Source organism: Podarcis vaucheri, assembly GCF_965113315.1.
Source record: "Podarcis vaucheri genome assembly, chromosome: 7".
NCBI classification, from domain to species: Eukaryota; Metazoa; Chordata; class Lepidosauria; order Squamata; family Lacertidae; genus Podarcis; species Podarcis vaucheri.
This window is the reverse complement of record NC_138765.1, coordinates 40,862,910-40,978,967: the sequence shown is the minus strand read 5'-3', so window position 1 is coordinate 40,978,967 and position 116,058 is coordinate 40,862,910. Positions and strand designations below refer to the sequence as shown.

General features: G+C 47.2%; 5 protein-coding genes across 9 annotated transcripts; 2 read left to right on the top strand and 3 right to left on the bottom strand.

Moving 5' to 3' along the window:
* Positions 1-11,619: 11,619 nt before the first annotated feature.
* Positions 11,620-29,023, bottom strand: MMP15 (matrix metallopeptidase 15). Its single transcript, XM_082233260.1, has 10 exons — positions 28,733-29,023; positions 23,884-24,032; positions 23,335-23,457; positions 21,934-22,241; positions 21,514-21,675; positions 20,724-20,929; positions 20,042-20,180; positions 19,163-19,313; positions 17,887-18,002; positions 11,620-15,306 (listed from the first exon to the last, which is right to left on the bottom strand). Exons 1-10 carry the CDS (start codon positions 28,835-28,837, stop codon positions 14,786-14,788), a joined length of 1,980 nt encoding a protein of 659 aa, XP_082089386.1. The 5' UTR covers positions 28,838-29,023; the 3' UTR covers positions 11,620-14,785.
* Positions 29,024-32,413: 3,390 nt separating this feature from the next.
* USB1 (U6 snRNA biogenesis phosphodiesterase 1) lies at positions 32,414-38,890 on the bottom strand. 2 transcript variants are annotated; one of them, XM_082233509.1, is made up of 7 exons: positions 38,484-38,887; positions 37,189-37,349; positions 35,366-35,549; positions 35,161-35,214; positions 34,785-34,890; positions 34,232-34,312; positions 32,414-33,557 (listed from the first exon to the last, which is right to left on the bottom strand). In XM_082233509.1, the coding sequence occupies exons 1-7, from the start codon at positions 38,882-38,884 to the stop codon at positions 33,453-33,455; spliced, it is 1,092 nt and encodes a 363-aa protein (XP_082089635.1). In that variant the 5' UTR covers positions 38,885-38,887; the 3' UTR covers positions 32,414-33,452. The 2 variants fall into 2 exon arrangements, with proteins under 2 accessions (XP_082089635.1, XP_082089636.1); XM_082233510.1 differs by lacking the exon at positions 34,232-34,312 and having other exon boundaries at positions 38,484-38,890.
* ZNF319 (zinc finger protein 319) lies at positions 38,821-49,908 on the top strand. Of its 4 annotated transcripts, XM_082233486.1 has the most exons (3): positions 41,919-42,542; positions 42,728-42,816; positions 46,327-49,908. In XM_082233486.1, the coding sequence occupies exon 3, from the start codon at positions 46,574-46,576 to the stop codon at positions 48,335-48,337; it is 1,764 nt and encodes a 587-aa protein (XP_082089612.1). In that variant the 5' UTR covers positions 41,919-42,542; positions 42,728-42,816; positions 46,327-46,573; the 3' UTR covers positions 48,338-49,908. The 4 variants fall into 4 exon arrangements, with proteins under 4 accessions (XP_082089613.1, XP_082089611.1, XP_082089610.1 ...); XM_082233487.1 differs by lacking the exons at positions 41,919-42,542; positions 42,728-42,816 and adding an exon at positions 38,821-38,901; XM_082233485.1 differs by lacking the exons at positions 41,919-42,542; positions 42,728-42,816 and adding an exon at positions 40,692-40,797.
* On the top strand, positions 40,793-114,382 carry CNGB1 (cyclic nucleotide gated channel subunit beta 1). Its single transcript, XM_082233452.1, has 32 exons — positions 40,793-41,144; positions 70,254-70,387; positions 72,147-72,180; positions 73,158-73,200; positions 73,968-74,100; positions 74,191-74,242; positions 75,529-75,601; positions 76,059-76,140; positions 76,834-76,867; positions 76,970-77,096; positions 77,918-77,993; positions 78,477-78,513; positions 84,835-84,967; positions 88,443-88,527; positions 88,728-88,770; positions 91,941-92,097; positions 92,753-92,869; positions 94,511-94,668; positions 95,531-95,650; positions 97,050-97,258; positions 98,580-98,630; positions 99,963-100,049; positions 101,735-101,799; positions 103,035-103,157; positions 103,386-103,527; positions 104,703-104,862; positions 109,325-109,422; positions 109,511-109,594; positions 110,145-110,263; positions 111,476-111,622; positions 111,794-111,971; positions 113,287-114,382. Exons 2-32 carry the CDS (start codon positions 70,262-70,264, stop codon positions 113,599-113,601), a joined length of 3,408 nt encoding a protein of 1,135 aa, XP_082089578.1. The 5' UTR covers positions 40,793-41,144; positions 70,254-70,261; the 3' UTR covers positions 113,602-114,382.
* SPMIP8 (sperm microtubule inner protein 8) lies at positions 54,482-65,738 on the bottom strand. Its single transcript, XM_082229576.1, has 8 exons — positions 65,589-65,738; positions 59,729-59,953; positions 59,089-59,150; positions 57,596-57,770; positions 56,735-56,796; positions 55,784-55,848; positions 55,659-55,691; positions 54,482-54,603 (listed from the first exon to the last, which is right to left on the bottom strand). The coding sequence occupies exons 2-8, from the start codon at positions 59,949-59,951 to the stop codon at positions 54,573-54,575; spliced, it is 651 nt and encodes a 216-aa protein (XP_082085702.1). The 5' UTR covers positions 59,952-59,953; positions 65,589-65,738; the 3' UTR covers positions 54,482-54,572.
* Positions 114,383-116,058: the final 1,676 nt, after the last annotated feature.

The following is a 116,058-nucleotide window of genomic DNA, read 5'->3' as shown; positions in this document are numbered from 1 at the left end:
CGAAAGCGGAAAGCCTGAACATAGGGAGATTTGACAAGTGACTAGGTTGGCTGCCTTTGCTTGCTGGTGGCACCAGTCCAAGGAAGGGGTGGGAAATCCAGGCAAAGTGGCCTCGGGGGGGGGGGCGCTTTCCAGAACCCTCAGCCTTACAGATATTGTTACTAAACTTATTCCCCTTACTTCACCAGGTCCCAGGGTGGGTTACAGCAATTGACAATTCAGTATTAAAGAAATTAATGCAAATTACAGTCACAATAATAGGGTGGGTCCTCCAAACACACATCTCTGGTGTCAAAAGAGGTGTGTCTTCATAATTCCCTGAGACTATAGTGAAGGTGCCAGGCACATCTCTGTGGGGAGGGAATTCCATTATTTGTTGAACTCCCATCAGCCTCAGTAAAGGTAAAGGTAAAGGTACCCCTGCCCGAACGGGCCAGTCTTGACAGACTCTGGGGTTTGTGCGCCCATCTCACTCAAGAGGCCGGGGGCCAGCGCTGTCCGGAGACACTTCCGGGTCACGTGGCCAGCGTGACAAAGCTGCATCTGGCGAGCCAGCGCAGCACACGGAACGCCGTTTACCAGCGGTACCTATTTATCTACTTGCACCCGGGGGTGCTTTCGAACTGCTAGGTTGGCAGGCGCTGGGACCGAGCAGCGGGAGCGCACCCCACCGCGGGGATTCGAACCGCCGACCTTTCGATCGGCAAGCCCTAGGCGCTGAGGCTTTTACCCACAGTGCCACCCGCGTCCCTCAGCCTCAGTAGGCATGGCTAATAATGAGGGAGGATGGGTTTTCGCAGCTGTGGAACATCTGGAGGATGACAGGCTATCTACCCCTTATCTAAGTAGGGTGGGGAGAGGTTCACGTTGCACCTAAGAAGAACCTCTGCTAGACTTCTGCCCTTTTTGAGTTTCAAACTTAAGCAGCGGAAGTGTTCCCATGACTCCCCATCTGTCAAAATGCAAGTGTGAGCAGAGTTGCCACCCAGCTTGCCATGTGATGTCCTTTATCTTCCACTTCCTCCACTTAGCCTAAAATGAGTGACCTAAAATAACCAGAACTCTGAGCTGAAGGATTGTTGACAGTCTGTACTCAGTGAGCACAGGTAGTCTTGCTGGCTGGTCTTTCAGACCAAAAGCCAAGAGTGGGCAGGAGGCTAATACATTTGTTAGGATCAACCAAAACATCACAAATTGCTTTAGAGATGGCCAGAATGTTTCCATTCACACACGCGCGAAGAAGTTCTGCAGCGGTTACTGTAAATCCTGTAACACTAAATTGTGTACCTGTCTGATGATGTGGCTGGACCAGAATAGATTAGTTTGAAGAACAGCAACAGAAGCCCCCTCCCTTGGTTTTGTCCTAAGGAGAGCACCATGACCGCAGCAGTGCCTGCCGACAGGCCTCCAGCATGCTGGAACGTGTCCAGAGGAGGGCAACCAAAATGGTCAAAGGCCTGGAAACGATGCCTTATGAGGAACGGCTAAGGGAGCTGGGCATGTTTAGCCTGGAGAAGAGGAGGTTAAGGGGTGATATGATAGCCATGTTGAAATATATAAAAGGATGTCATATAGAGGAGGGAGAAAGGTTGTTTTCTGCTGCTCCAGAAAAGCGGACACGGAGCAATGGATCCAAACTACAAGAAAGAAGATTCCACCTAAACATTAGGAAGAACTTCCTGACAGTAAGAGCTGTTCGACAGTGGAATTTGCTGCCAAGGAGTGTGGTGGAGTCTCCTACTTTGGAGGTCTTTAAGCAGAGGCTTGACAACCATATGTCAGGAGTGCTCTGATGGTGTTTCCTGCTTGGCAGAGGGTTGGACTCGATGGCCCTTGTGGTCTATTCCAACTCTATGATTCTATGCATATGGTGGTGTTCCTTTTACTTCCAGCAGGTGTTGCTGTTGTGTTTCTAAACTCACTGTAAGGTACACTGGTTAATGGAGGAGCAGCCCTGAAAGGTCAGAATCATGGGCGGTTCTAGGGCCTTGCATTGTAAGGCTTGCCTTCTCTCAGACCTTGGGGGTGTTGAAGGGACATGGATGAAGAGGTTTCTGCATTGACTGCTTGACTAGTGGTGACCTATGGAGCTCTTGTGGCTCACATGGATTTCCTCTTTAAGGAACCCTTGCAAAAACTCTGTCAATCCAGTAAAAAAAGGAGCAGCTCACAGCTCCTGCAGTTAGTAAATAATAGCCCTTTTATGTCTCCAAGTGATTTATAGCACTAGGGTGGGGAGACCTGTAAGTACACAAATCTTGGTTAGCTGAGAGTTTTAATGGTGTGGAAGTTGGGGGGGGGCATTGTGAGGGTCTTGCTGTGGAGTTCCCTAGGTGGACAGATTTGACAAGTGACTGTCTTTGCTTTTATTCTGTGTCAAGTCCTAGACTGGTCTCTAGAGACTCCGGAGGGTAAGTCCTTCCAGAGCAGTGGAGGTTTTAATAGCTGAAAAGCTTCCACATGCTGATAATTTGAGGTGCCATCCCTCCTCCAAAAGAACCAGGGCCTCCTGTTGCAATGCCAGACCCATCTTCAATTGTCGCCAATCCCTGGAACAGAATGTGGCAGTTTTCCTCTGCATTGCAGCATTGAGAACTTGGTTGTTCTATCTCCTGCCAATGTTCTGGATAATCCACTCAAGATAACTCCTCGCTGGAGATGCTGCCTCATCACCATATTTGGAGAGGGAGCAATTTTCTCCCAGCCTGCAGACACAAAGCACCTGCTCCTTTCTACCACGGTTCTTGCTCGGTTCTCTTTTTGGGGCCTGCTGGTTGTTGGGGTGTACCTGCAGACTGCATGGGTCAGTCTGGGCAAATGGAAGAATCTCACTGTCCCAACATTAAATCTTTCTGCAAGGAGTGAGCACTGTTTTTAAGAGGCCCTGTTAGCCAGAACAAGTGGAGCAGATATGGCTGTGGATGCGCACAAGGCACCAATTGTCCTATCTGGTGTTGCAACTCTCTCACAGGGCAGCTCCATCTCAGCAGCTTCTCACTTCCTGGCCCCTCCCCATCCCCTTCATTCACTGGACAGCAGCCAGCCACAGATGGCCAGCCAAGCTGGGATGCCCCTCCTCTCCTTTTGTCAGATTGCCCATGTCTTAAGAGGCAGACAGTGCCCGCTGGGTAGGGGCTCTTTCATGTGCAGGAGAGGGAATAAAGGGGGTCTTTATTGCTCAGCGGCAATGCATGAGCACAAGGGTCTGGTGTGCTATTTTCTGCTGTAGGCACCAGGCTTGCTTGGATGGCAGAGGTCCTCTCTGAGGAGTGGGAATTGACAAAGGCTGCAAGTGAAAAGGGAGCTGTGGGCAAGGAGCAGGATTCAGCCCCAGCCAGCAGGTGTTGGGTTTTGAATTTCCCCAAAGCCAGAGATCCCTCTTCAAATAAAACTACTATCTTGGAAGGATTTTGCTCCTAACAAGGCAGCACAACCCTATGAAGGTGTCTTGGCTGTCTTGAGCTACACACCAGGCACTGGTTATCTGCCTGCAAAGCTATAGGCTTAGGGGCCCAGGACTCTGCCTGTGCTGCAGACCTTCCTGACTCTGTTCGGTGAAGCCTTTGGTATTCAGGCACCTTAAGCCCTAAGTTGGCTGAGTCCTTTGCATGCAGACTAATGGCGACCCCCTTGACATTGCTCCACAAACAAAATCTTACTGTCTCGCCTGCCATTTGCTGACTTGCACTAGTAATGAGTCAGAGGGAACAGACAGGCTGTTCCTTTGGGCAAAATCTTCCTAGGAGATGGGAGGCAGGTGGTTGCTGAAGCCATGCAGAATTGGCAAATCCAGCTGAGGCAGTTTCTGCCTCCCTCATCCAAGTGGGATTCAAAGGCAAAGGGCGTAGAAGTTGCCTCTGCAAAGGGCGTAGAAGTGGCACCAAGCAGTTGGCATCATTGGGATGGGGAATCACCAATCTGTTTAAGGCTGCTTGTCCCAATTGTGCATACCTTGATTTCATCCATGTGACATTTCTTTAACTGTTTCTCTCTTGAATGATAGTAATATTTTAAAATCTCAGCAGGCCAGTAACAATAAACAACCCTGGTGCCTTTATACTATTTGCTATTAAAATGGACTGGCGAAGTCAATGGCCCATTGCCATTACTTCATTTAGTGTCCTAGAACTTAGTCTCCAAATAATAACTTTTAAAAATGCTATGTTGCCTGCAGTGATTGTGCCTCAGGAGGATTGTTAGTGGCAAAATATCTCTGCGTATTATGCTACACAGCCTGCTGCCCTCAAGGTGTTTTGGACTACAATTCCCATCAGCCCCAGCATAATATGACCATGCTGCTAGACCATCTTGTTGATGGTGGTGGGGGAAACAGGCTGTTCAGCTGCAGGTCAAACACCTCTGCTCTGTCCCTTTGTCTGCTAGCTGATTTGAAAGTGATACCTCCATAGGAATGAAGGGAGTTGTAGTCCAAAACCTTTGGAGGATGCATGGCTAGAGAAGGTCTAGTTGCTATAAGTATGCTAGTCAGTAGTTTACAATCATGCCACAAAGGACCAACGATCGTGCACAAACACATTCCATGAGGAACAGGAATCAATTTTGGGACAGAATCACAACTGCCCAGCTCAAATACACATCATAACCAGTGCCGAGTGCTTCCCTGCAGAAGAAGCAAAACCTCAAGCATCCACACTGCATTTGGCAAATTGGGTAGCAATTAAGCGCCTAATTTTGTGCTATAAATTGATTGACTGGAAATCAATGCACCTTTTTGCTGTGGCTGCAATCTTCTAAGCAAGCCAGTGGTCCTTGGAGAAGTGCTCTTGGAATGATCCTGTTGAGGCTTTCATGTAAATTATATTCTGTTGGAATCAGGAGAACCATTTTTCCGGAATGCATCAAAGCTGGCTGATGTGGACATTTTTGCTTCTATAGAGAAAAGTATTTGGGTTGCAGTGTGGAGAGGATCATTTGACAGGCAGGCAAAGCAACAGAACATTTTCTACAAGGCCAGTTCCACTCAGCTCATCTGATGGGAAGTGTTGGGGCAGGACATGCAATTCGCGGATATAGTCAAAGCCCCTGGGCATGCTCTTAATGAGCTTTGTTCCAAAGAGCTACTGTTCCCACAGCAGCAACAGGAGGAAGGGAAGGAGGTGCTGTTATCAAATAGCCCATGATCTCACATCCTCTTTTTCAGATGGTCAGAGTTCACAGCACAAGAGAAGCAGCGTTTCAGGAGGCAGAATCAATAATGAACGTATCTTATCAGCCTCCTAATGGGGTCAGGCTCATGGCTCAGTGCCTTCCTGGATGGAAAGAAAAATCTAATTTGCTTGGCAGTTTCAGGAAGGCAGAAGCAGCAGCTGTGATGCAGAGCAACAAGCAGGCTTTAATTCTGATGTCTCCAAAGCAAAGCTTGATGGGCAGAGAAGCCATAACTGAAGGTGGAGGGGGCAGGGTAGGGTGCCAAAGCTCAGCCGCTGCTCAGCCCAGCTGTGCAATCTGGACTGTCCCAAGTTTCTGTGCACTGTGCTGAGAGGTCCTCTTTCTGAGCACAGCCAGCAGGAATTGGGCTTCAGGAGAATGTGGTCAGCAAATCTTGCAGTTCTCAAGTCACTTCTGTAAAGTGCTACATGTGTTGACAGGGTGTAGCAGCAGTAGTAGCAGACCCCCCAAGTGTCCCTATTTTCCAGGGACGTCCCTAATTTAGAGAAACCGTCTCAGTTTCTTATTTGATCCCAGAATGCCCCACTTTTCCTTAGGATGTCCCTATTTCCACTGGAGAAATGTTGAAGGGTATGAAGTTATCCGACCCTTGAGCCCCTTGAAGGCAGTCCTCTGTAGTGAAGTTTTTTTAAAAAACGTTATATTAAGTTTTTATATATGTTGGAAGCTGCCCAGAGTGGCTGGGGCAGCCCAGTAAGATGTGTGGGGTATAAATAGTAAAATTATCATTATGGCATGGGACGTCCCTATTTTCATCGGAGAAATGTTGGATGATGATGATAATAATAATAATAATAATAATAATAATAATAATAATAATATAAATAATAAAAATAATAAAAAATAATAAAATAAAATAAATAACATGTGCCTATAATAAAAGTGAGCTTTGTCTGTGCTTTAGATGATCTTACTCTGTTTTATTATTATTTTTTTGCTTAATGTTTATGTTCACACTGGGATGCGGGTGGTGCTGTGGTCTAAACCATTCAGCCTAGGGTTTGCCGATCAGAAGGTCAGTGGTTCAAATCCCCACGACAGGGTGAGCTCCTGTTGCTTGGTCTCTGCTCCTGCCAACCTAGCAGTTCGAAAGCACGTCAAAGTGCAAGTAGATAAATAGGTACCGCTCCGACGGGAAGGTAAACAGCATTTTGGGGCGCTGCTCTGGTTTGTTAGAAGCAGCTTAGTCATGCTGGCCACATGACCCAGAAGCTGTCTGCAGACATACGCCAGCTCCCTTGGCCTGTAAAGCAAGATGAGCACCGCAACCCCAGAGTCGTTCGCAACTGGACTTAACGGTCAGGGGTCCCTTTACCTTTGCTTATGTTTACAGCTATAGCTGTTCTGAAAGGAGCAGCATCCCATTAAGTTCCTCATTCCAAGTATGTTTTCCGCAACCTTCTTCACATTTTTTTCCAAGTTTCTCATCAGGGTTCTGTTAAGCACTCAACCCTTTCCTGATGGCTGAAAAGTTCCAGAGGCAACACTTCAGGGCTTCCTTTCCTTTACATGCAAAGCCCTGGTTGTATCTTGGATATTTGCTTTATTTATAGCTATGCAAACAGAGCTTACTGGAAGCAGATCAACACCAGGTTAGCCAATCCACTTGCCCTGCGTCAGAGATCTGCACCGAAAGCTTGACCTTCAGGCTCTGGCCAACTCCCAGCTCCAAACGCTTTCTTGGTCTCACTCTCCTAACTGGCTCCAAAGCAGAGTTTCTCTGCCCTGTTCCTCTTGGAGAGGCAGGCACGTTACGGGCCGCAGGCCAGTGCTGGAGAGAATTCCCAACTATCCTGGGCTTGGTTATACCTCTGACCAAGATGGACAAACTCAGAAGACCGCTTTGATGGTATTTACAACATTGCCTATGCTTATTTATTTATTTGCCTCTTCATTTTCCAGTTCATTTCATCCCCCCTTACAATTGGCTAAAACATTCCCTTCCTCTCCAACTACAAAGTATATCAGAACCTATTGAACAAAGACAGACCAATGTTAAATCCTCATTGCAATCGGGCTGTAAATGATATAGTAGTAGTAGTAATAAAATAACAACAACAAAACAGCAACAACTACTACTACTACTACTACTACTACAATAATAATAATACAGCTTATTTCGGCCAAATGTTCTAAAAGGCTTTGGGTATTGGCTTTTCGTTAGCCAATATATTTTAAAATGCTATATACAGCCACCAGAGCACAAAAAGTGTTCCTTTTCTTTAACCCTTGGTTATGTGAAACTTTTGCAACAGCTTTTCGGCCAGTGCTTTTCCCCAAATTTTGTTGTGCCATTTTGGAATATTTAAAATATTCCCTAAACCAGCAAATCCCTGCAGCTATCAGAAGAATTTTAATAAAGAAGTTATTTTAATAAAGGTTACAACTCCTGTAACGATGTTGAGCAATACTAGCTCTGGAGTTTCAACAACTCCCCCCCGGTAAAGTTTGATAGTTCTTTGAAAATCAAACCATAGCATTGAGAAAGAAACCCTCAGCCTCTCCAACATGGTATTGTCCTTAGATACATTAATGCATGGGATTCTCAGAGCAAGATACCGTATTTGCAAGCTTTTCATTATCATTTCTCTGTACTTTGAGGTTGATTTATGGGGGAAGCTGTGCCCTTCTGCAGTGTCTGTTAATTTGAGGGTTCATACCTGCCTCTCTCCACCTTTAGCCACTACTTTTCTGTCAGCACATTTGGGGAATTTTCAGCTCAGAGCAACTGAAAGCCATTAACCAAGAGTCATCAGCATTCATCTTGAAGTCTGCTGCTGATGCTAAGTCAGGAGTGACAATGAAGGACATCTGATTTCACATTGATGTTGTGGGTGGAATGCAAAGAATTGTACCATCTGTGTACATTTGCTCTGCAACAAGCTTACTCTGAAACCTCCTTTAGTAGGTGAGAAATTTCAGACCGCCAACGTTTTCAGCTTATAAAGTTTCGTATGGGTTTTAATTTTTGTATTATATTGCAAATCACACTGAGTTTATTTTCTGAAAAAAGTGACTAATAAATGCAGTAAATAATGATAATGATGATGATGATGATGTCCTTTCATTAAAATCGCTATTGATTGTTTTCATGGGCTTCTCACATCTTGAGCCCCATCTGCTAATTAAAAGTTATATAAGCACCCTGTTTTGAAACTATGTAAGTTGAAGCGTTTGTTTAGGACTGAGATGTGGCCCTCCAGATTTTGTTGGACTAGGACTATGTGTTATGAATTGACACATTAAAAGAAGGATTTGCAGGCCAATTTTAGAGCCAACAAACCACCGAGAAAGAAAACAAAACATTGGATTTGCTCTAGTTACAGTGTATTTTCCAATGTTTGGAAGAAAGCTTTAGTTGATGACATCATGATGGGCTTTGCACCCCACAAGAGCTGCCCAAGGGGCTTTTCAAGACCACCTGCTGTTGGCTAGTGTGTCAAGCAGGGTGCTGGACGCGATGGGCCTTTGATCTGATCCATCTGCAGGGCTCTTCTTACAGTCTTAAATAGAAAGTAGGGACCAAAAGTGGGGGAGCACATTACAAACATGATTGAGCACAGAATCATGTGGGTTTGTTCTTGCTAGGCTTCCAACATGCTTCCATCGTCATGGGAAAGTAAGAGTAACTCGTGGTTTTTCACTGGAGATTTCCACTTGCATCTTAAATTAATTGTTCTGCCAATTCAGAAAGAGCCATTTGGCTTTTGGGCAATGCATTTGTTAATGATTTCACTGCCTTTTTCATTAGCTACTTTTGCATTAGCAGCTGGAGGCATTTGTCCTTACAGCTTCCAGAATTATTTTCTTAACAGTAAGAAAGAGGATGTGGCTTATAGGAGAGCTCTTTGTTAGAATCACGATCCCTGAAATTGCAGGCAATAAGCTTAAGACAGCAGCGCTAGGTAGAAGCACCTTGTTTAGCAGAACACGTTTCACCCATAAGCCGTCTTCCTCACAGGCAAAAGCTTTCCTTGTGACTTACGCTGGTATACCCAGTTAAAATAGCTTATTCAAGTTTCCAGAGATTCTGTCTTCATCTGGTAAATTGCACTTGCAAATACAAGATTGCGGCCTGACTCTTTGGCTTCCTTTCTCCCACACACTCAGTATGACATTGAGGGTCATGATATTGTCTCATGTCTCTTGAAATCAGAGGCAGGGCTTTTAAGGAGAATTTTGAGCAGCACAGCAGTAAAGTGATTGCAGTGTTTGTGCCTCACACATGCCACAACAACACACCTGTGCATTTTGCATGTGTGTGCACAACATACTCTTTATTTCTCAGAGCCACTGTTTATGACATACAGAAGACGTCACTGAGCAGCAGAACTGGGATTTGACAGCACTAATGAAGAAGCGTCTTGTGTTCAAGCTGTGCACAGCGGGTGTCATGAACTCTAAGGAAACTTCATTTGGAGTCAAGGCTATAAGAAGAATGAAGAGCAAGAGAATGGACAACCCAGATGAACACATTCACACACACACACACACACACACACACACACACACACACACACTACTCTGCACCCCTGTTTATATATTTTCTGGCATCACCACCCTCACTGTATCATGGACAACTTCACACAACTTATCAGGAAAGCAGTCCCCATGCAGAATTATTTCATGAATATTGGAAACATTGGTGAACACACTGTGGAAAGTCCATTGCTGGATCAAACACTTTGGAGGCCCCTAGGCAGTCGAAATCTCCCTTGCAAATTATCTCCTAAGAAAGCTACATTATAATTTTCTTCTCAAGATCAAATCAATATTATTTTGAACTGGTGTTGCAGGGCCCCTCGGCCGGTGTCCACTCTGCTTATTTGGTAATCCGGCACTGGAAAAGTAGCAGTGTAGTCTGTGGGGAATGTCTTTGGCATGGGGAGGAAAAGGAGGACTGCTTGATCAGGGTTTAGGGTCCCAGGGAATACTGGATGACACACTTCTCACATTATCCTCCATCACTTCCTTTTTTCATCAGCTAACATTATTCGTGTTTTGTAGAACTCAGATTTTGAACTGCACAAATGTTTCCCTTTCTAATTGTGCATTCACCCTGCCCCTGGATCTGCCAGCTTCCGAGCCATTCCTCTAAACCCATCCTAAACTCTGTTTGAAGGGCAGAGCCTAAGGTTTACAACATAACCTGTCCTCCTGCACTACCCTGCTTCCCACCAGTTCTGTGTTAAAGCAAAACTGAACTGCCAGCCCAGTTAGCTTTTGCACATAGAATTGTTTCGGGGGTGGGTGGGTAGGTAGGCTCTTGCCCTTACATGCTCAGTAGCCATTTGCTCCCCTCCAAACTAACACTGCTCAGTGGTTGCTGAACTCCTTGCAACTTCCCAACTGATACTGTCAACCGTTTGGCTTCACACCCACCCATCCAATTCGGCTCTGCTCCAGATATAGCTTGGGGTGGTGATGATGATGCCATAGCAGAGGCACCAGGAGCGTCCCAGCCTTCCTAGCTGCTTCCTGCAGCCACGTCTCAAGTGGGCACAGCTGCACCGCTGCTAGGCCAGGAAGCCAGGGCAGGAGCCAAGCGTCTGCGACTGAAGCTCATTTCTCCTGACCTCTGGGTTAATGAATGCACGCAGAGGCAACAGAGGGAACCCTGTTCTCGAGGTGGACAAAGAGAAGCAGCCACTGGCAGCTGCTGGGGTAGTGTTTATTATGCAGCAACGGAACACAAGTGGTAGAGGCGGCACGTATAAAACTTGTCGGCAGAAGATAGGAGCCAACTAGGGTGTGGTGTGTGTGCACAGCACAGGGGAGCAAGGTGCAACCTGGCACCTGTTGCCTTAGTGGCTTTTGTGTGTGTGTGGAGCAAAAGCCACCAGCGAGAGCCACCAGGGACTGCTACCTAAGAAGGCCAAAACAAAGGCCTTCTCTCCAGCACGAAGATGCAGACCAAAGTGCCCCTGGTCTATGTCTGTGGAAGAACCTGCCGCCTTTTCAACAAGGAAGTGCATGTAGGGCAAGCATACTTTGTTATTTTTATTATTAGATTTATTGCTACCCCTTCACCAGCAGGTCCCAGGGCAGGTGATTTAAAATTGAAACCAGCTAAAACAGATTACTGTCCCAGGAATAGTGTGGTTCCCCCCAAAAGACCTATCTCAGGCATCAAAGCCCAGACGTCCACCCCATTCTTAGCCATCAGCATCACTGGTGGCTTTGCAGGAGACACACAAGGTGGGTGAGGAAGCGAGTATTCCCTTTGGCATTATAATCTCCACAAAATGATTAACGCACAACAGATACCTAACTAAAATGGCAAGTCTGGAAACAAAATAGGAAAACCCAGAGCTACAGGCAGACATTATCCTATCGAAAACACCATTTTTAAAAACAAATAGACGCCACAGCAAATTGCTGAAAGCGCACTTGGAGACAAAATGAGTTCCACGCTTCAAAACCTAAAGGTCAGCACAAATGTTGTGGTTTATTGGCAAGCTGTGAATGTTTTATTTTTTTGGTAGTTCTGAGCATTGAAAATTAATTGGCTTTTCAGTCTTTGCACTTAGGAGATGCACCAATATATTCGGCCCATCGAAGGCACACTCCGAGAACAGCAGGCTGGCTCTCATCCCCACAGCAAAGCTGGGGTTTCATTTTCTCTTGCTGTTTTAAAGTTTCGGGGTTCACCCTTGTCTGAAGCTGTACTTGTGACCTGGTGCCCCCCTTTTCTTCTTCTTTTTTTGCACATGACTCTGCTTTGCTCCCATCAATGTAAAAGCAGGAGACAGCTTGTTGTGGTTTTAGAATGGAGGGGGAAGAGAAAGTCGGTTTGGATGAAGGGCAGGGCTGGGGGAGACTGCTTGGGTTCAGGCCACAACCCCAACCCCACTACCACAGAGATGTCAACACTCACAGCAGCAAGTTTTACACCAGTGTATGCACAAAGTTAGGCTCATTTTGCCAAGTCAGCCAACCTAGATATTGGATTACTTTTGCAACAACAATAAAGGAAGAGGGAAGAGTAGGGGCCAGGACCCCAAGTGAGGATCAGGAGGAAGGAAGCAGATGCTGCCAGGCCTGGCCTGAACACGAGAACCTGGGTGCTCTTAAGAAAGGCAAAACGGTGTGTCTTTGAAACAACAACTATTTGAGGTGTTCTGGAGCTCACATTTCTGGAAATAACATATTCAGGACAAATTGAGCTAGGCTTGAGAAAGGGGCTGAAGAGGGTCTCTCCAAGCAGGAGTGGATTTGCTTTCTTCCATGCAGACAGCCAGGTTTATATGTGGACTCCCCCCACCCGCAAAAAAAATCCCGAAAATTATGTGCAATTGCTTATATTGCATCATTAATTCTGCTTCCAAAGCTCCAGGTTTTCAAAAATATATGTAATTATTATTAAAGAGAGAAATAGTGTAGAGATAAGAGGCTAAAAAGCCTATAGGAGGGCAGTGGGAAGGAACAGGGCCTGTGGGGCAACTCCTTGGCATGGGGGGGGGGGAGAGAATCCCTTTTCAGAATCAAGGAGATGGTGTTCCTGTCATTGTAGAGAAGACCGAGGAGGGCAATCATGTTTTAAATACAAATGAGGAAGGGGGGGGGGAAATGAGAGAGGATTCTCAGTCTGCTCAGCTTCAGAGATTCAGAGAACAGGAAGACAAGCCACAATATGGTGCTAATTTCAAGCATAAAAATATTAATATCTGTAAAGCTGAGAGGAAAACACCTAGAGAAGCCTCAGAAGGGGAGAAGAGCCATTAAATTAGATCTCCAGTGATTAGGGAAGGGGTAGGGGGTTCTTTGCTCTTTGGTCCTCATTACCATTGACAGAAGCAGAATAAATGATCGTACATGCAGGCCCGCTTAATTTGTATAACATGTACAGGTTACAGAATCCTTCCTATTTACAGTCCAAAGAAATACACCCCAAAATGCTATGTGAAGGCACTTGGAAGTCACAGAAATCTATGTAAATCAATGCAACTTTGCTTCTTTTGCCTGTTGCGACGCAAGATGGTTGGTAGTTGGAGGCAGAAACTCTGAGGCAAGGGAGTGGCCAAAGAGGAAGGGGGGCAGGCTCCCCCTCAAACATTGGGGCTGCTTGAAACTGCATCTTGAGAGACCAAGGGAACTACGGCTGTGTTGCAAGGAGTGGTTGCAGAGTCTCTTTGGAGAGAACAAAACCTGTTAGGACAGCAGCCCTAGTGCCCAACTGATCTCAACATAAATCTCTCACGGCCTTGAGCCGAGTTCTGCAACCCTGCATAGGTTTAGTAAGGCTATCCTCCTTGCACCTCCCACTTTCAGGAAAAATGCACACTTGCGCAATTTCCGTGGCCAACTTTTCAGGTGAACTGCCTGTGCGAATGTCTCATGCACTCAGTTCACGCAAGGTGAGTGTACATCTCCACCTTCCTTGGGAGAGAGGATATATTCCATGGACAAACTAGTCCTCAGCCTTCCAAAGCCCAGGAATTATCTTCACACCAGCTCAGGTCCCTCCTCTGAGGAGCTGAATCATCGCTTACTCCAAAGTGATATAGGGGGGCCTCAAAAATCAAGCCACGTGGTCACTCCTCATTTGCAGTTACAGCACAACACCCCCAACGGCCTCCAAGGCAGCCCAGGAACCCAAACCCCAGGGCTATGTCTGCATCAAGGCTATTCCGCCCAGCAGAGTCTGCTTCCAAGATATGCAGCAAAGACCAGGGCAATGGGAACAAAGAGAAGTAGGAAATGCGGGGGGAGAGGTAGGTAAGGAGCAGTAGTCACATAGTGGGAAGGAGACAGTCACACAGACATGCACACACACACAGGGCACCCAAACAGTCCCTTCTCCAAATATTCCTGCGCAATCTCCTCTCAGCAGTAGTAGCTCTGGCAATTACAGTAGAAAAGTTTCCCACGTTTTGCTCTGCAAATGAAGAGGCAGGGTGGGAGGGGAAGCACCTTTGGAAATAAAAGTCAAGGTTTTCAGGATGCCGGTTACTGAGCCCAAGGGAGAACACATCTGCAGATATCCATGGGCACACCAAGCTGTCCAGGGCAGCCCATTGGCTGGGAATGGGGGAAGACTCAGCAACTTGCCCTGGCAGGCAATGAAATGTCTCTCCCACCCCTAAGGGGGCTGGGGGCATCAGGTCACAGTTTCTGGAGTACATGCACAGCAGGGGTGGCACAGACACAAATTGGGGAAGCAGGAGCCCCTCCTTCAGACCTCGCCAACAGGCCTGGACTGCCATGCGTGTATTAGGTAGACGAGGGGGACGAGACCCACAGGTTAAGAGAAGGCCACATGCCACACCCTTTCCAAAGGGCTGTCCGTCTCTCAGGCAGGCCAATCAAACAAACAGGGGAGGTCAGTCACACACCCTCCACCTGCCCATGCCTGGGGGGAGGCGGGGTCTCCAAGGCTGAGGCACAAAGGTAGGGATGGGGGACCTTCCTGTGAAAAGACTCTGCTGGGAGCCATGGTCCAGACGAGCCCAGAGACTTCAAGAGCTTTTCCTCCAGAGTTGCCCGGGGGAAGACAAGGCAGTTTCCCCACCTGTCCTGTGCTCCAAAGCTCTTGATGGAGCTTGGAGGTGGTGTGGAAGCAGCAGCAGCAGCAGTAGCAAGGTCAGCTGTGGCTTCAGACCCAGTCCTGTAGGGAGCGCTTGCAATAGAGCAGCATGCGTGGGGTGCCCTTCCGCTGCAGCTGCACGATGACGTAGACGAGGCCCAGGATGCAGAGCAGGAGCAGGAGCAGCAGCGTCACCATGATGATGCTCATGGTCAGGGGGTAATCGTTAATGTGCACCACGATGTCCACATCGCTGCCATGGCCAGGACCCTGCTCCCGGCCGCCTCCTACGCCATCACTATAATCGTCCTCCGCTTCGGCTTCCTTGTCCTTCTCTGCAGGGTGAGTGTCCACGACATTGTCTTCCTCATCCACCACCACCTCCTCTTCCTTGTCCTGCCCTGGGCCATCGGGGCGGGAGGGGGGCTTGCCCACATCGGGCCACCTGCGGCCGGGATCGGGGTTTGTGGCCACCTCATCATGGCATCCCATGAAGTCCCGCAGGATCGACTTGGGGTACCCGGGTTCTGTTTTCAGCCGCTCATTGTCAAACTTCCAGTACATTCTGCCTTTGTAGAAGTAAGTGTAGGCTGGAAAACAGGAGGAAGTAGGTACTGTTAGTTGGGGTCCCTTTCCACAGCTCACAGCTTTTTTACGTTCTCTTTTTGCCCAGGCTTTCTGTGACTCTTAAGATCCGCTTTATGTGTTTGCTTTTTCCGAATTCCTGCTTAATCCACTTTTATATTGACTTTATACGTATTTATATTACTCTCTAACCGGTTTTGTTTTTGTGATATATTGTTTATTTTTAGACTGTAAAACCACCTAGAGATTTTTGAAATATTAAGTTGTATATAAAATGCTTTTAAATGAATGAAAAAATAAATAAATAATGATATTCTGGTGTATTCTTAGCTGCTTGTATCATTAAGCATTGGCTTCTACTGTTATGAATTATTTGAGGCCCTTTGTGAACTAAATCACCATACCATTCCCCTGACTCTGGGTTATCAATAAATATATTTAACCCTATTGGTCCTAATACAGATTCTTGCAGGACTCTACTGTTCAGTTAGCTCCATGGTAAAAAAAAACATTCATTCATTCATTCCTCAGCAGAGCGTTGCTGCTGTGATCATGCTTTACAGTCCATGTGGGGGACATAAATCAAGCAGATGAGCCAGTAGCTCCCAAGAACTCCTTGGATCATTTTTAAGGAGCTGGCTTTACATTGACTCAGTTCACACCTCACAGTAAACCACAGTTAAATCATGGAGTGCAGGGGGTAGCTAATTCCCACTTAGGGGGCCTGATCTGTGCCCTCTCCCCAAGCAAATTTTTCTAGCTTCCCAAAACTCCCAGTTTGGGCAATGGGAGCAAAAAGAAATAAAAAGTAATTTGGCTCCCCAGGGACACACCTGAGAGGACCTGTTCTTTTCCTCCTCTCAGGTTATGCAAAGAGGAAAGAAGCCACCCTCCTGGCTTTGAACAAGGATCATGAGTTTTGCTTCATGCCCAACAAACCACAATCTGAAGCCAAGTTTTCTTCTTGGTTAACTGGCCGTGGTTTCTGGGGAGCAGAACAAACCACAATCCCTAATTGAAACATGATGTGAAGCCGGCGATGGTGTCTCGTTCCCCGCTCTGCGTGAGAGTAAGGAGGAGTGAAAGGCTCCTTCAGAGGCACGACTTACTGGGTGACCTGCAAATAAGGCTATCAACTATCCTCCCGTGGAGTAAGGAAGCAGACTTCAACAAGCTGCATATTGTTGCTACAAGACTGGCATTTCCACATTTGAATGCCAACTTGCTAGTTTTTAGTTTAGCGGGTAGCTCTAAAAAGTTATTTTATTTTAACAACTGTAAGAAAACCTGAAAGTGGTTTACATAAAAAGTTATTTTGCAGATCTCTTTCTTCTCCCCCCTTCCTCACAAAGGGTTTAGATGTGGGTCTCTTTCCAGCATCATCTTCAGCGCAGATGGAAGAACAAGCTTTGCTCTTTCCTGTAACATCTAATGCAAGGATAGCAAATCTGTAAAGGGCAGCACAATTCCCATCATCCCTAAACATGCTCACTGGAGCTGATGGGAATTGTAGTCCCCGATGTCCTGTGACCTAATGCCCGCCTTTCTCCTCTCTGGTTTCCTACTTCCAACAGCGCTAACGAAATACAGTGGTGCCTCGCAAGACGAAATTAATCCGTTCTGCGAGTTTCTTCATCTTGCAGATTTTTTCGTCTTGCGAAGCACGGATTCACCCTGGTACTGTATTATAATGGGATAGCAGGCAAAGCACAAAGCGGGTCGCTCCCCAGCAGGAGGAGTTTCCCCAGCCTGGAGGATCTGTTGCCGGGAAGAGGCAAAGACACCCCCTCCCACCTCCCCACGAAAACAGTCCCCCTTCCTCTGTCGCCAAGCCTTGCCGCGTCTTCGCTCCGCCAAACCGCGTCCCACATCAAAGCCCCAGCCTGCTCCCCTCCCTCTCTCTCCACGAGGTGCCAAAGGAAGTTCGAGCCCAGGAACCGAGGGCGGATGCACAAAGTGCCCGGCGCGGGCTCTCCCTTGCTCCCCCCGTTACCTTGTGCCACGCCGCCGGGCTCCCCACAGTCTCGGCAGCTGCTCCCGGCTTCTTCCCACCCCCGCAAAGGCGCCTTTGCGGCGGCCCAAGCGCAGTGGATGCCTCCTCCTCCTCTGTCCTGCCTCCTCCTGCCTTCGCGCAGTTAGGGCAAAATGGAGCAGTCACGTGGGGAGGGGGAGAGAGAGAGAGGCAGAGGCGGCAGCGGTGCAGAGACCCAGCCAGATCCGCTGGATCCCAGCCCACCTGCCTCCTCTGTGCCCTCTCCAGAAGAGGATCCCCCTGGAAAAGGTAGGTCGCTCCCTCGCTCGCTCCCTGCCAGCCCAGTTCCCGCTTCAAAAGGAAACAAACTCGCAAGACGTTTCGTCTTGCGAAGCAAGCCCATAGGGAAATTTGTCTTACGAAGCACCTCAAAAACCGCAAAACCCTTTCGTCTTGCGAGTTTTTCGTCTTGCGAGGCATTCGTCTTGTGAGGCACCACTGTATTCATTATTAGCACTCATAACTTTAGCAATCTGCTCCTCAAGCTGCTACTTTGCTCACTATACTGAGACTCCACATTTGTCTTGCCAGGTCAGGGTCCTTTTCTACTTACTGGCATCAGAACTTAAGAAGGCTCCCTTGGGGGCATGAGGGATTCCAGCCCATACGCTGATCTTCCTTGGGTATCCTGGATCCACAGAATGGCTCTCCTCATCAAAGCGCCAGTACCTAGCGTTACAGAATCATAGAGTTGGACCCCTGAGGATCATCTAGTCCAACCCCCCCTGCAATGCAGAAATGTGAATCACTGGCCCTTCTTTCACCATTCACCCTCCATACTTCTTTATTAAGTGCTAGTCTTAAAGGGCAGGGGGGAAATGTCGTCCCTGAATTGGGGACCTCTTTACAGACCCTGAGGGATGCGGGTGGCGCTGTGGCTTAAACCACAGAGCCTAGGGCTTGCTGATGAGAAGGTCGGCAGTTCGAATCCCCGTGACGGGGTGAGCTCCCGTTGCTTGGTCCCTGCTCCTGCCAACCTAGCAGTTCGAAAGTACATCAAAGTGCAAGTAGATAAATAGGTACCGCTCTGGCGGGAAGGTAAACGGCCTTTCCGTGCACTGTTCTGGTTCGCCAGAAGTGGCTTAGTCATGCTGGCCACATGACCCGGAAGCTGTATGCTGGCTCCCTCGGCCAATAAAGCAAGATGAGCGCCGCAACCCCAGAGTCAGCCACGACTGGACCTAAATGGTCATGGGTCCCTTTACCTTTACCGTACAGACCCTGCCCACACCTTTGGTAAATGCCTCAGCCCCTAGGAAGGTTAAAGGTAAAGGTAAAGGTACCCCTGCCCGAACGGGCCAGTCTTGGCAGACTCTGGGGTTTGTGCGCCCATCTCACATCTATTGGCCGGGGGCCAGCGCTGTCCGGAGACACTTCCGGGTCACGTGGCCAGCGTGACAAAGCTGCATCTGGCGAGCCAGCGCAGCACACGGAACGCCGTTTACCTTCCCGCTGGTAAGCGGTACCTATTTATCTACTTGGCCCCGGGGGTGCTTTCGAACTGCTAGGTTGGCAGGCGCTGGGACCGAGCAGTGGGAGCGCACCCCGCCGCGGGGATTCGAACTGCCGACCTTTCGATCGGCAAGCCCTAGGCGCTGAGGCTTTAACCCACAGCGCCACCCGCGTCCCCCTAGGAAGGTTAGGAGGCAAAAATCTCAGGATTCTCCAGCCATCTGAAGATCCTGCCACCAAGCGCTATTAGAAAAACTTACCAAGAATGCCTCCCTTGTTCTCTTATAATGACAACGGTGCTGGGCTGAGAGGTGCCAGAACTGAGTTCTGGCTGGAAAAAAAGCCCTGCTGCCACCTTTCACACGCCAGCTACCCACCTGTCCCCTCTGAAGAAGAAGGTGTGCCCTGTAGGCTCCCACCAGATGGCTGCGTCTATCTTGTCATAAGGAATGCCCTGTCCGTAGCTGGTCAGGGGTTGCGGGTAACCCGCTTCCAAATTTGCCTCACGGAAAAGCCAGTACTGATCCCCTGGAGGAAGGGCAGAAAAGAAAATTAGGCAGAGGCTGGGCCATGAAGCACACAAGAAGCCTGTCTTTCTTGTGGGGGAACACCCCACCCCACCTCCATGCCCAATTCTATGGCATCTATCAAGTCCTGCCTATTCCACCTCAATAATCTGTATGGGGCAAGATGGGGGTGGGTGGGTCAGGTTGCTGGTTTCAGCCCTGAGTGCAGGCGTCTGTCTGTTTATGCTACTTTTTAATCCTAGTTTTTCACACTCGAGGTGCATATTGTTCAGACCAACCTGGTTTCTGTGATTGTCAGTTGTTTCAAACATGTTTTTTAATAATGTGTTTTAATGCTGGCAACCTGCCCTGGGACCTTAGGCTGAAGGGTGGGTGATTAGTTATATGAATGATGATAATGGCAATACAGAGGGAGCCAGAACACAACACTCAGCTTCCCCACCACCCTAAAGAGCACAGGAGGGAGTTTTAAGAACAGCTCTTTGGGCTGAACTCCAGGCCCTGAGGTAAAACACAACACATGGACTTTCTGAGGGGTGCCCATGAAACGCCCACCATCCTTCTGCTGGCCCCACAGCAAGGAGAAGAGAAAGGAGTCTGTCAGGAAAACCCACAGGGGTACTTTGGAGTGGGAAGGAGAGGGAGGGAAATACACACAGAATATTTCTCCTGTCTCGACAGAAGACTCAGGAGACCCTCTACGGGGCCTTTGCTTTAAACTTTTCTCACCTCTAAAGAAGGCAAACCGCCCGTCTTGCCTCTCATATGCAGCATCGATGTTCCCAGGGAGGCCCCTCCAGAAGTGCCCAATGGGCATGGGGTAGTTGTCCAGCACCCGGTTATGACGAACCCGCCAAAACCAGCGACCCTGGATAAAAAAAACACAGGGAGCTGCTTAATACCAAGTCAGGCCCAGTGGCCCATATAGCTCAGTACTGTCTACACTGGCTGGCAGTGTCCATCCCCAAGGTTTCAGGCACATGGAAATGAGGAGCAGTGAACCTGGAACCTCTGGCATGCGAATCAAGTACTTTCTACAGCCTCCCCCCTGCCCTGGGGAAAGGAAGCTCAGGCCTGCTGATTCTGGTCCTAGGGCATGACACCCACACCCTACTCCTATTCACAGGTTCGCCCACAGGTAGGTGCCACCCATCATCATGGCAAATGAGGCTCATATCCCACTGCCTGCTGCCCACTTCAAGAGCTCCAGGCCTAGGAGCTCCAGGCCTAGGACAAGAGGAGGGACAGGGGTATAGGACACTTGAACAAGTCACAAAATCTGGAATTCGGGGCACAGTTATTCCTGAGCTCCCCTCAACACCCCATTGCACAAGCCAGACTCTCATCTTGAAGCATCGCTCTGGTAACTGCGGAGAAACCATGGAGGCAGGACAGAGGAAGCTACAGGTACCTTGAACACAAACATCTCCCCACGGAGCATCGTCACTGTGTCAAAGTCCCCGTCACAGATGTTTGGGCCGTACTGGTCTGGGTTGCCTGGGCTGGGGGGCTGCTCTGGTTTGCCAGGAGGGGGTGGTCTAGGAGGCTTGGGACCTGGCTTTCTGGGTACCACAGTAGGGAGGGGTTTGGTGGGCTGAGGCTGTCCCCCTGGAGGACCTGAGTTGGTGGGGCAGGAGGAAGAAAAGAGGGAGAGGGTTTTGTTTATTGCAACTTATATCCAGCCCTTCATCTGTTATAGGAGCTGAGCGTGACTTACAAAAAGCATTAAAATATATAAAAACACAATCAGAACTGTTAAAGTATAACAAAATACACAATTCACAGGTAATCTATAACTTGACATGAAGTGAACCCCCAACAGAAGTCACATCAGACAATCAACTAGCTCAGTGTCAGGTCAATTCTCCCTCCAGAAGCCCTGGGGGAATAAACATATTTTAAACTGATGTCAAAAGCTAGCCAATCACTTCTCAGCAGGAAGGGAATTCCAGAGCCAAGGCACCACCACATAAAAGGCCCAGTCTCAGATTGCTGCCTGGCCCCGCAGTGCTTAATATATCAGCTGATGAATGAAGAAGCTGCCGAACAAACGGGAAGATAACACAGCATCTGTCTAAGGCTCAAGCCAATCCTGCATTCTTGTTTACATGCATATGACAGCTGATGGTCAGTCCCGAAACATACAAACGCATACAAACGCATACACACACACACACACCCCGTGTTTGCCTGGCACTCACCATAGAGCTGCTGGATGCCACGAAGGTCGTCATCTGGCAGCTGGAAGTTTTCTGTGTCCATCCACTGATAGAAAGGAGCCATGATGGCGCTGGGGTTGTTGGAATGCTCCAGGCCCAAGGAATGCCCCAGCTCATGGACGGCCACCAGGAAGAGGTTGTTCCCTGTTGACAACAGGGAAGGATCGTTCCCCAGCTCCACTCACTTCTGCACTGGACAAGAAGCACTTCCCCTCGATTCCACTGCTTATTAGGCTGACGTGGAAGAGGAATCCCAGCCAACCCCACCCATGGCCAACCATTAGGCAGGGCCCAACTGAGGTTCCTGGTTTTCCAGGCCAATGTCAATGTCAGATCCCTTTGCCCTTGGCAAGAAGAGAACACCTTCCTTACATCCTTCTCAGGCCCAAGATTCTTCCTTACCAGACACGTCGGCATTCTCAAGAGTCCAGGGCTCATCCAAGTCAAAGTGTGCATCTCCTCCCATACCGGGACCCGGGAAGTATGCATGCGCCAGAAAGCCCCCGGTGCCATCAAAGGGGGAGCTGTCCCCGTGGAATCCGGAGGCAAAGAGCACCATGATGTCTGCTTCCTTCCTCCTCTTGTGCCGGATTTCATCGTAGGGGATCTCCTGGAAGATGAGGGGCGTCACTCGTTCCCACACCTGGAAGGCTCGGTGGACGGCATCGTAAGAGTAGTAGAGCCCCAACTTCTCTGTGTAGTTCTGGATGCTGGGAACACAGAAGGAGAGGCATTACTGGAAGCGGGTGGGGGAACCATGCAAGGCAAGCCTTCCCCGCAGCTGCAACACCACGTGCCTTTTAGTCCCAAGGAGCCCTTCAGCAGCAAAGATGCACACCAGCAAAAAGTTACTGAAAGGCAGGTGTGGCGGAAAGGCAAAGACTGGCAGATGAATTCCACAGAGGCTTACGGCAAGAATGAATGGAGAGTGGACTGCCCTGCTCACAGAAGCAACTGGCCCCTGTTTCATATTGTGATTGCTGAGGCTTTGGTGCTCCAGAAAATGCAAGCAGGCAGAGGAGGAGAGGGTGTGTTGAGTGCACATCTGGGCAGGTCACCCTTTTGCTAAGAAGAGGCAACTTTGCATTTGATCTCGAGGTCTCACCTGGGTTTTTTTCCCTCCACTGTACCTCAACCCACATGTGGGTTTCTATATCGCTGCTGCCACCACCACCTTCGTGCCCAGCGTATGGGGCACAGCTGACGAGGCAGGCCATTTCCTACAGAGGCTCAGGTCACAAAAAACTGGTCAGCCTTTAATGTCCTAGAGAATCTATAGGGAGAATGCTTTCCCCCCCCTTTCTGCAGGATCCTGACCCAGCTATTCTAGGCATCTCTGGAAAAGCAGCAAGGACCAAATGAGGGGACTCTCTGTCCACTCGCAGCATAATCCATATGAATGCCATGCAGTACCCAGTGCAAAATGCAAGGCAAAACTTCCTAGGCTAACTTCAGCTTCCTATTCTTTAGAGATATTGGTAGTCCTTATGGCGGCATAGAAAAGTCAGCAAGGGGTGGGGCCTCTGAATTATGCTTCCTCCCCACCTTCCACTTTCCCCCTCCTAATGCTGCCCATCTCTCCTTTGTTTCTCAAAGCATTTTGAATTCTGTAATTTCAAACTCTGCAATCTAAAGATGATTATCAAGCATATTGCTGCAAAATTGCATCATGCACATTTTAAAGCACAAAGACATTTGCAAAGTCTTCAGGCTTCTGTCAACTCTACAGCCAGTTCCTGCCCTACACCAAAGGTTCCCTCCCCAAACAGTCCTGCTTCATGCCTCAGCAGCTGTGGAACGTACCTGAAGCTCAGGTGAGCCTGGCTCCACCTCCGCCCAGTCAGTGCATAGCGCTTCCGCCGCATGTTGGCCTTGACTTGAGCCCCAATCTTGTCAGCAACGCCGCAGCGGGGCCGCTTCATCCACCTGCAAGCGACAGTCAAGCCTAAGCCCTCATACACATACACAGGACACCAAGAGCCAGCACCCATCCCCACTTGCTCAAAAGTGATTCTCTTGCAGATATGAATTTGGGAATTCCCACATTAAAAGCTGAAGGAAGTTGCCCCCATCTCTACTTGCCTTGCTCTTGCAAAGTGCTAAGGTGAGCAACTGGGTGCTTGGAAGGATGGGGAGAGAGAGAGGAAACTCCCATCTAACAGAAAGATCAGTGGCAAAAGGATGGAGGAAGAGAGGACTGAGCTGGCAACAGGAAGGAGTGTCCTTCACAACACCCATTATATCCTCCTCGAGTTTCCCTTGCCTTGTCTCAGTTCTCCAACAAGGAGAAATGCCTCTTCCCATCACAGGTGACCTGCAGGAGGAAGACCTTCTGAACAGGAAAAAACTTACGCTTTTGTCTCTTCATCCAGAATGCCTGTCACAGGGATGCCATAGAAGCTCTGCATCTCAGAGAGGGCTGAGGAGAGGGTCTGAGCTGAGCGGAGGGTGGACATCTGGCGGTTGGACTGCGGAAGGTAGCCATAGAACTGTAACCAGCCCTGCAAGTGAAGAGGAGCCCTGTCATCAGCATGCAAAAAGCCACACCACCTGTAATCACACAGCTGGAATATTTCCTTTCTGCTTTAAAACGCCTAAGCCTTCCTTATGTGGGGTATTGTCAAGCACTCCAAAAGTAAAGCAACTTTCAATGTATTTTGTGTCAGACAATCCCTTAAAATAAAATTTAAAAACCCTTCCTGTGTGCCCATGCAAGAGTTAAAACCCAGGACCTCCAGTTTAAGCCCTACTATCACACTGGCAAACTTTCTACAAATTAATATGTAGCCGTTATTAGGTGGTGGCCCCCATTTTCAGACTAGAAATTGAAGGGGGAAGGCCCAGCTTCATGAACACATTTCTCAAGCTGGCAACCAAGACTATTCATGAAACAGGAATGGCCTGTAGCCTGCAGGCCAATACTGGCCCATGAGGCCATTTTCCCCATTAGTGGTGTCAGCTGATGGGCAGGAGGACAGGATATAATCCTGCCTCATCTAAGAAAAGGATCCTGCAGCCTAGGTATCAGGATTTACCGTATTTTTCACTCTATAACACGAGCCCGACCATAACACGCACGTAGTTTTTAGAGGAGGAAAATCCGTAGGCATGCCACCCATAGGCATTCCCTCCATAACACGCACAGACATTTCCCCTTACTTTTTAGGAGGAAAAAAGTGAGTGTTATGGTGCATCTGATGAGCTAGGATTAAAGCCCTTTGTCCTTCTACTTGAAAAGGGTTGGTGGTGGCAGTGGCGTAGCGTGGGTTGTCAGCACCCGGGGCAAGGCAAGTAATTTGTGCCCCCTAACCCGTGGATTTTAGCACTGATTTTAGCACTGCGAGTGCAAGCGCGAGCTCCCCCCTCCAGATGTTGCACCCGGTGCGGCCGGCCCCCCCTGCACCCCCCACGCTACGCCACTGGGTGGTGGTACCTGTGGAGTTGCGTGGAACTCCCCCATACCCTGCTGACACCCACCCACTGCTCCAAATGACACCTTTGCAAAGGGAAAGCCCCTTTCAGATAGCCCCCGCCTCCCCCTCTAACTACCAGAGCTGCTTCACATAGCCCTTTTGCAAGAGGCAAGACTATTAAGCACCATAATGGCATTGTGTGATTGGCAGGGTGTGGCCCTGCCCACCTGTCCAATTTGGCCCAAGAGGCAGATCCCCACGCCTGGGCAGATCAGCTCAGTCTGAGGTGCTCTTATTCCATGTGGGACGTTCCAGCTAGCAACAAATCTTGTGAGTGGGTCGGCTTCTCAGCCAACTCCTGAATAGGACAATTGTCTAGTGAATGAGCAGCTGGTAGTCTTGTTGACCCGCACACTCTGAAGCACAGAATCATAAGCTGGAGGCAGACAACAGATTTTCATCAGGTTGGAAGTGGTGCAGCAGACGCCTTGTGACATGTGGAGGACCCCCATTCCTTGACTTGGTCCCCCGTCATCCCTGGTTAAACTGGGTTTTTAAAATATGCTTTACTATCAATAATGAAGAAAAAATATATTAGTAACAACCATACAAAGAAAACAACCAAACAATAACAGAATCCATTTAGTATTAGTCATACATGAGAAGCACAAGAAAAAAACGTGAATTAAGATTAATTCACTTTTTAAGATTAATCATTACTAATTTTGTAGACAAGGCTACGATCTGCCAATAACAAATGCATGAGAGAAATCTCCAGAATTACAACAAAGGTAAGTAAAAATAAATAAAATATTAAACAAGAGCCTGACTATCTTCACAAGCTCTACAAGTCTACAGTGTACAGCACAGAGTTCCCAAGATCCTGGTCACTGATCTCCATTGTCATACCTTTTAGCTATCACAGGCTCCATAAATTTACATGTTTCTGCTGGTATATTTGTTTCCTCTGCTCTATAATTTATATATTTAATAAAGTCAAACAAGACTGTGTAGAAGACCCTTTTCTTGACAGCCCTTTGTGCAGATGAACTTTACATACCAAATTTCCACCGTCGGTTTATCTGTGTACCTTCCAAAGTGTGTGATGGTCAGTTGCTGCCATTATCAAGTAGCACATTATTTTTATAATCCAAATTTTGGCCATCCCAGATGTTCAAAATCACCAGGGTGGGAATTGCTAGTGTTTCTCGGTGAGTAATATATTGGACTTCTTCAACACGTGACTCCTGAAAATTGTCACTTTAGGGCATTTCCACCATTTATTTAATTACATTTATATCCCACCTTCTTCTCCAAGGAGCTCAAGCTGGCGTACATGGTTCTTCCCCAATCTCATTTAATCATCACAACAACTCTGTGAGGTCGGTTAGGCTGAGAGGTAAGGTCACGAAGTAACTTCATGTCTGAGTGCGATTTGAACCCTGGACTCTCACATCTCACTCTAACCACTACACCACAGAGGGATATCAAGGTGGGAGTATGTGCCCTTTCCTTGTCCCAACAAATCAGCAAGTCTGTGAAGATGACCAGGAGATGCAAGGCAATTAAACTGATGTAAGATGCCAGCAAAATATGGTTTTAAGCCAGGCATAGGCAAACTCAGTCCTCCAGATGTTTTGGGACTACAACTCCCATCATCCCTGACCACTGGTCCTGTTAGCTAGGGATGACAGGAGTTGTAGTCCCAAAACATCTGGAGGGCAGAGCTTGCCTATGGCTGTTTTAAACATTGTTTCCTTGAGACTGAGCCCAAGAGCCTTGCTATTCCAAGTTTCCCTCAAGCTGCACATCAGTGCCGAGACCAAGATTCTTTCAAACTCTGTGACCTCCCCATGTCCAGTGATAATAAATTTTTGGAAACTTGCCCTTTTAAGACAATACTGCCACCCCCAACCTGGTGCCCTCCAGATGTTGCTGGACTGACTACAACTCCCATCAGCCCCACCCAACACCAGTGGCGTAGCGTGGGTTGTCAGCACCCGGGGCAAGGCAAGTAATTTGCGCCCCCTAACCCGTGGATTTGCGCCCCCTAACCCTAACCCTAACCCCCAGATGTTGCGCCCGGTGCGGCCGGCCCCCTCTGCACCCCCCACGCTACGCCACTGCCCAACACACCATGCTGATGGGAGCTGCAGGGCACCAGGTTGGCAAAGGCAGACTTCACATTTGCCGCCTTGCACCATTCCTTCAAAGTCAGCCTAAGTTCTCACTCACGTCTCCATATATTTTGCCTCGCAGAAAAGCAACTACTTCCTTAATACTGAGCCAGCGGCTCTCTAACACACCCAAAGCCTCTTGCAAAGTTCTCTCACCTCTGGTGGGTGGGGGAAGACCTTGGCTTGTATTGCTCTCACAGGCTGAGCATTTTTAAAAATCCAATTGAATTATTAGAATAGAAATCCGGTCTTGGCACTGATAACATGCAAGTTATAACTTAGCAAGAGAAGGCTCTGCTGAAAATGCTTCACCACCTCACTAACTGCAAACACAGACACCACAACTACTCATGGCTGGTGTGTGTGCTGTTGCTGCAGCCTGTGAACACATAGACCCCTGGGCTCCCTCATGCACATCTCCTCTGAGACAGGAGGTCCTCCCAGCCACTGATTCAAGGGCATCTGCTGCCAACTGTGCCTGTTTTCAGGGCTGCAGCCCAAAACTCTTCCCACCCCCTATTTATTTCCCCCCAGGAAGGTGTCTTGGGCTTCCCTGCACTTTCCTGACTGTGCTGGGTGGTGCCCACTGCAGGCATTCACCTGTCCTTGCAGTGCTAGCCTAGGTCCTGGGGCTGCCAACTTCTGCCACTCATGTTCAGGTGGGTGAGGACAAAACTAACCAGGATGAGAATTTTGCAATCTTTTGACAAGAACCCCTTTGGTATCCTTCCCCCCCCCCTTTTGTGAACAGTCATTCTGGAAAGCAGAGGTCGCGTTGAGGTTCCCAGCAGCCTTCACCAACCTGGTGCCCACCAGATATTTTGGATCACAATTTCCACCATCCCCGACCTTTGTCTGTGCTGGCTGGGGCTGCAGCCCAAACCACCGGGATGGTACCAACTTGGCAAAGGCTGTCCGGAAGACCGTGGCAGCCCAGCCAAAGCTGGCCCTGGGTCCTGAGTTGATCCAGAACCCAAGGCTCTCCTCTGCCAGGGCAGGAGGACTTTGCCAAGAAAGCTCCCTCTATCCTCCCTCTTCCAGTCTTGCATCAAAGCTCTCCAAAGCTTAAGAGCAAAATAAAAGGTGACCCCAGCACCCCTCAACCCCACATAATTTGGGCATAGCTGGGCACCTGTCAGGCCATCAAGCCCGAAGCCGAAACAGACCAAAAGAAGAACTGAGCGCTCCTCTTCCCACGAGTTGCTTTTTCCAAGGCCAGACTCGCTTTCCCCCTATTTGTACTCGGCCCCTCCAGCTGCGGGCCACGATGGAGTCGCCCTTCCCGGGGAGTGGGGCGGGAGCAGCCTGGGGCCCCCACGTGGGCCCTCGGCTGCTTGGGTTTTCCCCGGGCCGGCGCGCTGCGACGTTGCCCCGCCGACTACCTGCGCTCTCCGGGCTGGAGCCCGGGGCGCAGGTGGCCGTCTGGGGAGCGCAAGGCAGGGCTGCTGCCGGTGCCGCCACCTCCTGGACGCCTCCCGCGGGCCCAGTCCGCCCCTTCCCCACGGAGCGCCGCTCTTTTGTTCGGCCGGCCGGGCAGGCGGGCGGGAGACCTTGCCCGGGCGGCCTGCCTGGCCAAGGCGCAGCAAGAAGCGCAGAAAGCGGGGGACCTACCTCGGCGTCCACTTCGCCCGGGACCGGCCCCGCCGAGGCCCGCAGCAGCAGCAGAACCCCCAGCAGAAGCAGCAGCGAGGGCTGCGGACAGCCTCCGCCTCCCATCCTGGACGCCGCGCCTGCTCCTCTCTCGGTCCACAGCTCGAGCCGCCGCCGTCCTCGCCCCGGGCCTAGCCAGGCCCCCTTCGCTACTTGTCGCCCGCCCGCCTCTGCTGCTGCTGCTGCTGCCGCCGCCGCGCCTCGGCCATCGCCTTTGTGTGGCGGGCTGGCGCTCCAGCCTCGGTGCTGCGCCCGTCCCGTCTGCTCGCCGCTCCCTCGCCCGGCTAGCTCAGCGGAATGCTCCAAGCGCCGCCCGCCCCGTCGCGCCCTGCGCTGGGCTGGGCTTGTGGCTGCCGCCGCCTAACGGCCAGCCGACTCACTGACCGCCCCTCAAGCCCAGGAGCCAGTCCGGAAGGCCCCCGAGAAACGGGCAGCTAGCAGCCCCACGCCTCCAGGCTCAAACCGGAACGAGGCGGCGGCTTCGCCGTCTGGGCTCCGAGTCCACGCTTGTAGCTGTTTCAGGCATGGGGGGCGGGGTCCCTGTGCGTTTGCTTACATAGGATTCGGCGAGGCTCCAAAAGCCTCGGAAGCGGCGGGAGGACTGAGACGAGCAGAGGTTAGCTGACTTGGTGAGCGCATGGTGCTGATAACGCGAAGGTTGCAGGTTCGATCCCCGTATGGGACAGCAGCATATTCCTACCTTGCAGGGGGTTGGGCTAAATGACCTGCAACTCAACCATTCTAGGATTCTAAGATACTTCCCCGCACTTGATCAAAGTTGTCGCTATTTAGACGTCAAGACTTACACTCAACACCCTTCTTTGGAATCATTTATTTATATTGTTATAATGAAACTTTCCCTCAAAAGGCAAGGGCAGAAGTGACAGGTGCAATGCCTAATGGTGTTTACTCAGAGGGTAAAGCCTGCTGAGTCCAAAAGGGCTCACTTCCAAGGAAGCGTGCAAAGAATTATTGCCTTAGGAACTTTCATGTTCTACACTTAGAACAGCTTCTCTTCACCCGCCCCACCCCACTCTTGAAATTGCACAAGTTCACCTTGAATGTGGAGCCGCTTAAAGGCTAGAAAAGCATCCACCACCCATCCCAAAAAGCTGCCTGCCTGGTTTTGGCACTTCTCTACCTAGTCCCACCAGGACCAGGGTAATCCCTAAGTTTTGGATTTGTTGCCAGTTAGCACCTTCCCAGCTCCCTGGGCCAATAAAGCGAGATGAGCGCCACAACCCCAGAGTCAGCCACGACTGGACCTAATGGTCAGGGGTCCCTTTACCTTTTAATATTTGGCTGCTCAGCAACTGTGGCCTTAATTAGACACCAGTTCAGAAGTAAAATTTCACTGAAGACAGTGGGATTTCTTCCAAACAGAGAAGAGGATATGGGCTGTTATTAAGAACAGCTTGGAAATTCTGTTCAATGCAAAACCAAGCAACTTGCAGAAAAGGTTTGGCCTTTGCCAATCTGGTGACCTCCAGATGGACTACAATTCCCATCAGCAGTCCACAACCTTTGGAGGGTGCCAGGTTGGCAAAGGCTGTTCCTAAACAATGATTGGTGGAGAAGGGCCACAGTGGGCAATAGAACTGGCCTGGCAAGAGCCGCATAAAGCCAATGCAAATTGAATTCATATTTTAACTCCTGCCCTTTTGCTTACTTTGTGACGTTGATCAGGACTTTGCCTCTTCCCTGGTAAACAGAGTTCAGCAGCAACTGTCAGTGCATAGTTAAGAACCTTTCTCGGTTGGGTGATAAAATTAGGTGCTCTTGTTTTTATCAATTGGGAATCAGCTTTGGCTTGGGTTTATTGCATTTTCTGCCAAAAGATATGGCATCCCTAACACAATCTGACCAGAAGTGCATTAAGGTCAGCACCATCTTTTTCTCACAGAGGTGTTTCCGGGCAACCGATAAGCAGGACACAGAAGATGACAGCTGCTTCCCGCAACGTGTATTCAGAGGAATTCTTCCTGTGACGCCAGACCTTCAGCACATGCCCATAGCAAGGAGGAGGGCATAGCTAAGGGACAAAGTTGATGCTCTGCTTGTAGAAAAGTCCAGGTTCCACCCTCACATCTCTAGGTGGGCTAGGAATGAAGCCCCAGAGAGCCAGTGGCCTGTAGACAATACTGAGAGGTTATTAGCCTCAATTGATACTTGAGAGAATTGCCTTGTCCCTTATATGCCTGGTGGGTCACTGTGGTCTGGAGGAGAGCTTCTCCTTTCAAGCCCCCCAGACATCAGAAGTCCACTCCATAGTGGTTTGGAGCAGGGCTCTCAGCCTGGCTGCACCTGTTTTGTGCAACGGCATTCCTGTCGAGATACAACAGGTGCTCACTTCTGTGCTTCCGGAAACAACTGAAGGAATTTTCTGTTTTGACAAGCTTTTCCAGCTGGAGGAGAAGAGTCTTAGGTGCTCATTTTGTATTTTATTTTTGTACTGTTTTAAAAACCATTTAAGAGCATTTTTAATGTGTGCTTTTTGTTAATTGCTTTGACACAGATGCAGATGAAAAAGGTCGTTCATAAATGAATAATAATGAAGCAACTTTATCAATTGCTGTCCAAAGATTTGTTAAATACTCCTTTACAGCCCCATTATTACAACTTGTGGGAGCAAACTCTATAAACTATGTATTGTATGTGGTGCTACAGCCTTCCTTAGCCTGGCGCCCTCTGGATGTTTTGGACTACAAGTCCCATTAGCTATGCTGGCTGGGGCTTGTGGGAATTGTAGTCCAAAACATCTGAGGGCACTAGGTAAGGGAAGCCTGAGGCAAGACTTTAAATCTGTCCTGAATCAACTGCCAATCTATCTTATTAAGTGGACCCACCTTATAATACTATAAGGGAGAATATTTTCTGGATATGTTGCATAATTTTATAAACCTTCATTGTATTTCCCTTCCTTGCACAAGCCCCCCTCTCCCAGCTAAAAAAACCCCTCAAATCCTTTAGCTTTTCTTCCTTCTGCAAGTACTCTAACTAATTGGTTGCTTGGGTTATTTTTCTGTACCCCTTCCAGCTCTACGATGTATTTTAATTTTATTTTTTTAGTTATGACAACCAGAACTGTACATAGTATTGCAAGTGTAGCCCATGTAACAGATTCATGTACTATGCTGGCTATCTTTGAGGCAGCAATGTTTCTGAATACCAGTTGCTGGAAACCTCAGGAGGGGAGAAGGCTCTGGAGCTCAGGTCCTGCTTTCAGGCTCCCTGTCGGGCATCTGTTTGGCCACTTTGAGAACAGGACTAGATGGGCCATTGGCGTGATCCAGAAGGGCTCTTCTTATCTTCTTATTTTCAGTCCATATCCTAATATTCCCTAGCATGGAATTTGCCTGCCCTGAGCATTAGAGACAGCAGCTCCAACAACAGGAAACTACTGTATTTTTTGCACCATAACACTCACTTTTTTCCTCCTAGAAAGTAAGGGGAAATGTCTGTGTGTGTTATGGAGGGACTGCCTATGGGTGGCACGCCTACGGGTTTTCCTCCTCTAAAAACTATGTGCGTGTTATGGTCGGGTGCGTGTTATAGAGCGAAAAATACGGTATATTTATTAAAAACTGTTGATACGGGTTCTCACTGAAAATTCCAAGGCAAATTGTAACAGCAATATAAAACTTAATTCAAACCTTTGCAGATTTATTTACACTTATAAAAAAATATTTAATACTGTCTTTCAGCTCCAATTGGCACCCCACCCCCCAATACCGCAAATCAAGACTGTTTTTCCTACACTCTGTTCTTAAACCAGTTGTAAGTTGGTATACCTGTCCTGTTTTACCCCACAGAACTCTGGTGTGGTGGCCTTTTGGGCTAGCTGAGAATTCCCTGAGAGATGCCTTTATAGACCCTTTATGCAGCCCGTACCAACCTGGTGGCCTCCAGAAGTTTTGGACTACAATTCCCATCGGCCCCAACCAGCATGGGATGGGGAGGAAGACAGGGCAATTAAACCTCCATAAGATGCAGACTGTGAAGTAAGGAAAGCCAACTCAACACTGACCCCTGGCGGTTATCTGGCCAATTGACAAAAACACTACTATGGTAAAACCCATGGCCCCTTCTTGCACCTCCACGTACCCCAATATCTTGTGGCTTTTGAAACTGTCCACACAAGGTGGGGATCTGTACTTCTGTTTCTCATTTGATCCATTTTTAGCTAACAGCTCAGTCCGACAGCCAGGAGGCTTCATGCTCTCAACTAGCAAGGATGCTTTCGAGCCAAATGCTTCTTGTGACATCAGCTTTAGGGGCAGGCAGGGATCCTCTCAAACTTCTAATGGGTAATTTCTGTTGTCCTCCAGATCAGGAGAGATTCTACTCAGCTGTTGTCCACTTCAAAACTGAGCATCTTTTTCAACTGGCCCTCAGAACTGAATGGCACTTTTGCATGTCACAACTCCCTCAATAATCATCCTGGCACAGAGCTGTGGCTGTTAATGTAGCCTCTGCATTCTTTTGTAGCACTGGACCCTTCACCTTAGGCCAATCACTTGCAAGACCCTTAACAATGAGCAATGGGGGCAAGGGGCTACCACCATCTTTCTGCTGAGCCACGAATATCATTTGTTGCTTCTGACCATTCCTTGTGTCCTGGCAAAACAGTAGGTAAGGTCCATCCTCAGCTGGCGGCTGCTGCGGATTATTCTCCCAGCTCCTACCGTAAAGGGAAGGAGAAGATCTTCTTGCCAGACTTGCAACGGACTTCGGCCCCAGGGATTCGCACAAGGTATGAAGAGTCCTCAAACCTATTCACAATCTCCTGGGAAAGGCAAAGGAGGAGAGAGGGGTGGGAATTATGCAGAGCCCAGGAATCTGATTGGCCCCTGAACATTTAACAGGCAGCATGCTGGACATGTGCCAAATGTGGGTAGGGGAGGGCTTATACTTCTGAATACCAGTTTCTGGAAACTACAGGAGAGGAGAGCATTCTTGTGCTCGGATCCTGCTTCCAGGGTTTCCCACTGAGGCATCTGGCTGGCCACTGCAAGGACAGGATGCGGCACTAGTTGGGCCATTGGCCTGATCCAACAGAGCTCTTCTGATGTTCTTACGGCTTTGTGCTCCCATCTGGGCCCATCTACTTTTGTAATAATTGGCTTTGAGGTCCAGTTCAGGGTTTTGACTTTTGGAGCCCTTCACAGTGTGGGTCCTGTGTGCAGGAAGGAGCACATTCTCCTACACAGACCTTCCTGTGTGCCTGCTCTGTCTCCCATCAACATTTAAATCAGCCTTCCCCAGATGTTTTTTGGAGCAGCACTCACATCAGCCCCGGCCAGCAGGAATTGTAGTCCAAGACATAAGGTTGGGGAAGGCCGATTTAAAGAAGAGGGAGATGTAGAGATAGCTTTATAGTTGCAGTACCCTCTCTGTGGAACTCCAGGTTGTTTAATTCCTTAAACATCTATGCTCGTGAATGACATCCGAGGTGGTTACCTGCAACTCCTGAAGACAACTTTCAAGTTCTTCAGAAAGGTTTCCAACACACCACGCGAGGCTGAGATGGAATGAGGGATTCTGTACAGAAGCCAGGAAAAAGCAAGTGCTAATAATCTGGAGAAGCTGCACTAACCCAGCTAGGTGCCACCACCCCAGAATTCCTGGTGGGAGCTGAGCACCCATGGAAATGAGACTCCAGGGCAAAGAGGGAGGCTTTGGGTGGGCTGGTTGGTTTCTTCAGCAAGTTTATGTTACCACAGCTAGTTTATACACATATCACATGAGATCTGCAGTCTTATTTGGGAATACTGGTTGGGGCTGATAGCCAAAATATCTGGAGGGCTCTCGGTTGGTAATTGTATATATATAATGTAATAAACTCTATCTATTTCTATATCTATCTATGTATAATATAAAAATAAACTATATATTATATATATAATGTAATAAACAGTTTATGTAATAAACTGTTTACTTCCAGGGCCTTGGTCATTCAGCAGCAGCCTCTTTTTGCAGACTCCACTCCCTCCTAGAACAGTGGAAGTCTTACCTTGTAGAAAGAAGGGAGACTGAATTCCTCCATAACTCTGTCCACTTCAGAAACCAACTCCAAGAGCTGAGAATGCCCAGAAGTTACCTCCAAGCCAATGAAGGTCCTGCAGAGAGATTTGACAGAATCTTAGAGCAATTCAATGTTAATGTTCACCATGAGTGCCCCCTTTGCCCCAAAGGGCCAAGGGGGTACCAATAGGATGCTGCCCCACTTGAGGCAAATACTGGCCTCCCCCTCTCTACCAACCTTGTCCTTGTGCAATTATTCTGCTTGTGCCAATCAAGCCACAGGATGGTTGGCAATTCCATCCTGAGGACATGATGCAAAGCAGCCTATTGCTCTCTGAGGAGTAGCCTCATTGCCATTCACTCACCTGCTTTTGGGATCATTGGTGTAAATCTTCACTCGATCTGCTCTACAGGTGAACCTGAAATGGGGAAAGAATCCATCTGATTCCTTTGCAAGATGAAGATGAGAAGGAGGACAGGGGAGAAGAAGTAAGGCATACTGAGACCCAGGGGCTGGGGAGTGCATTTTCTGATTTGCCCCTCCCTGGAGCCTTTAAGTCACTTTCTTACCTGGGGAAGGAAGCCAGGTGTTCCTTGAGGGACTGGACAACAGGGCTTATCCAGTGGTGGCGCAGAATCACACCCTGAGAAAGGCTGATGTGGAACTCTGCCATAGCCGTCAACGATGGCACGGATGCACGTGCACGCAGGAGGAGGAGCTGGAGCAGGTCGAGGAAGTCCTCCTGAGCCTCATCTGTACAGAACGGTAGAACAACAGTGGAGGATTGGAGCAGGTGGGTGCGTGGGTGCATCTCTGCTAAGCTGTGGTGGCAACTTGGTGGTAAGTCATACTTTCCAGGCCTCAAATCTTGTCTGTAAAATGTGGATTACAATGGCCTCCTCTACCCTACAGCCACTACCAACCAGTACCTGTGGATGGGTAGAGAAAGATGCTCTTTGTATACCCCAAGTCTCCCCTAGTCACGATGGCTCTATATTACCTCTGCCATTGAAGGAAGCAGGAGAGTGTGATGGAGCTGGTGTTCTGGTTTGGGACAGAACAAGGCAAGAAGCAGAGACCCCATGGAGTGAGTAGGTGAGGTCTGCATCTGGGCCTCCCTCAACACTTGCTACTCATTTGCTACTGCCCACTGGCTGTGGAATGATTTGAGGTGTGCTTTGTTGGTGGGGAGGAAGGTGGCAATCTGGCAACTTCCAGGAACTTTGGGGTAGGGGGAAAGTGATGCTTTTTTGTGTGCAGAAAAGGGCAGAGCTGCATGCTCACAGGCATCTGTGAAAAAGCTCCATGGTGGTTTTGGAAAGACACCGCAGATATGCCTGTAGGCAAACCCAGGGTGTGGGTGTAATAGATATGGCTTAAGCCCCCTGCCAAGACTCAGGGTCACCCATGTAACTGGGGTAATGTTGGTCAGCTGTTATGAAAGGTGTGTGGGGTGGTGGTGGTGATGTCCCCGTGAGGCAGACATAGGAGTGGACAAGATGATATCTGAAGCAGTGAAGAGGAGCAGTGCTTTACACCGCAACACTTTGTTGCAGTTAAATGATCTGTGGTGCTTCTGATCTGGTCCCCCTTCATATTATGAATAGGAACAAAGGAAACCGTCTTATACCAAGTCATACCACTAGCCCATCTGGATCAGTATTGTCTACACTGACAGTGGCTCTCCAGGGTTTCAGACAGGGAGAGTCTCTCTCATCCCTACCAGGAGATGCTGGCGATTGAATCAGGCACCTTCTACATCAGTTGTGGCATTCTATTGAGGTGTTTGAAAAGAGCTATCCTCTTAGACATGTTTAGCCTGGAGAAAAGATTGAGAGGTGATATGATAGCCACCTTCAAGTATCTAAAGGGCTGTCCTATGGAAAATGGAGCAAGCTTGTTTTCTGCTGCTCCAGAGGGGAGGGCCTGAACCAATGGATTTAAATGACAAAAGAAAGGAGATTCCAACTAAACATCAGGAAGAACTTTCTGACTGTAAGAGATGTTCAACAGGAGAACAGACTCCCTAGGAAGGTGGTAGACTGTCCTTCACTTGAGGTTTTTAAACAGAGATTGGATGGCCATCTCCCAGGGGTTCGATTAGATGACCCTCTGAGTCCCCTCCAACCCCCCAATTCTATAATTCTGTGTCAGTAAGCACAATTTTATTAAGGATGTCTGGTCAGCCACATTAAGTTGTGACTGTGGCTCTGTGGGCACCTCCCTCCTTTTGCCCATTGGAATGCCAAACAGATCAAACAGCTGGAAGCGCTCTGCTCCTTGGAGAAAAGGTACCATTTCTGGCTGAATCCCAAAGATGTGTGTTTCCAGAGTTTGACTTCCTAGTGACACTGGGGTCGGAGAAGAGGACAAGGAGCAGAAGGGCACTCACAAGGCACGTAGACATGTGTTGCCCAGTTGCCTCGCTCATGGGGAAAGGTCCGCAGGCGGCCTCCATGCTTGCTGCTGTCGTCCACCACTGTCTCTGCCTCCTCCTGATCTCTGAACATACATAGCACGCTGTCCGGCACAGGAAGGCGAGGAGCTGTTGAGCTGCAAGGCAGAGGGAGAAAAGAGAATTCCCAGCCTTTTTAATACTCCTCTTCATTTGGAGCAAAACAGGCCAAATGACTCTTGGCCCCTGGACACTGCACACGTTTTTCAGTCCATGTCCTACCACAACTTCAGCACCCAGATGAGTGCAAAAATAAGTCGAGTGACTGGATACTGATGGCTCTGCAATGCATGGAGAAACAGAGCAACCCATCATGCCCAGAAACAGTGTGGTTTGAGGAAAACTGGGCAGAAAAATATTTCAGATGACCACCTCCCTACATCAAATTTGTATCTAGCATTGGGTTTTTCCTGCTCTAGGGAAAGTACTGTAACTAAATACTTACTCCTCTCTGCTTTTTGTGGAGAAGCAAAAACATTGTTGCCTTGTGAATTAACTGCAGCCCTGTATCTTCTTTATTTCGATTGCTATGCTGTTGATTTCAGTCTGAATTACATTTTAATAATTGTTTTAATTGTTGCAAACCTCTGGGAAACTCTGGTGGGTAGCAGGACGGGGCTGTGCCCCAACCCACTCAGCTTTGGGATAGACTAAGGAATGGCGGTAGCTCAGTTGCTGGGGCTTCTGCAAAAGACCCCTGGCTCAGCTGGTGCTTTCTCCTGCCAAAAGGGCCCCAAAGCAGCAAGGCTCAGACCTTGCCTTGAGACCCTAAGGGGCGGCACTGAGGAGTAGACACCAAACTGAGGTGTTTTAAAGGAAAGCAGTTGGCACCAATTGCACCAGGAAGTGCATGGAACCGTTGGGAGGTATCCACCAAAAGGTGTCGGGAGAAGGAAGAAGGGGCAACAGCGGCACAAAGCAGTCCATGGGGTGGCAGGGGGAGAGAAAAAGAAAGCAGGACCCAGCCCAACCGTTCCTGCTGCCGCTGAATTGTTCCCAATCTAGATCGTCCTTACAAGAACCTGGCATTTTATTTATTTATTTCTTAAAAGTTATACACTGCTAGATTGTAGGGGGGGGGGCAACAACCTAAAAGCAGTTTACAAAAAATATTTAAGAACTGGTGCCTGAGTTTGCCTTTTTCCTTTTCCCTCCCCACTCCGTCTTCCTTTCGTGCGTGTCTTTTCCGGCTGAAAGGGAAGGCGCTTTCTGTGTTGAACTTATACGCCCACCTGTCGCCGGGAGAACGGCGGCCTTGACGTCCCTCCGCCGAGCTTGCGCCGCCGGCCTCGCCGCCTTCCCCTTGCGCTCCCGAGGATGCGCTCTCATCTTCCGAGTCGGAGCTGCTGTAGCCCACCAGACCTGCGACCGCCGCCACTCTACTCATGGCCGGCACGTCAGGATCTCCACTTCCGCCACCTAGGGAGGAAGAGGGACTACTGCGCCTGCGCAAAAGCGCCTCTTTTAATGAACGAAGCTTGCTGAAGTCACGCTGGTGCCACCCGGGCAGTGGCAATAGGCGTTTAGACTCGCGTAGCGCTGGGAGTTGCTTACGGGTCGCTTCGGGAGAGCCTTTTCCCGCGGGTTCGCAAGTGGGCCGAGCGGTAAGACGAACGGTGGAAATCAGCATCATGTTTCAGCATCGAATTGGTGTTTTGATATTTGACTTCGTAAATCGTATCATTGTATCGCAACTGTGATAACTTTCTCTTTTTAAAAAACGTTTTTTCCTGCAACTTGTTTTGTTATTAAAATTCATTACAAATACTTTTGACGGGGGGGGGGCTAGCAGCAAAGAAGGCAGGTGATGTCTGCTTCCCTATGGGAACCGAGGGCAATATAGAAAATAAGTCAGTGGGGCTCATTATTTCTGAGCTGCATGATTTCCCCCAAATATTTTCTAATTTGGGTAAGGGAGGGAAAGCACCAGGTGAGCATCAAGACTAAGATGCATAGTCTTGTTTATAAAACCAGCTGAATTTTGCAATGAGTCAATAGTATTTTAGAGCATTTTCCTATCATGAAAGGAACATTGTGAGATTGCATGATTAAGATCTCTCTCCTTTCCTTTGAAAGGTGTGAACGTTGACTATCCATTTCCAATATCATGACTTAAAACTTTGAAGTTCACAACTCTTCAAAGCATGATCCAGCTCCAGTTTAACCAGATTTTAGAATCATAACTTTTCCTAAAGTGGTTGGGTTGCTTCATGAAGGCTCCATGAATAAGGAACCTGTCAAACGCATCTTGCAGTTAGTTGGTAGTGAAGCCGTGGAACCTTTTTCAATCACTTCAGGCACAACTTCACAATACACATCAGCTTTTGCTAACCTGATAATCCAACATCTGGAGGGCACCAGGTTGGGTGAAGGTTGATATATATACTAGCAGTGACCTCAGTAGTTTTATTGCGTTTATAACCCACCTTTTTCTCCAAGGACTCAATGTGGCATTCATGGGCCTTCCTGTCCTCACTGACTCCCCACAACAACCTTGTGAGGTAAATTAGGCTGAGAGGCAGCAAGTGGCCTAAGGTCATCACCCAATGAGCTTCATAGCCAAGTAAGGGGATTTGAACCCAGGTTTCCAAGGTCCTACTCTGACACTCTAACCACTACACCACATTGGTTCTCCAAGGGCTTGCGCTCAATGGCACCAGCAGCCACAAACAAGGTTTGAAGTGGGCAGGGGGAGGGACACCCCAGGTTGGCATAAGTACAAGAAAACTTTGGGAAACAAAACCTGTTTGGAGTGAGGAGACAGCAGCCTAATGACTCCTGAGAATGTCAGATGGGCATGGAACTGGCTGGATGACTGTTGAGGCCGAGGCAGGGGACAGAAAGCTTGGCGGAATCATCAAACTGTAAGTTGGGAGGGACCCCAAGGGTCATCTAGCCCAACCCCCTGCAATGCAGGAATTGCAACTAAAGAATCCCTGACAGATGGCCATTCAACTTCTACTTCAGAACCTCCCATGAAGGAGACTCCTTCACCTTCTGAGGGAATCTGTTCCACTGTCAAACAGCTCTTACTGGGAGGGGGCAGAGGGGGAGATGAATGGAATATCCTGGGAGAGGGCCGGAAGCCAGCCATGCTCAGCCGCAACAGCCCCACTGACACTTGCTCTCCTTGCACACCCGCTTCTCTCTCTCTCTCTCCCCCCCCCCCTCTGGACCACTTCCTGGCAAGGCCAGTCGTTCTGTTCCTCCGCCTCGGGTCTAACGGGCCCGCGGGCGCTGCGCAGGAGACCTTCGCCCTCCACGAGGTTTGCCCGCAATAGAGAGGCGAGGACCTAGCTCTCTTTCGGGCGTATCGTGTGAACTCTCCTGTCTTGGGGTTATTATTGTTGCTGACCCGGGGCGGGGGATTTGGAGGCCTGGTGGCTTTTGGCGTCGGGGATGCGCAGCTGCAACTGGCTGCTACGGCACAGGCTGGGTGCGAAAAAGGATCCCCGCTTCCCTGCCTGCCTTCCTAATCCTGCTATGGATGAAGCCCCCGAAGCATCTGAGCAGCAGTATCGGCTACAGTTTTGCCGCCGTGCCTCGGTAAGCGACGGAGCGGAGGCCTCTCCCCCCAGTTCCTCCCTCCTCACCCGGCCCGAGCTTGGCGCGCCGCAGTTCTCCGCGCGGTCCGGCAGAGGGCGGCCCCGATCCCACGGCTGGGTCCTTCCCCTGCTGGACACCGCCCCTTCCTCCTCCTCCTCCTCCTCTGCCTCCTCCTTCCCCTCCTCCGGCTGGCTCGACGCCGCCCCCCCCCCCCTAGCCGCCGCCGCCGCCGCTTCCCGGCCCATGCCCCGCTTCGCCTCTCCTCACCGCTGGGACTGCTGCTACGCGAGGCCGGGGATTCGACGGGACGAGCAGGCCGCGCGACACCTCCGGGCCTCGCTCTCCAGGTAGGGGAGAAGGGAGGAAGCTGGGCAGGGCGAAGCTAAAGCGCCTCTTTCCTCGTCCTGGAGCTCCTGCCCGCCGGCCACACGGAGCCGAGCGGGGCGGCGGTCGCTTTCCCCGCGGGCGGCGGAGGAAGGAGGAGGAAAAAGGCGCTCCTGGCCCCGAGCGGGGCCGCCTGCCCTGCTCCTTGGACGGAGTAGGCCGAGGCCCGGTCAGCGGCACGGGAGACGCCCCGATAACATGTGAATGCGGCGCTCCCGGGCCGGCGGAGGGAGGCAGCCCTTCGCCTGACCCGGTCGGCCTCGTCGCAACCTCTTGGCCGGCGGCCTGGGGCAACATACGGCCCTCCAGGTGTGTTGATCGCCCCCCCCGCAACTCCAGATGTTTTTGGCTAGCACAGCTGCCTGGGGCTGATGGGAGTTGGCGACCAGCAACATCCGGAGGGCGCCTTCCTGGCCAAAAAAAAGGCTGGCATCTTGGCTGGGTGGGGGGAACCTTTGCTTTGCAGAGCAATGGGGATGAACGATCTCTGTGGGATCTGCAATGTGGAGAAGCCCTTAACAACCCAGTCACCCACCTTTCATGACCACATTTCTGTGGTCATGTTAGGCAGGATGTGGCCCTGGGCAACCTGAACGGAGAGGACCAGTGAAGCAGCCTTTAGCCACGCAAGGGCTCTGGACTGTCCAGCCTACATCTGGCTTCTTGGGGTGGGTGCAGCCCCCCAAGTCTCTGGCAGAGAAGAACCTTTCTGTAGGCCACCTGGGATCCCCAGATGCTGTGCCACTGAGCTGCAAAACCTGGCAAGGTGAAATTCTCTGTAAGTTGGAAGAGGGCAGATGTATTCAGCTGAGCATCTCTCTAAAGATGGGCTCAAGCAGAGAATCTGGCCAAATTATCGTGCCCTTGAGTGAGGAGATGGAGCTGCTTTTAAAAACTTAAGAATAGCCCTCCTTTAAAGCCACCCTAGTTGGTAGTTGTCATTGCCTCCTGTGGGAGTGAGTTCCATAGTTTTAACTATGCACTGCATGAAACAGTACTTTTTTTTGTCTGCCTGAATGTCCCAGTCTTTTAAGGTAATGGAGCAGAGAGTTCACAGTTACGCTGCTGTCTTGTCTTATGCACCTTGAGAGAGTAGATGGATTGACAACAGGGTGCACAGATGTTTCCCTGGGCTCAGTAGAGCTGTGATCACTGAAGATGTTGGAGCTATAGTATCAAAACATTTGGAGGGCACCAGTTTACAGTAAAATTCTTAGGCTCTAAGGCTGGTCCCCAGATAGACCAATTTCCAAGAAAACTTGTGATAAGTGGCTCTGCTTCACCAAACTGGAAGGTTTCTTTCCTATAGTTTGGCTGTGGATTTGCTTGCTTGAATTCTTGAGCTTTTCCCCTCTTAGATTGTTTCTTTTCCGTGGGACATTTTGCTTCTGCTTCTCCACCACTTGATACCTTGCTGTTGCTTGCTTGCTTACAAGGACAACCATCTTAGCACACACACACCTGCCCTCTTTGTAATGTCTTGTCAGATCTTTTTTGTTCCTTGGCATGAGGACAGTTGAGAAGCTCTTCCCATCCCCTGGGGCAGTTTTGTCATCTGCATGCTTACACCAGCCTTCCCCAACCTGGTGCCCTCCAGAAGATTTGGACTACAACTGTCGTCAGTCCTGACTATAGGTTAGTGATGGTTGGGGCTGATGGGAGTTGTAGTCCAAAACACCTGGATGGTACCAGACTGGGGAAGTATGGTTAATTGGTATCCAGCAGACAGAGGGGTTCAAAAGATGGGCTCAAGATGCAGTAGGGATTTATTTCAGATTTGTATTTTGTGCTTTCCAGATAGCTATGCAAATATTAGATGCAACTTTGATTAGCGTTCAGCTTAGTGTTTGCAGAGCTGATGTCATATTGTCAACAAATGATGTTTGTCTACCTGGCTGCCTCTTTATATTATTTTTAAACTTTTTATTTTCTTTGTGCAAGGGTCTTCAAAGAACGAAAAACAATAATCTTGAGTACAGTACAAAATGGATTGTCCCCTTTGTGCTATGGCAGGAAACACAGATGTGAAGGCAGGCAGGTTGGGATGGCCTTGACCAATCCCATGGCAGTCATGGAGAAGGTGAACTTGGCCTTTGAGTTACCCATTTTGTGGCAGGGTGCTTGTACACGTGCTTGCTGCTGTCCAGAGAGATGCAGCTTGAACTGTACACAGTCCCTGGTGACATGCTGCCCTGTTTCTGGATGTTTATTTATAGCCAGCTCTGTTCCATGGACTCTTGATGGTGCAGGTTAGCAAATAACTTAGTAGTGTGGACAATCTTTGGCAAAGGAGAATTGTGATCAGTGGAAAGTGTATTTTGAAGCTCCAGCTCGGGCAAAGTCCAGTTTTCCAGAGTTTTCAATAATAATAATAATAATAATAATAATAATAATAATAATAATACCCACCCATCTGACTGGGTTTCCCCAGTCACTCTGTGGTAAACTGGTTTGGGCTGAAAAACAAAACAAATCTCACAAAACTTTAGATGTGCATTTTTCTGTGTGGATATAAATAGGTCAGCCTTTGACAACCAGGGATGCTCCAAATGTTCCAGGCTACAGTGGTTGCTGACTGAATAATAATAATAATAATAATAATTTATTTTATTTGTACCCCGCCCTCCCCGGCCAGAGCCGGACTCAGAGCGGCTAACGTCATATACGGTAAATAATACAATATGCATAAAAACAAGCAATCAATTTATTAAAATGCATCCCAAAATTAATTCAAATAAATTAAAGTTAAAGTTAAAACTGGACAAATGACAATCCTCAGGTTAAAATTGAAGTGAATGGGGGTGCCTCAGGTCAGCAAAGGGTGTTCCAAGTTGAACACCTGGGACAACGAGGAGCTATCAGAATGATAGAGATCTGGGCAGGAGGAAGAGGAGGAGAGAGTCGATCCTGGGAGAGCCCCTTGTTGTGCTCCCCAAATCAGCGAGGGGGAAACATGATGGAATGGGTATTCCTTGCTTTGCACATGATGGCAGGGTTAAACATTAGGAACAGAAAATGGATCTTGAAGAATTGATGTGTACTGTTAGTCCAGCAGGAACGAAACTGTAGCCAGAAGGGTGTCTTTCTCCGCATCCCAGCAAGCTGAACAGCTTTTTTCCAGAAGTGCCACTGAGACTAAAATGCCACACAGATCTCTGGGGAAAGGGTCCATTTCAAACTACCAAGTTATTAATAAATAAAAAGAAACTGAGACATCTTGGTTCTGCATCCATCGGTCATTTTCTTCTCTCCCCCTGCCCCCCCTGCAATATATATGCTACCCTAATATGTTTAATAAGCTCATATGGCTGCATCAGGTTCTAGAGGTCGAAGATCCTCAGGTGTGTTTAGCCTGAAAGTTAGGCCATTGCAATATATTGGCTTGCTAGCTTAGCTTGAGTCCAGAGTGTGTTCTCCTTGCTTCCAGGATTCCTCTGCAAGCTCTTTCCTACCCAAGCATATGAGAGGATAGAGAAAATACTCAGTTCTCTTGACATCACAGGCACTGTGCGCCCTATAACCTAAATTAAGTACCAGGGCTACCAGGGCTGATGTTTTTAAAGGAAAACAAGCATGGTAAAGCAATATAAATGCTCCTGGGCAGACTGTAGATTGAAAAGGGTATGAAAAAGGGAACCCTGGCCATACAGATTTACACAAAGGGATTATTTAGGTCTTTTAAAAAGCATAACTACATTAGATAAACCCTGAATCTGGATTAGGCCGGACACCTCCATCTAGTCTAATATCCTGTTCTCTCAGTTGCCAGCCAGGTGACTATGTTTTAACTGAAACTTTTTATAACATTTTAACTCTTTTAAGGTTTTTTTTTAAAGTAAGTTCATCAAAAGATTCTTGTAGGATGTACAAACAGATAAAATACAAAACAAACTAGAACAAAACGCAGAACTAAGGCATAACTTAGCCTGGGTTATCGCACCCCCCTCCACAAACTCTAGCATCACAAATAAAATGAGAAAGTTGGATAGCTTTCTACAGATTCACAATAAAAAATGTAAAGCACATTTCAAGAAGCACATAATGTTTTTGTCTCATTTAGCTCTGGTTTTCAAGCCAGTGACCAACAATGTTTGGGAATCCTGTCCAGCTACATAGATTTTTGAGATGCAGGTGAAAGAAATTGACCCTCCTGTTGAGTCACATAAGTTATGAGAGGGGACCCCGTGCCATCAAATGTACTGTTCAGTTTGACCCCTCTCAGACATCAGTTGTTGTTTTTCAGCTCACTTTTCCACTAAAGGCAACCATTGCACAAAAACCTTTAAGACAAAATTGTGTGTGGTGTCCCCATTGATGCACAATAGGATGTTTTGTTCATTTGTTTATATGTTGTGGATGTGTTTGCCACTCTGGGCTCCTTCAAGGATATAAATTCAATAAATACATATGGGAAGCCCACAAGTTGGACCTAAATGCAATAGCACTCTCCCTTATTGGGATTCCCAAAGCCATTGTGGCTAGTAGCCACTGAGAGCCTTCTTGTCCATGTATTGACTAATTTTTTGTTCCATAAATATCTTGTGCATGTCTGTCTATGCTGCTTGCATCTAGTGTGTGTCCCCTAGTGAAATAGGCCTCCTCTTAGAGTTAAAATGTTAGTGGGGACAGCTGCTTGCTTCCAAGCTTCTTTTTTTTAAAAAAAAATTATCCAAAGTTTTGTGCAGGATGTCTTGAAATGGGTGGGTCCTTCAGGAGAGATCTGCAGCCATTCCAGTTGCTCATTTGGGAGTTCTCGTTTCTTAATTAGTGAGTGTTTTGTTTCTAACTTCAGGACTGCCTTCCTGGCTAGCCACGGAAGTGTCATTTGATAATTCTCCAGTAGCAATTGCTTCAAGCTGCAGAGCTTTTTTTTAAGTATAGTTGTGTATTTGGAACTTGCATGGCAGAGTTGTGAGCTATGGTTGTGTAAGTTTTCAATATAAGCTTTCAATATGGAAAAAGGTTTGTCCCTAGTTGGAGAAACACTTCTGCAATCTCCAGCCTGCGGTCTCTGGCCTAAAATAATTTTTTTGTTTGCTTGTTCTCCCTGCAGTTGTGGGTGGTGGGGAGGTAATCGTTAGTAGTAAATATGCTTTTTAAGCGAGATAAGCAGCTTTTTGTCTGAATTGCTGTCTTTCCTTGCAGGTTCCCTTCCTTGATACCCATTCTGGTGCCAGGCAAAAGGCCTCCTGCATCCTTTAGGATGTCCCGTCTGCTGGTGTCTGCTTTGGTTTGAGACGTACCGTGGTGGGGAATTATTGCGCCCAGTGCGACGAGTTTGTCACCTCCAGGTTTGGGAGCAATTGCTGCGAACTCAGATCTCCTTAATTGATTTGCCTCAGTCGAGAAGCTGAAGCCCTTATTGTGGAAACCCCAATTTCTTTTCCCCAGCATGTCAGAAAGCTGGCCGCAGCAGCCCCCACAGCAGCAACCGCCGGCGCCGCACCATGCTGGGACCACTGCCCTCCCGGAGCATCCCATCGCCTCCAGCGCTGTGGTGGAGAATCCCTTGGGCTGTGCTGTCTACGGCATCCTCCTCCAGCCGGAGCCCAGCAGCCTGCAGCACCACACTTCCATCCCGGCTGGCGGCGGAGAGCCCTCCACAAAATGCGGGCTGTGTGGGCATGACTTGGGGCACCTCTCAAACCCCCAGGAGCACCAGTGCCTGCAGGGGGGCCACGACCGCTCCTTCCAGTGCACCCAGTGCCTGAAGATCTTCCACCAGGCCACCGATCTCCTGGAGCACCAGTGCCTGCAAGTGGAGCAGAAGCCCTTCGTCTGCGGCGTCTGCAAGATGGGCTTCTCCCTGCTTACCTCCCTGGCCCAGCACCACAACGTCCACAACGGCAGCGCCGCCGTCAAGTGCTCCATCTGTGAGAAGACCTACAAGGCCGCGGCGGCTGCCGTGGCAGCCCCTGAGGAGCCTGCGCCACCGCAGCAGCCGGCCGCGCTCAACCGGACTCCCGTGGAGAAGCCCTACAGCTGCTCCATCTGCCAGAAGCCCTTCAAGCACCTCTCGGAGCTGTCGCGGCACGAGCGCGTCCACACCGGGGAGAAGCCGTACAAGTGCAGCCTCTGTGACAAAAGCTTCAGCCAGTCCTCCCACCTGGTGCACCACAAGCGTACGCACAGCGCCGAGCGGCCCTACAAGTGCACCGTCTGCGAGAAGGCCTTCAAGCACCGCTCCCACCTGGTGCGCCACATGTACGCCCACTCCGGGGAGGCCCACCTCTTCCGCTGCAACGTCTGCGAGCTGCACTTCAAGGAGTCCTCCGAGCTGCTGCAGCACCCCTGCACGCCAAGCGGGGAGCGCCCCTTCCGCTGCGGCGCCTGCCACAAGGCCTTCCGGCGCCCCTCGGACCTCCGGCAGCACGAGCGCACCCACAGCACGGAGCGCCCCTTCCAGTGCGACCTCTGCCAGATGAGCTTCAAGCAGCAGTACGCCCTTATGCGCCACCGCCGCACCCATAAGGCGGTTGCGGGCACTGCTGCCACGCCAGCGCCTTCCGCCGAGCAGGAGCTGCCGGTGGGGCCGTTCAAGTGCTCCCTGTGCGAGAAGGGCTTTGTGCAGCCGGCCCACCTCCTCTACCACCAGCACGTCCACGGCATCGAGAACCTCTTCAAGTGCAACGCCTGCCAGAAGGGCTTCAGCCAGTCCTCGGAGCTGCTGCGCCACCGCTGCGTTCAGAGCGCCGAGCGACCCTTCAAGTGCGCGGCCTGCAGCAAGGCCTACAAGCGGGCCTCGGCCCTGCAGAAGCACCAGCTGGCCTCGCACTGCGCCGAGAAGCCCCTCCGCTGCACCCTCTGCGAGCGCCGCTTCTTTTCCTCCTCTGAGTTCGTGCAGCACCGCTGCGACCCAGCCCGCGAGCGGCCCCTCAAGTGCCCAGACTGCCAGAAGCGCTTCAAGTATGCCTCCGACCTGCAGCGCCACCGGCGGGTTCACACCGGGGAAAAGCCCTACAAGTGCCCCGCCTGCGAGAAGGCCTTCAAGCAGCGCGAGCACCTCAACAAGCACCACGGCGTCCATACCCGGGAGCAACATTACAAGTGCATGTGGTGCGGGGAGCGCTTTCTGGACCTGGGCCTCCTGCAGGAGCACAGCGCCCAGCATACCTCCACTGACAGCACGTACCCCGTGACACCCTGCCTGCCCTGAGCATCTCCCCCTACTGGCGGGAAAAGGTTCATGTCATCCTCCATGCCCTGTTAGCGCTGGGCTTAGGCTACGGCGAGCGACTAGGCCATGTGGGACCCTTTCCTTCTCCTTTGCAGACCAACCTGCGAACAGTGGAGGGGGTGGGGAGGGCTAGAGTAAGCAGCAGTGGCCTCTGTGTGAGCACTGAGCTCAGCAATTGGTCAATTCAGCCCATTTGCTCCTATGAATGGGCTGAGTGTACCTTCGGAACCAGCTGTGACTCAGGCCTGCTTTGCTGCTCCAGGCGCAATGTCTGTTTCTTGGGTCAGGATGAATGTTCCTTAAGCCTGCCAACCAAATCCAGATCCTCATCTTCTCCCCACCCCTGCCCCTCATGATTCATTAGTGTCTGCAGAGGGGAGTGTGATATTCAAAGAAATTTGCTGCTTGAAATTTATAGGGCAGGACTCTGCAGCAAGGGAAGCTAGGCAGGTGAAATGGTGAGAGATGGACTTTGTGGGCACTGCTTCCCTTAAGGTGCCATCCCTAGGGAAGTTCTGCTTGTGTGTGTATGTTCAGTTCAAGCGTACATCCGAGAGAGAGAAACTTCGAAGGGAACCAGCTACTAGATGGTCCGATTAGTCTTTCACACTTATACATCCGAGAGAGAAGGCCCCAGAGCAGCCATGTCTTGTGCTCCTCTTCCTGGCTTCCGTTGTCCAAAACCGTCAGGGCTGGAGGCTTTTCATTTCCTCCAAACACCGGAGCTCTCAAGGTGCTGTCTAAGCCAGTGGTGTGAGTGGTCCCAGGGCAGCGTGAAAGGCGACAGAGAGGGAGGGTGTGGTGGAACACAGTTACATATTTAAACGTCTTCTAAAGCCAGGGCAAAGCTTGAGCCTTCACACTGTAGGGGGGAAGGTTCTCTGTGTCATTTCCAGGCTCTATCAAAATGGAAGGAAAGTTTTTTGTTTTGTTTTTTATGTGCAACTAAAAAAAGAATTTGGCGGAAGGAGCATTCAAAATGCGCTGCTAGATCTGTCCTGGAATTGTGATCTAGAGGAGCGCCATTTGCTTTAGTGGTATGATTGGCAATAAGATAAGCTACAGCTGGTATCACAGAGACTTTGGAAATGCTTTCCTTTGGGACCGTTCTGTGGGACACTGTGTGTGTGTGGTTTATTGCCCTTTCCACACTCAGCCCCCAAACTGTATTAAATTGGGAGGCTGCTGCAGCAGGTAGAGCAAGAACTGTTGATGGAGCAGCCCTCAAAAAAAGCTTTTGTTTGTTTTTTATCTGTTTCACATGGGACACACAGAGTGGCACTGGGAAGGCCATTTTCTAGCCCTGGATCCATCCTGCCAGTTGCCCAGGACATGAAAAGAGGACAGAAGTGGATCATTGGGATGGGTCTGGCCAAAGTTGCCTCTCAAGACCCAGAGCCGTGTGCCTGTCCACACGCAGGGCCTGCTGACTTGTCTTTCACGACACCTCAACTGTATAGAACTAACTTTTATGGAGTTTGTCTTCATTATTTTTCATATTGCTTTTTTAAAAAAGCAGTTTAATATTCATTAAAAATCTGTGTAGCTCAGTTGGCTGTCCCTTGGAATCCTTAAAAGACGTCCGCTCTGGTAAAGTCGTTGCATTCTGACGTTACTGAATAGAGAGTTCACGATATGCTGCGTAACTAAAGGAGCGACACCGGTCATGAAAATTCCTCTTCTGTTCCTTTTCTGGGGAGGAAACTGGTGATCAAGAGACCAGGAATGGTCTTGCAGAACATCTGGTTGTGCTCTGCAGCAGGCTGGGCAGATTGAATTGAAAAGGCCTGGGTGGGTCACCTCGTCCGTCGCCTGCTAAGCAGGATGTTTTGAAAGGAAAGGTCCCTTTCCCTCTGATGTCGGCTCAGGAACTGCTCAGGAAAGCAGGGAGGGTCCTTTTGTGGGCAATTTCTTCTTTTGTCCAAATGAGTTTCCAGGCCTGGTGTCTCCAGTGCTCAGCGGAGGAACCAAGGCAGCATTGACAAGGCTGCAGGCTCTCCCTTCCCAAGGCTCAGCTGCTCAGGAAGCTCTTGCCTGCCAGTGATCTCAGTTCCATACTGGAGGCCTTGTCAGGGGCTATTCCCCTTTATCCCCACGTCCTGCTCAGAGAGGCCAAACACCATGCACAGGGAGAAGGGGTAATAGCTGCATGTTTGGGGGAGAAGGCCCTGACCTCCCCCTTTTGAAGGAGGTCTTGTCATCAGTCACAAGAAATTTGACTAGGAAAAATAAATCTCCTTGTGGTTGGGGCTCTCTGGGGCTTAAAGATGAAAGGAAACAAACAGCGATTCTCAGAAAAGGATTTGGCCTGTTTAGTTAGCCCAACCTGGTGGAGCTCCACGTTTGGACTACAACTCCTATCAGTCTCCGTGCCAGTTGGGGCTGATGGGACTTGTAGTCCAAACCATCTGGAAAAAACACCACGTTGGGGAAGTCTGAGCTAGCCAGTGGGCCTGTTCTTTGCCTTTAGGACATAGGAAAACAAAACAAGGCTAAATGTGAATGCAGCCTGTTGCCTTTCTCTGTATGTTGCTTTATTTGATGGACAGATTTATCCCACCCTTCCAAATAGCTCAGGGAGGTGCACGTGGTGGTTCTCCCTTCAGCCCCCATACCGGCCCATCTTTTTCCAATCCTCACAACAACTATGTGAGGTTGAAAAAGTGCAGCTGGCCCAAATAAAGTTTCTGACTAAATTGAGATTTCAGCCAAGGTCTACCTAGACTTAAGTCCATTGCTAGCCACCACACCCAACTACCATTACTGTAGGGCTAGGCATTTGACCTGTAAGATGGTGGCTGGATATTTTAAAAGTATTCATTAGAATCATGGAAACAACACAGGAAGACATCATCATCAATATTTGATTTTATTTCATATAAGTCTGTCACTTTTCCAGCAACAAAGTTAAGCTCAAAGTAGCTCCCAACAATAAGCAAAACATTGCAAATAACATCCCAACAATAGTAAAGTATAATAACATAAAAATGCAGTAACATTGGGAAAGCAAGAATTAAGAAACTGCAGTCCAATACCAGCACATAATATGTAGATTTGATACCTTGTGTCAGTGGTTTTCAACCAGTGTGCTGAATGATGGTCAGGGGTGCCGCAGGCAACACTGGCCTCTGTTCCTCTTTCCTTCCCTCCCTCCCTCCTCTGATGCCCTCTCATGTCTCTGCCTCCCAAAGGCTTGCACAGCTGTTTGTTACAGTAGCTCTGGCTATAGCTGGCGAATGGTGCCTCTGGGACTGGCCAGGAGGTGCAGGAGCTGAGGCAGTCTCAGAATAAGCAAGCAAGCAAGCAGGCAGGCAAAGGAGCCTAGCCAGCCAGTCCTCCAGCCCTTGCTGTTGGGAATGGACAAACAAGTCCCAGGTGCCTGTGGGGCAGTGTGAGGAGGTGCCTCTCTTTAGGGCAGGGGCAGCAGCAGTGGCTGCCCAGAGGACTCACAAGGAGAGGGGAGAGGAGAAGAGGCTGAGGGGAAACTCCACAAGGGAGGGTGTTCAAAAATGGGTGTGAGGCTGCCAGCTCTGTAGGCAAGGAGTGACATAACTAGGCTCCTGAGCCCCACAGGGGTGCCGCAGAAAGAATGTACAGTAGTTAGTCAAGGGAATCATGGACTCAAAAAGGTTGAAAACCTCTGCCTTATGTTAATGACAACCTTCTCTGCCCCTTCCCCTAGGGAGGAAGAGTTTGGAAGAGCATCCATAGGGCTCCCATTTCCCACTTTATCCTCTCTACAGCTGCCTCAGCCAACTTGCAGTTGTGGTCCAAACATCTGGAGGCCACCAGCGCTGGACAAGTGGCCCATGCCGCTAATGACTGCTTGCATTCCACTTGGAAGAAACCTGCAGCTGTAGCAGGTAAACAGTGGGAAAGCTTTTATCCTTGGCTGACGCCAAGCTTGTAACCCTCACTGACTCACCCTTGCTAACAAATGGCACCACCATGACATTAAAAAGGGCCAGTTGCCATTGCACAGCAGCATTTGTGGAATATTTATTGTACAGTACATCATTATTGTGTTTAAACCCTGCCTTTTCCCCAGACCGGGACTCAAGGTAGCTTACACAAATTAAAACAACACAGATAAAATACAAAAAGCTAAAAACATATAAAAGATAATTAAGAAGTAATTAAACCATAAGAGAATTAAAGCAATACAAAAACAAACTTATTAAAATACAGTAAAAACCGCACAGCACTATTAAAAGCCCTTTCCTTAAAAAACCGTTCCCAAAGGCTTGTCAGGATAAAAAAGGGCTTCACTTGCCAGATGGACAACAAAGAGAGCCAGTCTAGCTTCTCTAGGAAGGGAGTCCCAAAGTCTGGGAGGAGCCACTGAGAAGGCCTTTCCTGTATCCCCACCAAGTGTGCCAGTGCAGGTGGTGGGGCTGAGAGAAGGGCCTCCCCTGAAGATCTCAGAGCCTGGGCAGGGTCTTATGGGATAATGTGGTCCTTAAGATAGCCTGGGCCTAAGCCATATTGCTCTGTTTATCCCAGTTTTTGGATGAAGACTGTTTTCCAAAGTGGTATCCATGTGCTGGGCTGATACAGTGGTGCCTCGCAAGAAGAAAAGAATCCGTTCTGTGATTCTCTTTGTCTAGCGGTTTTTTCGTCTTGCGAAGCAAGCCCATTGACGGATTAGCGGATTAGTGCTATTAGCGCTATTAGCGGCTTTTAGCGGCTTATCGGATCAGCTGATAAGCGGCTTAGCGGCTTAGAAAAGGGGGGGGGGAAGGAAAAAAACCCGCAGGAACTCGCAAGACATTCTCGTCTTGCGAAGCAAGCCCATAGGAGATTTGTTTTGCGAAGCACCTCCAAAACGGAAAACTCTTTCGTCTAGCGAGTTTTCCGTCTTGCGAGGCATTCGTCTTGCGGGGCACCACTGTACTTCCTTGGGCAGAGAGGTGCTGCAGCAACCAGTCCAACAGCCCTTTGCCCCCTGGCCAAGGGCAGCAGCCAGAGGATGTTTCACCTCCCTTCTGTGGCCCGAGGGCAATCTTGGTAAAAGACTAGGCAGGGAGCTGACCAGCATGCCAACTCTACTTGCTGTGGCTTATACTGGTATCACCAGTGAGGACATGAAGTGTTCTCTGGGAAGGGAGGGGGATCACTTTCTGAGGATGCCTCATTCTTCTAGCCTACCATGACAAAACAAAAACCAGAAGCTCCTGCAGGCCCCATCCAGCACCTGCCTGGGGTGTTCTGTGGGCTCTCAACGCGCAGGCCCCTTGTACTTCCTCCCACTGCAAAACGTTGAACATTCCAAGCCATCCTGGGAACTGGTTGAGGTATGTTTGTAAGTAAGCATGCCTCTTAGCCCTGTGGAGGCTGAAGGCATCAGCTGGGGACAGGGGGGTTGGCCCGAGGTCTCCTGCTCCTCTTGCATTGCCAGGATGAAGTAAGGGGAGCCAGGAGGAGGGATTAAGGAGCCCTCCTGCTTCCTTCTCCCTCTTGGGAGTGCAGCCAGGCTGCTGCCAAGTCAGCCTGCACCACCCTTTGCACTGGCTCCCTGTATTTGTCCTTTGGGCACAGGTGAAGGTTAGACTAACTGACTTTGTGTGATGGAGCCCTTCAGGATTGGGCTGTACAGAGGCCAGAAATCGCCTCCCCTCACTTCTAACATCACAACAGAACCACTCCATATAGCACTGAGACTGCAAACCGGGGGATAGGAGCTACAAAGAGACATTTCCATCTGCTCCCCCTTCCTGTCCTCAAAAAATGCATCCCCTACCAGGTAGTAGTGCTCTCTCTGAACCCGAAAGTTCTGTAATCAGGGACTTCAATGGATCACCCATTCTCTGGCCCCTGGCAGTGCTTTCCCTTTTAAGTCCCACTATTCATTTTGTTGCAGCAATATATTGAAAAGCTCTGGAGCAAAAGGTTTGATGGCTGCAAAGAACCAAAGATGGCACCTCCTGCATCTGGTAAGACATGCTCAGTGAAGGCTGGCCAGCAGTATCTTCGTTGTGAACCACTTTGCTGTAGCAGGCTGGGAAGAAGGCCAAGGCAGTTTTGGGGTGGGGGGAACTAGCTATCCTTGCTGCTCCCCTCCTGTTTCCTCATCCCCCACTTTGAAGTGTATTTTATTTGACCAGGAAACGCCTTCTCTGCACCTTCCTTGTTGAACCAATAGCATTTATTCCTTGTGGATGTTCAAAAGCTGAAGGAGAAGATTCATGTGGCTTCTTTTTCTGTGGCCTGTCTCCTAGCGCCAGGGTTGGAGATAGTGAGAGCGGCTGGAAAGCAACAGAAGAGACCATTTCATATATCCACAATCAGTTATTTTGAAATTAGAGTCGCCCAAGGTCAGATCTCTTGAGCTGGGAGCATTGGTGCTGCTTCCTGGGCCATTAGTTGACTTAGGGGTGGTGTACAAAGAGTCTTGTCCAGCCTTGCCCAACTTGGTGACCTCTAGGTGTTTGGGCTACAACTCCCAGTGATGGCCATAGTGATTGGGGATTGTGGGACCTAGATGGTACTTGGAGGGTATCAGGTTGGGGACAGTTGGTGGTGGTTGGTTTTGCGTTCTGAATTCCCATCTTTGAATTCCTGATTCCACTGTCCATCCAGTGTACTAAAATGACTCTTCCCTGCTGAATGAAAATCTAGTGCAAGTTGTACTCTCAGCAACCACTGTCCTTTTCTATACATTCATTTACTGTGTCATAAAAGCACCATTCTTTGAGGGGTGTTATTCATACACATTGAAAACCTTTTCCTGTTCCTTTTAAGAGCATAAGAAAAGCCTGCTGGATCAGGCCAATGGCCCATCTAGTTGAACATCCTGGTCTCACAATGGCCAACCAGATGGCTGTGGGAATCCTGCAAGCAGGACCTGAGAACAAGAGCACTCTTCCCCACTCCTTCCAGCAACTGGTATTCTAAAGCACTACTGTCTCTGACCATGGAGGTAGAGCAGCAGTATGGCTTGTAGCCATCAATAGCATTCTCTTCCTTGAAATTGGCTAACCTTCTTTAAAGTCATCTAAGTGGGTGGCCTTCACTGCCTTGTGAGTTCCATTGTGGTTCAAGTCACATCCAGTTTGGCCCCCAGATAACAAGGCTCTTCTTAATGAAAGCCATGTGTGAGCCTGAAGGCTTGCTCCAAAAAGAGCAAGATCAAAGTCTGCCCAGTTGACAATGAATTGGTTGTATCTGGCTCATGAGCATTGATGGCTGGCTAGCCTTCATTCAATAGCATGTGACTTTTCCCTCTCTCACACTGAATTGGGTAGGATTTAGGGGTTTTTTTTGCCCCTTTTCTTCCTTTGGGGCCAGCAGAACCAGTTACCTGTGTGCTGATCCAAAGCTCCTGTAGGTATTGCTGCAACAGAACAAAAAGACGAGTTATTCAAGGGCTATGGGGAAGGTGATTGTTAACCCTAAGGGGATTTAGGTGCATGTGATGATACTTACACAGTGTTGTAAGGCATGGGCTTTGGTCCATATCTACTCAAACTTGGGTTCTGGTTGAGGCAATACTAGCATGAAACAGGGGAGAAAGATGATGCTTTTAAGTTTTGAACTGAATCTTAAATCCAAGGTATGTGGGGGTAGAGTGCAGAACCTAACACAAAATATTGCAGTGTAGAGTGCATCTGTTCAGAGTACCAGCCACAACCTCTCTGTGGATGCTCATTTTATTCCCTTCCCTACTCAGTTATCCATTCCCCCCACAACAGACCCTGTGGACTGGACACCTTGGATGCGAATGTGCCCTTCTTAGAAAGGTTAGAACCAAGAATCTTTTCCAGCCTAAGGACCACATTCTCTAGGGAGCAACCCTCTGGGGGCCTGTATGCCAGTAGTGGCCAGAGGCAGCAAGGGGCCAGAGGCAACAGTTGTGACTCTTAATCAGGCATAGGCAAACTTGGCCCTCCTGTTGTTTTGGGACTACAACTACCATAATCACTAGCTAACAGGACCAGTGGTTCAGGGATGATGGGAGTTGTAGTCTCAAAACATCTGGGAGGCCAAGCTTGCCTATGCCTGCTCTTAACCTTTGCCCAGCAGGGCTTTCTGCCAGCCACACAAACTGAGGTTTCTTTCTACACACACACTGCACTTCTCCCCGCCCCCATCTCTCCATTCTGCTTCCAAGCTAACAAAATTCATTTTCAGAGATTCAAGGATGCGTTCCAGCCAGGAAATGACCTGAGAAAGGGGCAGTGAGAGACATAGCTTGCAGAGAATCCCAGGGGCCAGAGAAAGGCAAAGGGGGCCGCATTCAGTCCCTGGTCCTGAGGTCCTTACTCCGCCACCCCAGGTTCAGAAATTCTCTCCGGGGCATCCAGATAAAAGCTACTTCAGCCACTACCTCCCACTCCTCACCCCAAACATGCACACTAGCGAACAACAATCTCTTACCCGCCAGGTCTGTGTGACGTCAGGTTTTAAGTACCTCACGGCATAACAGCTGAACCCAAGAACTGTGAAAGAAGCAAAGAGGGCTTAATCTCCTGGTCTGCTTTGCCAGCTGTGGCTGATGCAGCTAAGTAGCCACAACTGCTTCCGGCGTGTTCCTATGCGCAGGCCCAGAGGGAAAGCTGGGAATGGCAGGGATTTGGCAAGGCTTGCTGTGCAAAAAGCAAGTGCCCCAACTCCTCCCTTCTGCACTGAGTGGATTCAGAATGAGAAAGTAAAGGAAGGTCAGGAGGGGGGCCAGAGTCAGTCCATGCAATGCTGGGGATTGCTTTGGGATTCCTGCATTTGACAAAGCTCCTCATTCAGGAAAGGTACTTCACACTTCACCACTCATAGGAAACCATTTGGGCTGTTAGTAGCATGTTTCTGTGGCCAAGCATTGCCCGGGGGTGATGGGAGTTGTGGTGCAAAACGTCCGGAGGGCACCAGGTTGGGGATGGCTAATCCTAATCATTTCCACTGAAAGACACCAGGGATTGGTGCAAAGGCCCTCATAGTTCTTCTGCCTTCTAGTTCACAGAACCTTCTTTCTAATCACTCCTGGCTTGGGAACATTTTTTCATGACCGTTCTATGACCTGGCAAAATCACCATGTGGACAAAGCAAGATCATGGCGAGACCACAGGCTGGGAAGCACCTGGAGCAGTTTTAGGGGTTGATCCGAGACCTTGCCATGTACTTGACACCTCCCAAAGGCCACTCCCTGGGGAAGCTCTCACTTTGAGGAGCTGATCAGGCCAGCAAATGGCTGTGGTGCAACTTCCTGAAAGACCGAAGGATGCTGAAGGCAGCTGTACCTCCTACCTTTTTTGCTAAAGTTGGGCACCTTGAACTCTCCTGCACTGGAGACAAAGCGAGACCAGTCGTCCATAGCCCTGGTGTAGCTGGGCCATTCCTCCTGGTTGGTGCTGGGCAAGAGAGGCGCCATCTTCCCTGCTCGGTACTTTTCAGTCAATGACTTGCCCAGCTCCGTCATACCCTGAGCAACGACAAAGTTACTACAAGGTGCCCCTGCAGTCGGACACAGCAGAGCACAGAAGAGTTTCCTGCTCTCGGTTTAGGGATCACATGTGGTAATGCCCTCCTCAATTTCTGAGGAGGAAATGTGTGCAGATCAGCTTCCTTCAGCCTGGTGGTCTCCAGCAGTTTTGGCCTACAAATCCCATAGGGGCTGGTGGGAGTTACAGACGGTCTAAAACAGCCAGAGGGCACCAGGTTGGGAAAGACTGGCACAGAGCACGCAATGGGCAGTGGCACCAGGTAGATGGGCATTTGTGCCACTTGCCCCATGCAACCACCTCAGGCTTTGGGAGAGATGGTTAAGTGCAGCTGCATGTTTCTAGGAAGCATGTATGAACACACACTTTTTTCTGCATTGAAATGCATGTTCAGAATGCACTGATGTCTCCAAGGAGTAAGTATGACTTTTAGAAGACATCTGAAGGCAGCCCTGTATCGGGAGGTTTTTAATGTTTGATGTTTTAGTATGTTTTGATATACGCTGTGAGCCGCCCAGAGTGGCAGGGAAGCCCTGCCAGATGGGTGGGGTATAAACAATAAAATAATAATAATAATAATAATAATAATAATAATAATAATAATAATAATTTAAGCCTCCTATCCTCCTTCCCTCAAACACACACCTGGATGCAGAGAAGTTGCTTCCTATATAGAAGCAGCAGCTCATCCAGGCTCTATGGAACTCACTTCCACAGGAGGCTGGAATGGTCACTGACTTAGATGACTTTAAAAGAGGATTAAGACTAATTCATGGAGGGAAAGGGCTATTAATGGCTACTAGAACAGCCATGATGTCTGCCTCCACAGCTGAAGGAAGCAATGCTTCTGAAGTTGCTGGAAATCACAGGAGAGGAGTGTTCCTATGCTCATGTTCCGCTCACTGGTTTCCCATAGGCATCTGGTTGGCCACCGTGATCCAGCTGAAGGATCTTCTTACGAACTTAAGTTAAGGACTGTGCTTTGCTCAAAAAAGCAAATGGGGTGGGGTTGGTGGCGTAATGCACAGGCCACTGAAGGGGCAGCCAGTTAAGGTGGTCGGATGTAAAACTGTAGAGGGCTCGTGCACCTTTCATAGTTGTGTGGAAGAGGGAATTACAGCAGGTGAAGTATGCCATGCAAGCAGCATCTGCTGGAATCCCTCATTGATCCAACCATGAGAACTTTAGGAGTCCTCTCCCTCACCTGGCCACCCAACACTCTGCAGAGATGGATGGACCACAGGATGACAGCGACAGCAACAACAGCAGCAGCAGCAGCATTTGATGGAAGTGACTCACCAGGGATGGGAGGCGCTGGGTGGGCACTCCAGCCAAGGTGAACGTTGCATTTTCAAAATCATCTTGGGGGGAGGGGAAACAAACACAAACAAGATGAGTCACAGATGTCAAGATTACCTGCCCCATCCCAGCTGGCCAAGGGCCCTGCCTCTCTAAAAATGTCAAGTGAATTGCAGAATGTGCCACTACCCCAGAATCCTGGTTTTGGTTTTATAATACAGTATGCAAGTTTCTGGTCCTCATCACCTTGATGCATAGGTGGACTGAAGGGGAAAGAGAACAGCCCCTGAGGTTTCTAAGTGGATCTGAACCTGAGGTGCCTGCCACTCACTGCCTCCTGTGCTTCTCGCCTGCCACCACCTCCATCTCCTCCCTCCAGTGCGGCCACATCCTCCTACCACCTGCTTCTCTCCAGCCTCTTCCCTCTCCTCCTCTGCCACCTTCAGCGTGCCAGGGCTTCCGCAGTCTGCTTCCAGATGGTGGCAGCAGCAGAAGTTTTTTGCCGCAAGTGGTGAAACATCCTGGGCCAGCCCTGTACTCACACAACACCACAAGCAGAACAAACTCGGGTCTGGAGTTCAATGCTCAGTCCCCAACCTGGCTTGCCTCTCAATACCAATGAGCCATCCGCCCCAGTTACCTTTGCAGCAAGTGGTGGTTGTCCTGCAATGCTCGTCTGTGAGCTTGAAGGCTGCGGTGTCCATATCCATCTGCCTTAGCGTCGGCAAGCGGGGGTGATAGATGTGATGCTTCACTCCAGACAGCATGACTTTTCTGGGCTCCAGCGGGATGAGGGCCGCCGGAGAGGCGTAGACAGGAGGAGCATCTTGAGGACAGAGGGTCAAATCCAGCATTTGGGCCATTGCTGCAAAATTAGCCAGAGGAAAGGGAAAGGGGAGTTACCACCTTGCCCATGCTGTCCTCCATCCCTCCAGCAGAAACTCTTGCTTGAACTGGAGTTATCTTTGAGCTCACTGTTTGAAGGAGTGGCCTCCTCTTACCAGTGGAAAATGTGGGGGGCAATATTTTTATTCACCAAAATGTCTTGGGCCAGCCCTGGGCATTCTTCTGAGCAAAGGGCATGCATAAGACTGGTTTGCAAAGGTCCTCAGGCTGGGATGTGAGCCATCAAGCTCCCAGAGGACACTGAACACTAGGAGGATCACAAAAGTCTTCTGACTTGTTCATAATCCCTTCCCCTTCCATGCAAAATAGATAGATAGATAGATAGATTCTTTATTGTCATTACACAAGTGCAACATTGCACAAAGTGCAACGAAATTGGATGCCATCCCTTAAAACAACAAAAGCAAGACAACAACAACAACCAAACAAACCACATTCCAGCCACACCCACACCACACCCATCAAACTCCCAGGTCACACTAACGAGTTACAGCATTCAAAAGGGCCACAGCTCTTGGATAGAAACTGTTTTTCAGTCTATTTGTCTTTGACTTGATGTTTCTATATCTTCTGCCAGAAGGCAGTAGTGCAAACAGACAGTGTCCCGGGTGAGATGAATCCTGCAGGATGTTATTTGCTTTCCTAAGACAATGGGAACCGTACAGTTCTTCCAAAGATGGGAGAGGATGACCAATAATCCTTTGGGCTGTGGTTATGACCTTCTGGAGCACCTTCCTCTCCCTAGCTGTACAACTGGAGAACCAAGCACAAATACAGTATGTAAGAATGCTCTCTATGGAGCCTCGGTAGAAGGACACCAGCAGTCTCTCACTCAGATTGTTCTTCTTTAAAAGTCTGAGGAAATAAATTCTCTGCTGGGCCTTCTTCACCAGAGCAGTGGTATGTGCGCTCCAAGTCATGCCCTGATCGATAGCTACTCCCAAAAACCTGAATTCCGCCACCCTCTCCACCCGTTCCCCGTTGATATACAAGGGCTGAATGTCCGCCTTTTTTTCCCTGTAATCCACCACCAATTCCTTGGTCTTAGCCGTATTAAGAGCCAGATTGTTCTCTCCACACCAAACACAGAGCCGCTCCACCTCGTCCCGATAGGCGGACTCATCCCCTCCTGAAATGAGCCCTACCACCGTAGTGTCATCAGCAAACTTGATGATTTTGTTGCTGGAATAGATGGCTGTACAGTCATACGTATAGATAGTGTAGAGCAGGGGACTCAACACACAACCCTGTGGTGAGCCGGTGTTAAGGCTAAGGGCTGTGGACATGTGTGACCCTACTCTAACCCTCTGGGAACGTTCTGACAAAAAATCCAAAACCCAGAGACAGGTGGAGTTGGAGAGTCCAATCGCCTCTAGCTTGGACACCAGTCTATGGGGGAGGATAGTGTTAAAAGCAGAGCTAAAATCCACAAACAGCAGCCTCACATAACTCCCCGGCTGCTCCAGATGGGACAGAGCAGCATGGAGAGTGGTATTGATGGCGTCTTCTGTGGATCTATTTGCTCTGTATGCAAACTGGTAGTTGTCAAAAGTTGATGGAAGACAGGAGATAATGTGACGGCGCACCAGTTTCTCAAAACACTTCATGATGATTGGAGTCAGTGCAACTGGTCTATAGTCATTCAAACTACTGATTGTGGATTTTTTAGGCAGAGGGACAATAGTTGACGACTTCAGGCAGGGTGGGACAATAGACTGGTGTAAGGACTTATTGAAGATCTTAGTAAAGACCCTCGCCAGCTGATCCGCACAGCCCTTCAACACCTTTCCAGTGATGCCATCAGGTCCAGCCGCCTTCCTCGGATTCGCCATCCTCAAAACCTGTCTCACCTCATGTTCCTCTACCGTGAATGAGGGGCTCCTATGGGCTGGTGGCTGTAATACCGGCGTCTCAGGTGGCTCCTTCTCGAAGCGAGCAAAGAAGAGGTTAAGCTCCTCTGCCAGCAAGGGGTCACCGTCGACAGCACCAAGGTTAGGTTTGTAGTTGGTAATATGCTGAATCCCCTGCCACATCTGTCTTGTGTTGTTGCTCCTTAAATTATCCTCAATCCTCAGCCTATAATCCAATTTTGCCCGTCGAATACCCCTCCTCAAGTTAGCTCTTGCTACACTGTAAAGCTGCACCTCGCACGACCTGAAAGCCCTGTTCCTTTCCCGCAACAGGCACTGGACCTCTCTATTCATCCAGGGTTTCTGATTGGGGTAAAACCGGATGGATTTATTTACTGTGACAGTGTCTGTGCAGTGATTGATATAGCACAGAACTGCCGCCGTGTGCTCCTCCAGGTCTGAACTATCGAAAATATCCCAATTGGTTCTCTCAAAACAGTCCTGCAGCTGGTGAATAGCACCTTCAGGCCAGATTTTAACAGATTTTAATATTGTGGGAGCCCGTTTCCTGAGTGGGATATATGCTGGTACCAGGAACAGAGACATATGGTCGGACTGGCCCAAGTGTGGCAGCTGTAAAGCCCTATAGCCGTGATTTACATTCGAATAAACTTTATCCAGTGTCTTGTCCCCTCTTGTGGGACATTTCACATGCTGATAGAGCGTTGGGAGCACTGTTTTAAGTTCAACATGGTTGAAGTCTCCCGCAATGATGTGCACAGCTTCAGGATACTTGTCTTGCTGGCTGCTGATAAGGTCCTGCAGGCATCCCAAAGCCAAGTTGGCATTGGCATCTGGTGGCACGTACACACCAGTTAACATAACAGCTGTGAACTCCCTAGGGAGATAGACTGGTCTACATTTAACAGCCACATATTCCAAATCCGGTGAACAGTGACTGCCCACAGTCTTCGAATTATTGGACCAGCATTTGTTCACATATACACACAGCCCCCCTCCTTTGGTTTTTCCGAAGTCCATGCCTCGGTCATGACGATGTACCGCACAGCCTTCCAACTGAATAGCTGTGTCTGGTATGGACGGTTGAAGCCATGTCTCAATGACAAATAAAACGCAGCAATCTTTTACAAGGCTGTTTTTTGCTGCCTGCAGCCTCAATTCGTCCATCTTGTTGGTAAGAGATCTCACATTAGCAAGAAATATGCTAGGGAGCGGTGGTTTAGATGGACTCCTCTGCAATCTTACCAGGACGCCAGCCCGACAACCCCGCTTTTGCCTCCTGTCTCTACGCCGCCTTCGCCTCCTCCCTGGAGGCATAGTAATCCATGGAGAGCCCGGTGGCCTGGCTACTCCCACAGGAACGTTATCTGGGCGAAAATAATCAGCTCTTACAGCTTGTTCACACTGTAACCCGACCTTCAGAAGTTCCTGCCTGCTGTAAATCTTTCTTGCCCGGCCAGACATACTCAGACCAAGTGAAAATAAAATAAAAAAAAACAAAAACGCTGAGGGAGAGCACTAAGCCACAGCGTCTATGCGCGCTGCCATCTTGTATATCTTGTATCTGGTTACTGGCTATTAGATTCCCATTAAACCACTCCTTTCCTTATTCGCTTATTCAAGGCTGAATTAATTTTCGGTCCTCTTCACAATCAGGAAGGTGCAAATCCCGTGTAGACAAATGGCATCCCAAAGCCAGCGCTCTACAGCAGCTGAACTGTCAGTTGGACTTTAACTGCCAGTTGGACTTTACCTGGCTACTCCCACAGGAACGTTATCTGGGCGAAAATAATCAGCTCTTACAGCTTGTTCACACTGTAACCTGACCTTCAGAAGTTCCTGCCTGCTGTAAATCTTTCTTGCCCGGCCAGACATACTCAGACCAAGCAAAAATAATAAAAACAAAACAAACAAAACAAAACGCTAAGGGAGAGCACTAAGCCGCAGCGTCTATGCGCGCCGCCATCTTGGAACAGACAAAATTATGAAGAAGAAGAATTTTCCAGGACTTAGAAATGGTTTGAATGCATAACTGCTGTGATCGGGCCACTGGAATTCACGCAGATCAGGGGTGACTGACCTTCCAGCCCAGGGATCTGATCAAGCACATTTTTCTGGTTCCCCTAAGACCCAGTAGCAAATCTTAAGGTCTCAGATCTTGCTTTCCATTCTATGCAATAGTTGCAGAGCCCCTTGCAGAGCCCCCGAGGCTCCGTGCCCAGTGTAACCAAACAGGTCATGTTCCCCTAAATCTGCCTCTGCAAGACCCCACCAATTTTGGCAGTCATTGTACAATGGATTTAAAAAATAATAATTAACAGCGTTGGTGTCGGCAGAGAGCTTGAAACCTGGTTAGCAGCTATGGACTATGTCTTCTATCAGCCAGTAGGGTTTAAAGGCACTTAGGCTTCTGGGAATTGTCATCTAGAACTGCTGGGCGGCACCATGTTGGAGAAAGCTAGTTTAAATTAAGTTACGTTTCCAAGCTGGGATATAACTGAGACCTGTGATGAGCCTAAATCAAAAGTGTCTGCTTTCCATCTCCTCTGAAATGCACAAAGAGAGGGGAGCATGTGAATGTGAGCGTATAGCTTCCCATGGTTCATGGAATGTTGACATCCAAACTGATCCTGTGCTTGCTGTGTCTCAGAGCAGCAGAAGGAACAGAGGTGCAAAGGGCTGTATAGAAATGCTGGAGGTTGCTGGGGGAGGAAGTTCCTCAGGAAACAAAAGAGCTGCCTTAGGAGTGAACTTCCTCTCTACGTTTGCAAGGACTGTAGCGGCTGCAGCTTCCCAGCTCACAGGGACACACGCAAGCAACATGTGTCTTTTATCAAATGTGTCAGAACAAGCAGGGCTCTGCAGGTCCCATTTCCTGCTTCCTGTGGAAGGAATTCAAGGCAGCCTTCAAAAGCAGCATAGAAAATGTCTTTCCTCCGACTCCATTCACTCAGGACCTGCCAGGCGGCTGTAACAGTTGCAGGATTTGCAGCGCTGCATCACTCTTCCATCCCCGCCTCACAACTGCTATTGTGCTGCCCTTTCTATTGAATTATCATCCTTCCCCACCCCCAATCTGGCAGGCCTACCAGTATTTAAGCAGGCTTATTGATTGCCGATAGACTTGCTTCAAAGAGAGTCTCCTGTGCAATGCTAAGCAAGTGCCTCCTCTATCTTTCACAGAGTTCCAGCGGCGAAAAAGCCCCCACGGGGCCTGCCTCAGGGCTGGAGGGCAGGCAGTGTGTCACACACAGCTCTGCCTTTCAGACCATGTCACTGCCACTCTGTCTGCCCCCTGAGGCACCTGCCTCGCTCTCCCTAAAGATGGGGGTGAGCTGGCAACCAGAGTGGTTTAGGGAGAAAGCCACTGAGCTCTAGAAGATGAAGATTCCTCCTGGTAGCAGTGCCAGTCTCCTTCAGGTGCTCTCTAAGGTGTCCTGCCCATGGCTCATGGAGGACAGTCTTTTGTCTGAAGGACTCTCTGACCCAAGTCTGGTTGAAGATCAAGAGCCCTTGGAAGGGAGCAGTGTGTGCGTTTTCCACCAGCAGCTAGGACCCCCACCGCAAACTGAGTGGACACAGAGGGCTCCTTGTCTTCCCCAACACCAAAAGATGCATTTTTATTCAACTTACAGCATTTATTTCTAAATTTGCTTCTATGCATGTCAATTAGCAAATGCAAATATAATGCAAACCTGTCCGCAAGAAAAGGGAAAGGAATACCTCATCCAAGGGGAGACCTGCTTTCTTCTCTCAACTTGTTTCCCGTCGCAGGGCTGAGGGCTCACTTGCCCCTTCAGACATTCTTTGTATTGACCCCCAATTCTCCATGGCAACGGGAAGCCAATACCCCAAGGAACAGTTGGGTGATGAGGGCAAGGTTGCTAGGTGACTAGAGCGATGTCACTGGAGTTACCTGGTAACGGGTGATCTCCCCCATTCACCAGGGCTAAAAGAAGGAAGTGTCGTGCCTGAGGTTGTAGTATCTGCTGTGGCCACTAGCCGGCCTGTGCAGGAAAAGGCCAAGGAGAAGTTTTTAGACAAAAACACCCACCTACCCTCTGTGCTGGTCCAGGAGGAAAGGAATCAAGAAAAGAATTGAAAATAAAACTGCCAATGTAATAATGCCATTAGAAAAACCTATGATGTGACCACTTTTGGAATACTGTGTACAGTTCTGGTCAGCTTACCACAAAAAGGATGTTGCAGAGTTGAAAAAGGTTCAGAAAAGGGCAACCAAAACGATCAGGTGGATGGGGCGACTCCCCTATGAGGAAAGGCTGCAGCATTGGGGACTTTTTAGTTTATAAAGTTATACATGGCATGAAGAAAGTGGGTAGAACTTGTGGGTGGCTGGTAAAGCTGGCTGTTGGAAGATTCAGGACATAGTGCATAGTTAAACTGTGGAACTCACTCCCACAGGAGGCAGTGATGGCCACTGAAGTAGATGGATTAAAAGGGGATTAGACAAATTCATGGAGGAGAGGGCTTTCGGCAATTGCCACCCATGACAGTGGTGCTCAGCCTCCATGGTTGGAAGCAGCAATGCTTCTGAATACCACTTGGTGGAAACTATGTGAGGGAAAATGCTTTTGTGCCCAAATCCTGCTTTGCAGGTTTCCCATCCATCTGGCCACTGTGAGAACAGGATGCTGGACTAGATTGGCCATTGGGCTCTTCTTACATCCTTAAGGGCTATAGCAGTTCAACGTTTCAATCCCCAGTTGATTTCGTGCACCCTTCTTGTGTTGTTATGTAGGAGGCTGGGCAGTCAGAAATTGCTGCCTGGTGTCCACTTCCTACCCACAAACAGCAATAGAGAAAGCAGAGCACACCCACACTCCTAGCCTGTCAACTGTAGCCATTATTTGGAGACCCTTCCTCCCCCTCCCCCCCCCCCGCTGCCACACCAGCCTCCACCAGCTCAGTGGTGGTTGGTATCCAACAGGACTGATGGGGCAGAAGGCAAGGAGACGAACAGCAGGGGGCACCAGAGCCAATGACAGGCAAAGCCAGAGTGAATGACAGGCAGCAAACTAATTCTGGCATTGCTCCCAATCCCCTCCCTGATTAGCTCTGATTAGGAAGGAAGAAGCTGACAGTCAGGGCTACCCCCTGGAGTGGTTGTAAGAAGGCAGGCAAGTGGGGACTGGCTGAGGGCTGACAGAAGACAGTTGTTATTATTGGTAGTAGTAGTAGTAGTAGTAGTCATAGTAGTAGTACCCCAGCCATCTGACTAGGTTGCCCCAGCCACTCCGGGAAGCTTTCAACAAATATAAAAGCATAATAAAACTAGCAGGTGCCTCCACCACACCAGACAGGAGGGCTCTGGCCTTCTGGTGCCTCCTTTTCACCCTCTCCCATCTCTGCCAATCCCAGAGTGATTGCCTGCCCGCCAGCACAGCATGATGGAAGTTGTAGTGCAACCACATTTGGAGGGCACTACATCGGCGAAGTCTAACTTAGGGGTTTAGTCAGGGGTCAGCAAACTGTTTCAGCAGGGGGCCGGTCCACTGTCCCTCAGACCTTGTGGGGAGCCGGTCTATATTTATTGGGGGGAGGAATGAACGAATTCCTATGCCCCACAAAAACCCCAGAGATGCATTTTAAATAAAAGGGCACATTCTACTCATGTAAAAACATGCTGATTCCTGGACCGTCTGCCGGCCGGATTGAGAAGATGATTGGGCCGGATCTGGCCCCCGGGCCTTAGTTTGCCTACCCATTAAGTGGATGAAAAATCAGCACAAATACCCTTTACAATAGCAGTGACAGCACATAAATAGATTTATGTTTAACTCTAAGCCATAACAAAACAAGGCATATTCAGAGCTAGGGTACAATTTTAGTCCTTAGTTTTCTGAGGGCCAACACAGATAAGGGAAAACACAATGTAATAACATTTTGTTTGTTCTAAAAAATTGTCCTCTTCTTTGGCGATCATTCATAGCTGGGTAAGATTGTCTTCCATGACCACGGTCTTAACAGTGAGTCCATAAGTGACTGTGGAGGCCAATTCTGGATCCACACGTCCTTCCATAGTGGGGATATAGGTTTCTGGGTAGGAGTTGATCATGGTGAAGGTTTGCCAAATGTGCCTTCCTCTTAGCATGTTCTCCCTTTCGTCCTGAGTGTGAGTGTCTTCAAAGCCCATGACACCTTTGGTAAAGGCTGTTCTCCCATTGGAGCGCTCGCAGGCCAGTGTTTCCCAGTTCTCGGTGTTGGTTACTCATATGGCTGATGTCAGCAACCCTGAATAACTCTGGAACAGCTGATGAAGGGGGAGGAGGGAGAAATTCTACTAATCCAGCACAACTTGTTGGTGAATGCTAGACAGCGATCAGCAAACTTTTTCAGCAGGGGGCCAGTCCACTGTCCCTCAGACCTTGTGGGGGGCTGGACTATATTTTGAAAAAAAATGAACGAATTCCTATGCCCCACAAATAACCCAGAGATGCATTTTAAATAAAAGGACAAATTCTACTCATGTAAAAACATGTGGGCCGGATCTAGAAGGTGATTGGGCCAGATCTGGCCCCCGGGCCTTGGTTTGCCTACCCATGTGCTAGAGCAATAGTTTCCTAGCAACCAAGGTGTTAGCTGGGGAAAGGACATTTGGATGATCCAGGAAGAGACTTGCTACTACGGAATAACGTCATCTACACCATTCTTCCACATATGAGCAAGCCTGGTAAGGAGCAGGCCTATTCAAAGAGATTAGGGGCAGTAGAAAATCCTGTTAGCAGCACAGAGTCAGTGGGAAAGGGATCATCCTTTAATTGACAGCATCTGCAATGACACAATTAACTTGACTGGCCTCTGGCTCCCGCAGATCGGTCCTGAAGATTGAGAACCCACTCCATCTGCTTTTGGCAGTGATGTGTGAATGTTCAGTATACTCTTTGTCCAATGCTAGTAAGCCGCGAACGAGTCATATATGGAGCTTTGCCTGCAAAAGTGTGAATGTGGCTACATAAACATTAGCATCTTGGACTGCAGCGAAGTCATTCCCAGTCCCCCACTGGGCTTCAAGTCACATTTGTACATTGCGGTGCACACCAAAGAGATGTCTTCGCCTGATGGTCATTACCTGAGTTGTTTCCCTGCAAATGCAGCACCCCCTGGGCTCTAGTTCACTGAAGTTGTCATCTGAGCATGTGCAACAGCAGCTGTCTGAAATGTATACACCTCATCTGAACTACAACTTCCATTCTCAAATGGGACGGAAGCAGGTGTGAGGGAAGACACTTCAAACTGAGATTTCTCAAGAAGCAACAGGATAGATATGGGTTGTGGCCAATATCATGTGTGCTCACTTCAAACACCAGTGGTGGGAGTGTGCTAGAGTTAGGAGTCAACAGTAATGTGTACACAGCCTCTTGCTAACTAAGCTCTTTCTGCTCCAGGGCAGATGTTCTCTCATTTGGGTGGTGCCTCAGGTTGGGCTGCTTTTCTCTCCTGGTTTTTAGAACAACTCAGCCTCCCTAATCCAATTTGTTTACTGTGTTATCAGCTAATCCCTTTCCCAGCTTCTCAGAGGGTTGCATTGTAGCAGGATAGCCCAGGACCTTGTTCTAACTAGCAGCAACAATAGATGACAAGGGAAGCCTGCAACTCTTTCTGCTCTACCTACCTGCCCTCGGAGGAAGAACCACCCCCGGCATAAGAGGCAACAGGACCATGATGGCATCCACAACTCTTTAGCCTTTCTGCAGGTAATTACAGTTTTCAGTGGGCTAGACTGAGCGGTTCAAAGTGGTTCTGTAAAGAACCGTGGTAGAGGACCTTCTCAGTATGTCATATTTTCCTGAGTTAGTCCCAGGTAGGAGGTGAGGTAACATGTTTGGAAACCCAGAAAGCCACAGCGCGCCAGTTCTAGACAATCGGCAAGATGTTCCTGCAGATAAGGCAGCTTCCTATTGAATTAGAGAGCTAGGAGAGAATTTGCAGTAAGGCTTTGTTGCCTATTGAGGGTGCTATATGCTCAAAATGCTTAATAACTGCCGGCTTGTGTTTGGCTCCCTGTTTTGGCACTGCTTGAATTGTTACTGTTGATGAAGTAAGGTGAGCTTGTTTGGGGAGAGGAGTCATAAAGCCATGTGCGTGTCTTTTTGTTGAAGCCCTGGGATCCATTCAATACATCAAAATAAGTGTTATTTCACACTTTCCAGTGCATTTTCACTTTCCCCTTCACTTTTCTCATCACAAAATGTCTGATATTCTGGGAGAAGTGGGTTTGTGGAGCAAGATCTCCCCATCAACTCTCATTGTGCAGCTTAAATGTGTGAATTAGAAGCCGCCCAGAAATGCCCACAGACTCCCCCAGTGGTACATTTTTGGGCTTTTTTTTCCTGGCAAGAAGCAGTAATGAAATTCTGCCTTCTGCAGGTGGCAGGATGCTGGGCTGGATTGAGAAAGTCGTACCGCAACCTCCTGTCAGCTCCCCCATCGCTGTAGTAGTGGGGAAAGACACACAGGCTGACCAAATAGCTGTAGAAGCTGGGCCTGTATCTGCAAGGCAGGTGAGTGGACATCTCAAAGGCATGGTGAGGGTGGGGTGGGGGCTTTGTACCAAGGCTGGCCCACTCATGAGGCAAGATGGGGAGACGGCCTCAGGTGGCAGGATTCACGGGGGCATCAGATCCTGATGTAGATCTTCCTTCCTCACTCATTTCCTCCCTGGTGGGGATGGGCGGGAGGCGCAATTTTGGCATGCGCCTCAGGTGCCAAAATGTCTTGGGCCAGTCTTGGACCATACTAATTTCATGGACTTTTGACATGTCACATTCCACCCTGGCAAACACAGGCTTGATCTTAAGGGTCAGCAGTGGGAATGGTGTGGTGAGAATGAGGTGAGGATTACTACAGGACAGCTGAAAATGGATCAGCAGCAGAGATGATCACACGTTGGGATGTTGTTTCAAGTGGGATCTGATGTGCTTTATGAAAACAAGAACAGCAACAACAATTTACAGAACAAAAGTGTTTGGCCACTGGCCATTGCTGAGAAAATAACTCAGAATTGAAAAGTGATAAAAGGAATAGAAAAAAACACACAGGACAAATCTTTTACCACGTGGCAATTTATTCAATACACAAATGATAATGGTCTTAAAGAAAAGCTCTCCAGAGCATTGTTGCAGATATGATTAGTGTGAACAGTACGGTCTGAACTACACTCTTTTTAAAAAAATCGTTTGCTATCTGTGACAGATGAGACGATTTATGTGCTGTCCCCTCACATAAGGTTTGGATAATCTGTGTGGGTTGATAAAGAAACAGTTACATTAATGTATAACCTGGTACCTGATGAGAGGTGTGGAAGAGAAGGATTAGAGATGTTATGCTATATGCTTGTAATACAAAATTATTACATTTATTGTAATAAATGAAAATTATTTAAAGGATAAAATTAAAACAAGCACACAACTGGAGTGTGCTATGCTCACCTTCTGCACCATTAATAAAATGAGCTTAACTCACCCTGCTGTGCTTTGGCTTTTCAACCAATCTAATTGTGTACACGAATGCAGCAGGTGGCAGAGTTGAGTCTTCCACAGCAGACTGAGGCTGTGTGTGTTTGGCAGAGATGCTTAGGAGGACAGTCGCTGTTTACAACTGAGAAAATGTTGGCAGGTCTGCAAAGGGTTGAAGAGCTGATGTTGCTTCCAGGCTACTTTTAGTTTTGTTAAGGCAGCTGCAGATTTTGCAGCAAATGCAATTGTCCAAGGCAGCCTTCCTTCCCCAACGTGGTACACTCCAGAGGTTTCAGACTCTACAACTCTCACCAACCCCAGACAGCACAGCTGTACGATGCTTGGGCTGGTGGAAGTATGGCTTTGCTGGCTGGGGCTGATGGGAGTTGTAGCTTGAAACATCTGGAGGGGAATGGCTGAGCTAATGGGATACACCTGGCTGCAGTGTAATATGCTGCCAGCCCTTAAGAGCCTGCTGGATCAGACCAATGGCCCACCAAGTCTAGTAAGCTGTGCTCACAGTGGCCAATCTTAGGACAGCCCTTCCCTCTCTCATCCCTGAGTCCATCATTTACACAGCAACACAGTGAAAGAAATTACAGAAAGGTGTGTGGAGGGCTTTGAGCCCTAGTCCAAAGGCTGATAAGATTAGATGGTCTGCTCATCAAGTAGGCAGAAGAGAACTAACTGGTTGGGCTTGAGCAAGATGCTTGTGGCTGATCTTCTCTACCACCCTCTGGGTGCTATTTCACTGCCTGAGAGTTGTTCTCTGATTGTGGTTTCTTCTCTCTTGTGAATCCTCAAGCTGACAGAAAGGAGTCCCAGGAGTGTTGCAGAAGGTAAGAATTGGGGGTGATGGGGAGGGGAAAGAAGAGTACATGTGTATAAGTGCTGGAGACAAGGCAGAGTTTGGATTACAAATTCTCAATGCTCCTTCAGACAGCCTCTTTATTCAGCATTCATTTTGATTTGCTAGTGCAAAGCTCATGCAGATGTCCTGCCCTTACTGGGTATTCATTCTGATTTGCTTCCAGGGCAGTTATATGACAAGGAGCATTCAGCCTGGTTCACTTGTGGGGTGTTTACGTATTTTCCCATTAATAATTTGCTGACCGCACACTTCAATAAATGTCCCTGGCACTTCCCAAACTGCAAGAAGTCCTGTTTTGTTAGTAGATTTGTCGTGGGAGGGTGATGGAGAGCTCTAATCCACTAGGATGGCACAAATCTATGTTTCTGGTATGCGTTTGAATCCCTCCTGCAAATTACTGACAGGTGACCAACAGGTGGGTTCAGGCAGCTACTGCTTTTGGATGACATCTCTGTAAATGAAGCTGCAACTGCATTGCCTGGTTCACTTAGAATCGACCTTGGTGACTTGACTCTGCCTCCAGAAGGCTTGCAAAGTGGGAGGGAGTTAGAATGAGTCTGGGGCCCCCACTCTATTTTTTGGATTGTTACCTTCTCCTTGACCATACACCCCTTCACAATTCTGCACTGTTGGCCATCGTAACTACCTGTTGTGTCGCCAACATTTTCAGGCGCATCTTTGAACATTAAAAGTATGGGCAGTGTGCAAGGATGGCAGTAGAGGAGAGAGGTGCTGTGGAACCTCTGTGCACATTTCCAAACTTCAAGATCTCTTTTGAAAAGCTGCAAAAATGCAACCCTGTCCCTTAAAGAGGTGTCATGGGGGCATCACCAAAAAGGCTTCTGTGGCTGTAAATGTGATCCAGAGAAATCTTATATGCTCCTGGAAATGCAAGTAGCACCCAAGGATAATTTTGGCTTAAAGCTTGGCTTTTCCTCCATTTAGGGTTCAAAGAACATGCTCGTGATTCTGTCTCAACAACAGACAGGTACCTGCCATTCTTTGTTTCTCTCCCCCTTATTTTACACATGTACCATTTCCACCTGGGTTTCTTATGCTGAATTGCAGCTAAAAGTAATAGTAGGGGAAGGAGTCATCTGTCTGAAGCTTTCTAGCATACACTGAAAGGCTCCTTTTTGAGGTGGTTTACTCAGAGGATGGTGGCAAACAGTACAAAGTGAGGCCTTCAGGGGTCTCCAGAACTGCCCCCTTGTAGAGATGCGTTGATTTTAGACCCTCAAGTCACCACTTTGGGTAAGATGAGGAGGACTGTTAAGGCAGAAGACAAACCAGAGGCAAGTTTCATATCTGCATTACAGGCCAAAATGCCCCTAGTATTGGTTACAGAACCATAGTTCCAGGAGCCAGCAGTTAAGATCCACATGCTGAGTTTGTGGATCTGTCTATACTCACATATGTTAGGAACTCTAGCATGGGTGAGAAGCCAGGTCTGGGAACGATGGGATGGGGAGCCTAATTCCTTTCTCAGCCTTTTCAACACCTTCCCTCCTTCCCATGTGGCAGCTGAATCAAAGGCCCTGCTTTCTGCAATTCAGGGTGTGCTCATCTGAGAAGCACCCTTAAATGACTGGGTGGGTTTGTTTATATGTTTGGGGTGATAATGGGGGGGGGCATTCCTTGCAGCTAGCTGCCTTCTGGGTGGGGAAAGGTCTTGGCTCTGCTTCTGCTGTTAAGGTCTGGAAGGAAGGAAGCTTCTTTGTCCACCCCAGCCCTCCTCCTCCTCCTCCTTTGCAGCCCTGGCCGAGGAGTCCTCACCTGGATATCTCAGGGCCTGGAGAAGGTGATGCCACAGCCGGCACAGAACTCTCCTGTCATGGTGCAAGTGGCTGCCAAGAGCTTTGAAGCTAGCATTGATATCCCAGATGTGGTGAGTAAGGGTGATCCAGTTTGATGGCAGTCTTGCTTTCATCCTGAAATGTTTCCAATGGTGAAATTTATTTTTTTGGTCTGTGTTCAGACAGAAGTCCAGAGCATAGAGGAGAAAGAGGAAGAGGAAGAAGAAGAAATAGGTAAAGTGCTTGTGTATGTTTGTGTGTCCCCCGCCTGTGAGTGGGCACTGAAGTGTGTTCCCTGACATGATGTATTGAGGGGTAAAGGTAAAGGTAAAGGGACCCCTGACAATTAAGTCCAGTCGCAGATGGCTCTGGAGCTGTGGCGCTCATCTCGCTTTACAGGCCAAGGGAGCTGGCATTTGTCCGCAGACAGTTTTCTGGGTCATGTGGCCAGCATGACTAAGCCACTTATGGTGCAAAGGAACACCGAAACCAGAGCAGTGCACGAAAACGCTGTTTACCTTCCCACCGGAGCAGTACCTATTTATCTACTTACACTTTTTGGCATGTTCTCAAACTGCTAGGTGGGCAGGAGCTGGGACCGAGCAATGGGAGCTCATCCCTTCGTGGGGATTTGAACCGCCGACCTTCTGATCGGCAGGCCCAAGAGCCTCAGTGGTTTAGACCACAGCGCCACCCACCCCCATAGAGGGGTAAGTTGCCTGTAAATAATTGACCAGCATGAGGGGCCCCCTATTCAATCATAGCTGTGCAGTTTCTCATATCTTTAATACTCCACAGAGTTCCTCTTCTCTGTCTCTCAGGTATTCACAGCAGCTACTGCCATTAAGCCAACGGTTTCACTCAAAGAATCCTCCTTAAACTGGACACTATACTCTGGGTAGGATTGCAGCAACAGGAAAGGGAATGTTTAATCACCCCCCCCCACTGAATGTCATGATGAATGTCTTCCCCTAACATTAAGGACCAGGGAAAGGGGGACTTATTATTTTTAATTTTGCTTTATTTGTTTCTATACTAAGATGCAAATAAAAATATATCTCTGCAGTGTACAAACATAATTTAAAACCAATAGCAACAACAACAAAACACAGCAAAATACATTGATGGAAGAGAAGTGCAAAATGAGTTATCTGATACGAAGGTTATAGAAATGATAATCTGGCCCTTTCAGCAAACGGTGAGAAAGTACCGTATTTTTTGCTGTATAAGACTCACTTTTTCCCTCCTAAAAAGTAAGGGGAAATGTGTGTGCGCCTTATGGAGCGAATGCAGGCTGCGCAGCTATCCCAGAAACCAGCACAGCAAGAGGGATTGCTGGTTTCACTGCGCAGCGATCCCTCTTGCTGTTCTGGCTTCTGAGATTCAGAATATTTTTTTCTTGTTTTCCTCCTCCAAAAACTAGGTGCGTCTTGTGGTCTGGTGCGTCTTATAGAGTGAAAAATACGGTATCTTCTTTTCCAATCCCCTGTTCTCTCTCTCATTTCTCCTACTTCCACCAGTGTCTGTGATTGATGAAGAAGAGGAGCAGAATGAACTGTACTACAGCTCAGACAACAACGCCCCAGATAAAATGTAAGTTTTCCCAAACCCACCAGGTATTTTGAACTTCGCCTGCGCTTGAATCCTAAAAACATTATACAGAAGTAGAAATTTCAAGGTGGAGAGTCTGAAGATGAAGCTTCTTAGTAGGAACCCCTCCCTGAAGGAGCAGTTTGGAGCGCCGTTTATGCACCTTTAGCTATGCCGCCACTTTGCTGGGAATGCACAGAAATGCTCTATGATCTTAATCTATGTACTAACTAGCACTTGTGCAATGTTTGACTGCAATTTCCCACAGAAACAGGATGAAGGGAACCACAGGGGGGAATCTTCTTTGTGTATTCCTTTTAGTTCTATAATGTGGACACACACAAAAACACACTCTCTCTAAATGTGTCTTGCTGTAGCTGTGATGATAGTTTTATTGTGGACTAGTAAGATGAACAATCGTAATAATGTGTTCCTTTTCTCTTTATCTCTTTCTTTGAAGTGGTGGGAAAAAAGTGATCACTTGGATTTGGGAAGGATTTGGGAAAATGATGCCTCAACCTGAAAACATGAAAAAGACGGAGGTAAGTGCAGACAAGGCAGAGAACCAATAGGAAAACAAATAAAAGGCAAGTGTTATTTCATTTAAACAAAATTCATGGAGGCTGCAAAATAATACTTTGCTGGGACCACCCAAGGCTCACAAGGTGGTGTGTGAGAATTTGGCGTACACAAAACTCTTCCTCTGGTTGGTGTGTGTGAGAGAGTGGGTTTTTTGTTTTGTTTTAAAGAATATAATGAAGTTTGCTTTCAGTTGCTTGGGCTCCACAAAATAATTAAGCTGGGCTGAATTGTTGCAGAAGCTCCCAAATGCTGTAGAATTCATTCATTCGTTTGAATTTATACCTATAGGTTTTAAATTTTATAGGGAGGCTCTCCTAGTACCTTCATTACATATCTTTAGATGCCAGGCAAAAACATTTCTCAGTAACAAGGTTTTTGCCTGATAAACAATCAATGGACTTCCAAATGTTTTTGTGGGAAGGTGGCTATTGGCTTGTTTTTGTTTTATGTATTTGGAGTTCTCATTTTATCTTTTTACGTTGTGAACTGCCCTGTGATCTTTGGATGAAGGATGCTTTTCTCTGAACTGCAGGCTCCTCCTTACCTGCCACTTGCTGCCTTTTTCTACTCCTTTGCAAAAGCCTGTGAGGGAGCAGAGCTGGCATTCATAATACAGGTTCCTCTTTTTGCTTTCTCTCCATTTGTGCTACCAGGTAGGGACCCCAGGAGACCAAGCTGCACACCGGGGTGAGTGACTGGCCTTGGGGTGCCCTAGTGATTTGGCTGCAGGCTCTTGCAGGAAGGATGCAAACTTCATTCTCCAACTCTCCCCCTCCCACCCCCTCACAGCACAGAAAGGGAGTTTACCTGCCAGCCCTCTCAGTGAACCAGGGACGAAGCACCGGGCCTCGACTGACAGCCTGTCCACTCGGAGCCTCTCTCTCTTTCCTCGAACACTTGGCGGTGATGGGACCAGGTCAGTGTGCAGAGCAGCCTTGCTGGATCCAGCAATTCAGGTGCTTCTAAATGCTTTGCACGGCACTGGAGAACAGCAACCAGGTATTGTAGAGTTGGAAAAGGCAACCAAAATAATCAAAGAGGATGGAGCAACTCCCCTATGAAGAAAAGTTGCAGTGTTTGGGGCATTTTAGTTTAGAGGAAGAGGTGACATGGTAGAAGTTTAGAAAATGATGTACGACCTGGAGAAAGCGGATAGAGGGAAGTTTTCCTCCTTCTCTCATAACTCTAGAATTATGTGAAGCTGAATGTTTGAAAATTCAGGGCAGATAAAAGAAAGTGCTTCTTCACACACCACACAGTTAAACTATGGAACTCACTTCCACAGGGGGCAGTGATGGCCACCAGTTTGGATGGCTTTAAATTCATGGAGGATAAAGCTACTTATTTACTGTCAGAGACAGTATATCTTTCTGAATACCAGTTGCTGGAAACCCAGGAGAGTGCCTGTGTGTTCATGTCCTGCTTGAGGGCTTCTTACAGGCATCTGATGGACCACTGTGAGATCAGGATGCTGGACTAGATGGGTCATTGGTCTCATCCAGCAGACTCATCTTATGATCTTACGTTTCGGCTTTGTCGGGTCACCTCACTGAAGAAGAGAAGACTTCATGACTGAGGCCCTGAGATTCTGGACTTGGATGTGGATCCTACTGGCTGAGTGTCAGATGACACATTCCTCAGAGGTGTTGGGTCTGTTGCAAGGGCTCTTCAGAGAGCTGTTGGTCCCCCCACAAATTTTGAGTGTGGTTCTAATAAGGATCTTCTTCTGACCAACAGTGTTATTGACTGGTTTGTTCAAGGACTGGAGAAAGTGATGCCACAGCCTGTGACCAAAGGAAAGGAAGATAGACAGGTGAGGAAGGGTCTATTGGGTACCCTTTTTAATGTTCTGTGGTGGACCAGTTTCTTCTTTTGCTGCTCCAGTGCTGTGTCCCAAATCATTCTGGGTAGGTAAAATGAAATGGGGGTGGAATTAAATTCAACGGTGATCTGAGTTACTGAGCAGGATATCAATTTTGGAGATTACATTAATTTAGGATGACTTTTTTATAGAGATGATTTAGGGGGTAATGGGTTGTGCCCCTCCCAATTTTACCCTCTTAATCACTTGTGAGGTAGATTATGCTGAGAGGTGGTGACTGCCCCAAGGTCACCCAGTGAGCTTTACAACTGAGTGGAGCTTTCAGCCCTGGTCTCTCAAGGTTGTAGTCTGACACACTACACCACACTTGAGAGAGGATGGTTTTGAACCTCTTTTAGGAGCTGATGGAGCAGGCAGATACGAGAGAGCAGAACCTGCCCCTTGACGTCACACTTTGTTTTCTCTCCCCAATAGAGCACAGAAGCTGCAGACCTGGGCCCAGGACAAGCAAGTAAGTCATAATGAGTCATTTCCCATGATGCTGTTCAGGAGGCAGCTTTTCTTAGCCATTTCTTCTCAGAGGGTTGGTCACAGGTGGGCTTCTACCCCTCAGATCCAAGCAGCTTCATTTATGATGTACCTTAACATAGCTTGGGGTGGGCATTTAAACTTGCCTTTGCAGATAGCAGAGGGAATGAAGTTGAGAAGTTCCTTTGAATGCTCCCTTATTATGTGTGAGGCAGATCTTTGCCAACCTGGTTCCCTCTGGATGTTTTGGGCCACATCTTTCCATCCTACCCAGCATCATACAGCCATGCCCTCTGTGGGAATATTCAGGGTGGCAGGAGAGAATATACTGTTTATTAATATCCTTCTTAACTTGCGCTAGCAAGTTCTTTTACTTAGCAGAGTTTACTTTCCCCTTCTCTTGCACAGCAGAAAACTAGCTGCAAACTCGTGTGAGTTTAAGACAATACGCAATTCAATCTGGCTTGTCCAGATTGCAATGTGTTCTAATATTTTCCTGCTGAGACCCCTTGAATCCCTCCTAAAAGAATAAAGACACCACAGTCTTATTCATAAGCAATAAAAAGAAAGTTTACTCACAATCAGGCAGAGCACAGTGTGATCCCTGAAGGCAGGCTTTAGGCTTAAAGTTACAAACTTATACAAACAGGTTTATCCAATAAGGGAGATGACCTGAGGGACTGCTTGGCTGGCAGCCAGCAGTTCATTCCAGGAAGTTCACAGGATGAAAAGAAGATGGAAAAGAGAGAGGGTGGCAGCATGCCATGGCCTTTTGCCAGGTCTGGAAAGGTCACGCCCACCCACTAGTCACATGCAAGGAAGGATGCTCCAGCCCAGAAGGAACAGGAAGTTTCGACTGGCTGGACCAAACATTCCCTTGCTTGTCCACTCTAGCAAAACAAGGAATGTTGTATTTGACTGCTCCCAGTGGATTACACCCCACACCCTCAATGAGTGATGGGAGTTGTAGTTCAAAACAACTGGAGGACACCAGGTTGAAGAAGGCTACTGTAATGACATTTGGTGAGTGCTGAATGAATGTTTCTGAATGGTGCCTTGTATGAGGAAGTTCTGTTAGCATCCTGGGGACTTTGCAGTGGGTGGGTGCCTTTTCATGCTGCTGATAACTGCAGCTCTTGATGTTTGCCGTGGATAATTGTTTGCTCAGCACCTCTCCCAGTTTATTTCTATGACCAGGTTGGAAGGGGGCATGCAATTGTATGGCTTGAATCAAATGTTAGACTACCTCTCCAGCCCTCTGCAGGATGACAAGCCTTCTGTGCTTCGCAGGTCAGGGATTGGAGGATCCAAACCAATTTCAGTGGCTGTTTAGCAAGCGTCCTGTTAATATGATTTTAGCATGTTGCTCACTGGCTTGGGTGCTGAGCTCCAGTGCATTTCTATGGGCATGGAGAAGGGTAATACCATATATCTATATATGTATAAATTGTTCTCGAGTTTAGGAACCAAGGGACACAATATTTGTTGGCCACCTTCCAGGGGCCACATGCTAATGGTGGATGAGGCCAAAGGCAAAACTAGGGGGAAAGTCAGGTTTCTCTACTCCCCCCCCCCCCATCTCTCCATCCTCGATACAGGCAAACAAGAGGCCTTTTCACAGGTCAAGGAAACAAGTAAGTTAGTGAAAAGCACTTGGGAAGGGAGTGTAGCATAGCCTGGGGAAGGGGTACAGGTAACCCACCAAGAACTGGAATTGCTCTTGGGGGCGGGAAGCTGAGGGTTTTTGTTTTGTTTTGTTTTGTTTTGTTTTGCAGCATTTCAAATGGGTTTATGTTCCCTGTGAAAACATCAGACCCCTTCCATACCCCCAGTCCAAACTCTTTCCTTTAACTTCTTCTCCTTTTGTTTCAGGGAGCAAAGGGGCTTAAGTGCCTCTGAAACAAAGGGACACGGAAGATTTGAAGACTTCCTTTTCCAAAAAATGAAACCAACCTGAATTAGTGTGCATAATGCATCAGGAAGAAAAGACTTTGCACGTTTTATTTTATTTTTTCTAAATTAAATAAAGGCTAGCTTTTAAAAGAGCAATCTGAACATGAGGTGGAGGTAGCCTTATTGCTTAGCTGGTCATGAAAGAAAAAGCAATGTCCTATGTGAATATCATAGGAACATAGAATTGTAGGGTTGGAAGGGATCCTGAGGTTCATCTAATCCAACCCCCTGCAAAGCCACAATCTCAACTAAAGCCATGTCAGATGGCCATCCAATGTTTGCTTAAAAACTTCCAATGAAGGAGAGTCCACCACCTTCTGTGGGAGTCTGTTCCACTGTCAAACAGCTCTTACCGCCAGAAAGTTCTTCCTGATGTTTAGTTGGAATCCCCTTTTTTGCAACTTCAGTTCATTGGTTTGGGTCCTACCATCCGGAGCAGGAGAAAATAAGCTTGCTTTATGGGAGGGACCTGACAGTATCCTTAGTTTCCAGGTCCAGGACAACATTCCTGATGGTAGAATTTTAACCAAATAGGCTTCACTAGTCAGCAAGAACTGCTCCCATGTTGCCTTCCCCAACTTGGTGCCCTCTAGATGTTTTGGACCACAATGCCCTTCAGCCTCAACCAGTGTGCACACTGTCTGCGGCTGATGGCTGTTGTAGGCCAAGCACCAGGTTGGGGAAGGCAGGACTGGTTGAATCAAAGGTATGAGAAAGGTAAAGGATGGCAACACATTTTGGATTTGGCATTGGGAGGTCAGAGACTTGGACTGGGGAGGACTGTTTTTGATATTTTGTATTCCCCATGTCCTTCATCCATTTTGTTTCTTATCCAGTAGTGTTTCTCCTCCAAAATAGTCAGAAAATAGTTTTTTATTGCATGGCAAAGCCGGGAAATGAGAAAAGCTACAACTCACCTGTAATGGTTCTAGGGGTTGCTCGTGAGCAAATCGGCACCACCACTGGCTGGGTTATCTGGGTGAAATCTCACTGTCCGGACAGCCATTCACCCGTGGCTGTCTCAATCGCTGGCAGAATCCGTCAGTGGGCATTTCTTGAACTTCTTCCAGCATAAAAGTTCTTTGACGCCTAGTCGCCGCCTACTCTCCCTGCGCGGAAGCCTTCTGCGCAAGGAGGGTGTGGGCAGCGAAGGGCCAGTGCTCTCCCCGCTGGTCTCCGGCGAAGAGTCATGGAGCCACCTCGCCGATTTCCCCCATCTGCCCCCTTCTCCACTGGTGCTACGCTGATTTCCTTCCCCAGAAGATGGGCTGCTTCTCTCCCTCCCGGGACGCTCTCCGGAATCCCTCTGGACTCCTCCCTCTCCCTCTGGCTCTGATGGCAGTTCCCTGACATCACCCAATATTATTTTTCTTTGAGTAGCTCTCTCAGGTAGACAAAGTATTTCTGTCTCTTCTTCTATCAGGACATTATAGCTTTACTAGTTTGGGGTTTTTTAGACAACCTTTTGGTCAATTTACAAAGCTAAAACTATGATTTAAAACACAATCCAACCATAACATCTTAATTATTATACACAGTGTTAATAGAAACACCACAAAAACCATCAGATTAATATCAAACAGAAGCAGGAGAGGCCAGCCATCTCCTAAGGCTGCTTTCATGCTGGGTGTTTCATGTGAAATTGATTGTTCAAGTCATATTTTATTGGGGCCCAGTGGATGATGTAAACAACAATTTGCAATCAGCCTTTTCCCAACGCTGCTTCCATCTCTTTTCTTTCTTTCTTTCTTTCTTTCTTTCTTTCTTTCTTTCTTTCTTTCTTTCTTTCTTTCTTACATACATAGAAAATTGGATGTTTTTAAGAAAGGAAGCCCAGCACAATCTCCACAGGTGTTTATACCCTTGGCCCTACAATAAGAAAAAGTGCAATATCCCTCAAAATCAATTGCAATCCCACCTGGAGCTTACAGCAGAGACGCAATCAGTGTTTGGATGCTTCTCAGGAGGAAGCAGCCTTAATGGAAGTTTTCACCAGTACTCTGAACTTTGATGAAGAGGTCAATAGAACAGAGAAAGCTACCATGAAAGTTTAAGCTTTCAGCCCCCTACCTAGCGATCTAGATTTTACTTTCAGGACCACACATGTCAATGGTTTCAACATGCACCATGACCTCCCCAGGGCTATCTACTAGACTATCCAAACAATCTGTCACAAATTAAAAGCAGAAAAATGCTCCCTTTGTAGATGAGGAACTCAAGACAGTTCATCAAGCCCACATGATGTACATATCACTGACTTGTATACAACAACCGGGTTTCTCTTTCTGAATTCCAGATGAATTGCAGACTAGCAACAGGTGAACACTATTGTCCTTCTGAACTTATTAGAAACTACACAAGATATCATTATTATTTATTAAATTTTTATACCCCCCCTTAATCCAAAGATCACAAGGTGGTTTACAATATAAAAACACAAAAATACATACCATAACAGGAAACAAACAAAAAAAATACCGCCCCCAACAGTATATATTATCCCTCAAGGCATTCAGAGTAGTGCACATGGTTTACCCTTGTGTTCATTTTGTCCTCCTCACAACAACCCAATAAGTGGGTTAGGCTGCAAGGGAGTAACTGGCTCACTACGGCCCAGTAAACTTCATGGTCCCTCACAATGAGATTAGTTGCAATTGCTGACCTCTCTCACAATGAGATTAGTTGCAATTGCTGACCCTTTGCCCCCATCTGGTGGGAAGAGCTGCTGCTTATCTCCTTTGCTTGAGGGGTAGGAAGCCTCACGTCCAGGGGCCAAAAGTGCTCTCCAATCCTCTCTCATCCGGTTCATAGGACTCCATGTGTGTGTTTTTCACCAGGTTGCAAAATGTCATTGAACAACAATCATGCCTCTTGCCTGTCTGTGTGGAGGATTGAGAGGTGTGTGCAGAAAGAGAGTAGAAACCAGACTGCTATTCGAAGACAAAATTTACACACATTACTGTGTCATCTTTTGCCTCTGTTCTTGTCCACCATTGGCATGTGGGCCCCAGAAGGGAACATGGCCAGCCCTGTTTTACCTATAGAGCCCAGGGCAAATGAAGATGTCTGGTGGCATGTGGGTCTCACTAGTGCTACAGTCACTTTTCTCCCGGAATGTAAGTCCACCTTAAAATTACAAGAATAGCCCACCCCCACCCCAGGATCCCTCCTTTTACAACCCAAAGCAGAGCAGAAACAAACTCTCTGATCTCCCCACGTGGCTTTATCTGACTGTCCTGCTTGGGGACCCAGTAAGCGACATGCCAGATTCCTCCTCTTCAAGGGGAACAAGGAATGGATTAATCTGCCAGTTTCTGTTTCTCATTTTTCCTGTCTTAAATTCAGTTTGCCACATTTTCACATCAGTTTATATTTTTTGTTTAGTTTTTAAAGTCATCATGAAAATTAATCAGTGCATTTCTCATATTATATGCCTTCCTCAGTGGAAGCTGCTCCATTAGGGCAAATATCACTCTGCTCCCAGCCAGACCCTACTTGCCAACCTTCTTACTTGCAACTGGTCCAAGGGGTGCTGCCGCCTATCAGCTCCCTCCTCTTTCATCTCAGTTTTGCCTTTATAGACCTCAGCAGGAAGGAGGAGGCCAAAACTAGAATTACCGGTAGGTCAGTCTGTCACTGGCTCTGGCGCCACCTACTGTTGGTCTCCCTGCCTTCTACCCTATCAGTCCCAAAGGGCACCAGCTGCCACCACTGACACTCCTGTGGGCAATTTTGCTTAATATTTCTGCAAGCAGTTTCCCCTGCTACATTATTTTCACAAATATACACGTTTTTATGCACACTTTGCCCTGAGATACCCAGTTTTGTATGGATTTTTTCGGTTAGAGATCTATACCTACAAAATTCAGAAAAGTTTGCATTTTAGCTTGCGTGTTGTTTCAGCAAATGCTGAGTATGTAGAAACTGAAGCCACCCTGTGTGTGGAACTGCCTGATATCTCAGCAAATGCACATCCCAAATTCATGTTTCGTGAGAGAATGCACAGGAGGAGGCGTTGCCAGAGATAGGTGAAGGGAGAGGTGCTTCACTTTTCGCAGTACCTGCCAATTTTGCCACCCACCCAGCTGCTGACTTCCTTCTGGCTTTGGAGTCCTGCTTGGGGCACAGGCGGTAACTTAAAATTATCTGGGGGTGACGTTTGCCAGAACCAAGCCAGCAACTTGAGAAGTTTTGTGTCTGAAGAGGACAGAATCGCTGCCTGCTGAAGAGGGACACAATGAATAGTAGCAACGTGATCCCATTTGGGCTTTGTCACTTAGCATCTGTGCCTATAAATAATTAGATGGATCTTCTTGCCCAGTGGTCCTTAACCTGATGCCTTTTATTTCAGTCTGCACCTTTCCCACAAGACAGAGCCATGTGGAATTCTTGATGGAAGACCATGAAATCCAGGAGGAAGCAATGTGTTGGTGTGGCACAGCTGAGTGGACCGTGGGGGCACCTCCCAGCCCCCCAAAGCAGAGGTAGGAAGCCAAAGCAGGGGAATTAGGAAGAAGAATATCTGTTGCTGTATAACTTCGTAATTAGGGTTGCCATATTTCAAAAAGTGAAAATCTGGACACAAAAGTTGTTGAGCTGTTTTGGGGGTAAAGTTGTTGAGCTGTTTTTTGGTTGTTGTTTTTTTGCAAAATCTCAAAAAAAGTTTTTGAGCTATTTTAAGGGAATTTGCTGACATGAGTTGCCATACACCAGAGGTTGCCCGGACATGTTAACATTGGTAACAGAATAGAGATGTTAAGGCACTCAGAGGACCTCTCTCTGCCACAAAGGTTCTGAATTCAAACAAAGGCCATGGATTCTTCATTGCCCTTCCTCTAAACATAAAGGCACAGTTTGCTCTGTCTCTGAACTGTGATTTGCTACATTGCTCTGTGGAGAAGACAGCATGTTCAAAGCTCTGCTTTGCTATTTCTTTCAATGTGGAGACCCTCCCTGTAACCGATGAGGGAAAGAGATAGGACCAGTTCAGTATATTTTCTTGAGGCAAAAGATAAAATGGTGCCTCTCCTGTTTCCTACACAAGAGTGAAACAAGGCTTCGGTACTTCATACTTCAGTGCTGGAGACAGGACAGCATCTTTTGCTGTCTCCTCTCAGATGTTGTTGGACAACTCCCATCACCCTTATCCACTGGCCATGTTGGTTGCTGTTGATGGGAGCTGGAGTCCAACAGTACCTGGAGGACAGCATGTCCTCAATCCCTCTCTTAAAACATAAACACAAGGGTTTTCATTCACTTGATCCATCCCTTTATGCTCATATAACGTAATGCAGATGGGGTCAGATCGCTCAATCAAAACCTGTCTCTGTGTTCAGAGTTCGCAACCCAAAACTCTGGCCTGTTCCTGAGCACGGAGATCATGGTTGCGTACACATTATAGCTTTAAAGCCCATTCCAAGCACATCCTTTCCCTCAAATAATTATGGGCACTGTAGCTTGCTGGGAATTGTAGCTCTGTGAGGGGTAAGCTACCATGCCCAGAATTATTTCAGGGAAAGAATGTGCTTGGAATGTGCTTTATAGGTACAGAGTGTACACAGCCCATGTCAGCAATGAAATTGACCAGATATTTTTTTCCAAAGGCAGGAAAAGCTGCTGTACCAGATGCATAATTGATAGGAAGGTAGCTTTTCCTTCTTTAGCAGAACTCTGCTAAAAGGCAACTATCAGTGATCAAATTAAAAGGTCAAATTCTGACAGAAGGATACATTTTATTTATTAAATTTATATCCTTTCCTCTGCACAGCAACCCTGTAAGGTGGAGTAGGTTGACTGGCAGTGAGCTTCATGGCAGAGTGGAGATTTGAACCCTGGTCTCCCCGGTCCTAGCCCAACACTCTAGCTGCTATGCCACACTGCCATATGTCTCATGATGAATGCTAGATTTATCATGTGTGGACTGGACAATAAAATAATTAGACTTTAAGCAGCCTTAGATCTGCAACAAACTTGAAAGGCTTATTTTTCTGTGCTGCCTCATCAGATGGAGGCTTCTATTAGCAAAGTACATTCAAGGGCTTGCCTATTATGTGTGGTGCCTAGTAACCAGGCTGTGACCCGTTTTCCTCCCTGGCAACTGCTCAGCTTCTCCTAGCAACAGCATCCCTTTGGTCCCTCAATGTTCCTCTGTTGAAGCAGGGAGGGGGGATATCTTAGGGAGCGGGCTATGACAGCTCAGTCTAGTTAACAGGAAATAGGATCTGCATCTAAACTGAAGGCAAAGCAGACACAGGAAAGAGTCAAAAGTCTCAATCTTGGAGCGGTTGCCGATGATTTGAAAAATACATTCATTAAGAGAAGGCTTTCAAGATTAGCAGAGCATCACAGGGCTGAATATAAGCATGGCTTGATGTGCTATACGCTCAGGGGAAACATGGTTTGAAAAGGTGAGTTTGGGGTTTGTTTTTTTCTTTTGCAAAATATTTCTGAGGGGTCCAGAGGAAAAAAATGAGGGAATAAGTTAAATATTTTTAGAAAGGTTGCTGTGTTTGCCTCTTGTTGCAAAACCAACAAGGAATCTTTTGGCACCTTAGACGCCAACGAAATTATTATGTCACAAGCTTTCAGTGTACACTACATTCCACTTCATCAGTTGCATGAGGTATTGTATTGAGTTGCAGATGCCTCTATACATGCTTGTGGAGGAAAGAATTGCAAACGGTGAATGAGGGATAGTACCTTAATGAACGCAACTGTAAACCTCAGTGTTTTGTTTAAGCAAATTTAATATAATGTGTTTTGTTGGTGCAATCAGACCCTGTGGAAAGGAATGATGCTTTGGCTGAAGGAGTCAGTAGGGTGCTTGTTTTGTTTACTAACAATGTGCTTGTCTTTGTGAGGGGTGGAGAGATGCTGAGAAAGAGCTTGCATATGCTGAGTCTGTGCAATGAGCCTCTGTATATGCTGTGGACAGAGACACATTGCAGCCCATGGAGGGTGGGCAGGTTTTGCCCTCACTACAGCAGTGTCAACAAATGCTATGGGCTAAGGTTACCAGATTTTTTTCAATGAATCCCGGGACACTTTTCAACTTCAATGGATTTTGTATGGGGACTGATTTGAAAATCTGGGGACTGTCCCCGGGTAGGTAAATCTGGTAACCTTACTATGGGCTGCTTCCAAAGCTATCTCTACTCAGAGCAGACCCATTGAAATGAACAAACCTGGCTGGCTTAGCTCCATTAATTTTTTGAATGTGTTGACTACTCTGAGTAAAACTTAGTTAGAAACAACCTCTTGCTGTTCTTTCTCCCCATAGGAATGAACAGCACCAAATCATTTACATAGAAGAGAGGATGGGGGTGCAATCGTGGACAAAGGAGGAGGCGGAGGCCAGGCTTGATCTGCTTTGCTAGGCTTGTCTTGAGTTCAGTTTCTTTGTCATGCTGGTGTGTGACACAGTGTTGAGGGGGACAGGCAGAGACCGGGGAACACATTCACACCCATATATCTGAAGCCCCATGCTACAAGTTTAAATAGTATTGAGGCTCCTATTCCCCTCACAGAACAGTTCCCAGAGTGGTTTAATAGGTAGTCCCTCTACCCAGAGAACTCTGGGAACTGTAGCTCTGTGAGGGGAAGTCAGGCCTCCTAACAAGTCCAAGCACCCTGAACAAACTACACTTCCCAGAATTCTTTGGGGGAAGCCATGATTGTTTAAGGTGGTAACATAGTGCTTTAAGTACTGTATATTGTATGAACGTAGCCTGAGAGGGGGAGAGAGTCATCCATGTTAGTAGGAATGCCAAGAACCAGGCACTGTCCACATTTGCTGTGGGCCTATATAGTCGATATTCAGATGGAAAGCCGCTCTGTAAATCTCATTATTCTTTCAGAGCATTTCTAACACACATTAGCTTCAATATGACAAGAAGATCCCTGGGACTTCAGGGTTTGCTAATCATTGCTGTCTGACTGTCTCTCTTTTGTCCCTTATAGGGGTGTCTCTGATAGCTGCACCTTCATGGTAGCTGCTTCAGGCAAAGTCAAGGGGTTGGATGCCAACTTAGGCCCTTTTCCACAGGTTGGTTGGTTATTTATTTATAAAAGCTATTTTATACCCGGTCTTTTGTCCCCTAAAATGGCCTCATAAGATGGCTTTATAAAATAGGGAAGGGGCACACTGTCACAACATAACAAAAGTCTGTTTAAGGACAGAACCTGAGCTCTCAAAACAGGAAATATTCTTCAGAATAATGTGGTTTTTGTTTTTGTTTAATTAAGGTAGAAGAAGAAGAAACTGAAGCAGCCTTAGTTACACCTCAAGGTACCGTATATAAAATGTGCCTGGTCCAATCCTGTGCAGGCCTGCAATGTAGACACAAAGCTCTGAGCAGGCAAGAGCTGTCCTGTCCTGTTCTGTTCCAATGAGCATACACAGAGTGTTTGGCCTAAAGCAGCCTTCACCAGCCTGATGCCCTCCAGATGTTTGGGGCTACAACTCCTGTCAATTGCAGCCAGTATGGCCAGTGGCCAGGGATGATGGGACTTGTGGTCCAAAACATCTGGGTGGCACTGGGCTGATGAAGGTTGGTATTGGACATTTTTTGCAAGCTTATGAGTCTTGAGTGTGCAGACACAGAAGTGAATGTTGAATTAATTATAATCCAAAAAGGTTGCATCATGGTCATGAAATCTCCAGCTGTTACAAAGCTGGTCACAGAGACCAAGAAGTCCAACAGGGCAATAAGGAACATTTTAGGGGACTGAGTTTGTAAAACAGCTTGAAGCTGCACAAGCTCTTTGGGGAAAGAGTGGTGGTGCAACCGCCACATCAAAATTTGCCCCTGAAGTGACTCCATTTGCATGTTTGTACGCCTTCAAAAATACAATATTGTTACAGACCACCCCAATCCCTGTCAAGCTGTGCACAGGATTCCAGGGGTCTTGGCCCGCAACCAGGGCCTGTGCTCCTTTGGAGAATTGAAGATGTGTTGAAAGCTGCTGTAGCTTTAAGAAATAAGATTTATCCACAAATTTGTACCTTCAGTCTGCATGGAGTTCAGATGTTACAGCATGGTCATCTCAAGAGGAACTGTGCAGTGCTGGAATCCAAGGCCCAGTTACCCTGACAATTTTCCAAATCTCCTGTCTGTTTTCATACCTTTGTGGGGGGGGAGGACAGTTCTCTTGCATTGCCAATGTCCTCAATGGCACTTTATTGTTTCTTAATGACCCTAGCTTGGCCAGGTCATTTTCCTAGCCCAGGAATTCCTCTGCAGGTTGTATATACCCTTCATATCCCAAATAAACAAAATCTTACCATTTATTAATTTCTAGGGTTTAGATCACATCTTACCTAGTGGTTCAGTTCCAAGGGTTTCAAATGTATATGAAAACCAGTATACTCAAACATCCCCTGTGTGACCATCCCTAGCCTTCCAGAGCCAGCATGCCGAGCAGTCCTTGCTCCCCCCCCCCACCAAAGTGGAAACCTTAAAAGCTCTTTCCATGCTAGGAAACTTTCTCCACCTTGCATGAATTTAGCTTGCGGAATTTCAGCCAACTGACCTTCAACCATGTATCTTTGAAGATCATACTGTGGTCAATGATGATTGTGTAACACACACACACACACACACACACACACACACACACACACAATGGCTGGTTTGGAACTGAGCAACACCATTTTTCTCATGTGATTTTATGTTTGCTTTGTTGCAGCTTCAGAACCCCTTGGCCCTTGCTTGGAGCCTCTAGCTGCCTAGCCCCACCATGTCCAAGCAAAACCGCGACGTTGAGTTAGCCCGCCTGGTGCATGACAAGCCACTCAGTCATCCTAGCTCCTCCCCCTCCCGTCACAGCCTAGCCGAGCAACTGCCCAACGTCCCCAGCTACCGCTCCACCACTGCCGCTTCCTCCCGCATCCCTGTCCTTGTCGCCAGAAAGCAAAAGGCTGGTGTGACGAACCCCAGTTTTTTGAAGGAAGAAGGGTCATCTTCTCACACCCAGGGTAACGTAGCATTTGCCATGGCTTTGTGCGTGCAGCTTTGTGTGTCAGGCTTCCTTCGTTTCGTCTGCCTGTGTGTGTCTCTCTTGTGTCTGCTTCAATACATGTACATGCAGTAGCCATAACTTCCAGACGTGTAGCTGTGATGCAGTTTTGCATCAAAAGAGAAAAGGCCAAGAGTTGCTCTGCTGTGCTGAAGGTTGCAAATGGCCTTGCTTCACAAATTGCTCTATTGAAGGTGGCAGGCAAGACCTGTCCCTTTTGGGTATACCTTTTAGAGTAGGGATAGAGGACCATTTCTTCCCAGCAAGCCAGATGCTTATGTGCCAACTCTGGAGCCCCCCAATTTAAAAATACATATTTTTATTTAAAAAAATAAAAAGCAAATGTAAACCAAACACAACTGGGCAGTTGTTCCATTGACATTGAAAACAGTCCCAAATGAATTCAAGGAGCATTAATATGTATAGCATGGTGAATGCAGTTTTGAGAGGTAAGTGGATGGGGCTGTCCACCTGTCAATCCCCTAAAGCCATAGTGACATCAGGTGACACTGTGCTTTGAAGTCCCATTGTTGGGACTTCAAAGCACAGTGCGGGGGATGTTTGAAAGCCCTTTTGCAAATAGCCCTGTGCTGCTTTTTGAAGGAGCTAAGTTAATTAATTTTGAAGAAATCATAATTCACAGTATATTTAAAAATATTGCATAAAAGCTTGCTTGGAGTTTGCAATAAGTTATTATCTCTGAAAAGTAATATGTGCTTCCTATCACTACAGGAAGCAATAATCAAACCTCTTGGTGTTTGAAACAACCTGTCATATTTGAATAATGTGCCTAACTTTTCATAGCAATAATTGTACATCTGATTGCATTTATACCTTCCAGATAATTATTCCTGTTAGTTCTACAAGATAGTTATCTAAATACAAAAGGGTATCAATATGAATCTATGACACAGTTTAACATGATAACACAGAATCAACAATATGATATAAACATTTACTTTATCAGGGTATTATAACTAGAATTTATACTCCAAATATTAATTATATTTTATTTCAACCAATTATATACTATGTAATTACAATCAGTATACAAGAACAGTGTACAATCAACACAATCAGTTGAAAGTATTAAAAATTAAAATATTTGGTTCATGAAAAATAATAACACAAAAACTTTGTTTTGATTTTTAAAAAACCCACAACATTTATTACATACTTTGGCCATAGTATAATTTGAATTGCATATAAAAGAAACTGTATAAACCTGGGATAGGACATTTAAGAGGTGGTTATGTTTACTGAAGGTGTCTGAAAATACAGGTGGGAATTAGGAGGTTGTAGTTTCAGGTGTCTTTTGATCAGTAAAGGACCTACATCTTGAACATTTTGGTATGAGGAGCCCCTGCTAGTGATGTATCCACTGGTTTTATCTGTCTTCTTGTTTTCTTCTGGCTCATTTCATTTATTTTCTTGCCAAAGGACGGCCATCAGGGAGATACCCCACTGTGAACATCAAGAATAGGAATCCCAAGAATAGCTCTTCAGGGCTGCCAGTATTTGCCGGCCGTGCTCAGACCTCACCACCAAAGAAACCCCAAACCCTCGCTGTGCCGGTTATAGCCAAGGCTCCCAAGAGGTATGAACCCATAATGTTTTAGAACCTAAAGTCCAAAAACCTGTTATTTAGCATCCATGCAGATTGTTGATTTATTGAGGAGCATTGACCTGTAACTGGGATAGAAACCTGAGATAATCATTTGCATACCTTAGGGTACACAGCTGGGGTGCATCAACAGGTTTATGTCAGAGCTGATCCAATATCTTCCCACTGGCTGAGGCCGATGGGAGTTGTAAATCTGCAATGTGTAGAGGGCAATAGGCCAGCAAAGGCTGGATTACCCTATGGGCCAACAACCAGTTGCTAACTTCTTTGTTTTGTTATTTATTTTGTTTTTCTGTCAAGTGTCCTAAATCTGTCTGCCACTCTGTTAAAGTGTTTTTTTTCTAAAGACTCGGGGTGCCTTTTATGGGCAACCTTTAATCTGCTTGCACCTTATTAGTTCTCCAAATCTTAATTTTTTGTCTCCCAAATAACATTAGTTTGTGATAACAGCTGAGCTACCAGGGCCAAGGACAATCTCACAACTGAAGCTGCTGTTTCAAGGCAGCAACAGCAAGACATTGATACTATCAGTGTGGACTAAATTTAGGACTCACATTTTAAAACAGAGAGAATGTTCTGATTGTGTGTACCAAAAAATACCTGCCCTCTTTCTTTTTCCCCATTTCAGGAGGAAACGCTCTTCCCAGGAGGAGAGTGTGGAGGAGCTGAAAGTGCCATCTCCAAGCCCCTCACCAGTCAAAGCTTGGCCAGACCTTTCCAGTCCACAGAGAGAAGGATCACTTTGGTACGACACTAGAGACTTTCATTTATATGTGGCATTTATGTCCTACCCAGGGATGTGGGTGGCGCTGTGGGTTAAACCACAGAGCCTAGGACTTGCCTAGGTCGGCAATGTGAATCCCCGTGATGGGGTGAGCTCCCATTGCTCGGTCCCTCCTCCTGCCAACCTAGCAGTTCGAAAGCATGTCAAAGTGCAAGTCGATAAATAGGAACTACTCTAGCAGGAAGGTAAACGGCATTTCCGTGTGCTGCTCTGGTTCACCAGAAGCGGCTTAGTCATGCTGGCCACATGACCCGGAAGCTGTACGCCAGCTCCCTTGGCCAGTAAAGCAAGATGAGCACCGCAACGCCAGAGTCGGTCACGGCTGGACCTAATGGTCAGGTGTCCCTTTACCTTTACCTATATCCTACCCTTTCTCCAAGAAAGCCAGGGCAGCAAACATGGGGTTCTTACATGTTATCTTTGCAGTATGTTTACATCAAACAAGAGCCATTTTGACCCCACTGCATCTATAGCATGTAGTAGCTTAGTTTGTTTGGTCTGCAGACTATAATCATCAGATACAGTGTAGGGTTAGCAAGACAAGCGCAGCGTTTTTAGAAAAAGTGCAAGATATGCTTTCCCTTGTAAGTGTCCAGCAGTTCCTAAGAACATAAGAAGAGCCTGCTGGATGAGGCCAACTGCCCATCTAGTCCAGCATCCTGTTTTCTCACAGTCGCCAACCAGATGCCTCTGTGAGAAACAGGCAAACAGGACCTGAGCTCCAGAGCACTCTGCCCTCCTGTGGCTTCCAGCAACTGATATGCGGAGGCATAGCAATCATGGCTACTAGTCATGAATAGCCATATCCTCCTTATTTTATAAAAGGCTGCAGGAGAAGGCTGCATGACAGACTATGCTAGAGTGTACTCCAGCTCTCCAGGCTGCAAAGCAAAGAGTGTTGTAAATGAATGAAAGTCAAGCCACACTGAAAAGCTACCCACCAGTCAGTAAGAAACCTATAAGTCATTTGCCTATAGCCTCCATCCCAACCTGGTGGTGCCCTTCAGATATTTTGAATGACAGCTGCTATTGGTCCTAGCTAGTCACCCCAGTCATATGATGCTGAAGTTGATGGGAGCATAGCCACACTGGCCGGGGCTGATGGGAGCTGTGGTCTAAAACATCTGGAGGGCACCAGGATGGAGAAGACCTACAGCTTGGCATGTGGGAGAAATTAGGTTTCAGTTCACAATTTATATACCTAATTCACGATTCCCAAAATAATCCACAATTTGAAACGAGGTGAACCTTCTGAATTTTGCAAAACTATCAAAACTATCAAAATATCAGTATGTACAAAATGTGTATATTAGAGCAAAGTGAGCAAAATGCATATATTATTGAAAACAACATACAAAACTCTATTATATTAGAGAAAATTGCTTGCAAAAATTGGTATATTGGGCACAATTGCATTAAAAAATGTATATATGAGGAGAAATTGTCCTTCCTTCACTACAACTTGCTAAAATTGGGCCTAGAATTAATTAATATAGCATTGGTCAATGAAAAGGTTTTCATTCGTAATATCACTTCTGGTGATTATAGCATTGAGCAATGGGAAAGTTTTCATTCATAATATCTGGCCTGGTTTCACCATAGTTTGCCAGATCGCAGCAGCTCAACAGCAAGCCAAAACAGTGCAGTTATCAATGACCGTCTGCAAGAACTGGTGCGTCTCTTTAAAGACCGAACAGAGAAAGTGAAAGAGAAATTGATTGACCCAGATGCATCTTCTGATGAGGAAACCCCCGTGGCATGTAAGTGAGACCAGCACCATCTATTACAAAACTTTTTCAAAGGGTCTGTGTCTAGCAGTGGGTAAAAGATATTCAACCTATTTCTGAAACTTCCCTCTGCTCCTTGTCACCTTCTGACAAGCTCCTTCTCAAGGGTTGCCAATTGCTTATTGCAACATGACTTCCGAGGTTTCTGAAGCCATAGTGCACTTACTTAACTGAAGTATAAATAAGCTTTGCAAAGCTTGGACTCAATCAAACTAGCTCTTTGCAGCAGGGGCTTAGCTTCTCTTCAACTTCCTTAGGATGGGCAGCATAAGCTTTGCTGGACCCTGATGGCTGACCCTTATGGCTGCTGCTATGTCAAAGGCCTTGCTGATTAGCAAATGGACGCAGCAACTTTCCAGACACACTCGCTCTCTCTCCATCCTTTGATACCAGGTTCTTCTAGGTGAAGCAGAAACCAGTTGCATGTGAAACTGACTCTGGGTGTGAGCTGGGGGGGGTCATGACCATTGCCAGAGGATGAGTAACTTGAGCACCAAAGCACATAGAGGAAAACAAGCCAGGCCTTCCGTGTCTAATGATTAAAGACTCAGAAGCAGCAGCTCCCAACCTGATGCCCTCCAGACATTTTGGACTCTTGGTCCCATCTACCCCAGTTGGCTTGAGCTGAGGGGAGTTGCAGTCCAAAACATCTGGAGGGCACCAGGTTGGCTCAGAGTGTCCAAGCATGTGCAGAGATTCCCTGCCCCCCCTCGCTGTTAAATAACTGTAGCCTCCACACACCTAATATCAATTAAGATGAACAAAGGCTGGCTAAAAACAATGGTTTTGATTCCAAAGTGTGCCTGGTTTTCACTTATTCCATTTGTTCCCATAGCACCTTCCAAAGAAAAGCCTCCAGAAGAAAAAGAGGGAGCGAGTGAGAAGGGTGGAAAGAAGCAAAGTCCCCCACGTGGAAGAAAATGCCAGTTCCCCAGCAGCATTGACCCACTCACCAGTGAGTACCTGGAATGGGCTTTTGACCGAAGAGCCTGCTGTAGAATATTAAGCAGGAGTGGGGGGGGGGAATGGCCATGTCAGTAGCTCGTCCTACTCTTGAGTAGGACCCTGGCAGAGACACATGCCTGACTGGCATGTTCTCTCCCTCCTGGTCTTTCATTCAGGAGCTTCCAAAGCTTTCTTCTGCCCGAACATCACAGCGACCGATGCCAAGAGACATCGGCACACTTAGGGATCCGCAGAGTCTTCGCAGCTTGCTTAACAGACCTCAGCAACTCAGCATTTTGGCTAATCTACTTTATTTACATATAAACACACCCGGACATGGCTCCCTCTCTCTCTAGCATCAGACAGCAGAGAGAGTGAACAAAGGACAAAAGTCCCACTTCACGGAACACAGTAACACAAACATCCTGTCTTTGTTACTTCCCACTTTCGTGGAGTCAAATACAGACACCGTCATGTGATGGACAAAAATCCCATGACTGCAATCATGGAGCAGGAATTCCAACAGGCCAGAGGCTGATAGGCAGGTTGCTTGATGCTGAGCATCTCTTTTTGGAAATAGGCACTGAAGAGGGATAAAGCAGTGAACTCCATTTTTAAGTCAGCCAACTTCATTCAAACCTTCTGAATGATCATTTGGATAAGTCCACACTCCTTCAAATTGCACTATAAAGTTCTCAGCTAAAAAATAAAATAAAATACCAAAATGCATTTAAATGGTGCATTTTAGTATAAAATACATTTAGAAATTCACAAATATTCTATAAGTATGTGCTTCGTGACATAATACGTGTGTTTGTATTGTAATACAAATTTACATACCTCTTTTAAAATATGGGAGGTTAATATGGAAATGGGATGGAGTGGAATTGTGAACATGCATTCAAAATTGACAAAGACCAGAAATAGACTGTTTCATCCATTCCAAACAATTCAAATGCGAACAGAATCAAATTCCTGCTCCATCCCTACCTGGAAGCTAGGCCAGTGTGTAGATGTCCCCAGATTTTCAGATGGAGACATAAGGCTGAGAGATAAACGCTTGTCTAAGGCCACCCAGTGAGTTCACGATTAAACTGAGAGGTGGGTGCTATAATGGTTCCATCTCTTAACCAAGTATATTCATAGCAAAAAAGCAATATAGTGGAGAACATTCATGGAGCACATTAATGGTTGAGAACTACTAATTCATCTTGCACAAATTTCTCATTCTCTGATCCCACAGGAACTGGTTTGCCTTCTATTTCCAGGTCCTGTTATTTTGGACCCCCATGCTGCTGTGCTCAGTTCCTATAGTTCCATTGAGTTGTCCTAAACAAGAGAAGCAGGATAAGTTCTTGGCAACTAGCAGAGCTCCTGAGTCTGTTCTGGGTTTTCCCCTCCCACTCTAGATCTGATGTACATCTTGTGGCTCTTCATTGTGGTTTTGGCATGGAATTGGAACTGCTGGCTGATTCCAGTCCGCTGGGCTTTCCCGTTCCAAACACCTGCAAATGTTTATTACTGGATGGCTGTGGACTATTTCTGTGACCTCATCTACATTTTGGATATCAGCATCTTTCAGGTCCGCCTGCAATTTGTCCACAGAGGAGACATCATAGTAAGTGACACCCATAAAGCCTTTGTTCTATTGGATTAGCCCCTGACGTTTTGGGGTCAGGTAGTCCTTGAGAAAGCCAAGCATTATGAGGAAACCAGGCCTTATTTGGAACTGTTGAGGGAGTTGGGTATGTTTAGCCTGGAGAAGAGAAGACTGAGGGCCTTTCACACTTCTACTTGTCCTGTGCATAGAAAGCATGGGTCTGAACACTTTCCTGCTTGTCCCATTCCTTTGCTCCACCACTTTCCCCCAGAAAACACACTCCTTAGCACTAAATTGGAGCAGACAGCAATCCGCACAAAACCTGATTGCAGTTTGTTCTGATTCAGTGCTAAACCACAGGTTTCCCAGGGGAAAGCCATATGAGATTACAGCCATATTCAAATATCTAAAGGGCTGTGACACAGAAGATGGAGCAAGCTTGTTTTCTGCTGCTCGAACAAATAGATTCAAACTACAAGAAAGGAGATACCAACTAAACAGTAGGAAGAATTTTATGATGGTGAGAGCTGTTGCACAATGGAATGGACTACCTCAGAAGGTGGTGGGCTTTCCTTCATTCGAGGTTTTAAAACTGAGGTAGGATGGCCATCCTTCAGGGATTCTCTAGTTGAGACTCCTGCTTTGCAGGAGGTTGGGCTAGAGCACCCTTTGGGAACCATCCAATGCTACAATCCTATGGGCTTATCCACATTTCCTCTTGTCCCACTGCTTCCCCCCAGGGAAAACGATTCTTTTGTGCTCATTCGGAACAAACAGCAATTTGGGTTTTCTATGGATTGATGTTGGTTTCCAATTTATCATAAAAGAACAGCTTTTCTTTGGGAATAGAGTGGGGCAAGGGGGAATTGTTCAGACCCATGCTTTCTAGGCACAGGCCAATGTGGATGAGCCCTCTGATTCTGTGAAAACCCTGTGTGGCTAAAGATCACAAACCATAAATAAAGAACCTGTGGCTCTCTAGATGTTGTTGAACTCTCTACTTCCAACAGCCAGCACACCCGATAGTCAGTGATGATGAGAGTTAGGCTCCAACAATGTCTGGAGGGCCACAGGTTCCCCAGCCCTGCCATTGGGCAAGCCTGTTTATCTTCACTGTCCAAGGACCTCTGTTAGCTGTGGGCACTTTGGATCTGACAGAAACAGCCAGTGTGGGGGTACCCATAATATATTTTAAATTTTGGTTGGTGGACAGGCTTTCATTCCTTCCTTCTTTCCTGGCTGTGTGGCTGCCCATTGTTTGCAAATCTCTGATGGATGCATCTCTTTTTCCACTATGAAACAAGTGGTGATGACCCTCTCCTATTGCCTCCTCTTCCAGACTGATAAAAAGGCCATGAGGAAGAACTATCTGAAGTCAGGCCGCTTCAAGGTCTGTACCATTTTCCTTACTTGTGTTAATTCAGCATTCTGCAAGCTGGTGCCCTCCAGATGTTTTGGACTACGCTTCCATTTCGCCCCCTCCCCAGCTGGTTAGGGGCACCTGTTTGGGAAAGGCTGTCATATGTAAAATGATCAGTGCCTAGAAATTAATTGTTGCATCATTTTAGTTCAACTACAGTAATTTTAGTTATATGAAGCGTTCATCCATGCCACAATAAAATATTAAAACAGTGGTTTTGTTTTTGATATAATTCTCTTATGTGCACAAATGTGCTTTGCAAAGTTGCAAACGATCCTACTTTGAGGAGACTTTTAAGTTCAAGGTCTGGACAGGGCTGAACCTGACAAATATCTGGAATCTCCTGATGAAGGATCTCAGTACAGAAGAAACCACCTGGGGCTCTGAGCCCCTGGTGGTTTCTCCTGATGGACCTTACTCAAAGAGTTTGGCTGGCCCCTTTCATCACAGGATGCCACTGTGTTTTGTTTTACATGCAACATTGTCCCTCCTGCTGTCTTTTCTCCCATCTTCCTGTTTCCCAGGCTCTTGCCTTGAATATCTTTCCTCTACGCTGTCCCTTTGCACTGTTTCATCTCCTGCTTGCTGCTTTTCACCCCTCCCTCTTTCCGGCTCACCACTGGGGCTAAGCGCCCCAGGCCCTTCCATCTTTTTCCTCTTCCTATTTCCCCCTCCTCGTTGTCCTCGCAGAGACAGCAGAAATGTCCCTTTATAACTTGCCTAGTTTCATTTATTTATTATTTCGTTTATATCCCACCTTTCCTTAATATAGCTCAGAGTGGTATAGTCTTCCCCCTTCCCATTTAATCCCCACAACAGCCCTATGAAGGAAGTCAGGCTGAGAGACAGTGACTGGCTTAAGGTTACCCAGTGAGCTTCATGGCCAAGTGAAGATTTGAGCTCTGGTCTCCCAGGTCCTAGCCTGGCACTCTAACCACTACACTACGCCTGGCCTCTACCTCACCCCTCTGTTCCCCTTGCATCTCTTCCCTTGTCCTCCAAAACCACCCTGGTTTCTTAGCTCCTGCACGGTGGCCTTTTAACAGGTGCCGAATGCTCTCTTTGTGCCTCTGATGGGAAGCATTCGCCCCACTTGGATTGCCTGACACCATTATGTTGTCAGAGGCAAGTCACTGTCTCCTAGCTCCAGTTCCGCACATGAACAGCAGAGATGCTGAGATGACAAACACAATACGTATTGTAAAGCCATTTAAAGGTGCCATCAAATTACATGTAGTGATTGTGGTGGCAGATCAAGTTGCTAATATCTTTTTTGGGGGTGGGGTGCGTGCATCTTTCCAGATGGATGTGATCTGCCTTCTTCCACTGGATTTTCTTTACCTCAAAGTGGGTTTCCATCCTCTCTTGCGCCTGCCTCGCTGTTTAAAGGTGAGTCAGGACGAGTTACGCTCCTACAACCTATTTTCAAAACTCTTTTTGTTGTGTTTTAGTAGATGTGCAAAGCAGGGAGGGGGAGGAAGAACATTTTCCCTTTTTTGTTGGGCTTGCTAAAAGTGGGAAATGCACTTGAGGTATTTATTGAAACCTTTAAATATTTGAAGGGCTGTCACTTTGGGCTCATCCAAACTTGTGCCACATTTCTAGGCACAGGTCCAGGCTTTAAAACTTCATGCCTAAGCATTTTATTTTCCCCCCAGTGCTTTTCCCAGGAAAACTCACACTTTCTGCAGTAAAATGAGGGTTTCCCCAAGGAAAGTGCTGGAACAAAAAACACAGTTTTATAGCCTGGACCTGTGCCTGGAAAGCATGGTGCAAAAGGAAGGTCTGGATGAGCCCTAAGAAAATAACAGAGCAGATTTGTTTTCTGTTTCTCCAGAGCATGGGACTCAAAGCCACAGGTTTCAGTGACTAAAATAAGACGGGGTGGGGGGAGGGGTGGGGATGCTGATTGTACATGCCATTTGGCATTGGTATGGTGGGCAATTTTGATTCAGTACACATTTCAATCTGAGCCTATAAAATTTATGCTTTCCAAAATTTGCATTTTTCTGAATGCTGCAATTCAGTTCTCCAACCAAACCACATTTAAACAAATCCATATTTTAAAGGAAAGTGTGCACAGAAATGACTATATGAGTGAAAGCAACATACAAAAATGCATTATCTTAAAGGAAATTTCTTGCAAAGATAGGAACATTAGTCAAAACTGCATATAAACATGTGTTTATTGGGAGAAATTCACATTAAAACGCTTATGAATTTTCATTAGGATTTTTTTAAAAAACCCTCAAATTGCTGCAAAATGTGGATAACTGAATTTAAAGTTGGAAAAAATGAGAAACTGAGAGATCCTAAATTTGCAGATCCTTCCATTGCTACCATAGGCTGCCTTGGAAGGTGGCAGACTCTCCTTTCTTCATAAAGAAAAAAATTAAAAAATGGTCCAGTAGCACCTTAGAGACCAACTAAGTGTGGGGTGGGATTTTTCTCAGAAAGATATAGTAGGAGATGGGTGATTGACTCAGTGGGTATGGCAAACCTGTTGACGACTGCATTAGTCCTACAGGAAAAAGCATGGGATAGTATGCAGATGACCAAAAATAGCTTTAGCATGTGTAAGAAGAACCCCACCCCACCCTCCCACTATATATAAGGGTCTGGTGACTTCTGTTTCAGTGTATCTGAAGACGTGTGCATGCACATGAAAGCTTATACCCAGAACAAACTTAGTTGGTCTCTAAGGTGCTACTGGGCAATTTTTTATTTTTTTTATTTTTTTCAACTGCGTCAGACCAACACGGCTACCTACCTGAATCTCCTTTCTTAGACATTTTAAAACAGAAGCTGGATAGCCGCCTGCTAGGAATTCTATGGCAGTGGATTTCCAGCATCAGGAGGTGGGTTGATCTTGATGACCTTTCAGGTACCTTCCCTTAAAAGCACTTTCAAGGAATTTGATTCAGGTGTTGCTGAAGGGACACCCACCAAATCATTATTTCAGTAATTAAGAAAAAGTACTGGGAGCTTTTCCAGTTGATTTTATTGTGAAATATTTCTCCATTTGTCCCTGAATTAAAAAGGTGCTCATCTGTACTTTTCATTCTGTCCCACAGTACATGGCCTTCTTTGAGTTTAACAATCGGCTTGAAGCTATTCTGAGCAAGGCGTATGTTTACAGGTGAGGTAAGCTTTTGATGCTGACCCTCTTCACTCTTGAATGCAGCTGCTATAGGAACAGGGGAGACTCAGGAGCATTGCAGCATTTTAGTTCCTTTCATAACTTTCTCTTTGTACAGTGGTACCTTGGGTTAAGTACTTAATTCGTTCCGGAGGTCTGTTCTTAACCTGAAACTGTTCTTAACCTGAAGCACCACTTTAGCTAATGGGGCCTCCTGCTGCCGCTGCGCTGCAGGAGCACGATTTCTGTTCTCATCCTGAAGCAAAGTTCTTAACCTGAAGCACTATTTCTGGGTTAGCAGAGTCTGTAACCTGAAGCGTATGTAACCTGAAGCGTATGTAACCCGAGGTACCACTGTACTGAATTTTTTTTTCCAAACTGAGGGATCACCCACCCTTAACTTGTCTTGTGCCTAGAAAGCATGGATCCAAGTGTTTTTCCATTTGCTCTACCGCTTTCCTCAATAAAACCCACTCTTTAGTGTGGAAAACAGAGCAAGCGTCATCAAGAGGAAAACTAAATTTGCTCTGATTCGGCGGTAAATATCAGGTTTCCCTGGTTTGAAAGTGGTGGGATGAGCAGAAGCCTGGATGGGCCCTGAGACCTCCTGAAGAGAAAAGCTGTGTGTTGATCTACATAGTCTAATGTAATTCCATTATTTCCAATATGCAACTTTTTTCAGAGGGCAGTAGTTGTCTTGGGCTGTTGAGGTGAAAACAACCAAGCATCTCTTAGCACTTTAAAGCCTAACCAATCTGTTATGGTATAAACTGGGTGGGGGTTAGACAAATTTTTAGATAAGGCCAATGCCTTTTCCCCCTAGAACTCACTAGGTTCATGGCAATCTGCCTTCTGCCCCGGCTGCTTTTTCACAGGGAGACCTCCAGCAACCATCATTGATTGACCCCTGACCCCTTCTCACCTCTGCACGTTTTAAAACTCCTTTTGAAGTTGCACATAGATGATGCTCCTAAAAAAAATCTGTAATGAAGGCAAACTTATGGAATAGGAGGGCCAAATTGCCTACTTTCCATTGGCATATCCAGTGTAACTACCATATAACAATCACTATAATATAAGCTATTTTCTCCTTAAGACCATACATAAGTACAATTGACCACTAGTGGCTCTATAGGTTGCAAATTGGAATGCAGACATGAAAAGTGAGATTGTTTTAGAGAACAACTTAAAGAGTATTTTGTTAACATTGTCGTCTTTATTCGCCCTCTTTGTAGAGTGGTAAGGATCACAGCCTACCTGCTCTTCAGCTTACATGTGAACTCATGTTTATATTACTGGGCATCGTCCTCTCAGGGGTTGGGCTCAACTGCCTGGGTCTACAATGGGGAAGGAAACAGGTACTCATTATATATTTCATTTCTGCATTGCTATAATCCAACCACCCCCAACACGGTGCCTTCCAGATGTTTTGGACTACAATTCCCATCAGCCCCGGCATCATAGAGCCAAAAAATCTAGAAGGCACTAGGTTGGGGAAGGCTGGTATAATTCATTGTTACAGGATAAAAGCAGTAGTCGATCAGTTGCTTGGGCATTCTTATCCTCTCATATCTTTTTTTTATAAGCTATATCCGCTGTTATTACTGGGCTGTCAAGACTTTGATAACAATTGGAGGACTGCCAGACCCGGAGACCCTCTTTGAGATCATCTTTCAGCTGCTCAATTACTTCACAGGTGTCTTTGCTTTCTCTGTCATGATAGGTCAGGTAAGAAAACAATCCATGCCTTTTCAGTACACAACAATCCTTGTTCCTCCCCCTGCCCTGATTCTGCCAACCTAGAGGGGGTTAGGATGCAGTGAAGGTTTAGGATGCAGTGGACTCTGCAGACAGGGTGCCTCTGCCACTGCAGAGGTCCCCACTGTGCCCACCAAAAGCTGCGGGCAGAAGCTACCATTGGCAGTACCCTTGCCAGTGATGGCCAGCAATAAACCCCCGAAACAGAGCATTTTAGAGGGTGGGGAGGGGTCCAGCTATTGGCAATGGATGCTATTCACGCATCTCTGCTACACCAGTCTGGAGGCAGCAGAGTAAAAATTTGCAGTTTGACTCACCCACTTTCTGCCCTGGCTGGCATGAGTTGAGGAGTATTCACATTTTAAAAGTCTGTTAAAACAATGCTGGGGAAGGGGAAACTCTTTAAGAATGTAAGCAGATGCTTAGAAAGTGTTGGGCTCTGTTGTGTGGAAACTGGGACTTTTCCCAGCCTATTCATGGGTAAAGTTAACATCAAGGCATTCCCAGGCTCTCGACTCTACAAAGTGAATGGCCACCATTCAGGTATCATGTTCCAGTTGAAAGAAAGAAAGAAAGAAAGAAAGAAAGAAAGAAAGAAAGAAAGAAAGAAAGAAAGAAAGAAAGAAAGAAAGAAATTACTCTACAATCTCATACATTAAAACATCTCAGCATGAGTTCTGGTTTTATTTCAGGACTGAAGAAATTTGTGGCTACTTGCCTAGCCGTTTTTTAAATTCAGGCCACATTCACTCTATACATTCAAAGCACAATTATACTGCTTTGAATAGTCATGGCTTCCCCCAAAGAATCTTGGGAATTGTAGTTTGTTAAGAGTGCTGAGAGTTGTTAGGAGGCCCCAATTCCCCTCACAGTGTTACAATTTCCACAGTGGCTTAACAGTCAGTCTCTCTTTACAGGGGACTCTGGGAACTATAACTTACTCCCATTGGTAACTCACCCCTCTGTGAACTGGTGCTCCCCAACCCCCCACTGCCCCATGATCAACTTCCATCAGCACAGCCACCTGAAGCTTGGAAGCTTTAGTTTGAAGGCATTAGGTTGGGGAAGGCAGAGATAGTTCAATGGTGTAGGTAAGCAATGCTGAACAAAAATTCCCTGAATGATTTTCTCTTTATCTCACACAGATGAGAGATGTTGTTGGGGCTGCCACCGCTGGACAGACATACTATCGGAGCTGTATGGACAACACAATTAGATACATGGCTTTGTACAAAATCCCTCGATCTGTTCAGAATAGAGTCAAAACGTGGTATGAGTACACTTGGCACTCTCAAGGCATGCTGGGTAAGACTGAACTAGGGCTTTGAATATTTATTTTTTTAAAAAAATGATATTTATTGAAAGTTTAGAATTACAGAGAATAAAAAAGAGAGGAGGAGAAGAAGAAGAAGAAGAAGAAGGAAATGAAAAGAAAAAAAGAGAGAAAAAAATAAAAATATATATAATCAGAAAAACAAGGAATTAAGCAATACAAGTCAATAAAAAGAAAAAAAGAGAAATACAAAACACACAATACATCAAAACCAACAAAAAAAGGAAAAACAAAAAATTTAAAAACAAATCCAATATTCCCAAATCTTTATCTTTCGTTAACTTGTTTCATCGACCTCCTCACACCTCCCTTTTTTGTATTCTAATTATTAATTATCTCAGCAAATCCTTTCCATTTTTCACTATATTCTATCATTAAATTACCTTAATTTATTTTAACCTTATCTTACCATAAAAAGCCCTAGAGCTTAAAACTTAAAACTTATTTATACATAATTCCTTATAGTATTTCTACTAAAGCCAAATAGTTTCATTCCAGCATTTTTCTAACACTCGTTAATTTTACACTAATTCTCTAAATGAATTTTTAAACTTTCTTCCAATCTTCATCCATCGTCTCTTCTTCCTGGTCTCGGGTTTTATCAGTCCTTTCTATCACTTCCATCTAGTCCATTAACCTGGTGACCTTCTATCCGAGGCTCTTAAGTCTTTTTCATGTCCCTTCTGCAGCTCTTCTTCATGTTTATACCTGCACTTTACTTTATCTTTTGCTGATCTTGTTCTTAATTTCCTTCCTTTCTCACTGAGGGGTAGATCTCGGGGAGACTCCAACTTGACAATGTCTTTATCCCTTCTCGACAGGTCGGCCCACTCTCCACAGTCAGCACTGAAATCCAAAAGATATTTGAAGGCATGTTTCAAAGTCCCTCCAAAGTTAAGGGCCCCACAACTCCAAGCTCCCCTTGGCCCACAACCAGATCCCAAAAGTCAGAACATCCCTGCATAGGGGGATCCATCCAGCTTCCCAGCTTCAAACCAAACAGTACTCCATCTCTCCCAATCTGACTTTCTCCAGGTTCAGTCGTCAGAAACAACAACTTATTTTCCTGCGAGGCTGCGGCTCTCTCCATTTCTATTACTTGAGGTTCAGCAACAACCTCCTCCTTTATCTTCTGCACAACTTGCCCTGTCAAAGCAAATTCCTGAGATGGTTCCTGAGTAGTTTCTATGTAGGTATTCACCGTTTGTCCAAAATTGCTAACTGCAACAGTCATCAAATCCATCTTTTCATGTAGCTGTTCCAGTAAAGCGCTTGTCTTGCAAAGAGCAAGCACTAAAACTTCTTCTAAACACATTCTTGTTCAAGGTCAATGTCAGGTTCCCACGATCTTTAATCTCTGCAGCTGTAAAATTCCCCAGATCGACTCCAGCAACAGTATCACAAGCTCCCTCCAGAGGAAACAATTTCTGTTTGTATCCGTCTTTTTAAAAGCAGCTCCAGCAACAAAATTACTTTTGTTTTCCAGATATTTTATTCCTTTTTATATGCAGAAGGAAACATTGGAATCAATATGTTTCTCTTTTTTAACTATCTGTCAAAAAAAAACGTTTTATTCACAGTCAATGAACTTCCCCAAAGCGTCTGTCTCTGACACCCCGTTCCCAGGTTCAAGACGGTGGAAATTTGTCTTTCTTTACTCTCTCTCCTGCAGGTTTAAACAGTCTCAAATCTCCCCCCTCTTCTCCTGCTTCCAAGGGGGGGGGGGGTTGGTGTTTTTAGCTGATGAAAATTTAGTCCTTTACAAACGACTTTCCAGACTTTAGCTTGCAATGTCTTTGCTTCAATCTGTTTACAAAAGCGGAAGGCGGACTTCCTGTTTAGACCTTCCCGCTTCAGTGCCAAATTACCGTATTTTTCGCTCTATAACACGCAGATTTTTTCTCCTAAAAAGGAAGGGGAAATGTCTGTGCGTGTTATGCAGCGAATGTGTGGTCCCTGGAGCCGAAAAATGAGGCAAAAATCAAACCGCGCTTCAGGTAGAAGGGAGCTCCGTGAGAGAGGAAGCTGTTGCTTTCCTGCATTCTGCCTCAGGGTCTTACTGCCCACCCGCTTCTGTTTCCTTGCTGTGTTTGCTCAAACGGAACAAAGAGCAGGGAAAGCCCCTCCCCTCCAGGCAAGAAGAGAGGAAAAGCAGAGCGTCCGTCCTTCTATCCTCTCCCTGCTCCGGAGGGAACAATGTTTGTGAAGGGAAGAGAGATTACAGGTTCGGCTTAAAATTCTGATTTGACTTCCTGCTTTTTGTTTTTGGAGACACACAGCATTCAAATATGCTTTCTTCCATTTAAAAGGATGAAATCCTTAAACAGTGTTTTGCCTGTAAATTCATGCGATCTGGAAGATTACAGTGTCTGTACCTCTTAAGGGATGGCAAAGCTTAGGTTTCGCTGCTAAATAGTTCTTAATGCAGTTAAAATGCTTTCTTCTGTCATGCTGGTGGGAGGGAGAGGGAGAGGGAGAGAGAGAGAGAGAGAGAGAGAGAGCACGCTTGTGTGGGTGGGTGGGGGAAAACTTTTGCCTTCCTTTCCTCACGTTATAGCCCTCTCCTGCATTCTTAGCCTTCTGTGTTTTTCCTTCCCTCCCCACTTAAAATGTGGTTACAAAGCATGGATCCACATGGATCCTCAGGATCTTTGCATTGGGTCACCCCAAATTCACCATCAGAGCACATAGCATGTCCATGGCTACAGCCTGTCCCCCCAAAAAAAAAATCACGCACCCACTGTTGCCTGGGGCTGCAATGGTGCAAAAACGTGGTTGCAAAGCATGGATCCACATGGATCCTCAGGATCTTTGCATTGGGTCAGCCAAAATTCACCATCAGAGCACATAGCATGTCCATGGCTACAGCCTGTCCCCCCCCCCAAAAAAAATCACGCACCCACTGTTGCCTGGGGCTGCAATGGTGCAAAAACGTGGTTAAAAAGTATGGGTCCACATGGATCCTCAGGATCTTTGCATTGGGTCAGCCAAAATTCACCATCAGAGCACATAGCATGTCCATGGCTACAGCCTGCCCCCCCAAAAAAATCACGCACCCACTGTTGCCTGGGGCTGCAATGGTGCAAAAACGTGGTTACAAAGCATGGATCCACATGGATCCTCAGGATCTTTGCATTGGGTCAGCCAAAATTCACCATCAGAGCACATAGCATGTCCATGGCTACAGCCTGCCCCCCCAAAAAAATCACGCACCCACTGTTGCCTGGGGCTGCAATGGTGCAAAAACGTGGTTACAAAGCATGGATCCACAGGGATTCTCAGGATTTTTGCATTGGGTCACCCCAAATTCACCATCAGATCACATGTCTGTGGCCACAGCATGAAGCACAAAAATGATACGTCCACTGTTTCATTCAGAATATTTTTTCCCTTGTTTTCCTCCTCTAAAAACGATGTGCGTGTTATGGTCAGGTGCGTGTTATAGAGCGAAAAATACGGTAATTCAACTTTTAAAACTCCAATTCTTCACTTTACTCACGGGTAGTTACTTTTAAATCCAATTGTCCACAGGAAAAAGTCAGCGCACTCCGGCAACAGCTGTGCAGCTTCACTCCGTGAAAGTAGCAATCAGTTCAAAGCACCGCACCGCTCACCCCAGTTCGCTCCGGAGCCCCAAAATGGGTTTCCCCGCGAGTAGGGGAGGCACTCTTGGTGCCTGCCGAATCCCACGTTCCCAGGCTTCCTCCGCCTGGGATTTTTAAGGGGTCCCCGCCTTTGCCGCGGCAGCAAGACCCGATTCTCACGGAGCGGGTTCCTCTCGGTCAGAGGAACTCCGCCATTGCCGATGGCGCTAACCCGGAAGTCAACTAGGGCTTTGAATATTGGCTTCGTAAGGTGTTCCTCTGGTTGTTCAATATGGCTTAGGTCAAGGCTAGCCAAAATGACGCTCTCTGGATGTTGCTTGGCCCCAGTTCCCAGCATCCCTGTCCACTATTTATTGGCTGGCTGCAGGGGCTGCTGGGATGTGGTGTCCAACAACCACTGGAGGGTGCCATGTTGGCTACCCCAGTTTAGGGCCAAACTAGCCATAATATTGAATGCATATTTACATTTCAGGTGAATTGAATGACACAAGTAGCAGCCACAAGTGGGGGTGGGGAGGAAGAGACTGATAATTACAAGCAGGGTGAGAAATTTAACCTTTTCCTTCCCTGCTATGGTTTCATTGATGCCAATAGGACCTTTTTCTCTTATGAAAATAGCAGCTTTGGAGGAGTGATTTTTTTGTTGGTGTCTGGACTACTGCAGGGGAGAAAAGGTTTAATCCTTCCTCCCTGACTCCTGAGATCCCGCTAGTTATCAGTCATCCACTCTAAGCAGCTGCTATTTGAGTTTTTAAATATGTGCGCTGGCTATCCTCTAATCCGCGGTTTCAAGAAAGGCAAACTCTTCCTTACACTTCCTTTGCTGCAGACGAATCGGAATTGCTGATGCAGCTGCCAGACAAGATGAAGTTGGACATTGCAGTAGATGTGAACTATGACATTGTTAGCAAGGTACCTCTTTTTCAGGTATGGTCCACACCCCCTCAGGGATTCACTTACTTAAATCCAGACATGGATGTACAAGCCAACTGATTCTTCCTTCCTTTGCATTCAGGGTTGTGACCGGCAAATGATTTTTGACATGCTGAAAAGGCTCAGATCTGTGGTGTACCTGCCCAATGACTACGTCTGCAAGAAGGTAACCAGCTTTGTCTAAGAAGTGAAAAGTAGGGTTGAGCTGAACTGTGGAATGAGGGGTGAGGTGGGGGAATACTTGCATGACATTTTAAGTACCCAATTTTCAGTGACTTTGGATTCAGTGACTATGAAAATGTTTGTAGTAGGTTGGCGGTCCTTTCTGCCATGCCTTGTTAGTACTGTTCTCCATCATTCAGAGTCATGACTTCCTCTTATCCCCTCACCCCCAAAATCCTGGGAATGGTAGTTTGTTATGGGTGATACCCCTTACAGAGCTAACAATTCCCAGCACCCTCAACAAATTACAGTTGTTGTTGTTGTTTTATTCTGATAGCTCAGTTGGTAGAGGATGAGACAATCTCAGGGACAGGGGCTTGGACTAGCTGACCCCCGTGATACCTTCCAACTCTACAATTCTATGATTCTATGACATGAAAGCAGCAATAAAAAATAAATAGAACAACATTTAAAACTCGGGTAGTCAGTCTGAAACCTGAAGGGCAAAGGATCCCTGGTGCTGCAAAGAACACTTTTCCTCCTTGTTACTTCAGGGGGAAATTGGCAGAGAGATGTACATCATTCAAGTCGGGCAAGTCAAGGTGCTCGGAGGACCTGATGGGAAAACGGTGCTTGTGACTTTGAAAGCTGGATCTGTGTTTGGAGAAATAAGGTCAGACAGATGGAGAATGTCGATGTGGGGAGGAAACTGGGCTTGGCAACAGGAAGGAGAAGAAAGGGGCTCAGAAAGATAAAAGTATAGTCATGTACAGTCTTGCTTACTTTTCATCCAAAATGAGATCGGCAGATTTTTCAGGTAATTTTTTTTCCTTCAACTGAAAAAAGATTTCCCTGATGATAAGAGAAGTCCTGATAACAAAGAAATATAGGTACTTTGACTATCCTTTCCACCTTTGAATCTTGAAACTGAATGGCTATAAAGAGATGTGCATGGCAACTATCTGATTTTGTTCTAGATTTCAACTACAGAGGGGGCTAAATATACTTTGGCTAACAAATACACTCCTAATCAATCAGGATTGTATGAAGTCGTCCCCCCCCCCAAAAAAAAAAAAATTGGACAAATGACTGGAGGGTCTATAATAATAGGAGAAATTCAGTGGAGTTATTGCACATTAAAGTAGATAAATCATCTAATAAAAAAGGAAAGTATGAGATCATTCTAACTGAACAATTGAAGCTCTCTCTTGAAGACATAGAAATCCGCATGAAATAGGCTATACTTATTATTCAATTTTCCATGAGTCATATTCCTGCAGAGTTTTTACTTCTCCTGAATTAATACAGAAAGAGAAATCTGTATCTATAAAGACGGTGACAACAGGGTTTTCAAAACTCTGAAGAATTCCATCACCTAATGAGGAACACAGAATGCACAGTGCAGAACCCAGAAAGCAAATTATGATGCCTTGAAAAATGACACCTGAAAAATTATACAGTTTACCAATAATCTGTACCCATTTCCCATGCCTCCTTCTGCCAAACTCTCATTATGGAAATGCAGAAGAGCAATTTGGTTCAGGGGCAGCCCACCCATGAGGCAAGGTGAGGTGACTGCCTCAAGCAGCAGAAGCCCATGAGGTGGTGTTCCACACAGGCATCTCGCCACCTCTGCTGCCAGTGGAGAAGCGGTGCTGGCAGGGGCACCGGTTTCTGGTGAGATCTCACAAGATCTTGTGGAGTGTGCAGTCATACAAGATCTTGCTGGAAGCTAGATATTTCATTGATGCTGAATGAGGTCCTCAGGAGACGCTGAGAAAAAAGGCACAGGAGCCAAGCTTAGTGCCCCAATGTATTCAATAGTAGATGCTGAGTTATGGAAACCAGATTGAGTCCCCAGTTGATGTCTTTTTCTTTTTCTTAGCTTACTAGCTGTGGGAGGTGGAAATCGACGCACAGCGAATGTTGTGGCTCATGGATTTACTAACCTTTTCATCTTGGAAAAGAAAGATTTGAATGACATTTTAGTGCATTATCCAGAGTCTCAGAAGTTGCTGCGGAAGAAGGCCAGGTGAGCTGCAGGATAGCCAGGTGCTGGTATGTTTGTGCACAGCCATACTCTCTATCAAGTCCGAAATTTCATGAGTCCAAGCTGAAATTTAGGCTCAGCAGCTCATTGGCTCCTAATATTCCCAACACCTGAACAATGTGTGAAAATACCTGTTTTCCTTTCTGTTCTTAGGAGAATGCTGAAAAACAACAGCAAAACTAAGGATGACAAAAGCAAAGGCATCATTATTCCTCCAAGAGCTGGGACTCCTAAGCTCTTCCAAGCCGCCTTATTCGCTGCAGGAAAGATGGGAGGCAAAGGGCGGTTGGCTCATATCAGATGGAAATTGAAAGAGCTGAAAGCTATGCAGGTAAATGTGCAGAAAAAGTAGCTGCAAATGTCAACAGTGAGTTCTCTCCGGAAATGGGGTAGAAGAACCTAACAAGTTAGGAAGTTCCATGGTGTTTTTACAGCTGGGACCCCACAGGGGAAGAGCAACTGAAGGAGGGCTGTTTTTGAGCTGAAAAACAATATAATGAGCAGCAGGGAAATGGTTAAACACTTATCTCCCTGCCCTGCCACCATTCCACTCAGTAGCACCAGCATCCCAAGGCCACTTCTCATTTAGAGATGTTGGGACTTTGTTACCTTTGGCTCAATGTGTCTGATTTCCCTAGCTTTTTAAAACAAAACAAACCTTTCCCGTAGGCAAGACTTACCGTATTTTTTGCACCATAACACTCACTTTTTTCCTCCTAGAAAGTAAGGGGAAATGTCTGTGTGTGTTATGGAGCGAATGCCTGCGGGTGGCAGGGGGGATCTGCTGCAGTCGTGAGCAGAGGATCCATGGTTCCCCTTCCTTCCCTCCTCCATGGTTACAAAGCATGGATCCACATGTATCCTCAGGATTTTTGCATTGGGCTACTCCAAACTCACTGTCAGATCACATGTCTGTGGCCACAGCATGAACCACAAAAATCATATATCCACTATTTCGTTTAGAATATTTTTTTCTTGTTTTCCTCCTCTAAAAACTACGTGCGTGTTATGGTCTGGTGCGTGTTATAGAGCGAAAAATACGGTAATCTATGCAAGAGCTCTGGTCTGGCATGTTTTCAAAGCTCGGACTGAAACTAGAGCATATAAATAAATAGGGTGCTTCCTATTTATTTATAGCTTCCTTTAACAGCAAGCTCGGTGCCCCAGTGTCAACAGGGATGGTAGCAAAACAAGGTCACTGAAGTAGTGATGGGCTCGAGTGAACCTAAATGTTTGCCAAAATACACACATTTTTTGAAAAACACAAAAAGGAAGCAACTAAAACCCCTTCCTCCCAAAGAGCTCAGTGGACACCAGGAGCACAGAATTTCCCTGAATTGTTATGTTGAACGGTGGGTGTCAAGAGGGAGAGCTGCTTCAGCCCTGAACAGCTCCTAGTTTCCTGCCTGTATCCCAACTGGCTGGCTAGCACCCTGAACAAAAGCACTTTGGCTATGGGGTGAGAATATACTTTTGTTCTTTGAATACTACTGAGAGTCCCTACACATCAGGGACTAGAAAGATAGATTATTTTTGAATCGGTGAGGGTTGTTTCCATACAGACTTGTGCCAGACATCTCCCTGCCCCAGATACTAAGCATGCCCCTTATTCAGGTAACCACCAGCATGATACCTTTGTCTTTCAGGAGGCCAGTGCCACTCCAGTTCCACCTAAATCACCAGTCAGTCATAGATCGCCAGCTGGCTCCCAGAAATCAGTTCCACCTAAATCATCAGCCAGTCACAGATCACCTGCCGGCTCCCGAAGATCAGTTCTACCTAAATCACCAGCCGTTCACAGCTCACCAGCTGGTCCCCAAAAATCAGACAACTGCAGCAGAACAGAGAAGATTGTCTCAAAATCTTCAGATCACTCTGTTACGGTTTGCATAACTCCAGCACCTAAAGGTGATGAAGAGATTCTCTCTGTAGAGATTCTAGACAAGGACGAAACTAAGTAGAAAAGTCCAACTAGCTGACTGTCTTGCATCTCATAGAAGGACACTGCCATAGGCCATAGCCTGAGGAAGGCACTTTAGTGACTATGGATCACTGCAAAATACGGATAGGCTTGGGCTGTCCCAACATTCAGAATGTAGCCTCCAATGTTGTGCTATTAGATGAAAAGATGGCTGGAAATCCATCTCTTTTAAAATAAGGTCTAGAATTATTTGCACCCCCAAGGTATGGGGGTTCGTCCATACCTTGGCAGAATCTGGATTTTGTACCCCTTGTACTCTTTTTAATTCACCCTCATCTATGTGACATCCTCCTTGAACTACTGTTCTCCCACACTTTCCCCATCATGAATCAGGACTTGCACAAGGCACTCCCACACCCTCACTAGGCAACTTCATGAAGTTCAGATAGGAGGTTAATAATGCCAGTCTTCTTTCCGGGGGTTTCAAAGCCATTGCCTTTTGTTCTAGCCTTGATGGATGTGGTGAAAATTGTTCCTCTGCCTCTGTTTGATCTCCCTGCCCTGCTTACAAACATTTGAAGAAAAATATGGTATGCTTTAATGCCCAAATCTATATTGTTCTGGTGGATTGTCATATTTCCACATCTAACTGATGCATTGCAGTCCCTGGAGTGTACATGCAGAACTTGCTTAGCCCAGCCTTGGCCATCCTGATGCCTCACAGGAGTTCTGGACTCCCATCATCCCCAGCCAGCATGCCCCAGGCAGTAGCAGGAGCTGTACACTAGCCTTTACCTAATAAACCAGCATTCTTTCTCCTAGTCTCTTCCTTATTTCTTGTAACCTGTTTACAGTGCCCAAATGACTATTGTCATTTCTGTGTTTTGGGGAATTCATTAACAACAACAACAACAACAACAACAACAACAATTTATTATTTGTACCCCGCCCATCTGGCTGGGTTTCCCCAGCCACTCTGGGCGGCTTCCAACAAAGATGAAAAATACACTAAAATGTCACATATTAAAAACTTCCCTGAACATGGCTGCCTTCAGATGTCTTCTGAATGTCAGGTAGTTGTTTATCGCTTTGACATCTGATGGGAGGGCGTTCCCTCCCTAACAACCTTTTCCCTGCAATGTAAGCTGAGGGGCAAAGAACACTGCCCAACAATAATTATTTAAAATGTTAGCAGCATTGTAACAAACAGCATATGTAAAGTAGCAGTGTCTGCAGGAAGGTTAATTACATTCCAAATGCCTGGGTAAACAGAAAAGTAAACCATTAGCAGAAGGGTGTTTTTGTTGTTAAGCTTTTGCAAATTAACTCATGAACCAAAACATCTAATTAACATGCCTCCCTTGATAACATCTGCCCCATGTAAGCAAGTGAACACTATTGTCTTGCAATAGGAATCATAGGCAAAAAATGGGCAAATGGAATGGAAAATGAGCAAGTGGATTTAGGCTGAGTGCACATTACCCTTTATTCCAGCTCCTGTGTGCTTCCAAGTCTGATGTTCGAAGCTGTGCACACATTATGTCAGCCCCAATCCATATCTATCATGTAGTTTCTCAATAAATACTCCTGTTTGAAGCGTTTCCCCTCAAAACAGCTTCGATTAGATTTGAAAATGCAAGCTGAAGTCAAGGTGAGGTGTGTACAGCTCAGACAGCCATTGCACATGTGCAGATGACAACACATACGCAGATGACTGCTTCACTTAATTGGAATTTAGTGGGGTTGCGGAAACAAATCAGGTAATGTGATCAGTTGAGGACATTTCTACATCACAAATGCAAATGTGGCTTGAAAGGGCACTGAGGGAAACAGGAATGTGTTTTAAGACGCTCAGTAGCGTTACTGAGCCAATCCAGTAGGTGGCAGCAAGGGAGCCTAAATTGGTACACCATAAAAGAAAAAGACCTCTTGCACTGTAGTAAAGCATTTGTATCAGGGGCCAGGTCCAAATCCTGGTATCTCCAGTAAGAAACAAGGTAGCATGGGAAAGGTGAAAGAGAGATGAACATAGCTGGAGAGATTTGTAACCTTCCTCTTAACATTGTCCCTAGAAGCTCCAGTGCTGGGAAACTGCAGAAGGGCTTTCTGAATGGAGAAGCGAGTACTGTGACATAGTAACTGGGCAAAATACCAATTGGATCCCTCTTATAGCCATTTGTGTGAAAAGCATTCTGCTTGCTCCTTAGCAGCAAGCTAGACTTACCCATGGGTGAAGGAAAGACGTGTCGGCGGAGAGTCCTCAAAGGCTCAAAGTTCCTGGAGGAATCTCCCATGAACACGTCACAACTCTGCCCTTTGGACACTCCTGCGACACTTGGAACTATGTGTCCAGCACACAGGGAGAGGTGAGACGTCTGGAGAGACAATGGAGGTGGGATGTGGGTGAGGGGGGCTGATGATGACCCACCACAATTTTCCTCTTTCTCCTCATGGAACACAGTCAAGTAAAATCCAGCCTAACTCCTGTATTACACAC

What these genes read in the sequence shown, in the direction of transcription:
- ZNF319 (XM_082233487.1), top strand. Translation starts at nt 46,574, where the DNA reads ATGTCAGAAAGCTGGCCGCAGCAGCCCCCACAGCAGCAACCGCCGGCG.
- MMP15 (XM_082233260.1), bottom strand. Translation starts at nt 28,837, where the DNA reads ATGGGAGGCGGAGGCTGTCCGCAGCCCTCGCTGCTGCTTCTGCTGGGG. An exon ending in CTGGATGAAGAGACAAAAGC is followed by an intron (nt 23,458 to 23,883) that starts GTAAGTTTTTTC and finishes TGTCGCTTGCAG; the next exon opens with GTGGATGAAGCGGCCCCGCT. An exon ending in CTTCTTAAGTTCTGATGCCA is followed by an intron (nt 15,307 to 17,886) that starts GTAAGTAGAAAA and finishes CCTGTTTTCCAG; the next exon opens with CCTACACTTACTTCTACAAA.
- CNGB1 (XM_082233452.1), top strand. Translation starts at nt 70,262, where the DNA reads ATGCTGGGCTGGATTGAGAAAGTCGTACCGCAACCTCCTGTCAGCTCC. An exon ending in CTTGGCGGTGATGGGACCAG is followed by an intron (nt 77,097 to 77,917) that starts GTCAGTGTGCAG and finishes TCTGACCAACAG; the next exon opens with TGTTATTGACTGGTTTGTTC. An exon ending in AAGAGCTGAAAGCTATGCAG is followed by an intron (nt 111,972 to 113,286) that starts GTAAATGTGCAG and finishes TTTGTCTTTCAG; the next exon opens with GAGGCCAGTGCCACTCCAGT.
- USB1 (XM_082233509.1), bottom strand. Translation starts at nt 38,884, where the DNA reads ATGATGCTGATTTCCACCGTTCGTCTTACCGCTCGGCCCACTTGCGAA. An exon ending in GTCTCCCTTCTTTCTACAAG is followed by an intron (nt 34,313 to 34,784) that starts GTAAGACTTCCA and finishes GCTTCTGTACAG; the next exon opens with AATCCCTCATTCCATCTCAG. An exon ending in GTTGTCTTCAGGAGTTGCAG is followed by an intron (nt 33,558 to 34,231) that starts GTAACCACCTCG and finishes TGCCTTTCCCAG; the next exon opens with GAGATTGTGAATAGGTTTGA.
- SPMIP8 (XM_082229576.1), bottom strand. Translation starts at nt 59,951, where the DNA reads ATGGCCCAAATGCTGGATTTGACCCTCTGTCCTCAAGATGCTCCTCCT. An exon ending in CCCAGCGCCTCCCATCCCTG is followed by an intron (nt 57,771 to 59,088) that starts GTGAGTCACTTC and finishes GTCGTTGCTCAG; the next exon opens with GGTATGACGGAGCTGGGCAA. An exon ending in AGCTTTGGATCAGCACACAG is followed by an intron (nt 54,604 to 55,658) that starts GTAACTGGTTCT and finishes GTTGCTTTCCAG; the next exon opens with CCGCTCTCACTATCTCCAAC.